This window comes from Oncorhynchus kisutch, linkage group LG5, assembly GCF_002021735.2.
Source record: "Oncorhynchus kisutch isolate 150728-3 linkage group LG5, Okis_V2, whole genome shotgun sequence".
Lineage (NCBI taxonomy): Eukaryota > Metazoa > Chordata > Actinopteri > Salmoniformes > Salmonidae > Oncorhynchus > Oncorhynchus kisutch.
Window position 1 is genome coordinate 59,293,347 of NC_034178.2, and position 121,478 is coordinate 59,414,824.

At 42.7% G+C, this 121,478-nt stretch overlaps 3 protein-coding genes across 7 annotated transcripts in view; all 3 read left to right on the forward strand.

Annotated features, from left to right (window-relative positions):
* LOC116374230 (serine/threonine-protein kinase WNK2-like) overlaps window positions 1–17,659 on the forward strand; it is a 67,406-nt gene extending 49,747 nt beyond the window's left edge. The window contains exons 22-27 of the mRNA XM_031825540.1: window positions 110–687; window positions 810–1,036; window positions 1,391–1,609; window positions 10,814–10,858; window positions 11,122–11,450; window positions 13,224–17,659. Of these exons, the coding sequence (XP_031681400.1) occupies window positions 110–687; window positions 810–1,036; window positions 1,391–1,609; window positions 10,814–10,858; window positions 11,122–11,450; window positions 13,224–13,565 (1,740 nt within the window). The 3' untranslated portion in view covers window positions 13,566–17,659. The remainder of the gene's footprint in view (window positions 1–109; window positions 688–809; window positions 1,037–1,390; window positions 1,610–10,813; window positions 10,859–11,121; window positions 11,451–13,223) is intronic.
* A 38,734-nt stretch (window positions 17,660–56,393) lies between these two features.
* LOC109891352 (inter-alpha-trypsin inhibitor heavy chain H3) lies at window positions 56,394–98,238 on the forward strand. Of its 2 annotated transcripts, XM_031825541.1 has the most exons (21): window positions 56,394–56,474; window positions 57,321–57,484; window positions 57,587–57,691; window positions 58,385–58,547; window positions 60,193–60,303; window positions 62,210–62,338; window positions 62,418–62,534; window positions 62,675–62,843; window positions 65,344–65,454; window positions 65,761–65,942; window positions 66,393–66,572; window positions 66,788–66,909; window positions 85,058–85,284; window positions 87,847–87,951; window positions 88,048–88,095; window positions 88,475–88,543; window positions 89,268–89,375; window positions 89,517–89,691; window positions 90,371–90,519; window positions 96,482–96,563; window positions 96,789–98,238. In XM_031825541.1, exons 1-21 carry the CDS (start codon window positions 56,397–56,399, stop codon window positions 96,901–96,903), a joined length of 2,709 nt encoding a protein of 902 aa, XP_031681401.1. In that variant the 5' UTR covers window positions 56,394–56,396; the 3' UTR covers window positions 96,904–98,238. The 2 variants fall into 2 exon arrangements, with proteins under 2 accessions (XP_031681401.1, XP_020339414.2); XM_020483825.2 differs by lacking the exon at window positions 87,847–87,951 and having other exon boundaries at window positions 96,789–97,082.
* A 634-nt stretch (window positions 98,239–98,872) lies between these two features.
* On the forward strand, window positions 98,873–117,794 carry LOC109891351 (interleukin-17 receptor C). Of its 4 annotated transcripts, none has more exons than XM_031825542.1 (16): window positions 98,873–99,052; window positions 99,638–100,033; window positions 106,590–106,749; window positions 106,929–107,038; window positions 107,269–107,380; window positions 107,505–107,546; window positions 111,508–111,540; window positions 112,932–113,056; window positions 113,159–113,215; window positions 113,715–113,781; window positions 113,928–114,160; window positions 114,375–114,428; window positions 114,636–114,681; window positions 114,930–115,031; window positions 115,929–115,967; window positions 116,195–117,794. In XM_031825542.1, exons 2-16 carry the CDS (start codon window positions 99,917–99,919, stop codon window positions 116,821–116,823), a joined length of 1,926 nt encoding a protein of 641 aa, XP_031681402.1. In that variant the 5' UTR covers window positions 98,873–99,052; window positions 99,638–99,916; the 3' UTR covers window positions 116,824–117,794. The 4 variants fall into 4 exon arrangements, with proteins under 4 accessions (XP_031681402.1, XP_031681403.1, XP_020339411.1 ...); XM_031825543.1 differs by having other exon boundaries at window positions 98,874–99,052; window positions 107,272–107,380; XM_020483822.2 differs by lacking the exon at window positions 111,508–111,540 and having other exon boundaries at window positions 98,874–99,052.
* Window positions 117,795–121,478: the final 3,684 nt, after the last annotated feature.

The window sequence follows — 121,478 nt, forward strand, 5'->3', positions numbered from 1 at the left end:
TGAGTTTGTGATATTGTGGATTGATATTATAATTCCCTGTTTGTTTCATTTCTGCAAAGTAGGTATAAACGTATCAGAGCTCTTTAAATAATAACTTTATTATCTATAGATGATCACAGGCCTTCCTGATGTGGTGACACAAGGAGAGCGGAAGCAGAGGAGTTGGAGCAGCGCTGCCTCCCCGGCGCACCCTGCTGGCCATCTCTCAGACTACCGCAGCAGTGCCCAGGCCGCCTCCACCATTATCGGACGTTTCTCAGTGGTCAGCACCGAGGACGACGTCACCCTGAGGAGCTATGACAGCCGCTACTCCGCCCCGCCAGACTTCTACCTTGATACACCCCCCGCCATGACACACGCCTCCACATCCACCTCCGTGTCTGTTGATGTTACAGTCCACGCTCACGCGCGCTTCCTGTCCTCGGACTCGGGGGCGGAGAGTAGTCCAGCCAAGCTGGGCCCGGCCACGCACTCACGCCACGGTCGCTCAGGGGAGCGTAGAGGAAGTGACCTCATGAAGAGAGCGGTGGCTTTCCTGCGCCGTTCAGGCCGTAGTAGTAGTGTGCAGAGCTCTGATTCGCTGAGCCGGCAGGGGGGCGTGCATGGCTCGGCCTATGTGAGCAGTGATAATGACTCTGAGTTAGAGGACTCGGATATGAAGAGAGAGCTGACCAGACTCAGGGAGAAGTAAGCCAGCTGTGTGTTTGTGTGTGTGGGTGTGTCTGAGTCTAGAAGAGCATAATCTGAGTAAGTCAACTTACCCTTTATCTAAAACCTTTCTCTCCCCTCCATCCATCTCCTCCACCCAGACATTTAAAGGAGCTCTCGGAGCTGCAGGCACACCACAGAGGGGAGATAGAGCTGCTGTACTGCAGGCTGGGTAAAGCCACCTCACCCCCCCTGGGTCTCTCTCACTCAGTTCCCCCCAAGCGGAGGAGCAAGCACAAGCACAAACTGAAGTCTGAAAAACTCCTCAGTCCTCTGGTACAACAGCTTAGGCATGTCACCACCAAAACCAGCGACTCTGGCAAAACCAGTGAGTACAAGGCACCAAAACCAGTAATTTATGAAAGATGATCAGAAAGATCCTTCTGGAAGGGACTGAAACAGGCTTGTCTGTATGATTTAAGGCAGACAGGTCCTCTTGTGTCAGGCAAGGTAACTGTCATACTTTGAATGGAGTAGCAGGGCTAAGTTGTAAAATGTCTCTATGTCTATGTCCAAATGGCAACATATTCCCTATTTTGTGCACTACTTTTGACCAGAGCCCCATATGAGCCCTGATCAAAAGTAATCCAGTTAATAGGGAATAGGGTGCCATTTGTGATGCACATAATGTCTCTCTGTGCAGTTTTCTGTGTGTAATATTTAAGTTGGTCTGTCTGTGCAGGTGAGACTACAGTCAGTCTGAACGGGTCTCCAGCCAAAGCTCCAGTACAGTCAGACAGAAGAGCCCGTTCAGGTACCAGTCACTTGGATACCTCCACCTCTGAACCTGTCCAGACCAAGCAGCCCTGCTCCCTCAAGGGTTCCCTCTCTTCAGACAACATCTACGCTGGAGCTGGACTACACGGAGAGAGGACAGGACCACAAGCTTCACCAGGCCAAGGTGACCTACAATCTACACACCCCAGCAATGCAAATGGAGAACATTATCACTAGGGTTACAAAATTCAGGTAACTTTCAAAATTACCAGGTTTTCCAAAACTCCTGGTCGGAGGAATCCAGATTTCCTGCTTATTCCGTCCTGAGTAAATATTCCAACCGGGATTTCGGGAAAACCTGGGAATTTTGGGACAAGGTGCAAATGATGGAACATGTGAAGTTTTATCACAGGTACAGAGGAGGATCAAAACGGAAGTAGGATGGTGCAACGTTTCAGATACATCGACCTTAATCAGGCATCTGCAGCCTTTAACCTTTATGGTTCTGACATGGGTTATTGTTCGAACTTATCTCTAATGTGTGTTCTGTCCAGAGCTGTGTGCTCTTCTTACCCTAGTGTCTTGTGTTTCCTCTCCTCCTCCTCTCCTCTTCCTCCTCTCCTCCTCTTCTCCTCCTCTCCACAGGCTGGCCGTCTTACCCTCCACCGCCAGAGAGAGTGACCTATAAATCCAGTAGCAAACCACGCGCTAGATTCCTCAGTGGGCCTGTGTCTCTGTCTATCTGTTTGTATCTCCTCCTCTCCTCTCCTTCTCCTCTCCTCCAAGCACTCCACCACTCACTCTGCTCCTCGTCTTCCTGCACTTCTCTCCTTCCTATCCTCCTCCTCTCCTCCCTCGCTCCACCCCTCACTCTGCTCCTCATCTTCCTGCACTTCTCTCCTTCCTCTCCTCCTCCTCTCCTCCCTCGCTCCACCACTCACTCTGCTCCTTTTCCTCTTGCACTGCTCTCCTTCCTCTCCTCCTCTTTTCTCCTCTTCTCATGTCCTTCTCCTCCTCTTTACTGTCTCACTCCTATCCCTCATCTCTTCATCTCCTCCTCTTCACTGTCTCACTCCTATCCCTCATCTCTTCATCTCCTTTTCTTTACTGTCTCACTCCTATCCCTCATCTCTTCATCTCCTTTTCTTTACTGTCTCACTCCTATCCCTCATCTCTTCATCTCCTTCTCTTTACTGTCTCACTCCTATCCCTCATCTCTTCATCTCCTCCTCTTTACTGTCTCACTCCTATCCCTCATCTCTTCATCTCCTCCTCTTTACTGTCTCACTCCTATCCCTCATATCTTCATCTCCTCCTCTTTACTGTCTCACTCCTATCCCTCATCTCTTCATCTCCTCCTCTTTACTGTCTCACTCCTATCCCTCATCTCTTCATCTCATTTTCTTTACTGTCTCACTCCTATCCCTCATCTCTTCATCTCCTTTTCTTTACTGTCTCACTCCTATCCCTCATCTCTTCATCTCCTTTTCTTTACTGTCTCACTCCTATCCCTCATCTCTTCATCTCATTTTCTTTACTGTCTCACTCCTATCCCTCATCTCTTCATCTCCTCCTCTTTACTGTCTCACTCCTATCCCTCATCTCTTCATCTCCTCCTCTTTACTGTCTCACTCCTATCCCTCATCTCTTCATCTCCTCCTCTTTACTGTCTCACTCCTATCCCTAATCTCTTCATCTCCTCCTCTTTACTGTCTCACTCCTATCCCTCATCTCTTCATCTCCTCCTCTTTACTGTCTCACTCCTATCCCTCATCTCTTCATCTCATTTTCTTTACTGTCTCACTCCTATCCCTCATCTCTTCATCTCCTTTTCTTTACTGTCTCACTCCTATCCCTCATCTCTTCATCTCCTTTTCTTTACTGTCTCACTCCTATCCCTCATCTCTTCATCTCATTTTCTTTACTGTCGCACTCCCATCCCTCATCTCTTCATCTCCTTCTCTTTACTGTCTCACTCCTATCCCTCATCTCTTCATCTCCTCCTCTTTACTGTCTCACTCCTATCCCTAATCTCTTCATCTCCTCCTCTTTACTGTCTCACTCCTATCCCTCATCTCTTCATCTCCTTCTCTTTACTGTCTCACTCCTATCCCTCATCTCTTCATCTCCTTCTCTTTACTCTCTCACTCCTATCCCTCATCTCTTCATCTCCTCCTCTTTACTGTCTCACTCCTATCCCTCATCTCTTCATCTCCTCCTCTTTACTGTCTCACTCCTATCCCTCATCTCTTCATCTCCTCCTCTTTACTGTCTCACTCCTATCCCTCATCTCTTCATCTCCTCCTCTTTACTGTCTCACTCCTATCCCTCATCTCTTCATCTCCTCCTCTTTACTGTCTCACTCCTATCCCTCATCTCTTCATCTCCTCCTCTTTACTGTCTCACTCCTATCCCTCATCTCTTCATTTCCTCCTCTTTACTGTCTCACTCCTATCCCTCATCTCTTCATCTACTCCTCTTTACTGTCTCACTCCTATCCCTAATCTCTTCATCTCCTCCTCTTTACTGTCTCACTCCTATCCCTCATCTCTTCATCTCCTCCTCTTTACTGTCTCACTCCTATCCCTCATCTCTTCATCTCCTCCTCTTTACTGTCTCACTCCTATCCCTCATCTCTTCATCTCATTTTCTTTACTGTCTCACTCCTATCCCTCATCTCTTCATCTCCTTTTCTTTACTGTCTCACTCCTATCCCTCATCTCTTCATCTCCTTTTCTTTACTGTCTCACTCCTATCCCTCATCTCTTCATCTCATTTTCTTTACTGTCGCACTCCTATCCCTCATCTCTTCATCTCCTTCTCTTTACTGTCTCACTCCTATCCCTCATCTCTTCATCTCCTCCTCTTTACTGTCTCACTCCTATCCCTAATCTCTTCATCTCCTCCTCTTTACTGTCTCACTCCTATCCCTCATCTCTTCATCTCCTTTTCTTTACTGTCTCACTCCTATCCCTCATCTCTTCATCTCATTTTCTTTACTGTCGCACTCCTATCCCTCATCTCTTCATCTCCTTCTCTTTACTGTCTCACTCCTATCCCTCATCTCTTCATCTCCTCCTCTTTACTGTCTCACTCCTATCCCTAATCTCTTCATCTCCTCTTCTTTACTGTCTCACTCCTATCCCTCATCTCTTCATCTCCTTCTCTTTACTGTCTCACTCCTATCCCTCATCTCTTCATCTCCTTCTCTTTACTCTCTCACTCCTATCCCTCATCTCTTCATCTCCTCCTCTTTACTGTCTCACTCCTATCCCTCATCTCTTCATCTCCTCCTCTTTACTGTCTCACTCCTATCCCTCATCTCTTCATCTCCTCCTCTTTACTGTCTCACTCCTATCCCTCATCTCTTCATCTCCTCCTCTTTACTGTCTCACTCCTATCCCTCATCTCTTCATCTCCTCCTCTTTACTGTCTCACTCCTATCCCTCATCTCTTCATCTCCTTCTCTTTACTGTCTCACTCCTATCCCTCATCTCTTCATCTCCTTCTCTTTACTCTCTCACTCCTATCCCTAATCTCTTCATCTCCTCCTCTTTACTGTCTCACTCCTATCCCTCATCTCTTCATCTCCTTCTCTTTACTGTCTCACTCCTATCCCTCATCTCTTCATCTCCTTCTCTTTACTCTCTCACTCCTATCCCTCATCTCTTCATCTCCTCCTCTTTACTGTCTCACTCCTATCCCTCATCTCTTCATCTCCTCCTCTTTACTGTCTCACTCCTATCCCTCATCTCTTCATCTCCTCCTCTTTACTGTCTCACTCCTATCCCTCATCTCTTCATCTCCTCCTCTTTACTGTCTCACTCCTATCCCTCATCTCTTCATCTCCTCCTCTTTACTGTCTCACTCCTATCCCTCATCTCTTCATCTCCTCCTCTTTACTGTCTCACTCCTATCCCTCATCTCTTCATTTCCTCCTCTTTACTGTCTCACTCCTATCCCTCATCTCTTCATCTACTCCTCTTTACTGTCTCACTCCTATCCCTAATCTCTTCATCTCCTCCTCTTTACTGTCTCACTCCTATCCCTCATCTCTTCATCTCCTCCTCTTTACTGTCTCACTCCTATCCCTCATCTCTTCATCTCCTCCTCTTTACTGTCTCACTCCTATCCCTCATCTCTTCATCTCATTTTCTTTACTGTCTCACTCCTATCCCTCATCTCTTCATCTCCTTTTCTTTACTGTCTCACTCCTATCCCTCATCTCTTCATCTCCTTTTCTTTACTGTCTCACTCCTATCCCTCATCTCTTCATCTCATTTTCTTTACTGTCGCACTCCTATCCCTCATCTCTTCATCTCCTTCTCTTTACTGTCTCACTCCTATCCCTCATCTCTTCATCTCCTCCTCTTTACTGTCTCACTCCTATCCCTCATCTCTTCATCTCCTCCTCTTTACTGTCTCACTCCTATCCCTAATCTCTTCATCTCCTCCTTTTTACTGTCTCACTCCTATCCCTCATCTCTTCATCTCCTTCTCTTTACTGTCTCACTCCTATCCCTCATCTCTTCATCTCCTCCTCTTTACTGTCTCACTCCTATCCCTCATCTCTTCATCTCCTCCTCTTTACTGTCTCACTCCTATCCCTCATCTCTTCATCTCCTCCTCTTTACTGTCTCACTCCTATCCCTCATCTCTTCATCTCCTCCTCTTTACTGTCTCACTCCTATCCCTCATCTTTTCATCTCCTCCTCTTTACTGTCTCACTCCTATCCCTCATCTCTTCATCTCCTCCTCTTTACTGTCTCACTCCTATCCCTCATCTCTTCATCTCCTTCTCTTTACTGTCTCACTCCTATCCCTCATCTCTTCATCTCCTTCTCTTTACTGTCTCACTCCTATCCCTCATCTCTTCATCTCCTCCTCTTTACTGTATCACTCCTATCCCTCATCTCTTCATCTCCTCCTCTTTACTGTCTCACTCCTATCCCTCATCTCTTCATCTCCTTCTCTTTACTGTCTCACTCCTATCCCTCATCTCTTCATCTCCTCCTCTTTACTGTCTCACTCCTATCCCTCATCTCTTCATCTCCTCCTCTTTACTGTCTCACTCCTATCCCTCATCTCTTCATCTCCTCCTCTTTACTGTCTCACTCCTATCCCTCATCTCTTCATCTCCTCCTCTTTACTGTCTCACTCCTATCCCTCATCTCTTCATCTCCTCCTCTTTACTGTCTCACTCCTATCCCTCATCTCTTCATCTCCTCCTCTTTACTGTCTCACTCATATCCCTCATCTCTTCATCTCCTCCTCTTTACTGTCTCACTCCTATCCCTCATCTCTTCATCTCCTCATCCTCTAGCTTTTCTCTTCTCCCCCATCCCACCTTCTCCTCTGTGTCTCTCTGAGCTAGTTCAAATCAAATCAAATCAATTTTATTTGTCACATACACATGGTTAGCAGATGTTAATGCGAGTGTAGTGAAATGCTTGTGCTTCTAGTTCCGACAATGCAGTAATAACCAATGAGTAATCTAACCTCACAAGTGTAAAGGGATAAAGAATATGTACATAAAGATATATGAATGAGTGATGGTACAGAACGGCATAGGCAAGATGCAGTAGATGGTATCGAGTACAGTATATACATATGAGATGAGTAATGTAGGGTATGTAAACAAAGTGGCATAGTTTAAAGTGGCTAGTGATACATGTATTACATAAAGATGCAGTAGATGATATAGAGTACAGTATATACATATACATATGAGATGAGTAATGTAGGGTATGTAAACATTATATTAAGTAGCATTGTTTAAAGTGGCTAGTGATATATTTTACATCAATTTCCATCAATTCCCATTATTAAAGTGGCTGGAGTTGAGTCAGTGTGTTGGCCACAGCCACTCAATGTTAGTGGTGGCTGTTTAACAGTCTGATGACCTTGAGATATAAGCTGTTTTTCAGTCTCTCGGTCCCTGCTTTGATGCACCTGTACTGACCTCGCCTTCTGGATGATAGAGGGGTGAACAGGCAGTGGCTCGGGTGGTTGTTGTCCTTGATGATCTTTATGGCCTTCCTGTGACATCGGGTGGTGTAGGTGTCCTGGAGGGCAGGTAGTTTGCCCCCGGTGATGCATTGTGCAGACCTCACAGCCCGACAGGATGCTCTCGATTGTGCATCTGTAGAAGTTTGTGAGGGCTTTTGGTGACAAGCCAAATTTCTTCAGCCTCCTGAGGTTGAAGAGGCGCTGCTGCGCCTTCTTCACGACGCTGTCTGTGTGGGTGGACCAATTCAGTTTCTGTAGGCCGAGGAACTTAAAACTTACCACCCTCTCCACTACTCTCCCATCGATGTGGATATGGGGGTGCTCACTCTGTTGTTTCCTGAAGTCCACAATCATCTCCTTTGTTTTGTTGACGTTGAGTGTGAGGTTATTTTCCTGACACCACACTCCGAGGGCCCTCACCTCCTCCCTGTAGGCCGTCTCGTCATTGTTGGTAATCAAGCCTACCACTGTAGTGTCGTCCGCAAACTTGATGATTGAGTTGGAGGCGTGCATGGCCACGCAGTCGTGGGTGAACAGGGAGTACAGGAGAGTGCTCAGAACGCACCCTTGTGGGGCCCCAGTGTTGAGGATCAGCGGGGTGGAGATGTTGTTACCTACCCTCACCTCTTGGGGTCGGCCCGTCAGGAAGTCCAGTACCCAGTTGCACAGGGCGGGGTCGAGACCCAGGGTCTCGAGCTTAATGATGAGCTTGGAGGGTACTATGGTGTTAAATGCTGAGCTGTAGTTGATGAACAGCATTCTCACATAGGTATTCCTCTTGTCCAGATGGGTTAGGGCAGTGTGCAGTGTGGTTGAGATTTCATCGTCTGTGGACCTATTGAAGCGGTAAGCGAATTGGAGTGTCAGGTAGAGTGGAGGTGATATGGTCCTTGACTAGTCTCTCAAAGCACTTCTTGATGACGGAAGGTAGTCGTTTAGCTCAGTTACCTTAGCTTTCTTGGGAACAGGGACAATGGTGGCCCTCTTGAAGCATGTGGGAACAGCAGACTGGAATAAGGATTGATTGAAAATGTCCGTAAACACACCAGCCAGCTGGTCTGCGCATGCTCTGAGGACGCTCCTGGGGATGCTGTCTGGGCCTGCAGCCTTGCGAGGGTTAACACGTTTAAATGTTTTACTCACGTCGGCTGCAGTGAAGGAGAGTCCGCAGGTTTTGGTTGCGGGCCGTGTCAGTGGCACTGTATTGTCCTCAAAGTGGGCAAAAAAGTTATTTAGTCTAGTTAAATGTCTCTCTCTGTCTGTTGTGCTTGGCTGATGAGTAGTGCATGTACAGTATAGTGATGCACTGCAGCAGCACTGTGTGCTCAGCTCACTCTTACCCTCCTCTCCTGCCTGTCTGCTCAGCACAGATCCTCTCAATGTATCCCAGTCTCTGCCCCTGCAGTCCTACGTAGTGGACCCCGTCTGCATGGCTACACACAGCCACTGTTACAGTGCCGTGCGAAAGTATTCGGCCCCCTTGAACTTTGCGACATTTTGCCACATTTCAGGCTTCAAACATAAAGATATAAAACTGTATTTTTTTGTGAAGAATCAACAACAAGTGGGACACAATCATGAAGTGGAACGACATTTATTGGATAATTCAAAATTTTTTAACAAATCAAAAACTGAAAAATTGGGCGTGCAAAATTATTCAGCCCCTTTACTTTCAGTGCAGCAAACTCTCTCCAGAAGTTCAGTGAGGATCTCTGAATGATCCAATGTTGACCTAAATGACTAATGATGATAAATACAATCCACATGTGTGTAATCAAGTCTCCGTATAAATGCACCTGCACTGTGATAGTCTCAGAGGTCCGTTAAAAGCGCAGAGAGCATCATGAAGAACAAGGAACACACCAGGCAGGTCCGAGATACTGTTGTGAAGAAGTTTAAAGCCGGATTTGGATACAAAAAGATTTCCCAAGCTTTAAACATCCCAAGGAGCACTGTGCAAGCGATAATATTGAAATGGAAGGAGTATCAGACCACTGCAAATCTACCAAGACCTGGCCGTCCCTCTAAACTTTCAGCTCATACAAGGAGAAGACTGATCAGAGATGCAGCCAAGAGGCCCATGATCACTCTGGATGAACTGCAGAGATCTACAGCTGAGGTGGGAGACTCTGTCCATAGGACAACAATCAGTCGTATATTGCACAAATCTGGCCTTTATGGAAGAGTGGCAAGAAGAAAGCCATTTCTTAAAGATATCCATAAAAAGTGTCGTTTAAAGTTTGCCACAAGCCACCTGGGAGACACACCAAACATGTGGAAGAAGGTGCTCTGGTCAGATGAAACCAAAATTGAACTTTTTGGCAACAATGCAAAACGTTATGTTTGGCGTAAAAGCAACACAGCTCATCACCCTGAACACACCATCCCCACTGTCAAACATGGTGGTGGCAGCATCATGGTTTGGGCCTGTTTTTCTTCAGCAGGGACAGGGAAGATGGTTCAAATTGATGGGAAGATGGATGGAGCCAAATACAGGACCATTCTGGAAGAAAACCTGATGGAGTCTGCAAAAGACCTGAGACTGGGACGGAAATGTGTCTTCCAACAAGACAATGATCCAAAACATAAAGCAAAATCTACAATGGAATGGTTCAAAAATAAACATATCCAGGTGTTAGAATGGCCAAGTCAAAGTCCAGACCTGAATCCAATCGAGAATCTGTGGAAAGAACTGAAAACTGCTGTTCACAAATGCTCTCCATCCAACCTCACTGAGCTCGAGCTGTTTTGCAAGGAGGAATGGGAAAAAATGTCAGTCTCTCGATGTGCAAAACTGATAGAGACATACCCCAAGCGACTTACAGCTGTAATCGCAGCAAAAGGTGGCGCTACAAAGTATTAACTTAAGGGGGCTGAATAATTTTGCACGCCCAATTTTTCAGTTTTTGATTTTTTTTTTAAAGTTTGAAATATCCAATAAATGTCGTTCCACTTCATGATTGTGTCCCACTCGTTGTTGATTCGTCACAAAAAATACAGTTTTATATCTTTATGTTTGAAGCCTGAAATGTGGCAAAAGGTCGCAAAGTTCAAGGGGGCCGAATACTTTCGCAAGGCACTGTATGTTGTGCCCCGTTGGTTAGGATCTCTCTCTCTCTTTCGCTCTCGTTTTCTCTCTCAGACCTCTTACAGTTCTGTAGCTCACTTCTGGAGTGACTGCATGATTGGCCTTGTCCATCAGTATTCAGATAGTTGACTGAAACATGCTTTCCCACAGTGTTATGTACTATATATGTGATAATGTTGTGTATGGCCATTGAGCAGCTCTGTGCAGCAGCGTGTCTGTATGTTTGTAGACTTACACTGCGTGTTTTTTGTCTTCATGCTGCATGGATTCCTAACTCTGTTTGTCCCCTAGGGTCAACTCTGAAACGACTCTGCCTTGGAAAAGAGCGTGGAAGGGGTAAGTGTAACTTGCAGCAAAGACATTAGCTATTTAGAAAACCCCAATCTATGTGTATTATGTATTTATTGTAGCTACTCCTATACCTTGTTTTCCTTCCCCAAAGTTGCTCTCATAAGCACATTTTATTAGATAGAATGCATTTTATAAACAGGATTGGCCATCTAGTGTTAATGGTAGCTACATTTAGTTAAAATAACATGCTTTAGCAACAGAGCTAGTTTGAACTTGAGGCGGGTGTGAACAGTATGTTCATCTCCCAGGGACTGGAGCAGGCCCAGGTGCATCCACCCAGCCACCCCAACAACAGACAGCCAGCTCTACTTCTCCCCACCAGACAGTAGCAGGGCTGGCCCAAGCCCAGGCCAACAACAGCAACAACAAGACAGGCACCTACACCGGCACCTACATGGGCTCCTACACAGAGTCCTTCACAGACTCCCTTCACAGGATAGTGGATGATTGGACCATGGAGGCCCTGGGTGTCGCCCGGCGCCCGCGGACCAGCTCCCTCAGCCTCAGAGGGCAACCACTTTGGAACGAGGACCCCGGGGGGCCCAGAACAAGAGACAGACTGTTCAGCGCTCCAGATGTGAGTAGTTGTTCGATACGGTATGTATGTGAGTTTATGTATTATCCATTATTTAGTGGTGGTGTAGCTAAATGTAATGTATGTTTTGTGTTTGTGGGGGTAGCGTGTGTATAGTTTAGGCCTGGGTTCAAATTGTGTTTGTTTTCTATCAAATTATGAAATGATTTAACCTCTCTGGGATATTTGGGACGGTAGCGGCCCACCTCTCCAACAGCCAGTGAAAGTGCAGGGCGCCAAATTCAAAACAACAAAAATGTCATCATTAAAATTCCTCAAGCATACAAGTATTTTACACCATTTTAAAGATAAAATTCTCGTTAATCCAGCCACAGTGTCTGATTTCAAAAATGCTTTACAGTGAAAGCACCACAAACGATTATGTTAGGTCACCACCAACTCACAGAAAAATACAGCCATTTTTCCAGCCAAAGAGAGGAGTCACAAAAATGACACTCATAGGACTTCATGTTACACAATGTATGTATGTTTTGTTCAATAAAGTGCATATAAAAAAATCTCATTTTACATTGGCTCGTTACGTTCAGTAGTTCTAAAACATTCAGTGATTGTGCAGAGAGCCACATCTATTTACAGAAATACTCATTATAAATGTTGATGAAAATACAAGTGTTATACATGGAATTAGAGATATACTTCTCCTTAATGCAACCGCTGTGTCAGAGTTCAAAAGAACTTTACGGAAAAAACGTACCATGCAATAATCTGAGTACAGCATTCAGACAACAAAGCAGCCAAAAAGATATCCGCCATATTGGGTGGTCGACATTAGTCAGAAATAGCATTATAAATATTCACTTACCTTTGATGATTTTCATAAAAATGCATCAAACTCCCAGGAATCACAGTTCCACAATACATTTTTGTTTTGTTCGATAATGTCCATCATTTATGTCCAAATAGCTTCTTTTGTTAGGGCATTTGGAAAAACAAATCCAAATGCGCGTTCAGGTCCAGCCGAACATTGGACAAAAAATTCAAAAAGTTCCATTACAGCCGGTAGAAACTTGTCAAACTAAGTATAGAATCAATCTTTAGGATGTTTTTTTCATAAATCTTCAATAATGTTCCAACTGGAGAATTCCTATGTCTGTAGAAAAGCAATGGAACGAGAGCTAACTCTCTCGTGACCGCGCCTCAGAGCCTGTGGCAATCTGCCAGACACCTGGCTCATTCCTCTCTCATTCGGTCCCACTTCACAGTAGAATCCTCAAACAACGTTTTAAATACTGTTGGCATCTAGTGGAAGCCTTAGGAAGTGCAACATAACCAATATCCCACTGTATCTACAATAGGGGCTGAGTTAAAAAACTACAAGCCTCAGATTTCCCACTTCCGGGTTGGATTTTTATCAGGTTTTCGCCTGCCATACGAGTTCTCTTATACTCACAGACATCATTCAAACAGTTTTAGAAACTTCAGAGTGTTTTCTATCCAATACTACTACTAATATGGATATATTAGCATCGGGACAGAGTAGCAGGCAGTTTACTCTGGGCACCTTATTCATCCAAGCTACTCAATACTGCCCCCTGTCACCAAGAAGTTAACTGCATTTGATCGAGCATGTTTGGCACAATAGAACTGATGGAATAGTCCTAAAAGTGCAGATCCTGCCAGCTGGCACGGCAGGCAGACTTAATCAAATGTTTAATGTATTTAAAAGAAAACAAATACTATTTGAAGTCAGGTCTGGTACAGTCAAGGTGAAAGTCTGTGGTGACTGAAAGCTCACCTCCATATCTTTCTCTTCAGGCACCTGCCAGGACAGCCCCTGGCTCTGAAGGCCCCCAGCTCCCCCTGTCATGGCCGATGATTGACAATCAGGCCCTGTGCTCAGTGATGAAGACCAGCTCCCCGAGACAGGCAGAGTTGCATCCTGGCTACATGCTGGCCCATTCAGGCCCAGACCTGTTTGGGGGGCTGCTGCTCTCGCCTCTCTCGCCCCTCTCGCCCCTCTGTGTAAGCCTTTGGCCTGAGCTGCTGTCCCCCTTGGGTTCAGGGGTGTTTGCTTTACCTACCGTGCCCCCAACCTGTGGCACCACCACCCCTGGTTCACCCTACGAACCACCCGACCCCAAACCCAGGAACCTCTAACCCCTGCAGCACCATGTCTTCCAACTATGTTTCCAAAATGAGTTATATGTAGTTAGAGTTCTAGTCTTCCCTTACCACAATGTAAACTATTTCTATTTAACCAGCATATATGTATATAATAAGTATTTGAATACACACTGAGTGTACAAAACAGTAAGAACACCTTCCTACTATTGAATTGCCCCCCACCTTTTGCCCTTAGAACAGCCTCAAATCGTTGGGGCATGGACTCTACAAAGTGTCAAAAGTGTTCCACAGGGATGCTGACCCATGTTGACAGGGATGCTGGCCCATGTTAACACAGTTGTGTCAAGTTGGCTGGATGTCCTTTGGGTGGTGGACCATTCTTGATAAACACGGAAAACTGTTGAGCGTGAAAAACCCAGTAGCGTTGCAGTACTTGACATAGACCGGTGCACCTGGCACATACTACCATATCCCATTCAAAGGCACTTCAATATTTTGTCTTGCCCATTCACCCTCTGAATGGCACACATACACAATTCATGTCTCAATTGTGTCAAGGCTTAACAATATTTTTTGACCTCTTCCTCTTCATATACACTGATTGAAGTGGATTTAACAAGTGACATCAATAAGGGATCATAACTTTCACCTGGATTCCCCTCAATCTATCTATGTCATGGAAAGAACATGGAACGTTCTTAATGTATTCAGCGTATGCTGTTATCAATGTGTGTGACATTATCAACCTCAATTGACATACCTCATATTTATGTACATAAGGGACATATGTCTATCTTATCACCTGTGTGAATGTGCTGTAGTGTATATAAATAAGGTGTTTGTGCATAATCCATTAATTTGTTTGTGTATAAAGCTTTTGTGTATTTACATGATCTATTTGTATATTATTAATTCATACTGTATGTCTTTGTACATAAATTGTTCACGTTTGTGTGTAAATCACCCATATGTGTGTACAGTATGTGTATGTATATACAGTAACCCCTGTGTGTTTTTGTGTGAGCGTGTGTACATTAGGTGCTGCAGGGCTCTGTTCTAACTCAGCAGAGAGCCATTCACCATCTTTCCATCACTGTGAAGCCTTGTCACCCTGGTTACCAGCCTGGCCACCCTGTTAACCAGCCGTGTCATCCTGGTTACCAGCCTTGTCACTCTGGTTGCCAGCTGTGTCACCCTGGTTACCAGCCTGGTCACCCTGGTTACCAGCCTTGTCACTCTGGTTACCAGCTGTGTCACCCTGGTTACCAGCCTTGTCACCCTGTTAACCAGCCGTGTCATCCTGGTTACCAGCCTGGTCACTCTGGTTACCAGCTGTGTCACCCTGGTTACCAGCCTGAGCCCCTGGTTAAAAGCCTTGTACCCCTGGTTACAAGCCTGGATTATCTGGTTACCATGACCCTCTGCTTTATTACTCTGCTATTTATGTTGTAATATATTTCAACTTCCTCAAACTTCATTGAAATGTGTACAACACAGGTGCTTGAAATAGTCTGAAGAAATGTGGAAGAACTTGAACTTAAAGTGCCTTGAACATTAGTTTCAATTAATTCTGGAGACGAGCATGAGGTCATTTGAGATAAGATAGGATAATGTGGTCATGTTATGTGTATGGTTTAGAGGTACTAGATATATTTTTGTGGTTCACTTATGAATGTTGTATTTAGGGAAAGAAACTGGTTGGTTTGATTTAGATTGCCAATTCAGAATGTTGGGAGCACGACCATGTTATTGGTTGATTTGTGAATATTTTAATAACAGATGGTAAAGTATCTCCTTTAGCACTGTAAGATTCACACAGGGCACTGAAGCTATGTTGGTCCCTTTGTCCAGAAGCTATGTTGGTCCCTTTGTCCAGAAGCTATGTTGGTCCCTTTGTCCAGAAGCTATGTTGGTCCCTTTGTCCAGAAGCTATGTTGGTCCCTTTGTCCAGAAGCTATGTTGGTCCCTTTGTCCAGAAGCTATGTTGGTCCCTTTGTCCAGAAGCTATGTTGGTCCCTTTGTCCAGAAGCTATGTTGGTCCCTTTGTCCAGAAGCTATGTTGGTCCCTTTGTCCTGAAGCTATGTTGGTCCCTTTGTCCAGAAGCTATGTTGGTCCCTTTGTCCTGAAGCTATGTTGGTCCCTTTGTCCTGAAGCTATGTTGGTCCCTTTGTCCTGAAGCTATGTTGGTCCCTTTGTCCAGAAGCTATGTTGGTCCCTTTGTCCAGAAGCTATGTTGGTCCCTTTGTCCTGAAGCTATGTTGGTCCCTTTGTCCAGAAGCTATGTTGGTCCCTTTGTCCAGAAGCTATGTTGGTCCCTTTGTCCAGAAGCTATGTTGGTCCCTTTGTCCTGAAGCTATGTTGGTCCCTTTGTCCTGAAGCTATGTTGGTCCCTTTGTCCAGAAGCTATGTTGGTCCCTTTGTCCAGAAGCTATGTTGGTCCCTTTGTCCAGAAGCTATGTTGGTCCCTTTGTCCAGAAGCTATGTTGGTCCCTTAGTCCAGAAGCTATGTTGGTCCCTTTGTCCAGAAGCTATGTTGGTCCCTTTGTCCAGAAGCTATGTTGGTCCCTTTGTCCAGAAGCTATGTTGGTCCCTTTGTCCAGAAGCTATGTTGGTCCCTTTGTCCTGAAGCTATGTTGGTCCCTTTGTCCAGAAGCTATGTTGGTCCCTTTGTCCTGAAGCTATGTTGGTCCCTTTGTCCAGAAGCTATGTTGGTCCCTTTGTCCAGAAGCTATGTTGGTCCCTTTGTCCTGAAGCTATGTTGGTCCCTTTGTCCAGAAGCTATGTTGGTCCCTTTGTCCAGAAGCTATGTTGGTCCCTTTGTCCAGAAGCTATGTTGGTCCCTTTGTCCTGAAGCTATGTTGGTCCCTTTGTCCTGAAGCTATGTTGGTCCCTTTGTCCAGAAGCTATGTTGGTCCCTTTGTCCAGAAGCTATGTTGGTCCCTTTGTCCAGAAGCTATGTTGGTCCCTTTGTCCAGAAGCTATGTTGGTCCCTTAGTCCAGAAGCTATGTTGGTCCCTTTGTCCAGAAGCTATGTTGGTCCCTTTGTCCAGAAGCTATGTTGGTCCCTTTGTCCAGAAGCTATGTTGGTCCCTTTGTCCAGAAGCTATGTTGGTCCCTTTGTCCAGAAGCTATGTTGGTCCCTTTGTCCAGAAGCTATGTTGGTCCCTTTGTCCTGAAGCTATGTTGGTCCCTTTGTCCAGAAGCTATGTTGGTCCCTTTGTCCAGAAGCTATGTTGGTCCCTTTGTCCAGAAGCTATGTTGGTCCCTTTGTCCAGAAGCTATGTTGGTCCCTTTGTCCTGAAGCTATGTTGGTCCCTTTGTCCAGAAGCTTGTACAAAGCAATAGCTACACCATTTTTTTGTCAACACTTACCACAACCTGCATGAACATACACACTGAAGCTTGCACAGCATAAAAGGTGGAGAGTCAGACCGTAGCATTCTCTGGGTGATAACTAGTGTTACTTGGCTGTCATTAACTGAGTAATAATTTAATTGTTAGTCCACGCCTGTTGTTTACAAAGCATGTGACAAATACAATTTGATTTGATTTGATTAACACCGTGCAATAAACAGTGGATGTTTCATACTGTACTGAAGCAGGCTATAGGTGATTTCTCCTACAGTATGCCTCACTGTAGGTTTGAGTCATTTACCTTAAAGAGCTCCGTATGGTTTTGGTGGGTTAATGCATTAGATGTACACAGTAACGTATGACATATATGGATGTTAGAGGCAGGTATGATATGTGATTTATTGCAGGACCTAAGCAAGTAGACTACTATAAAGACAATGCAATACCTATTGGGATACACATGTCATACTGTATCTTTTGGGTTTGTGTATGGTTATAAAAAATAATAATCTTAAATTATTAGTGAGTTATTAGTTTCTTCATTGTTGTAAAATCAGTGATAATCTGTATCATAAGGATCGTAAGGACACAATAACTCCTGTAGTGCTCTGAGTTGATGACAGAGAAGTCATCTTTTCAATGCACAGTTTTTCTACTGTTCTTCTGTAGTCCTGAGATTCATAACAAGACCAGCCTAGTGTGTAGAAGTCAATGCTTCTTTCAGTTTGGTTTTGTGTTGTATGACACAATAATTAAAATCCAATACAACATACATCATCTTGTACAATAATACAGTCATATCTATCAAAATAGTTCAGAAATCACATTACCTAAACAATCCAAGCAAAGGCTGTCAAGCCTGTGGTTGTGTATGAGATAAACAGTGTCTTTCGATACCTCATAGCTTTCTTTGACAACCAGTTGGCAATTCTTGGATATTACTGATTTGCTTGTTATGGTTTGAAACTCTTTCGGAACTGTACAGTCATTCAGTCAATTCAGTTTGAATATAACTTTTTAGTCGAATACTGCGGAACAGATCCATATTTAGATATCCACATACTTTTGTTAATGTAGTGTGTATATCTGCTCGTCGAACATCTCATTCCAAAATCATGGGCATTAATATGGAGTTGATCCACCCTTTGCTGCTATAACAGCCTCCACTCTACTGGGAAGAGATGTTGGAACATTGCTGCGGGGACATACTTCTATTCAGACATAAGAGCATTAGTGAGGTCGGGCACTGATGTTGGGCGATTAGGCCTGGCTCACAGTCAGCGATCCAGTTTATCCCAAAAGTGGTCGATGGGGTTGAGGTCAGGGCTCTGTGCAGGCCAGTCAAGTTCTTCCTCACCAATCTTGACAAACCATTTCTGTATGGACCTCGCTTTATGCATGGTGGCATTTGGGATGCTGAAATAGGAAAGGGCCTTCCTCAAACTGTTGCCACAAAGTTAGAAGCAAAGAATCGTCTAGAATGTAATTGTATGCTGTAGCATTAAGATTTCCCTTCACTGGAACTAAGGGGCCTAAGGGACCATGAAAAACAGCCTTCGACCATTATTCCTCTTCCACCAAACTTTACAGTTGGCACTATGCTTTGGGGCAGGTAGCATTCTCCTGGCATCCACCAAACCCAGATTTGTCCGTTGGACTGCCAGATGGTGAAGAGTAATTTATCACTCCAAAATCCAAAGGCGGCGAGCTTTACACATCTCCAGCCAACGCTTGGCATTGTGTATGGTGATCTTTGACTTGTGTGCGGCTGCTCGGTCATGGAAACCGATTAACAGTTATTGTGCTGACGTTGCTTCCAGGGGCAGTTTGGAACTCAATAGTGAGTATTGCAACAGAGGACAGATTATTTTTACATGCTACGCTTCCATTTGAAGGGTGTCCACATACGTTTGTAAATATATATATATGTATCAGACTCCTTGACTTTTTCCACATTTTGTGATGTTACAACCATGTTCTAAAATGGATCAAATAACCCCCCCCCCCTGTATCAATCTATACACAATACCCTGTAATGATAAAGCAAAAAGATGTTTTTCCATTTTTTTGCAAATGTATTAAGACTAAGTACTTTGTTGAAGCACCTTTGGCAGTGATCTTCTTGGGTATGCCACAAGCTTGGCACATCTGTAATTGAGGAATTTCTCCCATTCTTCTATGCAGATCCTCTCAAGCTCTGACTGGTTGGACGGTATTTTCAGGTCTCTCCAGAGATGTTCGATTGGGTTGAAGTCTGGGCTCTGGTTGGGCCAAACAACGACATTCAGAGACTTGTCCCGAAGTCACTATTGCGGTCACGGCTTTCTTCCTGGGAAGGAGAGGTGGACCAAAACGCAGCGTGGTTGAAGTTCATGGTTCTTTAATAAGAGACACTTAACATGAACAAACTACAAAACAATAAACGTGAAAACCGAAACAGTCCTAACTGGTGCATAAAACACAAAGACAGGAAACAATCACCCACAAAATACCCAAAGAATATGGCTGCCTAAATATGGGTCCCAATCAGAGACAACGATAAACACCTGCCTCTGATTGAAAACCAATCCAGGCAACCATAGACACCTTACCTAGACACCTAAAAGAACATAACCCCATAAATCTACAAAAAACCCTAGACAAGACAAAACACATAAATCACCCATGTCACACCCTGGCCTAACCAAAATAATAAAGAAAACAAATATAACTAAGGCCAGGGCGTGACAATTGCGTTGTCTTGGCTGTGTGCTTAGGTTTGTTGTCCTGTTGGAAGGTGAACCTTCACCCCAGTCTGTGGTACTGAGCACCCTAAAGCTGACAATCGGTTTCTTGGTCACCTCCCTCCTCTTCTCCCCGATTGCTCAGTTTGGCCGGGCGTCCAGCTCTAGGAAGAGTCTTGGTGGTTCCAAACTTCTTCCATATAAGAGTGATGGAGGCCACTGTGTGCTTGGGGACCTTCAATGCTGTAGACATTTGTTGGTCCCCTTCCCCAGATCTGTGCCTCGACACAATCCTGTCTTGGAGCTCCACAGACAATTCCTTTGACCTCATGGCTTGGTATTTGCTCTGACATGCACTGTCAACTGTGGGACCTTATATAGACAGCTGTGTGCCTTTCCAAACCATGTCCAATCAATTGAATTTACCACAGGTGGACCAATCAAGTTGTAGAAATATCTCAAGGATGATCAATGGAAACAGGATGCACCTGAACTCAGTGTTGAGTCTCGTAGCAAAGGGTCTGAATACTTATAAAAATGTATAAGAACCTGTTTTCGCTTTGTCATTATGGAGTACTGTGTGCAGATTGATGAGGGGAAAAAACATGTCAATTCATTTTAGAATAAGGTAGTAACATACCAAAATGTGGAAAAAGTCAAGGGGTCTGAAAATCTTCCGAATGCACTATATATACAGTACCGTTCAAAAGTTTGTACACACCTACTCATTATAGGGTTTTTCTTTATTTTTACTATTTTCTACATTGTAGAATAATAGTGATGACTTCAAAACGATAAAATAACACATATGGATTCTTGTAGTATTCCACCCTCAGGAGTGTGTGCTCAGTCCCCTCCTGTACTTCCTGTTCACTCATGACTGCACAGCCAGGCACGACTCCAACACCATCATTAAATTTGCCGATGACACAACAGTGGTAGGCCTGATCACAGACAACGATGAGACAGCCTATAGGGAGGAGGTCAGAGACCTGGCCGTGTGGTGCCAGGACAACAACCTCTCCCTCAACGTGATCAAGACAAAGGAGATGATTGTGGACTACAGGAAAAAGAGGACCGAGCACGCCCCCATTCTCATCGACGAGGTTGTAGTGGAGCATGTTGAGAGCTTCAAGTTCCTTGGTGTCCACATCACCAACAAACTAACATGGTCCAAGCACACCAAGACAGTCGTGAAGAGGGCACGACGTCAGGAGACTGAAAAGATTTGACATGGGTCCTCAGATCCTCAAAAGGTGACACAGCTGCACCATTGAGAGTGGAGAGCATTACTACCTGGTATGGCAACTGCTTGGCCTCCGACCACAAGGCACTACAGAGGGTAGTGCGTACGACCCGGTACATCACTGGGACCAAGCTTCCTGCCATCCAGGAACTCTACACCAGGCAGTGTCAGAGGAAGGCCCTAAAAATTGTCAAAGACTCCAGCCACCCTAGTCATAGACTGTTCTCTCTGCTAAGTCTAGGTCCAAGAGGCTTCTAAACAGCTTCTACCCCCAATCCATAAAACTCTTGAACATCTAATCAAATGGATACCCAGACTATTTGCATTGACCCCCCCCCCCCTTTTACCCCAGTGCTGCTCTCTGTTGTTAATATCTATGCATGGTCACTTTAATAACTCTACCTACATGTACATATTACCTCAACTAACCGGTGCCCCCACACATTGACTCTGTACCGGTACACCCTGTGTATAGTCTTGCTATTGCTATTTTACTGCTGCTCTTTAATTACTTGTTACTTTTATTTCTTGTTCTTACTCATATTATTTTTATTTTTAAGCTGCATTGTTGGTTAGGGGCTCGTAAGTAAGCATTTCACTATAAGGTCTACACTATTGTCTTCACTATTATTCTACAATGTAAAAAATAGTAACAATAAAGAAAACCCTTGAATGAGTAGGTGTGTTCAAACTTTTGACTGGTCCTGTGTATATATGGCTCTGGTGCATAATGTTTTGCTCAGACTCGAATCTTTCATCCCATGTAGAAAGAGACTTGTGTTCGCTGTAAACATCATTTGGCATATGCAGCTATTGATAGGACTCATAATGCACTCCTCACAGCAAGGCTTTCTCTTTGAACTCTGATCCTTGATGGTTGCACTAGAAGCTCTGCTCTGTGTACGATTGCTCTGCTCTGTGTATGATTGCTTTTACCTGCTCTAGCTTATACTCTCCCTGCACTTTCCTGATCACTGGTCAGTAGCACTCGTCTCGCTCACAAAGATTGTACATTTTTGAAGACTGAAATAAATAATACACCAATTTTTTTTTTTTTCTTCAATTTTTTTGTAACCAATCTCTACAGTGTTTATTGACTTCTACCAGCAACACATGCTGAGTTGTTCTGTTGTGTGCAGGTTTCACAGTGGTGTTTCTCAACCTCTGGCTGTAGACTGGCTCACCCCGCTCTTAATGTGCAGTCACGTTAACACTATTGGTCCATTCTCACTTCTCTAAAAGTTTGGCCTCTTGTTGCCAGCATACTTCAGTGGATTCGATTTCTCAGTGATGTCCCAGCTAACAATTCTGGGGAGAGAGAACATTTTTTGTAATGTTGCCCATATGTGATGTGATCACCAGAAAGAATGCAAGAAAATGGAGTCTGGTTTAGCGGTGTAATGTTTAGTGGATTAGATTTCCACTCCCATTGTTTTTAAACATACAGTAAGCATGTCATAGTCAGGAATTGGTGGATGATTGATTGACTGTTGTGTACTTTTTATGTGCTGGCCAATAGCATTTAGTGTTCTTCTTTAAAAGGCTGTGTGCATTTTGTGGGGCTTCATTTCTGCCGAGGCCATGATGGGGGGAGTCGCAGCGCGAGTCGTCCTCCTTGGACTGCTGCTGGCCTGTGTTCCCACGGCACTGACCAGTAAGGTAGGATCATGTACAGGTCACAGGGGGGAGCGCACTCCGTCAGGGATGATATTTTGTTTTGTTGATCAGCCTAAATGCGATTGTGACTGTATGTTTTTGTGTGGTTACATAAGTTCAGGTGTGTCTATTGAGCACAGTTTTGGGTGCGCAGAGAGCACAAAATAGAAATATTCAAGATCACCTCAAATGTTATGGGTTAGATTGACCTAGACTGTGTTAGACTGAGACAAGTGTCATAAAATTGACGTGGAAATGAACACCAGGGACACCTGAAGTCAATATTAAATGAGTCATTCTTTATTATCGACAATCTGGAGAGGTTCCAACAAACTTAATGCACCATAGTACACTGAGGCAGTACAGTTAGTTATCTTATATACTGCTTACCAGTGGTGGAAAAAGTACCCAATTGTCATCCTTGAGTGAAAGTAAAGATTTAACTTAACTTAACACTTACCATCACACGGGTGTGTTCGTTCACCAGGATCCCTGAAGCGTATGATCACACCCGTGTGATTAGGATGCTTATTTAGAACGCTTGTTTAGAATGGCCAGTTTCGAATGACGCAACAATCAGCATTTGAGCTGGCCACACTTTTTTCGGAAACTATTTACACAAACACAGTCCTTATAAAGTGATGTCCGGAATGTGAGCAGTTTATTTTTGGATGCAATGTTCAGATATTTACTGAAGTACCGAAAGCATTACGCAATCATCCAAACTGGAAAATGTAGGCTACATTTGTCCTAGCCCTCAGTGGATAACTGAGGAAAGATTGACACAACACAAGCGGTCATATTTTCTAACTCTCGGCTGACATAAACTACAATATGAATTAGCTAATAGCAATTACATTTTTATAATTCATCACATCATGGGTGAGCTCACCATTGATGGAAATAATTGAGTAAAACACTTTCTAGAAATCGAAAGTAATCCGACGATGATAAATTTCAGTGCTCAGCCATGCTTTTTTCCTCACAGAAACCAAAGATAAGACGAGATGAATTTGGTCTGTTTGTAGTTTCCATGTTGAATGGGTGTGTCGTCTATCATCGTTCACATCCTGCCATTCACTTCCTGAAGTTCTCTAAAAATTTGTGAACCCTTACTTACCTCATTTTGTTATAGCATCTTTGGTCCGACAGACGATTACGTGAAACCCAGAATGCATTATATGTCAACAAATATGGCTCCACACATAGCTGGAATAAGGTTAGCTCATCATAATCAGTACAACCTTCAAAAAAGTATTTTACACACATACTATGTGCCCATTTGTCACGTTCTGACCTTTATTTCCTGTGTTTTGTATTTAGTTAGTATGGTCAGGGCGTGAGTTGGGTGGGCAGTCTATGTTTGATTTTCTATGATTTGGGGTTTTCTATGTTTCGGCCTAGTATGGTTCTCAATCAGAGGCAGGTGTCATTAGTTGACTCTGATTGAGAATCATACTTAGGTAGCCTGGGTGTCACTGTGTGTTTGTGGGTGATTGTTCCTGTCTTTGTGTTTTGCACCAGATAGGGCTGTTTAGGGATTCACACGTTTCTTGTTTTGTTGTATCAGTTGTTCATGTGTAAGTTTACATATTAAAAAAACCATGGACACTTACCACGCACATATTGGTCCTCTGATCCTTTTCGCCTCTCTTCCTCGGAAGAGGAGGAGGAAATCCCTGACACCATTACAATCTATGCAAGAATCGGAATGCATGATTTATCACCGATACTTGAAGAAAACAGTAAATATATAAATAATTACCACACAAAACATTTTCTGATAGTGATTTATTGATACAAATGGCGCGTGCAGGCAGTCATTCACATAACCTCTCACTCCCACTGAGCCATTCAGTGTTGTGGTTTATGTATGTAGCTAGTGAGCTAAGCTGTAGCATTAGCAATGTCTTTCAAAAGGAGAACTCACAAATGCGTAAATTCTGGAGATTTAAAATAGTTCTGACAATGAGTCTGAAAGTCAGGAATCAGATTCTGAGTGACAGTGAGGAGCTGACCCCCAGTCATTGAGAACCCTGAATCTGAAGACCCCTTTGTCCACTGACAAAGTCCCAGTTCCCTTTGAAGATGCTGGTGGTGATGGAGGCAGACTGACAGTGGATGAAGAACAGGAGTTCTGTGGTAGCTTGAAGGTTGCCAGCCATTTCACCCCTCCTGGCCCTGCTGTTTGCTTTGATGAGTCCCAGTCTGGAGTGCAACACCCCTTGCCATTTCCATCTGAGACAGGGAGATATAGCAGAGACCAATCGCTATGCTTTGGAGCTACAGGAGAAGAGAGAGAGCCAGGAGTGGGGGAGACAACCACAATTATTGAAATGTATATCTTCCTGGTGCCAGTCCTTCTCATGGGGATAGTAAAGAACTCCCTAATAGAATACTGGAGCACAGATCCTATGTTTGCAAGTCCCTTCTTTGCCAACCTCTTTTCCCAAGACTGCTTCCTCGTTCTGCTAGGATGACTGCATTTCATCAACAATGCTACTGCCATCCTACATGACCCGTTAAACTGACATGACAAACGAGACATCCATGTCCTCTCCACTGTCCATACATCAACCATCTCGGCCACAGGGAATGTGGACCACCGGACGGGAGAGAGAAAAAGCAAGCCAGACTGCGTGCTTGACTGTAGCCTCAAAATGGGGGCAGTGGATAAGGCGGACATGATGAACAACTTTGTGGAATGTACTCAGAAAACAACCCAGTGGTATAAGAAAATGTATATTTTTAAATTCCAGGGTAGCTTCAAAATACAACAAGCCAATACTTCTCTGACGCAATTAGCATTGTTTTCCAGAGCTAATAGAATAATGGAGCTAGCTACCTAAGCATTGAATATAACACCATAAAGGTTATGAAATGAGTAACGTAGCCTCGCGTGTCCGCGGTTATAAGGAATATACACAAAAATATTATGCTACAGTAGAAACGGCATAACACAACATGCAGAAACTATTACAACGTAATAAGGCATTTACTTTGATAGAAATGCACACATTTCCAAAGTTATTATTGGTAACGAAAACAACTATGTTGTGGTTATTCTTATTCTTATTTCTCTTATTATTATTCTCATTATAATAAGAAGTATTGCTATTATCATTATTAGACTTAGTAGGCTAGTAGCCTTGTATAATCTATCCACCATCGAGCTGTGAGAGCACATCCTGTTATAGCAGTCACTCAGACCTACTTCAATGCATCTCATTAATTAATGTCATCCAACACCATACGAGCCATTCATGCCTTTAAAAACAATAAAGCATTTAATTTTGATATTGAAATAACAAAGACAAATAATTCAAGGTGATACACATAGAATTTCTCCTCTATGTGGAAGCTAGGTGAATTGCAACAGCATTAGGCTGCATTGAAACAAATCTCCCACCTCCCCCGTGTACCATTACCTCGTAACATGGCAGAGACTCGCGCTTGAGCCTTTTACTCTCGGTTTTGGTCCACCAGCTTCAAACAGCTGTAAAAACTGCATATGAATTTCTACAATTTATAGTTGGTTTGAGGTTTTCAAGTAATTCAAATTTGTTGCTATTGATATTTTTAAATATTATCCCATGTAACATTGTGTAAATTACTGATGGTCCGTAACTAACCCCATAGGGATATCCAAATTCAAATCAAACGTACCACTGGCATTAAAATCAGGAATTGATTATTACTTGGGTGATGCCAGGTGCGGGCAAGTGGGTAGGAAAAGGAAAACTGTGGTATACCCTTAATTCTGTGACATAATTTATTTTCCTAATCATCTCACAAATCTCAGTTTTAGACAAGATTGACTTTATAAGCACAATTATCCTATTTTGTAGTCAATTTTGACACGAGAATCAATGTTTCTGACTCGAAGCCACATAGTCCGTTTTCAACCAGATACATTGTTTTTCTTCAATTCTTTAAATCACGTGTCAAACTCATTCCACAAAGGGCTGAGTCTGCGGGTTTTCGCTCCACCCTCGTACTTGATAGATGAATTAAGGTCAGTAATTCGTGTCGAAATCCTCTCACCTGGTTGGCCAGTCCTCTTCCCGGCACAGTCAGAAGAGGATTTGGCCACCCCTCATAGCCTGGTTCCTCTCTAGGTTTCTTCCTAGGTTTTGGCCTTTCTAGGGAGTTTTTCCTAGCCAACGTGCTTCAACACCTGCATTGCTTGCTGTTTGGGGTTTTAGGCTGGGTTTCTGTACAGCACTTTGAGACATCAGCTGATGTACGAAGGGCTATATAAATAAATGTGATTTGATTTGATTTGATTGGTCTATGTCTTAATTGAAAGGAAAAAACAAAACCCCGCAGACACTTGACCCTCCGTGGAATGAGTTTGACTCCCCTGCTTTAAGTAATTGCTCAAAAGGCCCATGTTTTGAATGCATTTTTCATTCCTAAATAACTGCATCAAGCCTATGCCTGATTAGGAAGACATTAGGATCAGTCATGGGTTAACATTAAATCGTTTACAAGGTTCAGCAAGGCACATCCGCAGGTCAGTCATAGGGTGTATTTTGTTAGGATGTATCGGCCATGCAGATGCCATTGGAATATGGGCTTCTCCTGAGATTGAGATACACTGTCTGTCACGGTCTCGTGGATCATCATTCTCCCTAATGCACTCCAGCCTTTTCTTATCGCAATTTTAAAAATGTCAATCATCAGAAAAATAAGTTTCATCATGGCCACAAATTTCTCTGGCCCAGCCAATGATGGAATACACTAGTGGCTACAGCTGCTGCTGAGAGAGAGCAGTAGGTAAAGGTGCACAGACACACAGGCTTTTTTTCAAGCCCAGCCCGGTATAAGTCTTTTTTTTTATATTTTAGAAAAAGGCTCCATTATCTTCACAAGATTAACTATTGAAAGGTAATGAAAACAGGGGTGACAATAATTTTGACCCCCTACCTTTTGGAGAAAAAAAGTATTGTTAAACAAAATCTCTTCCTCTGAGCAATTGTTTCAAATATAGTATAGAATCATATAACAAAAACACAAACATGTAGCATAAAACATAGCTCAGTATTTCCATTATTTATTTTATATAGTCATTTTTGTCAATAATTACGTACTCCAATGTATGTTTTAGCACCTCTATTTCATTAATACTGTTGTCAAATCAAATCAAATCAAATTTTATTTGTCACATACACATGGTTAGCAGATGTTAATGCGAGTGTAGCGAAATGCTTGTGCTTCTAGTTCCGACAATGCAGTAATAACCAACAAGTAATCTAACTAACAATTCCAAAACTACTGTCTTATACACAGTGTAAGGGGATAAAGAATATGTACATAAGGATATATGAATGAGTGATGGTACAGAGCAGCATAGGCAAGATACAGTAGATGGTATCGAGTACAGTATATACATATGAGATGAGTATGTAAACAAAGTGGCATAGTTAAAGTGGCTAGTGATACGTGTATTACATAAGGATGCAGACGATGATATAGAGTACAGTATATACGTATGCATATGAGATGAATAATGTAGGGTAAGTAACATTATATAAGGTAGCATTGTTTAAAGTGGCTAGTGATATATTTACATCATTTCCCATCAATTCCCATTATTAAAGTGGCTGGAGTTGAGTCAGTGTCAGTGTGTTGGCAGCAGACACTCAATGTTAGTGGTGGCTGTTTAACAGTCTGATGGCCTTGAGATAGAAGCTGTTTTTCAGTCTCTCGGTCCCAGCTTTGATGCACCTGTACTGACCTCGCCTTCTGGATGATAGCGGGTTGAACAGGCAGTGGCTCGGGTGGTTGATGTCCTTGAGGATCTTTATGGCCTTCCTGTATGGCCTTGTGTGTGTGTTTCAGTGTGAAGTCGAGCGGGAAGGTGAAGGAGAAGGTGAAGAAAGAGGCCCTGAATCTTTGTCTGAAGTACGGCTTTGTGACTCCTCTCACCTCTATGGTGGTCACCAAGCCCCAGGGAGAAACCTCACAGGTGACCCACAAGCCCAAGGAGGGAGAGAAGCCCTCAGGATCCACCACCATGGAGTCTACGGTGAGAAAAACTTCCCTCATCATCATCACACACAATTCTGTGATGATTTTTACAACTGCTCCTGCCTCTCACCCATGTTAAAAAGGAATGGAAAGAGGGAGGAGTAGGAATCAATGACAGATGTATCATGTGACCATCTTTCCTCGACATCATAGCTGCACTTGTTGAACATCACTTGTTGAACATCACTTAGGCGTGGTCGGTGTGTGATAACTTTTGTAATGGCTTAAATATTGATGATGATTATGCCATACCATGGTTGATGGATAATTCTTCCACATATTTAAAAAGAAATTGTTTGATATTTTGTCTGTTTGTACTGTCTGACTGTGTGTAGTACCTTGCCTGTTTAAATGCCCTCACTGAATAACTGATTGTCTGTACAGTGTGTGTGTGTCTGTGTGTCTGAATCACAGACTTTCTGATAGAAGTAATTTTGTGCTAAAGTATTGTTTTTAGATTTCAGCTTGATCTTTTTGTACAGTGCAAGGTGTTTTAATTATAGCCTGGTTAAACCAAGTGATGTGAGACATTAGTGAGTGCAGTGTTCAGTCTGGTTTAGGCCTCAGGTATTTAATGTTAGGAACACAAATATTGTATGGAGACGTAAATACTATACACTCAGTGTATTAAGTTGCTGTCACTGGAATTTCATCATTCCTATTACTTGTACATGAATTAAATCACTCAGTCTATTTCATAAGAATGTGTAAGATTCCTATTTGCATAAAATAGACAGAGACAAGTCTCAAAATTAGATAATATAGATAAATTAGATAATAGTATTTATTCTCGGAGCGCGCTGCCATGTAACCACGAACAACAGTTTATATACAATCAGATTAATCAGATATAATAAAACAGAGTATAAGTTTCATTAGTTATAGTTCTATTTAAAATGTAGATATTGTTTAGTCATTATTCATAAAATTCCTAACAGTTGCCTATCCACATTTATTATCCTACTTGGTACTTTAATTATTATTTTTTTGATTGAATTGATCAATATGAGCCTTATGTCACTTCCTGCAGTGTGTCTCTGATCCTACTGGACAAGGCGATGGACATCATCATAGGATTAACACTGATCATCATCATGCTCTACAAGGGGAATGGAATCAAGTTCATGTGGCCTGTCCTGAGGCAGCGCCCGACAGGAGACAACATTATGGGGATCATGGGTGAGAGAAACATTATCAGTCACACTCCACTTCATATCCCTATGTTGTAGTCATGGTATCTTCTTATTTGACTGGAGCACGTTAAACATAGTTTGCTGCTATTGTATCGGGTTTAAGTCCAGGTATCTCATAGTGACAGTATTTGTACTGTGTGTTACAGCCCATCCACCTGTTGCTTATGAGGAGGTCCAGGGAACAACAATGAAACTGAAGATGAAGGACAAAGAAGTAGATGTCTCCAGGTAAGTACAACGGTCTGTCAGAAAGAAACGTCATTTATAGTGATTAGACTGTTCATAGGTTGTGTATGTTATTAATGTGTATATCTATGAAAGATGTGTATTTAGTCTATTTGAGCTTCTATTTAGGAGATTATGATTGATCCATGTGAAATTAGGGCAATTTGTAATATTCTGTACGTGAATCAGTGAAACATGTCTTGGAAGATGTATATTACTATACATCATCCAATACATCTTTCTGTGGTTGTTGTGCTGCAACAACAAAGGAAAATTATGTTGGGAGGTTATGGGAACTAACAACAAAGGTTGTTGAATTTACAAAGCAGGTTAGGTGATTTCGATATGGTTTAGAATAACGGTTTGGCTAACTCCAACAATCAACCTTTGGAATGCTAGACCAGTGGTTCCCAAACTGTTGGTTTGAGACCCACTTGTGGGTATTGGCAGGGGTCCAGGTGGTGTGTTGAAATTTGTTGCATTGCAGAAACTTTTGGTGGTAATATTATTTTAAAATACATTTACGAGATGGAAAAACGCTTTCAGTGTAAACTTAAACGACTAAAACCAAATAGAAACTATACAGAAAAGATAATGAACCGATATATTTTTAAATAATAGCCTATTATCTTTGGGAATTTACAATCACCAAAATAAAAGCTAGAAAATTAGGCTCCCATGGATTTTGATATAATGTTTGAGCAAAAGAAAACAATTACGTCAAAATGCGTAAAATTGCAGGACATCAGCTTAAAAATGGCAAAATTGTGTCTCATCTCCATAGCAGAATGTATATGATTGCAAGAAAATGACTTTAAAAGGGCAACAGTGTCTTTCAACATGTGAAAATGTATAGAATAGTTTTCTCTGCTGCCAAGATGACAGTCTCATATCTTCTTGCCCAAGATTTGAGGCGGACAGAATAAAGCAGCACAGATGACCCACCAGGCTTATTGCCATGCCACCTGCCAGTCCCACCACCTAAGCCCCTTTTTGATACAGAGAAACCCTGAATTGTTACCAATAATTTCAGAACTATACAGTACATTTCTTTAAATTGGTCACAAGAAGCCATACTCAAATCTACATTCAGTTAAATGTTTTGAGGAAGAGGGTAATTTTCATCTAATTTTAACTTATTGTTTGGTCTGTGTTTGTTTTTCACTGCTCAGGCATTAATATTTAGTATTTTATTAGGATCCCCAATTAACTGTTGCCAAGGCAGTGGCTATTTTTCCTGGGATCCAAAAAGGAAACAATCAAAAAACAACAAATGAAATACATAATATACATAACACTACATTTACATCACACTTTAGTCATTTGCCAGACCCTCCCATCACATAATACAATACCTTAGGGTGGGTCGAGACTCAAAAGACATATCTGTTAGTTGGTCATGAAGCATAACAGTTTGGGAACCCCAGTGCTACTGTAGATGGTCGCAGATTAAGCTCATTTTGTATTTTGTTGTTTTTACGGTGTAATTTAAATAAAAGTAAAATGTACGCCTGCCACGCTGCATCTTGGTCCAATCCATCTCTAAATGATTTTGACAGAAGATCCCACCACCAAAGGACCAAGCAGCCTGTCCAGGAGGAGCAGGGATCCTGGGCTCGGGAGAAAAGGGAGTGGAGGACATCATAGACATGGGAGGAGCTTATGGCATGGGACAAGACCCTGCCATGGAAGCAGGCGGAGGCAGCGAAGGAGGATCAACGACGGCGGTCCTGAGCCCCCTGCGAGGGTTCCCAGTCCGGATCCACGGTCCGGACTCCAGGGTTCGCAACCACAACGCAAGCACGAGAGGCAGCCCCAGAAATTATTTTGGGGGGGCACACGAGGTGGTTGGCGGAGCCAGGATTCAGACCAGAGCCAACTCCCCGCACTCGCTTTAAGGAGCGTGTGACCGTTCAGGCACCATGTTATGCGGTGATACACACTGTGTCTCCAGTGCGCATTCGCAGCCTGGTGCGCTCGGTGCCAGCTCCCCGCATTTGGCGTGCGAAAATAAGCATCCAGCCAGGACGGGTTGTGCCAGCTCTACGCTCCAGACCTCCAGTGCGCCTCCACGGCCCAGTATATCCTGCTCCGGCCATACATACTGTGTCTCCAGTGCTCCTTCACAGCCCAGTGCGTCCTGTGCCAGCGCCCCGCACTTGCCGGGTTAAAGTGAGCATCCAGCCAGGACGGGTTGTGCCAGCTCTACGCTCCAGACATCCAGTGATGATCCATGGCCCGAAGCCTCCAGTGGTGATCCATAGCCCGAAGCCTCCAGTGATGATCCATGGCACGAAGCCTCCAGTGATGATCCATGGCACGTAGCCTCCAATGATGATCCATGTCCCGAAGCCTCCAGTGATGATCCATGGCCCGAAGCCTCCAGTGATGATCCATGGCCCGGAGCCTGCAGTGATGAACCATGGCACGAAGCCTCCAGTGATGATCCATGGACCTTAGCCTCCAGTGAAGATCCATGGCCCTTAGCCTCCAGTGAAGATCCATGGCCCTAAGCCTCCAGTGACGATCGGCGGTCCGGAGCCTCCCGCGACGGTCGGCTGTCCGGAGCCTCCAGTGAGGGTTCCCAGTCCGGAGCCCCAGGCAACGATCTACGGTCCGGAGTCCCCGGGGACGATCCACGGTCCGGAGCAGCCGGCGATGATCCACAGTCCGGAGCAGCCGGCGACAATCCACGGTCTGGTTCCATGGAAGTGCGGAGTGGGGTCTACGTCCCGAACCGGGACTGCCACCTTTGGGGGGTACTGTCTTGCCCTGACCTTTTTAGAGAGCCTTTTTATTTCTCTATTTGGTTAGATCAGGGTGTGATTTGGGTGGGCATTCTAGTTTTTCTATTTCTTTGTTGGCCTGGTATGGTTCCCAATCAGAGGCAGCTGTATATCGTTGTCTCTGATTGGAGATCATACTTAGGCAGCCCTTTTCCACCTTTAGTTGTGGGATCTTGTTTGTGTGTAGTTGCTTTCTGCACTGCTTAGCTTTACATTCGTTTTTGTATTTAGCTTTTTTTTCAGTGTCATTTAAATAAAAGTAAAATGTACACCTACCACGCTACACCTTGGTCCAATCCATCTCTAAACTATCGTCACAGTCAGAGGTACTACATATATTTGTGTGATTCACTTATGAATGTTGTATTTAGGGAAAGAAACTGGTTGGTTAGTTTTAGGTTGCCAATTCAGAATGTTGGGAGCACGACCATGTTATTGGTTGATTTGTGAATATTTTAATAACAGATGGTAAAGTATCTCCTTTAGCACTGTAAGATTCACACAGGGCACTGAAGCTATGTTGGTCCCTTTGTCCTGAAGCTATGTTGGTCCCTTTGTCCAGAAGCTATGTTGGTCCCTTTGTCCTGAAGCTATGTTGGTCCCTTTGTCCAGAAGCTATGTTGGTCCCTTTGTCCAGAAGCTATGTTGGTCCCTTTGTCCTGAAGCTATGTTGGTCCCTTTGTCCAGAAGCTATGTTGGTCCCTTTGTCCAGAAGCTATGTTGGTCCCTTTGTCCAGAAGCTATGTTGGTCCCTTTGTCCAGAAGCTATGTTGGTCCCTTTGTCCAGAAGCTATGTTGGTCCCTTTGTCCAGAAGCTATGTTGGTCCCTTTGTCCAGAAGCTATGTTGGTCCCTTTGTCCAGAAGCTATGTTGGTCCCTTTGTCCTGAAGCTATGTTGGTCCCTTTGTCCAGAAGCTATGTTGGTCCCTTTGTCCTGAAGCTATGTTGGTCCCTTTGTCCAGAAGCTATGTTGGTCCCTTTGTCCTGAAGCTATGTTGGTCCCTTTGTCCAGAAGCTATGTTGGTCCCTTTGTCCAGAAGCTATGTTGGTCCCTTTGTCCAGAAGCTATGTTGGTCCCTTTGTCCAGAAGCTATGTTGGTCCCTTTGTCCAGAAGCTATGTTGGTCCCTTTGTCCAGAAGCTTGTACAAAGCAATAGCTACACAAAATTTCTCAACACTTACCAGAACCTGCATGAACATACACTCTGAAGCTTGCGCAGGGTAAAAGGTGAAGAGTCAGACCTTAGAATTCTCTGGGTGATAACTATTGTTACTTGTCATTAACATTATGCAATAAACAGTGGATGTTTCAGAATTTAGCTGGGAGTGGTCTGAGTGGGAAAACAGAAAACTAGAGGTTTGGAACTCTCTTTCTTATTAGTGTATTAACTACTTTACCATCTGGTCACCAGGCAGGCCAAAATTCCATCAGACCTAAACAGGCTGAAATTCCAGGCAGTGTTTCAAACAGCTCTTATACTAAAAGGCATTATCATTTTCACAATTTCACAGTATTATAAAACCTCTTATTGTGGACACTACATGCTACAGTAGCCAGTATTTCATGTCATTCTTACAACAGCATTATAGTGATACACTATATATACAAACATACGTGGACACCCCTTCAAATTAGTATATTTCAGCCACAGTCGTTGCTGACAGGTGCATAAAATCGAGCACACAGCCATGCACTCTCCATTGACAAACATTGGCAGTAGAATGGCCTTACTGAAGGCCATTTCACATGGCACCGTCATAGGATGCCACCTTTCCAACAGGTCAGGCACTGCTAGAGCTGCCCCGGTCAACTGTAAGTGCTGTTATTGTGTAGTGTAAACGTCTAGGAGCAACAACGTCTCAGACGCGAAGTAGTAGGCCACACAAGCTCACAGAATGGGAACACCGAGTGTAAAAAATCATATGTCCTCGGTTGCAACACTCCTCTGGAAGTGTTGCTTCTGCCTCTGGAAGCACATCAGCACAAGAACTGTTTGTCGGGAGCTTCATGAAATGGATTTCCTTTGCTGAGCAGCCGCACACAGGCCTAAGATCACCATGTGTAATGCCAAGCGTTGGCTGGAGTGGTGTAAAGCTCGCTGCCATTGGACTCTGGAGCAGTGGAAACGCGTTCTCTGGATAGATGAATCATGCTTCACCGTCTGGTATTCCAACGGAGGAATTTGGGTTTGGCGGATGCAAGGCAAATGCTACCTGCCCAAATGCATAGTGCCAATTGTAAAGTTTGGTGGAGGAATGTTTTTCATGGTTCGGGCTATGTCCCTTAGTTCTAGTGAAGGGAAATCTGAAATCTGAAGTCTACAGGGTACAATTACATTCTTGACAATTCTGTGCTCCCAACATTGAGGCAACAGTTTGGGGAAGGTGTCACGATCGTTGGAAGCATACTCGAACCAACGTGCAGCGTGATCTGGGTTCCACATCTGTTTAATTTAAAGTAAGTGAACCACACAATAAAGAATCAACTAAACGTAACGACAATGGAGTGCTAACATGCAACTACACATAAATAATATCTCACAAACACAGGTGGGAAAAACAGCTACTTAAATATGATCCCCAATTAGAGACAACGATTACCAACTGTCTATAATTGGGAATCATACAAATCACCAACATAGAAAACAAACTAGAACACCACATAGAAATAAATTAACTAGATCACCTCCAGTCACGCCCTGACCTAAAACACCATAGAGAAACAATGGCTCTCTATGGTCAGGGCGTGACAGTACCCCCCCCCCCCCCCCCGCCCCAAAGGTGTGGACACCGGCCGCAAAACCTGAAACCAAATGGGGAGGGTAGGGGGGGTGATTAGTGTCGGTGGTGGCTCCAGTGCGGGGCGAAGAACCCGCTCTTCCCGCGGATACGCCATGGACCCAGGCTGAACACTGTGCCTGGACTGGACTTTGGTGCCGAGAAAGGCTCCTGCCATGGATCCGGACTGGACGCCGTGTCTGGACTTGGCATTGGCGCAGAGAGCTTCTGGACCGTTGACTGTCGCTGGAGGTTCCGGGCCGCGGACCGTCTCAGGAGGTTCCGGACCGTGGCCCATCTCAGGAGGTTCCGGACTGTGGACCGTCATTGTCGCCGGAAGCTCTGGACAGTGAAGGCGCACTGGGACCCTGATGCGTGGGGCCAGCACAGGTGGTACCGGATTGGTGACACGCACTTCAGGATGAGTGCGAGGAGCAGGCACAGGACGTACCGGACTGGAGACACGCACTTCAGGGCGAGTGCGAGGAGCAGGCACAGGACGTACCGGACTGGGAAGGCGCACTGGAAGCCTAGTGCGTGGAGCTGGCACAGGCCGTACTGGGCTGTGGAGATGTACTGGAGACCTGGTGCGTATAGCCGGCATCAATGGTACCGGTTCGATGACACACTTCGCACGGCAAGTGTGGGGAACTGGCACAGGACACACTGGGTTGTGGAGGCCCACTGGAGACCTGGCGCGTAAATCCGGCTCAAATTGTACCGGAACGATGACACACTCCGCATGGTGAGTATGGGGAGCTAGCACAGGACGTACTGGGCTGTGGAAGCGTACATCTGGGCGAGTGCGAGGAGCAGGCACAGGACGTACCAGACTGAGGAGGTGCAATGGAGGCCTGATGCGTGGGACCGGCACAGATTGCACCGACTGGTAACACGCTCCTCCAAACGCCTGCGTTTCCGAAAACTCCTCGCAAACTCCATTCTCCGGTATCCCTCCTCGCACTGTTCCATTGACTCCCATGCGGGCTGTGGCACTCTCCCTGGGTCGACCGACCACCTCTCTACCTCCTCCCATGTTGTCTCTGGTTCACACCTTGGCTCCGCCGACCACCCCGTGTGCACCCCCCAAAAATATTATCAGGCTGTCTTTTGGGCTTTCCTTGTGGAAACCCCGGCGTCGTTGCTGTCCTCCATCATAACCTTCCGTCTGCCGCTCCTGCCCAGGAAGGATCTCCTGTCCTTCCATTATTTTCTCCCATGTCCAACTTATTTTCCCCATCGTGGCCCGCTGCTTGGTCCTTGACTGGTGGGATATTCTGTCACGATCCTTGGAAGCATACTCGGACCAACGTGCAGCGTGATCTGAGTTCCACATCTTTTTTATTTAAAGTAAGTGAACCGCACAACAAAACAATAAAGAATAAACGAAACGTGACGACAATGGAGTGCTAACATGCAACTACACGCAAATATTATGGAAAATCCAAATAAAGTGTGACCGCACGTCCTCTTATAGCTCCTCCCACCAGCTTCCTCAGATCATAAGTCACACAGCAACTCCTTCCTGTAGTGCTGTGGGTTGATGAGAGAGAAGGGGCTTTATCTTCTAACTGCCCAGTTTGGCTGCTGTTCTTCAGGTGTTCTGAGATTCCTAACAAGAACAGCCTACTGCTTAAAAATCTATACTTCTTTCAATTAGTTTTTGTTTTGTGTGACGCAATAATTTCAATTTCACTATATTACAATAATATCTATCAAAATAGTTCAGGAATCACTTGAACCAAACAATCCAAGTGAAAGCTCTAAAGCCTGTGATTGTGAGTCTGTCACTACTACACTGAACAAAAATATAACGCAACATGCAACAATTTCAAAGATTTTACTGAGTTACAGTTCATATAAGGAAATCAGACAATTTAAACGAATTTAGTAGGAGCTAATCTACAGATTTCAAGTGACTGGGAATACAGATATGCGTCTGTTGGTCACAAATACCTTTTAAAAAAGGTAGTGGCATGGATCAGAATCCAGTCAGTATCTGGCGTGACTACCATTTGCCCCATGCAGCGTGACACATTTCCTTCGCATAGAGTTGATTAGGCTGTTGATTGTGGCCTGTGGAATGTTGGCGGGAACTGGAACACGCTGTCGTACATGTCGATCCATAGCATCCCAAACATGCGTAATATGTGACATGTCTATATCTGGTGAGTATGCAGGCCATGGAAGAACTGGGACATTTTCAGTTTCAAAGAATCATGTCTAAAGCCTTGCTACATGGGGCCGTGTGGCAGGTAGTGGCAAGCGGCAGGTACCCTAGTGGTTAGAGAATTGGGCCAGTAATCAAATGGTTGCTGGATTGAATCCCCAAGCTGACAAGGTAAAAATCTGTCGTTCTGCCTCTGAGCAAGGCAAGGCACTGTTCCACACAAAATGTGGAAAGATTTTTGTTTTCTTGCTTAGGGAAAATGTCTGGATCTTTTATTTCAGCTCATGAAACATCAGACCAACACTTTACATATTGCGTTTATATTTCTGTTCAGTATACACAGCCAGTTGACAATTCTTGGAAATGACTGATTTGCTTGTTATGGTTTGTATCCCAATCGTTACTGTACAGTAGTTCAATCAATTCAGTTTGAGACTTGGGTTCTTTGTGAACAGCATTTGGCCTGTGCAGCTATTGACAGGACTCATCATGCGCTACACACAGCAAGGGTTTCTCTTTGTGACAGTTGCAGTAGTGGTGTTTCTCAACCTCTGGTCCGTAGACTTGCTGACCCCTCTCTAACCCCATAAATGAGAAGGGTTACGGGAAACCCCTCCCCCTCATATGAAGTCAGGATAATCTATTGACTGACTGTTGTGTACTCTATGCTTGCTGGTCAATAGCATCCTGTGTTCTTTAAAAGTCTGTTTGTGTTTTGTGGGGCTTCATTTCTGACAAGACGATGATGGAGGGAGTCGCAGTGTGAGTCGGCCTCATTGGCCTGCTGCTGGACTGTGTTACCACTGAACCACCAATAAGGCAGGGTCACGCACAGGTCACAGCGGGAGGGCACTGGTCAGGGATTATATTTTGTTTTGCTTTGTTGATCAGCCTGCATTCGATTGGGACTGTGTTTTTGTGTGTGGTTACATCAGATCAGATGTGTCTTTTGGCATAGATGTTGCTCTACGGTTTTGTGATGAAACTTGGTTGAATTTATTCTGCAAATGTGTGACTGTTGTCTTCTTGTTTCTCAACCTTATACTGTATATCACGGTGGCAAATTAACTAATTGGTTATAGAGCAAACAACTTAAAGAGCAAACAACGTAATTGTCACAACACATAGGTGCTAATATTTTTTTCTTCAGGCTTGGCTTCTCCAGTAATTTTACCCACGCACCGATACTGCAAATAAGGAAGCATTAGATAGGCTAACCTGGTAAACAATCAAACAAAGATCTGCTAACCTATTAATATCACAAACAGAACTGGAGTTATAACCAGTTTTAGGAGGACATGTCATTTTTGTAATGGTTTTCCCCCACTGCCCATCCTTCTCCTGACAGTATGGCCTGCTCCGCTCCTTCTTCTGTCAGTTGAAGGTGTAGTGCCCAGCTGATAATCATCCCGATAATTGTCTCGAAACTGAACAGAAACTATACAGAAACGAATTTCACACATATAACAACATATTACATTTATTAAGTAAAGTGTGATGTGGAGAATGGGTGAGTTGATGAGCGCGGGGAAGAGAACAATGCACAACTATGTAATCACCAATAGAAGAGTGGACCATTCCATCATATTGATCCATTCTAATTATAATCTTAAAATGGTATGTACCCTATATCAGTCTACTGAATCAAAGGAGTCTTATCAGTCTACTCTGGCCTACTTGGGGTAGGCTATACAGTGAGATTGTGCGTAATTGTACATGCTGAACTGCTTTCAATATCTGGGAAAATATCCACACTGGCCAGCAGGTGAGTAAGTGTCGGAGAATGTGATGATGGGGTTTGTGGAACCTTACGTTGGCAAGGGAAGAAATGTCACTGTCATTGGCAAACAATTTGCATGCAAAGAAAACAAGTGTGGCTGGCCCCATGTCGTTAGAAAAAGAAGCTGTTACCATGTTCCAACACATGCTTTCTGTTTCATAGTTGTAAAAAATGTATTTAATGACTTATTTTACATATAGTCTACAGTAACATACACTAATGAAAATGCTATTGAGTTATTTTAAATAAAATTCTAATCTTATTCTAATGTTATCCAAGGTCTTCGTAAACAGACCCAAATGATTATTTTTGCGATAGCATATATGAAATATATTAATTACACTGTTAGAAAGTTGCAGTCAGACTGCTCATTAGCTTGAAGGGGGGTCCATCTAGTGTTCTGTTAGACAGGTAACTCTTTATCCACAATATAGCAGGGGGTGTTAAGCCATAACACATACGTTTTTCCAGCAGCAGACTATGATCAAAAATGTCAAAGGCCGCACTGAAGTGTTTTTATCATTCATTTCTCTCAGCCAATCATCAGTCATTAGTGTAATAGTGTTGTGCTTGTTGATTGCCCGTGCCTTTAAGCATCTGTTTTAATTTTGTTTACTGTAAAATAGCATTCTATCTGGTCAAACACAATTTTTCCCCAAAGTTTACTAAGGGTTGGTAATAGGCTGATTGGTTGGCTATTTGAGCCAGTAAAAGGTGCTTTACTATTCTTGTGTTGCAGAATGACTTTTGCTTCCCTCCAGCCCTGAGGGGACACACTTTCTTGTAGGTACACTTCAACTATGACAGACAAAATGAGGGGAAAAAATCCAGAAAATCACATTGCAGGATTTTTTATGAATTTATTTGCAAATTATGGTGGAAAACAAGTATTTGGTCACCTACAAACAAGCAAGATTTCTGGCTCTCAAAGACCTGTAACTTCTTCTTTAAGAGGCTCCTCTGTCCTCCACTCGTTACCTGTATTAATGGCACCTGTTTGAACTTGTTATCAGTATAAAAGACACCTGTCCATAAGCGCAAACAGTCACACTCCAAACTCCACTATGGCCAAGTCCAAAGAGCTGTCAAAGGACACCAGAAACAAAATTGTAGACCTGCATCAGGCTGGGAAGACTGAATCTGCAATAGGTAAGCAGCTTGGTTTGAAGAAATCAACTGTGGGAGCAATTATTAGGAAATGGAAGACATACAAGACCACTGATAATCTCCCTCGATCTGGGGCTCCACGCAAGATCTCACCCCGTGGGGTCAAAATGATCACAAGAACGGTGAGCAAAAAACCCAGAACCACACGGGGGGACCTAGTGAATGACCTGCAGAGAGCTGGGACCAAAGTTACAAAGCTTACCGTCAGTAACACACTACGCCGCCAGGGACAATCCTGCAGTGCCAGACGTGGCCCCTGCTTAAGCCAGTACATCTCCAGGCCGGTCTGAAGTTTGCCAGAGAGCATTTGGATGATCCAGAAGAAGATTGGGAGAATGTCATATGGTCAGATGAAACCAAAATAGAACTTTTTGGTAAAAACTCAACTCGTCGTGTTTGGAGGACAAAGAATGCTGAGTTGCATCCAAAGAACACCATACCTACTGTGAAGCATGGGGGTGGAAATATCATGCTTTGGGGCTGTTTTTCTGCAAAGGGACCAAATTTTCGATGGGATTGAGGTCAGGGCTTTGTGATGGCCACTCCAATACCTTGACTTTGTTGTCCTTAAGCCATTTTGCCACAACTTTGGAAGTGTGCTTGGGGTCATTGTCCATTTTCCTGACTGATGTCTTGAGATGTTGCTTCAATATATCCACATAATTTTTCTCCCTCATGAACCATCTATTTGGTAAAGTGCAGCAGTCCCTCCTGCAGCAAAGCACCCCCACAACATGATGCTGCCATCCCCGTGCTTCACGGATGGGATGGTGTTCTTTGGCTTGCATGCATCCCAACATAACAATGGTCATTATGGCCAAACAGTTCTATTTTTAATTCATCAGACCTGAGGACATTTCTCCAACAAGTACAATCTTTGTCCCCATGTGCAGTTGCAAACCGTAGTCTGGCTTTTGTATGGCAGTTTTGGAGTAGTGGCTTCTTCCTTGCTGAGTAGCCTTTCAGGTTATGTCGATATAGGACTTGTTTTACTGTGGATATAGATACCTTTGTACCTGTTTCCTCCAGCATCTTCACAAGGTCCTTTGCTGTTGTTCTGGGATTGATTTGCACTTTTCGCACCAAAGTACGTTCATCTCTAGGAGACAGAATGTGTCTCCTCCTGAGCGGTATGATGGCTGTGTGGTCCCATGGTGTTTATACTTGCATACTGTTGTTTGTACAGATGAACGTGGTACCTACAGACATTGCTCCCACGGATGAACCAGACTTGTGGAAGTCTACAATTTTTTTTCTGAGGTCTTGACTGATTTCTTTTTTTCCATGATGTCAAGCAAAGAGGCACTGAGTTTGAAGGTAGGTCTTGAAATACATTCTTGAAATACATCCACAGGTACACCTCCAATTGACTCAGATGATGTCAATTAGCCTATCAGAAGCTTCTAAAGCCATGCCATCAATTTTCCAAGATGTTTAAAGGCACAGTCAACTTAGTGTATATAAACTTCTGACCCACTGGAATTGTGATACAGTGAATTTTAAGGGAAATAATCTGTCTGTAAACAATTGTTGTAAAAATTGCTTCTGTCATGCACAAAGTAGATGTCCTAACTGACTTGCCAAAACTATAGTTTGTTAACATGAAATTTGTGGAGTGGTTGAAAAATGAGTTTTAATGACTCCAACCTAAGGGTATGTAAACTTCTGACTTCAACTGTAAATGGAAACAGAATGCGCCTGAGCTAAATTTCAAGTCTCATAGCAAAGGGTATGAATACTTATGTAAAGAAGCTATTTCAGTTTTTTAAGTTTAATACATTTGTAAAAATGTTTTAAAAAAACGGTTTTCACTCTGTAAATATGGGGTATTGTGTGTAGATTGGTGAGGGAAAAATGTATTTATTCCATTTTAAAGTAAGGCTGTAACGTAACAGCATGGAAAAAGTCAAGGGGTCTGAATACTTTCCGAATGCGCTGTATAGACATCGGTGAACATCTAGACATGACAGCATATACAAAAAAGAGAAAGAGAAATACGTCATACAGTTAAAAAATGTTGTATCGGTTTCCCAAAAGTAAGGCTAAGTTCATCATTAGAGCCTTCGTAGCAGCATCGTTAAATTTCAAAACCATTGTCAGTAATTTTGCACTTTAAAACGTTTGTAAGCCAACGCCTGCCTCAGACCACTTATATAACAGCTAAGTATGTAGATAGATGCCAATCTCTCGAGTGACACAGTGATTTAAGGCACCGCATCTCAGTGCTAGAGGCGTCACTACAGACCCTGGTTCGATCCTGGGCTGTATCACAACCGGGAGTTCCATAGGGGGGCGCATAATAGGCCCAGCGTTGTCCAGATTAGGGGAGGGTTTGACTGGCATTGTAAAATTAGAATTTGTTCTTAACTGACTTGCCTAGTTAAATAAAGGGAAAAAAAATCTAACTTCAAATACAGTTTTATTTAATACTATTCTTTAACCATTTGCTCTCTTGAAACTACCCTTTGGAATGACTTCTCAACAATTGTTCTCACAATAGCACATTGGTTATGGTCAGTGACAAATATCAAGCCTAAGCCGGGCTTGGCTAAAACTGTGGATGGGAGACCAAAGGGATAGCTGTAGATAGATCAGCTCTACAGTATGAGGTGTGGCCCAGTCTTCTGGTGGATATTATGTTGAAGATCTGACTTTGTGCCAAAAGGTACACATTCAACATATTTTATACAAGGTTTGTCTATGTTGAAATTTGGTTACCATGATGACATAATCAGGTGGTTGAAATTTTACCCTCAAAACAACAGTTCACGTTGAATACTTTTTTTCAAATCCAATGTATTTTCTATGTAGATTCCACGTCACAATACTTTGCCAAATTATTTTGAAACAGCATTGATTTACCAGTAAGATGTTCTCTCTGCCTCTGTTGTATTGCTTATCTAATCCAAGTTTACACTCCAAATTTGCACCCTATTGCCTAAAGTAGTGCATTACCTTACCAAAAGCAATATATAGAAAATAGGGTGCCATTTGAGACGGGCCCCACATCTCCAGCACCAATGCACACTGAACACATTGTAACCGATCTCTGCAGTGTTTATTGACATCTACCAGCAACACATGCTGAGTTGTTCTGTTGTGTGCAGGTTTCACAGTGGAGTTTCTCAACCTTTAGTCTGTGGACTGGCTGACCCCTCTCTAACCCCATAAATGAGAAGGGTTACGGGAAACTCCTCCCCTCATCTAAAGTCAGGTTAAAACTATTGATCTTTTCTCAGTTTTCTAAAAGTTTCAACTCTTGTTACCATCTTACTTATTTAATATTAATACCCTATGGGACATAAGGCTACAATGAGCTCCTTCCACTGCTCTTTGTCCTAGGCCATGTGTTGTGCCTCACCCAAAAAAGGTTCATCTTGGCCAGCTCATTCGTCACAGTACTGCACCAGGTAGTTTTAGACCTACCAGGGTTTCTTTCCCAGGTGGAGTTTACCTTAGGGATATCTTTGGCATGCGATACTGCACCTCATCTTTCCTGTAGAGTTTGTGTTTGGTGATTTTATGTAGCCAGAAAATGCAGCGAATTATTCTAAGGCATCCATGATGGAATGTCTGAACCTTTGACAACATTCCAGCATTCAGACCCATACAACAGGATGGACATTGTCACATTGCTGTTGAGAAGGTGGACCTTTGTCCAGGCTGTACTATTTGGACTTGCAGATGGTACAGAGTTGGGAGAAGGCACTCTGAGCTTTTCCCAATCTTGCTTTGATTCTTTTTGAGCCCTGCTGTACTTGCTGATGAGGCTGCCCAGGTATGTGAAATCATCCACAAACTCAAATGGATCTAAATTCACTCAACTGAAACTGTCACTGTCAAAGCTGACTCTCTCCCCTCTTTTATCATCCTCCTAAACCTATCTGCTGCTTTCGACATCAGATCCTCCTCTCCTTAGGGATGGGCGTCTCCTTAGAGCTGGGTGTCGCAGAGATGCGTGTCACCCAGGTGGTGACAAAGACAACTCCATCAAGGTTGACAACTCCACTGTGTCGCCCTCCCAGAGTGCAAAGAACCTTGGCGTGACCCTGGACAACACCCTGTTGTTCTCTGCAAACAAAGGCAGTAACTCGCTCCTGTAGGTTCATGCTCGACAACATCCGGAGAGTACGACCCTAACTCACACAGGTAGTGGCGCTGGTCCTAATCCAGTCCAGGCACTTGTCCTATCCTGTCTGGACTACTGCAATTCGCTGTTGGCTGGGTTCCCTGCTTGTGCCATGAAATCCCTGCAACTTATCCAGAAAGCTGTATCCCGCCTGGTTTTCAACCTATCCAAGTTCTCCATTGTCACCTCACTCCTCCGCACACTCCACTGGCTTCCAGTCAAACTTCGCATCCACTACAAGACCATGGTGCTTGCCTACGGAGCAGCGAGAGGAACTGCCCCTCACTACCTTCAGGCTATGCTCAAAATCAAATCAAATCAAATCAAATGTATTTATATAGCCCTTCGTACATCAGCTGATATCTCAAAGTGCTGTACAGAAACCCAGCCTAAAACCCCAAACAGCAAGCAATGCAGGTGTAGAAGCACGGTGGCTAGGAAAACTCCCTAGAAAGGCCAAAACCTAGGAAGAAACCTAGAGAGGAACCAGGCTATGTGGGGTGGCCAGTCCTCTTCTGGCTGTGCCGGGTGGAGATTATAACAGAACATGGCCAAGATGTTCAAATGTTCATAAATGCCCAGCATGGTCGAATAATAATAAGGCAGAACAGTTGAAACTGGAGCAGCAGCATGGCCAGGTGGACTGGGGACAGCAAGGAGTCATCATGTCAGGTAGTCCTGGGGCATGGTCCTAGGGCTCAGGTCCTCCGAGACAGAGAAAGAAAGAGAGAAGGAGAGAATTAGAGAACGCACACATAGATTCACACAGGACACCGAATAGGACAGGAGAAGTACTCCAGATCTAACAAACCGACCCCAGCCCCCCGACACATAAACTACTGCAGCATAAATACTGGAGGCTGAGACAGGGGTCAGGAGACACTGTGGCCCCATCTGAGGACACTCCCGGACAGGGCCAAACAGGAAGGATATAACCCCACCCACTTTGCCAAAGCACAGCCCCCACACCACTAGAGGGATATCTTCAACCACCAACTTACCATCCTGAGACAAGCCTGAGTATAGCCCACAAAGATCTCTGCCATGGCACAACCCAAGGGGGGGCGCCAACCCAGACAGGATGACCACATCAGTGAATCAACTCACTCAGGTGACGCACCCCTTCCAGGGACGGCATGAGAGAGCCCCAGTAAGCCAGTGACTCAGCCCCTGTAATAGGGTTAGAGGCAGAGAATCCCAGTGGAAAGAGGGGAACCGGCCAGGCAGAGACTGCAAGGGCGGTTCGTTGCTCCAAAGCCTTTCCGTTCACCTTCCCACTCCTGGGCCAGACTACACTCAATCATATGACCCACTGAAGAGATGAGTCTTCAGAAAAGACTTAAAGGTTGAGACCTAAAGGTTTGCGTCTCTGACATGGGTAGGCAGACCGTTCCATAAAAATGGAGCTCTATAGGAGAAAGCCCTGCCTCCAGCTGTTTGCTTAGAAATTCTAGGGACAATTAGGAGGCCTGCGTCTTGTGACCGTAGCGTACGTGTAGGTATGTACGGCAGGACCAAATCAGAGAGATAGGTAGGAGCAAGCCCATGTAATGCTTTGTAGGTTAGCAGTAAAACCTTGAAATCAGCCCTTGCTTTGACAGGAAGCCAGTGTAGAGAGGCTAGCACTGGAGTAATATGATCAAATATTTTGGTTCTAGTCAGGATTCTAGCAGCCGTATTTAGCACTAACTGAAGTTTATTTAGTGCTTTATCCGGGTAGCCGGAAAGTAGAGCATTGCAGTAGTCTAACCTAGAAGTGACAAAAGCATGGATGAATTTTTCTGCATCATTTTTGGACAGAAGGTTTCTGATTTTTGCAATGTTACGTAGATGGAAAAAAGCTGTCCTTGAAATGGTCTTGATATGTTCTTCAAAAGAGAGATCAGGGTCCAGAGTAACGCCGAGGTCCTTCACAGTTTTATTTGAGACGACTGTACAACCATTAAGATTAATTGTCAGATTCAACAGAAGATCTCTTTGTTTCTTGGGACCTAGAACAAGCATCTCTGTTTTGTCCGAGTTTAAAAGTAGAAGGTTTGCAGCCATCCACTTCCTTATGTCTGAAACACATGCTTCTAGCAAGGGCAATTATGGGGCTTCACCATGTTTCATTGAAATGTACAGCTTGGTGTCATCCACATAGCAGTGAAAGTTAACGTTATGTTTTCGAATAACATCCCCCAAGAGGTAAAATATATAGTGAAAACAATAGTGGTCCTAAAACGGAATCTTGAGGAACACCGAAATTTACAGTTGATTTGTCAGAGGACAAACCATTCACAGAGACAAACTGATATCTTTCCGACAGATAAGATCTAAACCAGGCCAGAACTTGTCCGTGTAGACCAATTTGGGTTTCCAATCTCTCCAAAAGAATGTGGTGATCGATGGTATCAAAAGCAGCACTAAGGTCTAGGAGCACGAGGACAGATGCAGAGCCTCGGTCCGATGCCATTAAAATGTAATTTACCACCTTCACAAGTGCCGTCTCAGTGCTATGACTGAAGCATTTTGTATACATTGTTTGTCTTCAGGAAGGCAGTGAGTTGCTGTGCAACAGCCTTTTCTAAAATTTTGAGAGGAATGGAAGATTCGTTATAGGCCGATGGTTTTTTATATTTTCTGGGTCAAGGTTTGGCTTTTTCAAGAGAGGCTTTATTACTGCCACTTTTAGTGAGTTTGGTACACATCCGGTGGATAGAGAGCCATTTATTATGTTCAACATAGGAGGGCCAAGCACAGGAAGCAGCTATTTCAGTAGTTTAGTTGGAATAGGGTCCAGTATGCAGCTTGAAGGTTTAGAGGCCATGATTATTTTCATCATTGTGTCAAGAGATATATTACTAAAACACTTGAGCGTCTCTCTTGATCCTAGGTCCTGGCAGAGTTGTGCAGACTCAGGACAACTGAGCTTTGAAGGAATACGCAGATTTAAAGAGGAGTCCGTAATTTGCTTTCTAATAATCACAATCTTTTCCTCAAAGAAGTTCATGAATTTATCACTGCTAAAGTGAAAGTCATCCTCTCTTGTGGAATGCTGCTTTTTAGTTAGCTTTGCGACAGTTTCGAAAAGGAATTTCGGATTGTTCTTATTTTCCTCAATTAAGTTCGAAAAATAGGATGATCGAGCAGCAGTAAGGGCTCTTCGGTACTGCACGGTACTGTCTTTCCAAGCTAGTCAGAAAACTTCCAGTTTGGTGTGGCGCCATTTCCGTTCCAATTTTCTGGAAGCTTGCTTCAGAGCTCGGGTATTTTCTGTGTTCCAGGGAGCTAGTTTCTTATGAGAAATCTTTTTAGTTTTTAGGGGTGCAACTGCATCTAGGGTATTGCGCAAGGTTAAATTGCTCAAACCCAACAAACTCTTGGCCCTCCCACCCCCATGGGAGTGCAGCTCCCGCTCAGTCTTCTCTGGCCTGGCACCCCAATGGTGGAACCAACTTCCCCTGAAGCTAGGACATACAGTAAGAGTCCCTGCCTATCTTCTGAAAGCATCTGAAACCTTTCCTCTTCAAAGAGAATATCTCAAGTAATCCCCCTCCCCACCTCAACCCCCATTAAAAAAATGAATAGTAACAAAATTTTCCTTAAACACAATTGCACTTGAAACCCCTCTGCCCCCCTCCCCACAACACACACACTTTGAAGTGCGGACTTTGCTGATAGCTACTTTATTGAGGAAAAGTGTACTTACTATGCCTGTGACATGTGGTTTTCCTACCTAGCTATCTTAAGGTGAATGTACTAACTGTCACTCTGGATAAGAGCGTCTTCGAAATTAAACATTTTTAAATGTGAATGTGAACAACTGGTGCTGGGGTGGTGGTGTTGATCTACATCACCTGAGTTAAGACCAGTCTGCCTAGCAAAGTTTTTCTCCCTGTAGGTTGGAGTGGTTGGTGGAGAGAACAGCGAGGTCATCTGCAAAGTCCAAGTCTTCCAGCTGGGTGAACAGGGCCCACTGGATGCCTCTGGGTTTATGGGATGTGGTTTGGGTTATGATTCAGTGGTAAGGAGGAAGAGTATAGGAGAGATGATGCACCTTTTGTCTCAATGCAGAGATGGTATTACCTATGAAGACCCCGCATTCAAAGTGTTCATATAATTGTCCTATGATTGAACTCTTAGAAAGAAATATGCTATCTAGAACCTAAGAGGGTTCTTGATAAGGGAATTATATGCTTAAAGTTAATTATTAAAATATTCCACCCTGAAACCATATAATTGTATGAAATTTATAAGAATCATAAATCTTTAATCTGATGAAGTGTATAGTTTTTGTCAGAATTAGAACAAGGACCTTTCGCTCCTTTTTAGTATGTAAGTAGGGTGCAAGTGTGAAACAGGTAAAAGGAGCTATCGACAGACAAGTTGTACTACTGTGTTCTTACAGGACATTCTGTCTCCACCCAGGGAGGGGAGAAACTGTTAGGCTTGCAGAAGATTATGAAACATGTTGCAGATTAAAGAAACAATGTATCTGTGTAGTGGAAAAACACTGACTGTCTGAGCAAGGCGTAGCTTAAGATTTGAACTTGTTTGGGTGTGTTATAAAGACTGTGTTTGCATTTTTGACTTTAGAACGTTCTCGTGAATAAACAGTACTAACCTTTTGCATAAACTGAGTCTTTGCCTAATTATTATTAAACCAGGGTCTTACGAACCTCAGGGATTAGTCAAAGTTTAATGATTGTTAGTTATTATCATTGTGATTGAAAATTCTCTTGACAGTTCTTCAGCTTTTTCCATAGGATAACCCATTTAAGAACCCTTTTTGGTTCCAGGTAGAACCCTGTTGGTTCCCGTTGGAAATCTTTTTGGTTCCATGTAGAACATTTTATATAGAGGGTTCCCCTATAGGGAAAGCCGAATAACTCTTTTGAAACCTTTTTTTCTAAGAGTGTAATGATCTTCGATGGAAGCCCATAGGAGCTCACCTTTTTGCATAGGGTGTTTCTATGTACACAATTAAAAGCCTTTCTTGAAGTCAACAAAATTGATAAAAAGGGGTGTGTTCCACTTTAACCATTGTTCTATAATGTTTCACAGTGCAAATACCTGGTCCATATACATCCTCTTCCTTTCTAGAATCCTTCCGGCTATTGCCTGAGTGCATTGAGGAAACGCATGCTTGCTATGAATAGTATGTTAATTCCTCGGCAGTTATCACAGTTCTTGAGAGCGCCTTTTTGGGGAAATTTTCACTGAGGCCTTTCAACTAGTCATCAGCAATGGTGTCATTCTACCAGATGTTTTTAATGAGGTCGGTCAGAACTTTAGGTGTTGTGATGTCTCCCTTCACTTCTTTAACCTTCATTTTGTAGGCTACCTGGGCCTGTTCCTGAAGACTTGTTGATTTGGTGATCAGTAATCCTACTTTCAGTTGTTTCCTCAGTTTCCTCGGTTTCTATGGAACGCCATTTGGGTCTTTGTGTGTAAAAAAAAGAAGGTGTGCATCAAAAAAACTTTTTAATAACAAAATTATATTCTAGAATGTTGTGTGAATTTGCATCCGCAAAAGTGCCACCACTACAGTCAGTCAGTAGCACTGCCAAAGCTGTAAAAACAATTATAGTATAGAAACAAGCACACACAGCGGCCACGATGTGTTTACAATACCACGAATTTACGAAAGCACGCAAATGTCCATTGAGAAAGCACAACGACTATACCATTTAGCTAAGAATGACGAGAATAATCAAGACCATAAACGTTGGGTAGTTAGATGTATAACTACTAACGTTAGGTAGCTAGCTAACATTCCGGTACATACTGCTGTAATGATATGCTATGTAGTTCGCAAGGACAGTGTAGCTAACAAATGGTCAGCCATCATAACATGGAAAGTAACTTATTTGAAAAGTTATTATTTTATTACATTGAGTAGCAATCTACCCCTTGGTCATTAGGGCAAATCTGGTCTGTGATAGGAGGGTTTTTCACACCTAGCTTGGCTATTAGACTATTCTTTAGTAAAGGTTGAATAGTCTATTGTTCAGCTATTAGCCCTCCTCCCCATCTTACAACAAATTGCTGTCCCATCTCATTCCTTTCCCTCTTCCACGCGTCATCATTCTGCTCCTGAGTGGCTCGCTTGTGGGCGTGCTGGCAGGATATGGCAGCATCTCCGGCTGTGCGTCAAGAATTCTGAATACAGTAGCACGTTTGTATGAAGGTGTGCTTATTCAAAGGCAAATTGTTATATGCTAATATGCTATGAAGCTCCATTCGTGTCTTTTTGTCGAGCAAAACCTTTTTTATTTTCAATCAAAAATAATTGTTCTGAAAGCAACTTTTTTCTGACACAAAGGAAGTCAAAGCAGACACCTACAAAGATGGCATCTCAGGTGAGCAGCAGTGGGCTTTATTGACATATCCTAAAAATGACATCTGCTGCTTTATTTTTAATGGTCATATATCTCAGTTATTGTTTTAATATCCACAAAAAATAAGCTGTTTTCTTCACTTTCAGAGAGCGAGCTGACCAAAAGTTTGAAAATGTAGATATTGCCAGATGTTCACTGTCTGAGGAACAGGCCATGGAAGCTTTATTGCTGGCAAAAGTGTCCATAACCAGAGATAAACTGTTCTGTGTTTTTTTTCTCCATTTCTGCCCGTCTTGTTGTACATGGAACCTGTCTCACATGCATTCATTAAAAAAAAAACTTAAGATGTCAGATGCTAATTTTCAGATTTACACCACATAAACACAGCCATTTTCACTGGCCTATCTGTTGCTGCCAAGTCATGATTTCGCTGGGGGTTAGCCTGGCAATAACCAAGTGGTGAGACACATAGCCCTCTATATTTAAATGTTTCAGGTCCACTCTGATCGGTGTCTGCGTCACATACATTATCTTCTATTGACATTATCTTCTATTGTTTGCCTCATGGTTGTTGTTCAGCATAAAGTACGCTGTAGCCACTTAGTGTGGACACCACACACACAAAATAAGTCTCTCTTCTTCACTTCATCCCTCTCCCCCTTCTCCATAAATCCTCTAGGTTATATAAGCTGTTTTGGTGAACCCCTCCTGCATCTGAACTGGCTGACACAGAGGGCACAGCATGATCATAGGTGAGATGTCACTTGGTCAGGTAAACAGGAATTGTTATTAAAGAGATGCTTTACATTGAAATACAGGCAGAGATGTAGTAGTCCCAGAGTTAATGATCCAAGGTCAGTTTTGCATCTCACCTCCTGATTTAAGATGACTGACCGTGTTAGAATACAAAAACAAGGCCTAGTCATGCTCTCTCGTCTGCAGGTATTTGACATGAGAGAGGAAGGCAGTCCCATCATCGCCACCTCACCTGCTCTTAAGATAACCTTCAGGCCAACTGGGGGCCCAAAGGCTGGTTAGGAAACACCACAATTGTGATGAACTGAGAGAATATTAGGGTAGCACTGTAATTCCTGAATCATATGCTGCCTGCCCGTTCTTACCTTTTTCTCTTTCTGTCTTCTACACCTCTCTCCCCACCTCGTCTTTCTTCCTCATTTTATAATGCACACCACATGTGCATTGAAGTACAGATTGAACTTGTATTTATAATATTACAATTATCATAATTATAATGCATTTATGTATTTATAACACCTGGATAATGAACTTCTTTCAATAAAGCGTTTCACATTCTCCACTGGTTGAAATTAAGTATCTCATTGTAATACTATCCTGTGTCCTCAGATTAATGCAGATGAAGGGAGTTAGATATGCATAGTTTTTTTCTGTATATATGAATTACAAATCAATCATGTTTCTAGTCTATTGCATATTTACAATGTGTAATCATTGATGTCGCAGGAGCAGGAGTGGTAAACACTGAAGTGTATAATTGTAATACATACATGCAGACACAGCATCATTTAAATAATGGAGTTTGATATGACTGAAAAATAATGTCTCAGAGATTCATACCTGAACCGCACCTTTATTTGCAAAGGAAGAGTACATGATCAGTGAATATATTCAACGTACAGGCTACAATGTGGGAATCTCATGAGTGGGAATAACTACAGTACATGTGAATATAGGACTTGCATCCTTGGCACAATAAAGTTATTATATTCTACTCTATCTATAGGCTTCATTAATGCTATTCAGGCTTGAAGTTGATACAACAACTATAATAGCTGAGGTTCATAGATAGGTTCTGAACTAATATTCATACCAGACGTTTTAGGGTCCATACACAGATTGGCTAAATACTGTAGCTAGCTACACATCCATAGGCATACAGATATTTTATCCTCCACTACACAATAAGCAAGTAAATAGTTAGCTATGTTACTTCAGCTGCAAAGCAAGGCAAGCTTACACAATTGTACATTCAATTGGAAGTAAATGCTTTAGCTAGCTAGATTATTTACATCCACTGTTTCACAAGACGACAGCCTGGTTTGCTGGTTTTCTCAGGAGTCCCTAAAACATTAAATAACACGAATTACAAATAAATTTGCCTAACACTAGCTATCTGGCTAATGTTAGCTAGTCAGTTAAAACTTGTTGAGGATAGGGGGCAGTATTTTCACTTTGGATGAATTGCGTGCCCATAGTGAACTGCATCAAACTCTGTCCTAGATTGCTAATATATGCATATTACTATTACTATTGGATATAAAACACTCTGAAGTTTCTAAAACTGCTTGAATTATGTCTGTGAGTATAACAGAACTCATAGGGCAGGCAATCTTCCAAACAAGAAGTGGAATTCTGAAAGTTGGGACAACTTTAACGTCATCGCCCCCTCCTTTCCCAACAAGATATGGATCTGGAAGCACTTCCTACGCCTTCCACCAGATGTCCTCATTCAGTAGAAAGTGGAATGGAGCATTTGCTGTGCACTTTGACCGAATGGGAGGGGAAATAGTCAGTGTCCTGACAGAATGCCATTTTCCTGTGGCGCATTTCTCTGTGGGTGCTACCGCTGTTCCATTTGGCTCCAGATGAAAACGTATGATCCGGTTGGAACGTTATTGGATATATATGATAATAACATCCTGAAGATTGATTCTCTACTTAGTTTGACCAGTTTATTTGACCTGGAATATATCTTTTGGAAGTTTTCGTGCGAGTTACCTTGGACCAGCAGTCCAAGGTATAGCAAATGGTATAGCAAATGCAGCTACTTGGACACTAGTATTGGACATTATGGAACAAAACAACGATTTATTGTGGAACTAGGACTCCTTGCACTACATTCTGATGAAAGATCATCAAAGGTAAGGGAATATTTATGTTGTAATTTCGTATTTCTGTTGACTCCAACATGTCTGAGTGCCGTCTCAGATTATTGCAATGTTAGGCTTTTTCCGTAACGTTTAAAAAAATTCTGGCACAGCGGTCGCATTAAGAACCAGTGTATCTTTAATTATATGTAGAACATGTATCTTTAGTCAAAGTTTATGATGAGTATTTCTGTTATCTGGCGTAGCTTTCTATAATTCCTCCGGATATTTTGGAGGAATGTCTGAACATGGCGTCAATGCAAACCGAGATTTGTGGATATAAAAATGCATATTATCGAACAAAACATAAATGTACTGTGTAACATGTCTTATGACTGTCATCTGATGAAGATTTTCAAAAGGTTAGTGATTCATTTTATGTCTAATCCTGCTTTTGTGATTTTATCTTTGGCTGGAAAAAATGGCTGCCTTTTTCCTTTGATTTGGTGGTGGTCTAACATAAATATATGTTGTGTTTTCGCTGTAAAACATTTTAAAAATCTGACATGATGGGTAGATGAACAAGATGTGTATCTTTCATTTGAGGTATTGGACTTGTTAATGTGTGAAAGTTAAATATTTCTAAAGAATATTTTTTTATTCCCTTCGCCACCTTTTCAGCTGAACGGGGGGGGGGGAGTTCCCTCAGGGGAACTCCTTGCCATAACAGGTTTTAACTTGGGAAGTAGTGCTTTTTGTAAATTAACTTTATGACAAAACATATGCACAAACGTTTGTCTTTACATTAACTAACATATTCCTCTCAATTGTACATTTTTAGCTTGACTCGTTATGACGTTATAAAAACTTACATCTGGTTCCACCGTAATGTTTTGTCAGCCATCTTTGTTGAAGAACGCCACAAGGCAAGGGTGGCTTGCGTCAAAATTCATCATTGGAACCAATTGATATGATTGGTCGTATTAAAACCTTGGGACCCAAATGCATAATGAGTGCTCTAACTCCCCCTTGTGGTGGTCTGGAGCAATGAAGCCGTGACGCTGTATACCTCGAAGTCCAGCGGTTCATTCATCCTCCTCCTCTCCCCTGTAACTATTCCCCAGGTTGTTGATGTAAATGAGAACGTGTTCTCAGTCAACTTACCTGGTAAAAAAACGGTACAAAAAAAGGTCGGAACTTTTAAAGGAGTAACCACTGTTGTTGATTACCCCTTCCCTCCCACTTCTTAGAAAGATACAGTGCATTTGGAAAGTATTCAGACCCCTCAACCTTTTCCACAGTTGTTACATTACAACCATATTCTAAAATGTATTACATCCTTTTTTTCCTTCATCAATCTACACACAATAACCCATAATGACAAAGCAAAAACAGGTTTTTAGAAATGGTTGTCCTTCTGGAAGGTTCTACCATCTCCACAGAGGAACTCTGGAGCTCTGTCAGCATGACCATTGGGTTCTTGGTCACCTGCCTGACCAAGACCCTTCTCCCCCGATTGCTCAGTTTGGCCGGGGGGTGCCAGCTCTAGGAAGAGTCTTGGTGGTTTCAAACTTCTTCCATTTAAGAATAATGGAGGCCACTGTATTCTTGGGGACCTTCAATGCTGCAGAAATGTTTTGGTATCCATCCCCAGGTCTGTTCTTCAACACAATGCTATCTCAGAGCGCTACGGACAATTCCTTTGACCTCATGGCTTGGTTTTGCTCTGACATAAACTGTCAACTGTGGGACCTTATATAGACAGGTGTGTGCCTTTTCAAATCATGTCCAATCAATTCATTTTACCACAGGTGGACTCCAATCAAGTTGTAGAAACATTTCAAGCATGATCAATGGAAACAGGATGCACCTGGGCTCAATTTCGAGTCTCATAGCAAAGGGTCTGAATACTTATGTACCTAAGTTATTTTTGTTATTTTATTTGATAAATTAGCAAAAATAAAAACATATTTTCATTTGTCATTAGGGAGTGTTGTGTGTAGATTGATGAGAAAAACAATGAATTGAGTACATTTTAGAATAAGGCTGTAACGTAACAAAATGTGGAAAAGGGGAAGGGGTCTGAATACTTTCCGAATGGCCTGTACTTTGGGATTTTGGCAATGAGGCCCTTTATCTACTTCCCCAGAGTCAGATGAACTTGTGGATACCATTTTTATTTCTCTATGTCCAGTGTGAAGAAAGTTAGAGTTAGTTTCGCAAGCCATTGCTATTTAGCATTAGCGCAATGAAGATACCCATGGACTTACAGTCATTGTACTAACGCTACTTAGCATTGGCTCACAAAACTACCTCTAACTTCCCTTAATCACTTTGCCATACCCTAGGTTAGCTGAAAGGACGCCCCTGCTCTCTGGTTGCTGGCCAATAGCATACTGTGCTCCTCTTTAAAAGGCTGTGTGTGTTTTGTGGGGTTTCATTTCTGCTGAGGTCATGATGGAGGGAGTCACAGTACGAGTCGGCCTTCTTGGACTGGTGCTGGCCTGCGTTACCACAGCAATGGCCAATAAGGTACAGTAGGGTCACGCACAGGACACAGGGTCACAAGGGGGAGGGCACTCTGTCAGGGATTATATTGTGTTATGTTGTGTTGATTAGCATGCATGTGATTGACTGTGTGTTTTTGTGGGGTTACATCAGTTCAGATGTGTCTTTTGACTACAGTTTTGGATGTGCAGAGAGCACAAGGTTGGAGAGCTCAAGATCCCCTCAAGTTTTAGGGGTTAGATTGAGCTATACTGTGATAGACTACGGTTGTCCTGGTTGCTGTTTCCCTAAACCGTCCTATCAGCCCAAAACAGATAGAGTGCACCATGTCTCCTAGGTATACAAACAGCAACATGTTTTCATATCACGTCTGGGGTGAAAGACCGACTGGTCAACACCTTTTTCTCCTTCGAGAGTGCATGAGTCTAGAATGTAGTCAAACATGTAGGTGTAACCAGTCCGAGCCCAATCAGGTTTCAGATATACTAATCTTGAGTTCTACTGGTTATTATTTATTCGTAAATGGTGCGATTGCTTATGTGTGTGTGGGTGCTCGCGCGTGTGTGTGTGTGACTTGAGTCATGCCACAGCATGCCACAGTATTATGGAGGGTTATCATTGCTAATTTTAAAATGCAACTCTTAAACGCTAAATTGCATTAATCATTTTTGCATCCCAATCAATAAATGTAATTTGGAATGGGTATTGATAAATGCAATGCTTAAATGCTAAATTGGAATTTCAATTTAGTATTTAAGCATTTAATTTGAGAAATTGCACTGCTAACATTGTGTGAAAAAAAGTCTACATCTGTATTCAAATGTTGTCTGTCAGTAAACAGTGCTGATGGTGTTTCCTGATCCTTTATAGAACAGGGACTGGGACATCTACAGCTTTCACATCAACTCCACAGTGACCAGTCGCTATGCGACCACTATTATCACCAGTCGTGTGGCCAATCGGATGGACCAGTCACAGGAAATAGAATTCCATGTCAAAATTCCCAAGATGGCCTTCATCAGTAAATTCAAAATGTGGGTCTACATGAATGTATCCCTATTGAGCCTGAGCAGATAACTCTACTGTCTTACATATAGCTTACACAAATGTTTGCACATAAACTCTCTCTTCCTCAGGACCATTGAGGGGCAGACGTATGATGGGGTTGTGAAACAGAAGGAGGAGGCTCAGCAGCAATACACTCAGGCAGTGTCTCGTGGCCAAAGCGCTGGCATAGTCAGGTGTGTGTGTGGGTGTCTGCAGGTCCGGCCCTAGCCAATAAGGGACATAAGTGGCCACTTGTTTGTGAAACTCAGTCATGGTATCAACTTACTGTTGAGCGTTAGAGTAGTAGACAACACAAGGTTCAATTTCAAAGTTTGGTAGTGCATCAACAGTTTTCCTATTATGTAAGTCACTGACAGTCACTCAATTACCAATAGGGGTCAGTGGTATAGTGGAGGGTAAATACAAGTAAACACAGTTTACCCACCTTTTGAGAAGAAATGCATTGCAAGTATAGGGAGTGCTACTTTTTCGCTGTGACCGGCAATCCGAGTTTTCCCATCTATCTTTTTACCACTATATCTTGGTATACTACAAAGCAGGATCAATGCGTTAGCCAGCTAATTTGCCTAAATAAAATAAAATATTCTCTCCCCATTGTAAAAATGTGTAGAATTGCAGGAAATTCATTTTAAAACAGCAACATCTTCTCTTAGCCACACGACAAAATGTTTGCAGACAATTTGCTTTAAAACTGAAAAATGTTCTCTAAGATCAATGGCAAAAATGCATAGAATTTAACGAAATTAACTTTAAAACGACACATTTTTCTCTCTACTACCGAGGGGGACCCCTCTGTTCGTCTCTGTCTAGTGTCTACAGTATGTGCGTGTTGGTGTGTGCTAGACTGTCTCTATATGTCTCCTCAGTTCTGTGGGGAGGACCCTTGAGGAGTTTAAGACGTCTGTGACTGTGGCCGCGCTCAGTAAGGTGACCTTTGAACTGACGTATGAGGAGCTGCTGAAACGCCGACTGGGCAAGTACGAGCTGCTGATCCACGCTCGACCCATGCAGCCTGTCGCTGACTTCAAGGTGAGAGCATTAGCATTATCAAGGCATGTACTCATGTGCATACAGTGCATTCGGGAAGTATTTAGACCATTTCTCTTGTTCCACATTTTGATACATTACGGCCATATTCTAAAATGTATTAAATAATTTTTTCACTCATCAATCTACACACAATACCCCATAATGACAAAGTTTTTAAAAAATGTTTTTTTTTAGACATTTTTGCAGAAATACCTTATTTACATAAGTATTCAGACCCTTTGCTATGAGACTCAAAATTGAGCTCAGGTACATTCTATTTACATTGATCATACTTGAGATGTTTTTACAACTTGATTGGAGTCCACCTGTGGTAAATTCAATTGATTGGACATGATTTGGAAAGGCACACACCTGTCTATATAAGTTCCCACAGTTGACAGTACAAGTCAGAGCAAAACCAAGCCATGAGGTCAAAGGAATTGTCCGTAGAGCTCAGAGACAGGATTGTGTCAAGGCACAGATCTGGGGAAGGGTACCAAAAAATTTATTGAGCATTGAAGGTCCCCAAGAACACAATGGCCTCAATCATTCTTAAATGGAAGAGGTTTGGAACCATTAAGACTCTTCCTAGAGCTGGCCTCCCCGCCAAACTGAGCAATTGGGAAGAAGGGCCTTGGTCAGGGAGGTGACCAAGAACCCGATGGTCACGCTGATGGAATTCCTCTGTGGAGATGGGAGAACATTCCAGAAGGAGAAGTATCTCTGCAGCACTCCACCAATCAGGCCATTGTTGTAGAGTTGCCAGTCGGAAGCCACTCCACAGTAAAAGGCACATGACAGCCCACTTGGAGTTTGCCAAAAGGCACCTAAAGGAGAAACAAGATTTTCTGGTCTGAAACCAAGATTACACTATTTGGCTGAATGCCAAGCATCACATCTGGAGGAAACCTGACACTATCCTTATGGTGAAGCATAGTGGTGGCAGCATCATGCTGTGGGGATGTTTTTCAGCATCAGGGACTGGGAGACTAGTCAGGATCAATGGAAAGATGAATGGTGCAAAGTACAGAGATCCTTGATGAAAACCTGCTCCAGAGCGCTCAGGACCTCAGACTGGAGCGTAGGTTCACATTCCAACAGGACAACGACCCTAAGCACACAGCCAAGACAATGCAGGAGTGATTTCGGAACAAGTCTCTGAATGTCCTTGCCAGTGGCCCAGCCAGAGCCCGGACTAGAACCCGATCTAACATCTCTGGAGAGACCTGAAAATAGCTGTTCAGCAATGCTCCCCATCCAACCTGACAGAGCTTGAAAGGATCTACAGAGAAGAATGGGAGAAACTCCCCAAATACAGGTGTGCCAAGCCCCATACCCAACAAGATTCGAGGCTGTAATACCTGCCAAAGGTGCTTCAACAAAGGACTGAGTAAAGGGCCTGAATACTTATGTAAATGTGATATTTCCATTTTTTGATATTTGTCATCTGGTAATGTGTTTTTATTGATATTTTTTTATATATATATCAGCAATTTTAAGGCTGCAATGTAACAAAATGTGGAAAAAGTCAAGGTGCCTGAATACTTTCCGAATGCACCGCACAGTAATACTCATCCTAGTGAAATCAGGTGGATAGTGCTCATAAGGGTTGATGTGATGTTTTCCTTCTCTTCCTTATGGCCAGATTGACGTGTACATCAATGAGCGACCAGGCATTAACTTCCTGGAGATTAAAGGAGGGCTGAGCACCAAAGAGCTGGCTAATGCCATCACCAAAACACACGCTTCTAGTGAGGTAGTCCACAACAGAGTAATGTAGAGCTAACCAAAAGAACATGTGAAATCAAATCAAGTTTTATCGGTCACATACAGGTGTTTAGCAGATGTTATTGTGGGTGTAGCAAAATGCTTGTGTTTCTCGCTCCGACAGAGCAGTAATATTTAACAAGTAACATCTAACAATTTCCCAACATATACCCAATACACACAAATCTAAGTAAAGGAATGGAATTAAGAATATATAAATATATGGACGAGCAATGTCAGAGAGGGATAGACTTAGATACAGTGAAATAGCATAGAATACAGTATATACAGTACATATGAGATGAGTAATGCAAGATATGTGAACATTATTGTAGTGCATTATAAAAGAGACTAGTGTTACATTTTTTAAAGTGGCCAGTGATTTCAAGTCTGTGTAAATAGGCAGCAGCCTCTCTGTGCTAGTGATGGAAATTTAACAGCTTTGAGATAGAAGTTGTTTTTCAGTCCCTCGGTCCCAGCATTGATGCACCTATACTGACCTCGCCTTCTGGATGATAGTGGGGTGAACAGGTAGTGGCTCGGATGGTTGATGTCTTTGATGATCTTTTTGGCCTTCCTGTGACATCGGGTGGTGTAGGTGTCCTGGAGGGCAGGTAGTTTGCCCCCGGTGATGTGTTGTGCAGAACACACCACCCTCTGGAGAGCCTTGCAGTTGCAGGCGGTGCATTTGCCGTACCAGGCGATGATACAACCCGACAGGATGCTCTCAATTGTGCATCTGTAGAAGTTTGTGAGTGTTTTAAGTGACAAGCCACATTTCTTCAGCCTCCTTCTTCACCACACTGTCTGTGTGGGTGGACCATTTCAGTTTGTCAGTGATGTTTAAGCCGAGGAACTTTAAACTTTCCACCTTCTCCACTGCGGTCCTGTCAATGTGGATAGGGGGTGCTACCTCTGCTGTTTCCTGAAGTCCACGATCATCTCCTTTGTTTTGTTGACGTTGAGTGAGAGGTTATTTTCCTGGCACCACACACCCAGAGCCCTCACCTCCTACCTGTAGGCCGTCTCGTTGTTGTTGGTAATCAAGCCCACTACTGTTGTGTCGTCTGCAAACCTGATGATTGAGTTGGAGGCGTGCTTGACCACGCATTCATGGGTGAGGGGGCTGAGCACACACCCTTGTGGGGCCCCAGTGTTGAGGATCAGCGAAGTGGAGGTGTTGTTTCCTACACGTCAGGAAGTCTAGGACCCAATTGCACAGGGCGGGATTCAGACCCAGGGCCTCAAGCTTAATGATGAGCTTGGAGGGTACTATGGTGTTGAATACTGAGCTATAGTCAGTGAAAAGCATTCTTACATAGGTATTCCTCTTATCTATATGGGATAGGGCAGTGTGCAGTGTGTTGCCGATCATGTATCGTCTGTGGATCTATTGTGGCGGTAAGCAAATTGAAGTGGTGGCAGGTAAGGTAGAGGTGATGTGATCCTTCACTAGTCTCTCAAAGCACTTCATGATGACAGAAGTGAGTGCTACGGGGCAATAGTTCATTTACCTTTGCATTCTTGGGTAAAGGAAAAATGGTGGCCACCTTGAAGCATGTGGGGACATCAGAATGGGACAGGGAGAGATTGAATACAGTATGTCTGTAAACACACCAGCCAGCTGGTCTGCGCATGCTCTGGTCTGAGCATGTCCAGTCAATACATAACATATATCACATGAAGATGAACCAAGGGGATTGACACCTTCAAATGTATTCAATTCAAAACATTGTACAATTTGGTGGCATAATTTCAAACCCTATTCTTCGCACCCATGTCATTGTCACATATCTGTGCATGTTAATTCTGAAAATGAATGATCTCATGCTGAGGCAAGCTAAATTAGGCTGTATTTTTAAAAGCAGAAGCCTAAACTACCACCATCTCCGCAGGCCTGGGTACATTTCTACCCAAGCAAGGAGCAGCAGAGTCAGTGTGACAGCTGTGGAGAACAGGGCCTGAACGGAGACCTGGTCATTGTCTATGATGTCCATAGGAACACATCCATGGGAGAGCTCAAGGTACACTTATCTCACTCTAATCGTGTCATTCATTTCTTTATTTCTGTCATTTAATCACTATCTCTGATTCTCTATTCAGGAGTCAAAAGGGTATTTTGTCCATCACTTTGCTCCCAGTGACCTACCACGCATACCAAAGAATGTAGTGTTCATCATCGATCGGAGTGGCTCCATGCATGGCAGGAAAATGAAGCAGGTTTGTTTGTGTGTTTGAATGTGTTGCCTGCTGTAATGACGCTAAAGGCTTAACGGTTGAGCATTGTACACATTTTTCTATTTAATGCAGGTAACAATTCATTTGGTTGATTGGTTCATTTTGATTGGATGCACTGTCAGACCCGTCAGGCCTTGTTGAAGATCCTGGTAGACCTGGTGGAGGACGACCACTTTGGTCTGATCACCTTCGACTACACTGTGTCTGCCTGGAAGAAGGAGCTGCTGCCGGCCAACCAGGAAAACCTGGAGGCTGCCAAGAGCTTTGCACGACAAATTCGAGACAGAGGAGGTACAATTTATTATTTACTTACTTAATCCTCTTCCCTATTTTCAAAAGTTTCCAAAGCCAAAAGTACAATTACAGTGGATCATAATTTTGTAAGACTTAGTCTGCGTTTACACAGGCAGCCCAATTCATATTTCCTAATGTGTAAACAGCGATAACCACATGGTATCCCATCATTTAACTTTTGATTTATACCATCTCCATATGTAGATTTGGTTTAGATCAGATTTGGTTCAACTGAAGTGTTTTCTGTTTTGCACATGACCTGCCATTACCATGACAACCACCCAAAGATTTTTAAAGGTAGTGTGGCAAGTAATGGACAGTCAGAAAAAAACATTGGATATAGAAAGATAATCAGATTTGGGTTCTTGGGGTGGCTGTGTAAACAAATCAAAAGTGCACAAAAATCTATAGATTCTATTCGATTAGATAGATTGAAATTGTGCCTTTATTTAACATCATAGCATAGTTGAAAGATATGTGTTGCGTAGAAACACGAAGTGGGTGGCCAGCAGAGATAGATGGGATGGGCTGAGGGAAGCTGAGGGTTGGTATGTGGAATTGGAGGCAAGTGGGAGTGGAGTTGCTGTGTGAGAGAGAGAATGATGGGATGGGCTGAGGGAAGCTGAGGGTTGGTATGTGGAATTGGAGACAAGTGGGAGAGGAGCTGCTGTGTGAGAGAGAGAATGATGGGATGGGCTGAGGGAAGCTGAGGGTTGGTATGTGGAATTGGAGACAAGTGGGAGAGGAGCTGCTGTGTGTGAGAGAGAATGATGGGATGGGCTGAGGGAAGCTGAGGGTTGGTATGTGGAATTGGAGACAAGTGGGAGAGGAGCTGCTGTGTGAGAGAGAGAATGATGGGATGGGCTGAGGGAAGCTGAGGGTTGGTATGTGGAATTGGAGACAAGTGGGAGAGGAGCTGCTGTGTGAGAGAGAGAATGATGGGATGGGCTGAGGGAAGCTGAGGGTTGGTATGTGGAATTGGAGACAAGTGGGAGAGGAGCTGCTGTGTGTGAGAGAGAATGATGGGATGGGCTGAGGGAAGCTGAGGGTTGGTATGTGGAATTGGAGACAAGTGGGAGAGGAGCTGCTGTGTGAGAGAGAGAATGATGGGATGGGCTGAGGGAAGCTGAGGGTTGGTATGTGGAATTGGAGACAAGTGGGAGAGGAGCTGCTGTGTGAGAGAGAGAATGATGGGATGGGCTGAGGGAAGCTGAGGGTTGGTATGTGGAATTGGAGACAAGTGGGAGAGGAGCTGCTGTGTGTGAGAGAGAATGATGGTCAAAAGATAAAGGGGAAAAAAAGTCCAAATAAAACATAATAAAAGCATATTAGAATGACACTAAGTGGCAGTGTTTTTACAACTAATGCCAGATTCCCTGAGGCTGAGGCTGTGCAGGTGTTTGTACACATGCATATACACACACTCTCATTCAAATAAACACACACATACAGTACATGCAATAGTGCCAGACATGCACACAAACATATAAAGTAGGCGTTGCTGTTATGATTTCAGTTGTCCTTTGTTTTAAATGTATTTATTTATTTTTTGAATTGTTTGTTGTTTTCCATTGTCTTGGTGCATTGGGGGGTGGGGAATGGAATTAATTGTTGTTTTCTTCTTCTGAGGGGACTTGAATGGTTGAGGGACAGCTGTTGGGGAACTTGGAGGGTTCATGTTTCACAAGATTGTGATCATTTTTTATTTTAATTTCATTTATTATTTTACCAGGTAAGTTGACTGAGAACACGTTCTCATTTGCAGCAACAACCTGGGGAATAGTTACAGGGAGAGGAGGGGGATGAATGAGCCAATTGTAAACTGGGGATTATTAGGTGACCCTGATGGTTTGAGGGCCAGAATGGGAATTTAGCCAGGGTTAACACCCCTACTCTTACAATAAGTGCTATGGGATCTTTAATGACCTCAGAGAGTCAGGACACCAGTTTAACGTCCCATCCAAAAGATGGCACCCTACACAAGGTAGTGTCCCCAATCACTGCCATGGGGCATTGGGATATTTTTTTTAGACCAGAGGAAAGAGTGCCTCCTACTGGCCCTCCAACACCACTTCCAGCAGCATCTTGTCTCCCATCCAGGAACTGACCAGTACCAACCCTGCTTAGCTTCAGAAGCAAGCCAGCAGTGGTATGCAGGGTGGTATGCTGCTGGCAGTCATGAAAAAGGAAAATATGACATATCACTATCATGCACACACACCCTCACACATAAGGATGGCTCTGTTGCAGAAAGACTGATACATGTTTGATAGTGTCTTGATGCTGTATTGTTTGTCCTTCATGTTCTAATACTTTAATGTCACCCCTTCCTTGTGTTTTTTGTAATAAATAATAAAAAATAATAAAAAATAAATACAAACAAACAAATAAAATAAGTGCACAAAAGGGTAAAATAATGGGAGCTATGAACAATAGCCTAGTTAGTGACAATAGGAGCTAATACATAGATGTGTGGTCCTCTCTCTTCTCTTCTTAGCCACCGACATCAATGCTGCTGTGCTGGAGGGCACAGCCATGCTAAACCGAAACCCACGAGAGGGCTCAGCCTCCCTCCTTATACTACTCACTGATGGAGACCCAACCACAGGTACACACACCACACCACACCACACACACACCACACCACACCACACACACCACACCACACACACACCACACCACACCACACCACACCACAGCACACCACACCACACCACACACACCACACCACACCACACACACACCACAGCACACCACACCACACCACACCACACCACACCACACCACACACACCACACCACACCACACACACACACACCACACCACACCACACACACCACACACCACAGCACACCACACCACACCACACACACCACACCACAAACACAATAAAAGCCAATCTCACTTTCCTCAGGTGAGACCAACCTGGAAAAGATCCACAAGAATGTAAAGGAAGCCATTGGTAAGAAATTCCCACTCTACTGTCTCGGTTTTGGAATGGATGTCAACTTTGAGTTCCTGGAAAAGATGGCACTGGAGAACAGCGGTGTGGGACGCAGAATATATGAGGATTCTGATGCTGCTCTGCAGCTGCAGGTAAGGGAACACCCACTGTGAAGCAGTGCATTCACACAACATTCTTTGCACTACAATGGATTTGAATGATTTAAATCATAAAACACCAATGATCAAAAATGGTCCCAAGTAAGCTTAATTAGCTGGAATATAAAAGGCCTGAACTAACCTTTAAAGCGCAATAAGATCATATCTCATCTAAGGAGGCTTTACTGTTGAGTCCTGATTTCCTAAATGTAGATTATGCGAGAGGAAACCAGGAGGAGCAAGGGGCGTGACTAATGGCCTCTGTACATTTTAGTCATTTAGCAGACACTTATCCAGAGTGACTTACAGAACCAATTAGGGTTAAGTGCCTTGCTCAAGGGCACATCGACACATTTTTCATATAGTCGGTTCTGAACCATCAACTTTTCAGTTATTGGCCCAACACTCTTAACCTCTAGGTTACCTGTAATGTATGATTAACAGGGCTTTTATGAAGAGGTGGCCACACCCCTATTGACGGACGTGCAGATGGTGTATGTGGGTGGAGCTAACCTGACCCAGACCAACTTCAGCCAGTACTACAACGGCTCTGAGATCGTGGTGTCTGGCCAGATCACCGACAACAACATAGAGACATTCACTGCAGAGGTCATAGCCATATCGGTGAGGTCACCTCTACTCTGCTACCCTCACAAGTTCATAGGTCAAATCACTCCATACTGTTCTGTATTTTCTTTTGATTTTGAAGGCAATAAAAAATATATATATAAAAATTATTACTCCATATGATTACTTTGGAGAGAGTTCAGCAAAATATCAAAATATACAATCAAGTCAATGTTTAGTATTGTAATGTGAGGATGCCTTGATTATTTCAGAAAAGCAATAGGGTGATGTACTCTGAGACAATATCAACGGACGAGCCCATTGAAGCCAGGCCTGATAGCCACATCCAGAGGCTGTGGGCCTACCTCACTGTGAAGCAGCTACTGGACAAAGAGTGAGTCTGCTTTGCATGGCATTTTGTCTGTTATTGGGTGTATTTGCACCCGTGTCTATGCAGGTCTCTATCCTAGTTGTTCTTATATTATTTTAAAAGATACTGATCTAATTAGTATTTATTCATCTTCCTCTGAAAAATGCAGTCCAAATAATGTCACTACCAAAACACGCACATTAAAAGACTGTAGAATGAATGTGCCTTAACATTCACCCCTACAATTAAAATCAGGAAATGGGATTGCAACCCTCTCCATCATGGCCACATAGTGAGTAGTCTGTCTGCCAACATTTTAAGAACATTTATGAACAAGTTAGTAAATCTTCATGTATTTCTAAGAAGTGCCAATACCGAACATATAATATTTTAAATGTATAAAGTTTGGTTTTGGGATTCAAATATGTTTTTGGGGGATGTACATCTGTCCAAAGGATATGCCAGCCTTGGGGATTCATTAAAGTCCAAAGTAAGTCTATTGACACTGTTTTTCTTTTCATTGATTGAAAAAAACATCTGATGTGATGATCTACATTAAAAACATAGATATCTACATATCGACTGTACTACTCGCGCTGCTAAGACTCTCGACCATTGCTATTCAAACTTCCGGAATGCTTACAAGGCCCTCCCCCGCACTCGTTTCAGCAAATCTGACCACGACTCCATCTTGCTCCTCCCGTCCTATAGACAGAAACTCAAACAGGAAGTACCCATGCTTCGAACTATTCAATGCTGGTCTGACCAATCGGAATCCACGCTTCAGGATTGTATTGATCACGTGGACTGGGATATGTTCCGGGTAGCTTGCGAAAATAATCTACACACATACACGGATACGGTGACTGAGTTTATAAGGAAGTGTATAGGAGACTTAGTACCTACTGTGACTATTAAAACCTACCCTAACCTGAAACCGTGGATAGATGGTAGCATTCGCGCAAAACTGAAAGTACGAACCACCACATTTAACTATGGCAAGGTGACTGGTAATGTGGCAGAATATAAACAGTGTAGTTATTCACTCTGCAAGAAAATCGATCAGGCTAAATGTCAGTATAGCGATAAAGTGGAGTCGCAATTCAACGGCTCAGACACGAGACGTATGTCGTGGAAATTTCCTCTATTTACCAAATCATGGGAGCAAACCACACACAAGTCAGAGTTAGTTATAAAAGTCCATCTTTAATTATATAAGCTCTATAGCATTTTGACTTCCAACATTTCAGTATCTCTAATGAAAAGTTGAGAGTGTTTCCACACAATGGGATCCTTTATAGCAAAGATCACACATAGTCAGACAGCATAGACATAATTCATCGTTCAGCTTTGTCTCCTTTCCCAAACCCCAGAACCATAAACCAATCCTCCAAATCAACAGGCATATATCAAATTGTCATTTAGATACAACCCACTCTAAATACAAACTCCTGGACAAACTCACGGAGAGGAGAATGAGGCTTTAGGTTAAGATAGAAACAACATTAGAGGGAGCATAGAAATTATTCCAGACACTGCCAGCCTCCTTTCTCCACTAAGAAAAAGGTAGGGAGTGAAAGATATGTTTACACATGATGACACTTTGACCTCTCCCCTCTCAGCGGCCCATGCAACTTAGTCTTGACATAGAACAGATAACTGCAACCTCGCCACAGTATTATACAAAAATACCATTCTGATGAGAATTAACTTACACACATTAGATGAATATAAAACATCTTACAAATGTTACCAACAAATTCTGAATCTTCCACGACACGTACAATATGTAGCAGGGACTACAGACAATCACGGACTACAAAAGGAAAACCAGTCACGTGGCCGAGACCGACGTATTGCTTCCGGACAGGCTAAGCACATTCTTCACATGCTTTAAGGATAACACCGCGCCACCAACCGAGCCCGCTACCAAGGACTGTGGGCTCTCCTTTTCCGTGGCCGACATGAGTAAAACATTTAAAACATGTTACCCCTCACAAGTCTGCCGGCCCAGACAGTATCCCTAGCCGCGTACTCAGAGCATGCGCAGACCAGCTGGCTGGTGTGTTTATGGGCATATTCAATCTCTACCTATCCCAGTCTGCTATCCCCACATGCTTCAGGATGGCCACCATTGTTCCTGTACTCAAGAAATCAAAGGTAACTGAACTAAATGACTGTCGCCCCGTAGCACTCACTTCTGTCATCATGAAGTGCTTTGAGAGACTATTCAAGGATCATATCACCTCTACCTTACTTGCCACCCTAGACCCACTTCAATTTGCTTACCGTCCCCAATAGATCCACAAATGATGAAATCGCCATCACTCTGCACACTGCCCTTATCCCATCTGGACAAGAGAAATACCTATGTAGGAATGCTGTTCATTGACTACAGCTCAGCATTCAACACCATAGTACCCTCCAAGCTCATCATTAAGCTTGAGGACATGGGTCTGAACCCTGCCCTGTGCAACTGGGTCCTGGACTTCCTGACAGGCCGCCCCCAGGTGGTGAAGGTAGGACACATCACCTCCGCTCCTCTGATCGTCAACACTGGGGCCCCACAAGGGTGCATGCTCAGCCCCCTCCTGTACTCCTTGTTCACCTATGACTGCGTTAGCCAAGCAAGCCTCCAACTCATTCATCAAGTTTGCATATGACACAACAGTAGTAGGCTTGATTACCAACGATGACGACAGGAGGCGAGGGCTCTGGGAGTGTGGTGCCTGGAAAACAACCTCTCACTCAACGTAAAAAAAACAAAGGAGAGGATTGTGGACTTCAGGAAACAGCAGAGGGTGCACCACCCTATCTACATCGACGAGACCGCAGTGGAGAAGGTGGAAAGCTTAAGTTCCTTGGCATACACATCACTGACAAACTGAAAAGGACCACCCACACAGACAGTGTGGTTAAGAAGGTGCAACAGAGCCTCATCAACCTCAGGAGGCTGAAGAAATGTGGCTTGTCACCTAAAACACTCACAAGCTTCTATCGCCGCCTGGTATGGCAACTGCACCGCCTGCAACCGCAAGGTTCTCATTACCGGCGGAAAACTACCTGCTCTCCAGGACACCTACAGCACCCGACGTCATAGGAAGGCCAAAAAGATCATCAAGGACATCAACCACCCGAGCCACTGCCTGTTCACCCCGCTGTCATCCAGATGGTGAGGTCAGTACAGGTGCATCAAAGCTGGGACCGAGAGAAAGAATCTGTTTTTCAATCTCAATCAGACTGTTAAACAGCCATCACTAGCACATTAAAGGCTGCTCCCTATAGGCATAGACTAGAAATCACTGGCCACTTTAATAAATGGCGCACTAGTCACTTTAATAATGTGTACATATCTGGCATTACTCATATCATATGTATATACTGTATTCTATACTATTCTACTGTATCTCATTCACTTAATGTTTACATATCTTGCATTACTCCTCTATTATGTACATACTCTATTCTATACTATTCCACTGTATCTTAGTCCTTTCCACTCTGACATCGCTTGTCCATATGTATATAGTCATAATGAATTCCTGCTTAGATTTGTGTGTATTGGGTATATGTTGTGTAATTTGTTAGATATTAATTGTCACATTTACTGCACTGTTGGAGCTAGAAGCTCGAACATTTCGCTACACCCGCAATAACATCTGCTGATCAAGTGTATGTGACCAATAAAATTTGATTCGATTGAATCATTTCTGTTTTGGATTATTTGTAGTTAATTGAAGGACAGGGACATCCATTAAGTGCCAACATGCTGAAAAGTACACAAAAAAGACAGAGAGGATAAAAACTGCCCCTGTGATATATCAAAAATATTTGAAAAAAGAAAGGGGAAAAAATGCTAAAAGAAAGGAAGAAGGAAATTAACATTTAAAATATTTACCTGAGAGGGAGAGGATGTATACAAGGGCAAGATGGAGGTCAAGTCAAAGACAACACAGGGCAGGAGTGAAAAGGCAAAAAGTCAGACAAAAATACTGACATTAATGTATTTAATTGATTGTGATAATTATATACAGTATGTCAATCACATATGCCAAGGTTCATGGAAGTTGTTCTGGCTCGTGGTGGCCCAATGCTCTATTAAGACGCTTTAGCCGGTGTTTCCTTTATTTTGGCAGTTACCTGTATATGAAAGGTCACAACCGAAACAAACAAAGATATCAAAAGTGAATTTAAACATATAGCAACATAATTAATTACACGCATAAATAATTACATGCATAAATAATCCCATCAATCAGTACTGAATTAGAGGGTGATGCCTCTGGAATTTGTACACTGAGTAGGTGAAATTATGGCGATTGTACTCCTTTTAGAGCGACGTGAGAGAGACAGTTCCTCAATTTAGGGTTCTTTAATGTTGATTGGAGATTTTAACAAGCTTTTCAATTTTGTGCCATGTAACTCAGCTGTGATTATCCAATTAACTGTCCAGTTATCCATGCACAATGTTGAAAATGTAGCTAACAATGTTAGATAACTAACATTTAAACAATATACTTAATTCTGTAATAATGACCAAAATATTCATAAACTATTGACAAATTAGTTTGTTAAACAGTGGAAAAACATATACCTTTACCTACAGTTCTGGTAATCACGCACAGTGATGAATAAATTAGTCAGAAAGGAAAAACAAAGATTTGTGTTCACAGCAGTAGGTACAGTGCCTTGCGAAAGTATTCGGCCCCCTTGAACTTTGCGACCTTTTGCCACATTTCAGGCTTCAAACATAAAGATATAAAACTGTATTTTTTTGTGAAGAATCAACAACAAGTGGGACACAATTATGAAGTGGAACGACATTTATTGGATATTTCAAACTTTTTTAACAAATCAAAAACGGAAAAATTGGGCGTGCAAAATTATTCAGCCCCTTTACTTTCAGTGCAGCAAACTCTCTCCAGAAGTTCAGTGAGGTTTTTTTTCAGCAAGAGGGGAGTTGCCACATTTAGCTAATAAACCCTTTTTCATAATGTTATTGAGCGAACTAAGAAGGAATCTCAACTTAACTTCTAACAACCTAAGAATCAAAATGTGGTTTTCCATCAAAATAATAATTATTGCGAGCTATTGTGACTAAAGGAATTTGAATATGTAGCAATAGAAAATATCATTTTCCCTTATTAAACTTAAAAAAATGTATGTTAGGCTATTTTCTGGCAGTCGTGATGTTATTATGTGCCAGATGTTAAGACTACAAACTGTTATAAATGGCTTATTTGCGAGATTGACATTTCAATTGGCATCTGGGTTTATGATTTGTAATTCAACTTTGTCATGGTTGGGTTAGCTAGATGCAGGTAACCTATAGCTCCTGATGGGCCTACATCTAATTTCAGAGAGCCTACAGTAGCCTAGGCAAGATATTAGATGAACGATTTAGCAGCTTGCTTAGTTCAAATTGACAGACTAATTTATTCAACATGAACAGCGAGGCAATTTCGAGGTAAGAAGTGCTTCCGTTGCCCAACAGCCTGCTGGAATAGGCTACTGAGGATGGGGTTGTAGTTTCAATCACTGAATCAAATATTAAAATATGGATATGAACTGAATAGGCATGTGCTTGTCAACAACAGCCAGTATTGTTTTTTACCTGTAGCCTAATCTGACTGACTGTTGCCTTCAATCTAATGCATTCTAACATCAGCTGATCGGCAATTGCGACATAATTGTGACTATGATCACAATTGATAACTTCCAATTTTATTAACTAAACATGTCCATAAATAATTGAATAATAACACAAGGCAACAACAATAATAAACTGAAGTTATAGGCTATTTGTTAAATCTGTTTGTCAGCTCCAGATAGGCTACACAAGTGGCACAAATTGATTTGCAATGACTCCAGTGATATCATAATTTCAACATATTTATTGTTTTAAATGGTAGCCTACATAGGCATAGCAAATAACAGGCTAATTAATGGCCAACAGATGCAAATGTATCATTCTCCACATAAAAAAAACCTCTGTTTATTAAGTTTTACACACACACACACACACACACACACACACACACACACACACAGACACACACACACACACACACACACACACACACACACACACACACACACACACAGACACACACACACACACACACACACACACACACACACACACACACACACACACACACACACACACAGACACACACACACACACACACACACACACACACACACACACAGACACACACAGACACACACACACACACACACACACACACACACACACACACACACACACACACACACACACACACACACACACACACACACACACACACACACACACACAGACACACACACACACACACACACACAGACACACACACACACACACACACACACACACACACACACACACACACACACACACACACACACACACACACACACACACACACACACAGACAAGACAACACAAAGCAATATAAATAATATACTCAACCAGAGTAAAAAATGTCTTTAAAGATCCCAGACTTTAGACAAGTTAAACACACCAGGCCGAAGGCTACAGAGGTTAAAGGGCAATCTATAGTACAGGGACAGAGCGAACACCTCACCATTGTTCCTGTAAACAGTCAAGGGATAAGGGTGGAGAAATGCAACCACTCACAGACAGTCATGGCCACAGACCGACCATCCACTGGACCAAAAATAAAGTTTACAAAGTTTTAAAATAAAAAACAAATAGAATGATTATTCATGTAGGCGTGAACAAAATGTAAAAATAACTGGGAAAAACAAGCTCACATTTTAGTCTCTGCCCGAGCAAGATGAACAAGGCATCTGCGGATCACAATCAATAAGCACATGGACCTTAATGCCCCCCCAGCAAAAACACAGAGAGAAGCTCCTCCAACCCTTAAGTCACAGGGGGGTCAAATACAGACTTATTTTATTTTTAATTGAAATGCCATCAGAGGATGGACTGTTTAAAGTAAGACCGGAATGGAGCCCAAGCCTCATTAAACAGTTTGGGGTTCCCACGTGAATTGAATTGACTTTTTTCTAGTTTCAGAGAGCAGAACACATCTCTCACCCAATATTTATAAGATGGGGGAGCTGCCATCTTCCAGTTCTGTAGTATTAGCCGTCTAGCTAAAAGAGTTGTATAAGCAACAGTGTCCGACTGGATTCTTGATAGGGGGGTACCCATGGGCAGTACTCCAAAAAGTGCTGTAAGGGGAGACGGATCTATAACAGTGTCATATATATCAGAGAAACATTTAAATATTAATTCCCAGAAACCTGACAGTTTATGACAGCCCCAAAACATATGCAACAGTATGGCTGGTTCCACTTTACATCTGACACAGGTAGGATCAAAATCAGAGAATATTCTTCCAAGTTTGGCCCCCGACCAGTGGATACGGTGAACCACCTTGAATTGAATGAGGCTGAGTCTAGTGCTAAAAGAGGACGAGTGCACCCTGTGCAGCACAGATTCCCAGGCGTCTTCCCCAAGTTCCTCCCCCAAATCCTTTTCCCATCGAGTCTTTAAAGGCACCAAAGAAGGGTTCTGTAAGTCATGAATGATTGCATATACATGGGCAACACATTCATATTCTCCACAATTTAAGGTTAGTTTCATTGTGGACTTTTACCCATAACCAGTGCTTAATTTTAGCCGGATCCTGTCACCGCTCCGCTTTGGACTGTTTTGTTCTGAAACCTATTTTTCCGGATCCGATACCTCTCATGGCCTGAAAAATAATTTTGACTTTTTACAATGTAAAACTTATAATGAAAATGTTACAAACAAAGAGACAAAGATCAATCGAGTTACCACCTGGACTGGACACAGATAGACAAACTTATCTTTTTGAGAAGATTAGGGTGTTTTAGAGGCTATGGACAGAAACAGGCTCTCCGAATATAGATTCCCTTGTTCATGCATGGTTCGGACGGACCAGTCATCAGCATTGCTGCTACTATTTTTTTTATCCTGCTGCTCAGCCACTTTACCCCTGATTGTATGCATATAACCACCTCATCATTCACTATCATTATTGATATTGTTCGTGTACATACTGTATATTATTTAATTTATATTGACACTATTTCTGATACTGCTACTACGCAAGTAACCATTTGGCTGTACCATTTACACCTTCTGTTGAGACCCATCCACTTAGCAAGACTTAGCAAAATATTGATATATAAAATGAATATTGATATGTGTGGTCGTAACATGACTTTGTAACATACCACAACAATGTTATGTGTAACGAATCTCTTCGTCTGAGGAGGAGTAGGAAGGATCCGACCAATATGCAGCGTGGTTAGTGTCCCTGTTAATTTATTAGAACTGAACACACAAAATAAAATAACAAAGTGAATGAAAGAAACGAAACAGTCCTGTCAGGTGAAACAACACACTAAACAGAAAATAACTACCCACAAATCCTAGTGGGAAAACAGGCTGCCTAAGTATGGTTCTCAATCAGAGGCAACGATCGACAGCTGCCTCTGATTGGGAACCATACCAGGCCAAACACAGAAATACCAAACCTAGAACAAAAACATAGAATGCCCACACCAACTCACGCCCTGACCAAACTAAAACAGAGACATAAAACTTTTACTCAAGTAGTATTTTACTGGGTAACTTTTACTCAAGTAGTATTTTACTGGGTAACTTTTACTCAAGTAGTATTTTTCTGGGTAACTTTTACTTCACTCATTTTCTATTAAGCTATCTTTAACATTTACCCAAGTATGACCATTTAATACTTTTTCCACCAACAGATGTGGCTGGGTGTTATAGTATTTCTTTCACACGACCCATCAATTTAGACAAGTGTGTCTGGGGAGGCATCATAAAACATTTATATCTGGACACATAAATAATTACCCACTACACCATGAGTCCTAGAATCTTTTTATGTTTTATATATAGCCTAGATGTAGATGTAGCCCAATAAGCAGGCAGTCTACAGGAGGGAACACTGAAAATCTGTCAGTAAACAAACAGCATGCTGACAACAGGCCTTTAGCAGTACTTAAAATGCAATAGCGGGAAAACACAGGTTGGAAAGCAAATGGCTTCTGCTGAAAAGAGAAGACTCTTAGCAGTAGGCAACCAAAATATTTTAATAACTTCCAAATATTGTTTAACAAAGAGCTTTTTGCCATCACAAAGGAGTGTGAAACTGGAAATCATTTTTAGGACTAATTTCCTCCTCATATTGTAGCCTACAATATGGGAAAGGGAGGATACCTAATCAGTTGTAAAACTGAAGGCATTCAATTGAAATATGTTTTCCGCATTTAACCCAACCCCTCTGCCATAATTGACATCCACGGCTCCCGGGGAACAGTGGGTTAACTGCTTTGCTCAGGGGCAGAACAACAGATTTTTACCTTGTCAGCTCAAGGATTCAATCCAGGAACCTTTTGGTTACTGGCCCAATGCTCCAACCAATAGGCTACCCGCTGCCCCTCAATGTCTCCAAACACCTAGACCTAGGCTATTGATGGATTCATGAAATGGCTGTTTTTATTGAACTCAGTTTGTCAGTGTCAAAGTAGCCTGTCATTGCGTTTATTTGTGTGGTATTAAAAAAGATTATGCCAAAGTCTCCAGTCGTGTAAAATTATGTTGAATTGCATGAAATGCATTTATAAAAGGCCACATTTTTCTCAGACACTAGGCTACTAAAAATGTTCCCCATGTGTGCTACTTCTGTAAGTGCCTCTACTCTACTGTTCTATGCCCCTACATAAGGCTGTATTGAGACAATTACTTATCAATGACCCAAGACCAGATCAGGTAATCCCTACCATTGTGTTGCTGAATTGTCATAATGCTGCAGCAAATGTACATTATCCCAGGGGCGTTGGCAGACACAATGTAAGTGACTTAAGGGGCCTTTTGGACCTAGAGTTGGTGCTCTGGTATCGCTTGCCGTGCAGTAGCAGAGAGAACAGTCTATGTCTTGGGTGACTGGAGTCCTTGACCATTTTTGGGGCCATCCTCTGACACCACCTAGTATATAGGTCCTGGACTTCAGAACGCTTGGCCTCAGTTATGTACTGGGCCATATACACTACCCTCTGTTGCGCCTTATGGTTAGATGCCAAGCAGTTGCCATACCAGGTAGTGACGTAACCGGTCAGGATGCTGTCGATGGTGCAGCTGTAGAACGTTTTGAAGATCTGGGGACCCATGCCAAATCTTTTCAGTCTCCTGAGGGGAAAAGGTGTTGTAGTGCCCTCTTCACAACTGTCTTGGTGTGTTTGGGCTATGATGTGGACACCAAGGAACTTGAATCTCTCAACCCGCTCCACTTCAGCACCCGTCAATGTTCCTGTAGTCCACGATCAGCTCCTTTGTCTTGCTCACATTGAGGGAGATGTTGATGTTCTGGTACCACACTGCCAGTTCTCTGACCTCCTCCCTATAGGCCGTCTCATCGTTGTCCGTGATCAGGCCTACCACTGTTGTGTCGTCAGCAAACTTAATGATGGTGTTGGAGTCGTGCTTAGCCAAGCAGTTGTTGGGGAACAGGGAGTACAGGAGGGGACTAAGCACACACCCCTGAGGGGCCCTTGTGTTGAGGATCAGCGTTGCAGATGTTATTGCCAATCCTTACTACCTGGGGGCGGCCCATCAGGAAGTCCAGGATCCAGTTGCAGAGGGAGGTGTTTAGTCCCAGGGTCCTTGGCTTAGTGGTGTGCTTTGTGGGTACTATGGTGTTGAATTCTGAGCTGTAGTCAATGAACAGCATTCTTACGTAGGTGTTCCTTTTGTAGAGGTGGGAAAGGGCAGTGTGGAGTGCGACTGAGATTGCCTAATCTGTGGATCTGTTAGGGCGGTATGGGAATTGGAGTGGGTGTCAGGTTTCTGGCATGATGGTGTTGATGTGAGCCATGACCAGCCTTTCAAAACATGGCTACCAACGTGAGTGCTATGGTGCGATAATTATTTAGGCAATTTGGCTTCTCTTTCTGGGGCACAGGGACTATGGTGGTCTGTTTGAAATATGTAGGTATTACAGACACGGTCAGGGAGAGGTTGAAAATGTCAATGAAGACACTTGCCGTTTGGTCCGCGGATGCTTTGAGTACACGTCCTAGTAATCCATCTGGCCCCGCGGCTTTGTGAATGTTGACCTGTATAAAGGTCTTGCTCACATCGGCTAAGGAGAGAGTGATCACACAGTCATCTGGAACAACTGGTGCTCTCATGCATGCTTTAATGTTGCTTGCCTCAAAGCGAGCATAAAAGGCATTTAGCTTGTCTGGTAGGCTCTCTAAGCTTTACATGAATGTGGTTCTGAATATTAACAAGTTGAGGAGACTAAATTACTTGTTATGTTAGATTGTAAACTGTCATGGTCAAACCATATAGATTCAATGGTTGTAAAGATGGGGAGAGGTCAGGCCATAATAAAGAAATGTTCTGCTTTTTTGACACCACACTCCACAAAGCAAGTCCTGCATGCTCTAGTTAAGTAATATCTTGATCCCGCCATGTGGTCAAGTGCTGCTAAAAAAGTTAAGCTGCAGCTGGCCCAGAACAGAGCAGCACATCTTGCTCTTCATTGTAATCAGAGGGATGACATAAATACTATGCATGCCAGTCTCTCTTCGCTAAGAGTTAAGGAGAGACTGACTGCATCACTTCTTCTTTTTATAAGATAGATTGTGTTGGAAATTCCAAATTGTTTGCATTGTCAACATACGCACAGCTCTGACACACACACACTTTTCCCACCAGGCATGCCACCGGAGGTCTTTTCATAGTTCCCAATTCCAGATCAAATTCAAGAATGTGTATAGTAATATATAGAGCCATTATTACATGGAACTCCTTTCCATCTCCTATTACTCAAATGAACAAAAGACCTGTTTTCAAAAACAGTTAAAGCAACACCTCATGACACACAGCCTCTCCCCTATTTGATTTAGATACTTTGTGTATATGTATTGATATGTAGGCTGTGTGCCATTATTTAAATGTATGTAGTTCTGTTCTTGTCTATAAATGTTCTGTATTATGTCATGTTTCATGTTCTGTGTGTAGTAGCTCGGCTTTCGCAACAGCTAATGGGGATCCTAATAAAATTCCAAAACATACATGGCAAACTCAATCTGCCTTTCTCTCACTGGACACCTCCGATCTCCAGCCCTATGATCACTCCCACAACTAACACGCACAACTTTCTCCACCGATACCACACATTCCTTTGTCTCATGCACTCCTGCACACTTCTCACATCTAGGCATCTCCCTCCTACACACTGCTGCAATATGCCTATAAACTTGACACCTAAAACGCCGTAATAGTTTCTGAACAAAAGCTCTCACTGGATAACGAACGCTTTCTACCTTGACCTTATCTAGTATCCACTCTGCATCAAAACTCAGCATGACAGATAATGTCTTCTACGTTTCCCCACGCTCTCCACCGGATCTACTTCTCACCAAACAGTGGGCGTCACAGACACTGGGAATCCTCCATTTCAACTGATCCCCCTCAACACCTAATGCCACAACCTGTTATCAGTCTATTCAACGGCAGCCTGCTCTGGAGAGCAAAAGCATGTCACAATTCTTGTCCCAAATTTGTAATCCTGAGTGCCCTCTCCCTCTTGGCGGAGGAAATACAATAAATCATTTACGAGTCCACTACGAGTTAATTTCACCAACTCAGCAATCCCCAACCTCTCCACCACCCAGGAGCATACAGATCATATTAAATGACTAGAAAGGCTATGTCATAAACCCTCAAAGTTCCACAATGTGGTGAAAATGGAAGCCATGTTGGTTAGGAAGAAATCCAAACCAGTCTAATTGAAATTAATGGCAGTAGAGGTGTCACACCCTGACCTTACAGCTTTTATGTCTCTATTTTGGTTTCGTCAGGGTGTGATTTGGGTGGGCATTCTATGTCCCTCTTTCTATGATTTCTCAATCAGAGGCAGCTGTCTATCGTTGTCTCTGATTGAAAACCATACTTAGGTAGCCTTTTTCCCACCTGTATTTGTGGGTAGTTGTCCGTGGATAGTTGCCTGTGAGCACTACGTTGGCTTCACGTTTTCGTTTTGATGTTTATTGTTTTGTTGGCAACATCTTATAATAAAGGAGTATGTACGCTTACCATGCTGCGCTTTGGTCCGTTGTTTCCACCTTAGACGATCATGACGAGGCATAATCCTACTTATGCAGGAAAATATAAGTAAGGGATGTGATATCAGATATTGTGTAATATAGTTGTTGTTAACCTAAAATATTGTAATGTAATTATAAATAGTTTATATAGGTTTTATACAAATGTTCTGTATTAATAGCCTCTACAGTATTCACACTCCATAACTTTTTCCACATTTAGTTGCGTTACAGCCTAAATTTAATTGATAAAATGTAGATTTTTTTCAATGGCCTACACACAATACCCCATAATGTCAAAGTGGAATTATGTTTTTCTTTAGGTTTACAAATGAATATAAATGAAAAGCTGGAATGTCTTGTGTCAATAAGTATTCAACCCCTTGGTTATGGCAAGCCTAAATAAGTTCAGAAGTAAAAATGTGCTTCACAAATCACATAATAATTTGCATGGACTGTGCAATAATAGTATTTAACATGATTTTTGAATGTCAACCTCATCTCTGCACCACACACATACAATTATTTTTAAGGTCCCTCAGTCAAGCAGTCAATTTCACAGATTCAACCACAGGAGGTTTTGTTGCTTTGGGGAGGGTTGTGTGTTTTTTCCCCAGGTTTACATGAGCTTTTCTGCTAGTATTTTCCCTTTAAACAATGGCTTGACGTACTTGTTACCCTAATAAAGTTTAGAAATGTTTGTGAAGGTGTGGTATTGTGTGGCTGTTATTAAGCTTTAGCTAATGCAGACCTATGATATGAAGGAAGTGCGCCCCAGCGATTCAACTGACTCTGACAATTGAACTTGAGGTAAGGAAGACTGTTTCAGACCTACCAGAGTTACTTCTATAATATAACAATATAATGCTTATCTTTATACAAAATATTCTGATCGAACATTAACAAATGACCCTCCTTCTGTATGTCTATAACTGTTTGGCAGACGTAGTAGCCGTCTGACATAAAGAAATGCACGTCGGTGTAATAACATGCCACACATACAGCTCTGGAAAAAAATGAAGAAACCACTGTAAAATTATCAGTTTCTCTGGTTTTACTATTTATAGGTATGTGTTTGGGTAAAATTTACATTTTGTTTCATTCTTCAAACTACTGACAACATTTCTCCCAAATTCCAAATAAAAATATTGTAATTTAGAGCATTTACTTGCAGAAAGTTACAACTGGTCAAAATTACAAAAAATATGTCAGACCTTGAATAATGCAAAGAAAATAAGTTCATATTAATTTTTAAAAAACACAATACTAATGTTTTAACTTAGGAAGAGTTCAGAAATCAATATTTGGTGAAATAACACAGATTTTCAATCACAGCTTTCATGCGTCTTGGCATGCTCTCCACCAGTCTTTCATATTGATGTTGGGTGACTTGATGCCACTCCTGGCGCAAAAAAAATGAAGCAGCTCGGCTTTGTTTGATGGTTTGTGACCATCTGTCTTCCTCTTGATCACATTCCAGAAGTTTTCAATGGGGTTCAGGTCTGGAGATTGGCCTGGCCATGACAGGGTCTTGATCTGGTGGTCCTCCATCCACACCTTGATTGACCTGGCTATGTTGCATGGAGCATTGTCCTGCTGGAAAACCAAACCTCAGATTTGGGGAACATTGACAGAGCAGAAGGAAGCAAGTTTTCTACCAGGACAACCTTGTACGTGGCTTGATTCATGTGTCCTTCACAAAGACACATCTACCTGATTCCAGCCTTGCTGAAGCACCCGCAGATCATCACTGATCTTCCACCAAATTTCACAGTGGGTGCAAGACACCCAGGTCTTTCACCCAGTGAAATTTGGTGATTAAGTTATTGTTTTAGGAAAGTAGTCTAAAAAACAATAAAATAATAACCTATCAAGTTTCCCATGTGCTTCACATTGAAACACCAGGAATAGTGTTTTTGTAATTTGGTATAGGCTGTTTTTAAGGACAGGTAAATGTGGCTCATTTCACCAATAACCCTTGTTTGTTGATGGCGCTGGCTGCACCAGATCAGATCTGAATGTTTGTTGATGGCGCTGGCTGCGCCAGGTCAGATCTGAATGTTTGTTGATGGCGCTGGCTGCGCCAGGTCAGATCTGAATGTTTGTTGATGGCGCTGGCTGCGCCAGATCAGATCTGAATGTTTGTTGATGGCGCTGGCTGCGCCAGGTCAGTTCTGAATGTTTGTTGATGGCGCTGGCTGCACCAGGTCAGATCTGAATGTCCAGCACCAACATTTCCTAAATGAAACTAAAATGGCATATTGTTTTTATGAAGATTTTATAATATTCGCATGAAAATGCACCAAGGTGGCATAGCAGTTCAGACGTCTTTTGTCCTCGTCTTGTCGTGTCCTGTATATATATATATTTACAACTTTTTTCACATACATTTTATTTTTATTTTCCATCAACTCATCTTCCAAACACTCTCCTGCAACCCGCCTCACCCATTTATATTTATAAAAAAGTATTATTTACCTCAAATCTGTAATCCTCCAAGAAGCTAGCCAGAAACTCCAAGAAGCTAGCCTGAACCTAGCCAGAAGCTAGCCAGAAGCTAATCCAGAAGCTAATCAGAAGCTAGTTCAGAAGCTAGTTAGCTCCTTTACTGGCAAATCGTTAGTATTCAGCTAACCACGGTTTGTGGTCATCAGCTATCCTTTAGCTCGAAAATCTATCGCCAGTTCTGTACGGCGCAGCGCGGCTCGGAACGGAACATACCGGACCAATTTTTCTCTCCATGTCCCTGGATTTCGACTGCTCTCTGGACATTCATACCCGGATCACACAGCTAGCTAGCTGCTATCCGTGTGACTATCGGCCTTCGTCGATTCCGGAGCAAACATCAATTATTCCGGAGCTAGCCAGCTCCGTCAATCACTCCTGAGTTCCATCAATCACTCCTGGGCTGCAGTCACCTATCCGGACCCGTTGTACTGCCTACGTGCAGCCCCACCGGGCCTTCACAACTGGACTGCCGACGTTATCTACCCAAAGAAGATCCGGCTGGCTCCTCCATCGCAACGTTACCTGAACGCCCATCTGCGGCCTGCTAACCGTTAGCTGTCTCACCGGCTGCTATCTGAATAGACAATCGGACAATTGTCTTAGAATACGTGGACAACTACAAATACTTAGGTGTCTGGTTAGACTGTAAACTCTCCTTCCAGACCCATATCAAACATCTCCAATCCAAATTGGCTTCCTATTTCGCAACAAAGCATCCTTCACTCATGCTGCCAAACATACCCTTGTAAAACTGACCATCCTACCAATCCTCGACTTTGGCGATGTCATTTACAAAATAGCCTCCAATACCCTACTCAACAAATTGGATGCAGTCTATCACAGTGCAATCCGTTTTGTCACCAAAGCCCCATATACTACCCACCATTGCGACCTGTACGCTCTCGTTGGCTGGCCCTCGCTTCATACTCATCGCCAAACCCACTGGCTCCATGTCATCTACAAGACCCTGCTAGGTAAAGTCCCCCCTTATCTCAGCTCGCTGGTCACCATAGCATCTCCCACCTGTAGCAGACGCTCCAGCAGGTATATCTCTCTAGTCACCCCCAAAACCAATTCTTTCTTTGGCCGCCTCTCCTTCCAGTTCTCTGCTGCCAATGACTGGAACGAACTACAAAAATCTCTGAAACTGGAAACACTTATCTCCCTCACAAGCTTTAAGCACCAACTGTCAGAGCAGCTCACAGATTACTGCACCTGTACATAGCCCACCTATAATTTAGCCCAAACAACTACCTCTTTCCCAACTGTATTTAATTTTATTTATTTATTTATTTTGCTCCTTTGCACCCCATTATTTTTATTTCTACTTTGCACATTCTTCCATTGCAAAACTACCATTCCAGTGTTTTACTTGCTATATTGTATTTACTTTGCCACCATGGCCTTTTTTGCCTTTACCTCCCTTCTCACCTCATTTGCTCACATTGTATATAGACTTGTTTATACTGTATTATTGACTGTATGTTTGTTTTACTCCATGTGTAACTCTGTGTCGTTGTATCTGTCGAACTGCTTTGCTTTATCTTGGCCAGGTCGCAATTGTAAATGAGAACTTGTTCTCAACTTGCCTACCTGGTTAATTAAAGGTAAATAAATAAATAAAATAAAAAAATCTGTGGACAATTGGATGGAAACCTAGCTAGTGAGCTAGTCCAGCATCACTTTGATTATGCCTGTGCATCATGGCACAAAATATATGGAAGTGGAGGTGTTCTAGACAATTATGCCTGTACCATACATTGGCTGATATGGCGATCAGGATTGCAGGTAAATAAAAAGTGTTAGGAAATGTGATCGTTTTTTATTCCATAACTGTCACAACTTCCGTCGAAATTGTTGCCTCTCCTTGTTCGGGCGGCATTCGGCGGTCGTTGTCACCGGCTTTCTAGCTGCTACCGATCTACGTTTCTTTTTCCATTTGTTTTGTCTTGATTGTACACACCACTTAAAAGGAGAATTTAACCCAAATCTCAATTTCTTTTATATAAAAAGCATGCTATAGAAGGGTCTAGACACTTTGTTTTCCCATTTTCCCCCTAACCAGCGATACACTTTCTTATCCTTGCAGTATGGAGGCTCTGAAAAAACACGAACAAATGCTAAAAACAACAACAAATACTGTATGTCCTATTCGAAATGGAAAAGCTATCAGTTTCGTGATGCAGGTCTTTACATGTTGTACACATATAATTGTGTCATTCAAACTTTATCCGCCGAAATTACAGAAGTTAAATTCTTGAGTGGATTATCCCATTAAAGGTTTTGCAAACAAGGTAAACCTTTTTTTTTACTATTTGGAAAATGTTTTATGCAAATAAAATTATTATTCTACTTAAATCATACCTGTGTGTGTGTGTGTGTGTGTGTGTGTGTGTGTGTGTGTGGGTGTGTGTGTGTGTGTGTGTGTGTGTGTGTGTGTGTGTGTGTGTGTGTGTGTGTGTGTGTGTGTGTGTGTGTGTGTGTGTGTGTGTGTGTGTGTGTGTGTGTGTGTGTGTTTCAGGGTGCAGTCAAGCGGGAAGGCGAAGGAGAAGGTGAAGAAAGAGGCCCTGGATCTTTGTCTGAAGTACGGCTTTGTGACTCCTCTCACCTCCATGGTGGTCACCAAGCCCCAGGGAGAAACCTCACAGGTGGCCCACAAGCCCAAGGAGGGAGAGAAGCCCTCAGGATCCAGGCAAGGCTTCTCTGGGTCGGGTTTCCAGTTCATGGGTGGAGAAGCCGGATACCCCGGTGAGCAAAACTACCATCATCAATGCAAGCACACCAGCATGCATGCACACACCATAGGTATACACATATGCTTATGTGTGCACTCATACACACACATACTGTCTACAACAGTGAATGACAATTACTGTATGGTGTGAGTCAATGGAGTAAATAAAAGAGCAAATACTGTCAATCTATAAACATACAATTATAACCTGTATATTGACTTTAAATATACTACATGAACAAAATCTCATTCCAAAATCATGGGAATTCATATGGAGTTGGTCCCCCTTTTGCTGCAATAACAGCCTCCACTCATCTGGGATGGCTTTCCACTAGATGTTGGAACATTGCTGCAGGGACTTGCTTCCATTCAGCAACGAAAGAGCATTAGTGAGGTCGGGAAGTGATGTTGGGCGATTAGGCCTGTGTTCCAATTCATCCCAAAGGTGTTCGATGGGTTTGAGATCAGGGCTCTATGCAGGCCAATCAAGTTCTTCCACACCGATCTCGACAAACCTTTTCTGCATGGACCTCCCATTGTGCACGGGGGCATAATCGTGCTGAAACAGGAAAGGGCCTTCCTCACACTGTTGCCACAAAGTTGGAAGCACAGAATTGTCTAGGAAGTCATTGTATGCCATAGCATTAATATTTCCCTTCACTGGAACTAAGGGGCCTAGCCTGAACCATGGAAAACAGCCCCAGACCATTATTCCTCCTCCACCAAACTTTACCGTTGGTACTACGCATTGGGGCAGGTAGTGTTCTCCTGCCATCAGCCAAACCCAGATACATCTGGTCGAACTGCCAGATGGAGAAGCGTGATTCATCACACCAGAGAACAAGTTTCCACGACTCCATATTCCAATGGCGGCGAGCTGGTTCAACCGACGCTTGGCATTGAGCATTGTGATCTTAAGCTTGTGTGTGACTGCTCGGCCTGGAAACCCATTTCATGAATCTTCCGACTAACAGTTTTTGTGCTGACGTTGCTTCCAGGGGCAGTTTGTAACTTGGTAGTGAGTGTTGCAACCGGGCACAGACCATTTTTACACACTACGCGCTTCACCACTCTGCGGCCCCGTTCTGTAAGCTTGTACCACTTTGTGGCTGAGACATTGTTACTCGTAGACGTTTCCACTTCACAATAACAGCACTTACAGTTGACCGGGGCAACTCTAGCAGGGCAGAAATTTGACGAAGTGACTTGTTGGAAAGGTGACATCCTATGACGGTGCCACGTCGAACATTACTGAGCTCATCAGTAAGGCCATTCTACTGACTGAAATAGCCGAATCCACTCATTTGAAGGGCTGTCCACATACCCTATATATATCCAAAAGTATGTTTTCTGTTTACCAGGGCCCCCTGCACAGCCAGTGTCAGATTAAGGTGGTTAAACAAATAACCTACCCCTAATTTTAATCTTCAATCTTCGCTGGGATATTCACTTCAGGATTTCCGGAAAAAAAGGGGACTTTGAGAAAGTTGCTTGAATTTCTCAACCCTTACTGCTATTAATCCATACAAATGCATACTGTACATACATGGCAAAACAATCAAAATGAAGTATGTTTTGAAACGTCTGAAATACATCTGAGAGATATAGTAAAGTCCTGGGGGAAAAAATCTGCATGGACCTCCCATTGTGCACGGGGGCATAATCGTGCTGGAAAAAACCCTATCAGCTCCAATTCATTTTACCGTAGAGTTATTTTGTTGGGAGTTAGGACTTCGGCATCCTTGGGTCCTGTACAGTTTGTGAGCGTCATTGTACACAACAGACGACGTGCGTGCGTGTTCGTGAGAGAATACGGTCTTAATAGTTTGTAGCTCAAACCGTTGTAGCTTAAACACTGCTCTAGGTTAGCTCCCATCCACCGCACAGGCAAATGGATGCATTGTAATGAGACGTGTCGCATGCAAGATCCTGGAAGTCTATAATTCAAACTCACAGATCTTGACAGTAATTTAACAGCATTGACATTCATCGATGGATTCATGGAATCCATAGTGGTGAAACTGCCAAGTCCGTTTGCGATATTACAACAACAAAGACGGTACTTCAAACAACAAACACTCGACAAGGACATCATTGTATGTAGTAACAAAACTATAACAAATAGCCTGGGCAGCCAGTGGCGCTGATTTGCCTATTACGGGACTCAGCGTTAAAGGCCCAGTGCAGTCAAAAACATGAATATCTTATGTTTTATTTCCAGAGTGGACAAAACATTTAGAACGCCTTCCTAATATTGAGTTGAATGTCTGTACACTCAGTGTATACAAACACTGAAACCACTATAAATAGCATCAGGATCAGTGTGATCAGGTTTAGATTAGTATAGGTAGATGCAATGATTAAAATGTAATCAAATCAAATCTACATTTTGTTAAAGTGTGATTTTTAAACAAAATAATTGTCACAATAGTGTACACTTACTAGCATAACAAAAAGGAGAGTCAAAATGTGTAGACATTCAACATTCCAATGAAAAAAATGTCAACAACAGTACAGAGATGCTATATTAGTGCAATGGCCCAACGCTATTAAGCCAATGCACTTTCGTGGATCAGGAGGAGGAGGTGGTGGAGTAGGAGGAGCAGGTGGTGGAGTAGGAAGAGCAGGGGGAGGAGCAGGAGGAGCAGGGGGAGGAGCAGGAGGAGCGGGCCGAGGAATGGGCAAGTGACTACTTACTGTATCTTTCCCCTACATCATAGCTCCACTTGTTGAACATCAGTTTAGGTGTGCTCAACGTGTGATGTCTTTTGTCATAGGCTTGCTGCTTGATGCTGCGGAGGATTCATATTCTGCCTATATAATGGGTAATTGTTCCACGTTATAAAATAATTGTAGAATATTTTTTGTCTGTTTGTGCTGTCTGTTTGTAGAGCCATGCCTGTTTAAATGCCCTCACTGACCAACTGATTGACTGTACGGTATGTGTGGTGCGTGTGTGTGTGTGCGTGCGTGCATTTGTGTATGTGTGCGCACGAGTGCGTGTATGGCTGGCCGGCCATCTGGCAATGGGTGTGTGTGTGTGTGTGTGTGTGTGTGTGTGTGTGTGTGTGTGTGTGTGTGTGTGTGTGTGTGTGTGTGTGTGTGTGTGTGTGTGTGTGTGTAGGATCCTTTGTGTAATGTTCTGACTGTGTGTAGGATTGTCTTTGTAAATGTTCTCTCATCTTACATTTTCAACTGAAATAGAGGAACATCAACCAACTCACTCAAGTAAAGCTGCAACTAGAGCTAGAGCTAGAGCTACACCTACAACTGGTACTGCAATAATTGTTTCTTTTTTGTTTGATTAAGATGATGCTGTTTTTTCAAACTAATTATCCTCATCTCTCTATCCTCTGCATCCCATCTCTCTGTCTCTGTCTCTGTCTCTGTCTCTGTCTCTGTCTCTGTCTCTGTCTCTGTCTCTGTCTCTGTCTCTGTCTCTGTCTCTGTCTCTGTCTTTGTCTCTGTCTCTGTCTCTGTCTCTGTCTCTGTCTCTGTCTCTGTCTCTGTCTCTGTCTCTGTCTCTGTCTCTGTCTCTGTCTCTGTCTCTGTCTCTGTCTTTGTCTCTGTCTCTGTCTCTGTCTCTGTCTCTGTCTCTGTCTTTGTCTCTGTCTCTGTCTCTGTCTCTGTCTCTGTCTCTGTCTCTGTCTCTGTCTCTGTCTCCGTCTCTGTCTCTGTCTCTGTCTCTGTCTCTGTCTTTGTCTCTGTCTCTGTCTCTGTCTCTGTCTCTGTCTCTGTCTCTCTCTCTGAATTACATTTTCAATTTAATGGTCTCTATTGGCATGGGAAATATATGTTTACATTGCAAAGCAAGCGAAATAGATAATAAACTAAGTGAAATATATATATATATATATATATATATATATATATATATATATTGTATAGTAAACATTACACTCGCAGAAGTTCCAAAGCAAAGGAATAAAGACTTCAAATGTCCTCTCTCTCTCTCACACTCTCACTCACTCACTCACTCACTCACTCACTCACTCAGTGAGTTCTCCCCTGAGGTTCCTGTTGCCAGCTGAGGATCAGGCCCTGCCACTGTGCTATGACATCCCTGTGGCTCTCTCGCTCAGACTCCTAAAGGACCCCAACAATGGTGACCTGACCTTAGATATCAAATGTTCTTCAATGCCTTACTTCATTCATTTGTAAATTCATTAATTCCTTGACCTGTCCACATTATCCCCTCACTCCTCAAACATCTTTGAATGAATGAATGGTGTCCATCTTTTCCCAGAGTTGTCTATGAACGGTCAGCTTGGACAATCAGCCAGCACAGGCTACCAGAAGATTGTGATCCGCTACAACAACAATCAACATATTGAGTTAGACACCACTGTCATCACCTTCAACAATGGACAGGATGCAACATATTTCTCCTGGAGACTGAAAATCAATCACACAACAGACAGGTTCTGAATCACAGACGAACTACAGACCTTCTGATATAAGTCATTTTGTGCTACAGTATTGTTTGTTTCTGTGATTAGATTTCTGCTTTAGCTTATTGTGCAGTGCAAGGTGTTTTAATTATATTATAATGAGTGAGTATATCCCCCCCCCCCCCCCCCCACACACACACACTTCCAGAACAGCCACAATTCATCGGGGAATGGACTCTACTAGGTGTCAAAAGCGTTCCACAAGAATGCTGGCCCATGTTGACCCCAATGCTACACACAGGAAACTGTTGAGCATGAAAAACCCATCAGCGTTGCAGTTCTTCACACACTCAAACTTGTGCACATACTCCCATACCCCGTACAAAGGCACTTAATTCTTTGGTCTTGCCCATTCACCATCTGAATGGCACACATACACAATCCATGTCTTAATTTTCTCAAGGTTTAAAAATCCTTCTTTAACCTGTTTCCTCCCCTTCATCTACACTGATTAACAAGTAACATCAATAAGGGATCATGGCTTTCACTTGAGTTCACCTGGTCAATCTATGTAATGAAAAGAGCAGGTGTTCTTAATGTTTTGTGCACTCAGTGTATATTACTTAAGTTGCCTTTCTACATTTAAACATTTGGTCAAAATAGATATTTACTTTTTTTGTCAATTGAATTGATATGTCACTTTCTGCAGTGTGTCTCTGATCCTACGGGACAAGGAGGTGGACATCAACATAGGGTTAACACGGATCATCATCATGCTCTATGAGAGGAATGGAATTAAGTTCCTGTGGCCTGTCCTGAGGCAGCACCCGACAGGAGACAATATTATGGGGATCATGGGTGAGTGAAACATTATCAGTTAGGACTACATTCCACTTCATATTCCTTTGTTTCTATGTGAGTGATTACATTTTGTTGAGACGCTTTAAAAACAACAACTAGTACTCTAACTAGGAAATGTGCCCTAAAGAATTCCCACTATGGATGCTCACTAAATTGATGAAAATACAGTAGTTAATGACACAGTATGCTGTTTAGCACTCACTTTTATCCAAAGCGACTTAAACATGCATGCATACATTTTACATATGGGTGGTCCCAGGAATCAAACGCTCGATTCTGGCATTGCAAGCACAATCTCTACCAACTGAGCTATAGAGGAACACTCCTGATTTATTGTAGCTGGGGATAAATTTTAACAAGGCTAATCTGAAAACAAGGCTCCCTAAATTTTATCAGCATATCGAATGTGCTACATGGGCTGGCAAAGTCCTGGACCATTGTTACTCTAACTTCCGCAACGCATACAAAGCCCTCTGTCGTGTCTTTGGCATCATTAAAGTGAAGACTGTAATTTTATCAAATTAATTCTCTGTTATTATAATTACGTGATTAAACAAATCATGTAAATGTAATTAACTAGGAAGCCGGGGCACCAAGGAAAATCTTCAGATTACAAAGTTATAATTTTCCTAATATAACTTTTCAGATATTTTAATATCTGGTCAATTAGTCTTCTAATTAATGAATTGTTCTTTACGTCACGTTAGTCTCATTCCAAACATTGTAAATTGTTGGTTATCTGCACGAACCCAGCCTTCACTATGAATCATCCAGACATCAATTGTCTTAATAAATTATTTACTAACTAAATAAATAATCACAGAAATGCATAAACAACAAACAAAGTAGATATGGTTACAAGGAAATGATAGGGGATGTGCCCTAGTGGGCTAAACCGGTATGGCGGCTTGGTAGACAAAGGGACTGAGAAGGGTGCAAAAGACAAAAGTCACTACACAGTTGATAATTATAATAATTTAAATGCTAATCCTTTGCACATGAACGCTCACTCATTCGGAAGTGATTGCCGAAGTCGAGGATTGGTAGGATGGTCAGTTTTACAAGGGTATGTTTGGCAGCATGAGTGAAGGATGCTTGGGTCTGGAAGGAGAGTTTACAGTCTAACCAGACAACTAGGTATTTGTAGCTGTCCACGTATTCTAAGTCAGAGCCGTCCAGAGTAGTGATGTTGGACAGGTGGGCAGGTGCAGGGCAGTGATCGGTTGAAGAACATGCATTTCGTTTTTCTTGTATTTAATAACCTGTTAAGGCTAAGCGAGACGTTAACGTCTCATCTAGCCACTAGCCCAGGGAAATGCGTAGCGCCAAATCATATAGTACTCATTAAAACTCAAACTTTCATTAAATCACACATGCAGGGTACTCAATTAAAGCTACACTCGTTGTGAATCGAGCCAACATGTCAGATTTTTTAAATGCTTTTCGGCAAAAGCATGAGAAGCTATTATCTGATAGCATGCACCCCCCCGAAATACCTGAAGGGGACGTAAACAAAAGAATTAGCGTAGCTGGCGCTACACAAAACGCAGAAATAAAATATAAAACATTCATTACCTTTGACGAGCTTCTTTGTTGGCACTCCAATATGTCCCATAAACATCACAATTTGGTATTTTTTTCGATTAAATCCGTCCATGTATACCTAAAAATTTCCATTTATGAAGCCCGTCTGTTCCAGGAAAAAACAGCTTTCCAAAACGCAACGTCATTTTTTTTAAATTAAAAAAGTTGCCTATAAACTTTGCCAAAACACTTCAAACTACTTTTGTAATCCAACTTTAGGTATTTGTAAACGTTAATAATCGATCAAATTGATCACGGGGCGATCTGTATTCAATAGCAGCAAGTCTTGAAATCATGGCCGATATTCTCTCTTTCATAACTTCCCCCGGTGTACCCGATGACAGGAAGTGCCTATTTCTCATTTCACCAAGGATTAACTTCAACCCAATTGCCAAGACTGGCGACATCGTGTGGAAGCTGTAGGAACTGTAAACTGGGCGCTATCTATTTTCCCTTGCCATAGAAAATACAGAGACTGGCGGAGGGATATATATATTTTTTTGTGAACAGTTTTTTCTTGGGGTTTTGCCTGCTACACACGTTCTGTTATAGTCACATGATTTAACCCGTTTTAGAAACTTCAGAGTGTTTTCTATCCACACATACTAATCATATGCATATACTATATTCCTGGCATGAGTAGCAGGACGTTGAAATTTTGCGAGATTTTTAACAAAAAGTTGAAAAAATTCACCCGATCTTTATTAAGAGCAATTGGAGGCCATGGAAGGAGAGTTGTATGGCATTGAAGCTTGCCTGGAGGGTTGTTAACACAGTGTCCAAAGAAGGGCCAGAAGTATACAGAATGGTGTCGTCTGCGTAGAGGTGGATCAGAGACTCACCAGCAGCATGTTTTGGGTAGCATCGAGCAACAACATTGATGTATACGCTGATTCAATGAGTGAGTTTATTAGCAAGTGCATCGGTGATGTTGTACCCACGGCGACGATGAAAACCTTCCCCAACCAGAAACCGTGGATTGATGGCAGCATTGGCACAAAACTGAAAGCACAAACAACTGCTTTTAACTTCTTAGGGCTGCAATCCCGTTAACGGGATGATATGACAACAGCCAGTGAAAGTGCAGGGCGCCAAATTCAAAACAACAGAAATCTCATAATTAAAATTCGTCAAACATACATATACCGTTTTAAAGGTAATCTTGTTGTTAATCCCACCACAGTGTCCAATTTCAAATAGGCGTTACAGCGAAAGCACCACAAACGATTATGTTAGGTGACCACCAACTTACAGAAAAAACATTTTTCCTGCCAAAGAGAGCAGTCACAAAAAGCACAAATAGAGATAAAATTAATCACCAACCTTTGATCATCTTCATCAGATGACACTCATAGGACTTCATGTTATACAATACATGTATGTTTTGTTTGATAAAGTTCATATTTATATAAAAAAATCTGAGTTTACATTGGCGCGTTACATTCACAAGTTCCAAAAACATCCAGTGATTTTGCAAATCCACATCAATTCAACAGAAATACTCATCATAAATGTAGATGAAAATACAAGATATACACATGGAATTATAGATATACCTCTCCTTAACTTCTTGCGTCGAGCAAACCCGTATCCGGGAGCGTAATCATAGCCTCAAGCTCATTACCATAACGCAACGTTAACTATTCATGAAAATCGCAAATGAAATGAAATAAATATATTGGCTCACAAGCTTAGCCTTTTGTTAACAACACTGTCATCTCAGATTTTCAAAATATGCTTTTCAACCATAGCTACACAAGCATTTGTGTGAGAGTATTGATAGCTAGCATAGCATTAAGCCTAGCATTCAGCAGGCAACATTTTCACAAAAACAAGAAAAGCATTCAAATAAAATCATTTGAGGAGACTCTCAGTTAGATAGCAAATGTTCAGTTTTTCCAAAAATATTATTTGTGTAGGAGAAATCGCTCCGTTTTGTTCATCACGTTTGGCTAAGAAAACCCCCCGAAAATTCAGTCACTACAACGGCGAACTTTTTTCCAAATGAACTCCATAATATCGACAGAAACATGGCAACGTTGTTTAGAATCAATCCTCAAGGTGTTTTTCACATATCTATTCGATGATAAATCATTTGTGGCAGTTTCTCCTCTGAACCAAATGGAAAAATGCATGCAGCTGGAGATTACGCAATAATTTCGACGGAGGACACCAAGCGGGCACCTGGTAAATGTAGTCTCTTATGGTCAATCTTCCAATGATATGCCTACAAATACGTCACAATGCTGCAGACACCTTGGGGAAACGACAGAAAGTATAGGCTCATTCCTGGCGCATTCACAGCCATATAAGGAGACATTGGAACACAACGCCTTCAGAATCTGGGACATTTCCTGTTTGAAATTTCATCTTGGTTTCGCTTGTAGCATCAGTCCTGTGGCACTCACAGATAATATCTTTGCAGTTTTGGAAATGTCAGAGTGTTTTCTTTCCAAAACTGTCAATTATATGCATAGTCGAGCATCTTTTCGTGACAAAATATCTTGTTTAAAACGGGAACGTTTTTTTATCCATAAATTAAAAGAGCGCCCCCTATATCGAAGAAGTTAGATTTTTTTTTTTTACTTGCGGAAAAAGCAAACCCTGCAATAATCAGAGACGGCACTCAGAAAATAAATAAAATTATCCGCCATGTTGGAGTCAACAGAAATCACAAATCACATAATAAATATTCCCTTACCTTTGATGATCTTCATCAGAATGCACTCCCAGGAATCCTAGTTCCACAATAAATGCTTGATTTGTTCGATAATGTCCATTATTTATGTCCAAGTAGCTACTTTTGTTTGCATTTTTAGTACACAAATCCAAACGCAAGTGCAGGTCCATCCGGACGTCGGACGAAAACTTCAAAAAGTTATATTACAGATCGAAGAAACTTGTCAAACTAAGTATAGAATTAATCTTTAGGGTGTTGTATTCATAAATCTTCAATGAAGTTCCAACCGGAGAATTCCTTTGTGTGTAGAGAAGCCATGGAACGCTGGTCGCTATCATGTGAATTGTGCATGACCAGGACCTGGCTCTCTGCCAGACATCTGACTCATTCAGCTCTCATTCAGCTCCACAACACAGTAGAAGCCTCATTCAAGTTTCTAAAGATGTTTGACATCTATTGGAAGCCCTAGGAAGTGCACGTTCATCCATATCCCACTGTGAATTCAATAGGGGCTGGGTTGAAAATCGACCAACCTCAGATTTCTCACTTCCTGTTTGGATTTCTTCTCAGGTTTTTGCTTGCCATGTGAGTTCTGTTATACTCACAGACACCATTCAAACAGTTTTAGAAACGTCAGAGTGTTTTCTATCCAATAATAATAATGATATGAATATATTAGCAACTGGGACTGAGGAGCAGGCCGTTTACTCTGGGCACCTGTCATCCAAACTACTCAATACTGCAGCCATAAGAAGTTTTAATCAGGGCAAGGCGACCGGAAACATGACCGAATACAAACAGTGTTGCTATTCCCTCCGCAAGGCAATCAAACAAGCTAAGCGTCAGTATAGAGGCAAAGTAGAGTCGCAGTCAATCATGGACTACAAAAAAAAACAGCCCCGTTGCGGACCACGATGTCTTGCCCCCATGCAAACTAAACAACTTCTTGGATTGCTTTGAGGACAATACAGTGCCACCGACACGGCCCACTACCAAAACTTGGGGGCTCTCCTTCACTGCAGCTAACATGAGTAAAACATTTAACATGTTAACCCTCGCAAATAATCGCTTGGTGTGCTTTCGCCTTAAAGCCTTATTGAAATCTGACACCGTGGTTGGATTAACAAGAAGTTAATCTTTAAACTGATGTTTTACACTTGTATGCTTTATGAATTTTTATAGTGAGTGTTTCTGTTTTTGAATTTGGTGCTCTACAATTTCACTGGAAGTTGGCCAGGTGGGACGCTAGTGTCCCACGTACCCTAGTGAGGTTAATAATAAATCATTTGATGTAATAAATGTATCACTAGTCACTTTAAACAATGCCACTTTATATAATGTTTACACACACTACATTACTCATCTCATATGTATATACTGTACTCTATACCATCTACTGCATCTTGCCTATGCCGCTCTGCCATCGCTCATCCATATATGTATATGTACATATTCTTATTCGTTCCTTTACACTTGTGTGTATAAGGTAGTTGTTGTGAAATTGTTAGATTACTTGTTAGATATTACTGCATGGTCGGAACTAGAAGCACAAGCATTTCGCTACACTCGCATTAACATCTGCTAACCATGTGTATGTGACCAATAACATTTGATTTGATTTGATTAGAGCTACAGAGGACCACCTCATACTGTCCATTTGATTCATGGTGACAGTATTTTTACTGTGTGTTACAGCCCGTCCACCTGTTGCCTATGAGGAGGTCCAGGGAACAACAATGAAACTGAAGATTCAGGACAAAGAAGTAGAAGTCTCCAGGTAAGATCAACTGTCTATCAGAAACTAACTGCATGTATAGTGATCTTGACTGTTCAGAGGATGTGTGTCTTCAGCAATGATGTGTCTTTAGTGTATTTATTGAGTTTATATTTTGATGATTATGTTTAATTGTATAGTTCTGTGAGAATAGTTAGGGAAACTGGAGTGTACTGTATATGCTAAGAACCTTGTGTGTGTGTGTTTTTTTGTGTGTTTTTTTTGTAGGGACTCTGCTGTGGATCTCAGCGTTCGCTCTGCCCCCACCGTGGCATGCTGGTTGCTGCCTCTTCAGTCTGCCCTACAGGGGGAGCTAGCTGACTTTACCGTCACACAACTCTAACTGACCATGTAATTGCTCCAATCACCAACTAATCAACACTATACATAGTGAAGAAGAAGGGAAACAATAAAGCCGGAGGTTTCTTTATAGAGTCCAATGAGTTCACATAATAACACAGCTAAATTCTCCTGTTACATATTCATTGTTGAATAAATGGATCCTTTTTTGAACAATGACAACTTTTGTGTTGCATTCCACACTCTTCAATAAATAATGTTTTTGTGACTAAACTCAAGCGAAGGATCAATATAGAACAAAACATACTTGGCACCATGAACACACATACACACTCTCTCTCACACACACACACTCACATACTGTATGCGAGCACACACACACACACACACACACACACACACACACACACACACACACACACACACACACACACACACACACACACACACACACACACACACACACACACACACACACACACACACACACACACACACACACGCCTATTGTGTGCCTGTATTTGCATTAATTTTTCACTCTCTGACTTCCGTTTACACTGAGGTCAGTAGCTGTTTGCACTGGGTGGGTCTGGGAGGTTGTGGGTCACCATGTTCATAGCATGGACATTAAACATTCTCTATTTACAGCTAACCATAGTTTTATCAGCTGTGTATCGTATGATCTTAGACGTCATGTGTGTATCATCCCCAGCAGGGAAAAGCTATTAAGCAATCCAGGAATGCATTTCTGTAATAGTTCTCTTGAAGTAAGGTGACTAATACATTTTACAGGACACCCTGCTGAAGGAAACAAACTGAACAGGGAAACTGTGCCTTGAACCACTACGTACAGTATGGGGTGGGAGGGTAGCCTAGTGGCTAGAGCGTTGGACTAGTAAGCAGGAGGTTGCAAGTTCAACCCCCTGACAAGGTACAAATCTGTCATTCTGTCCCTGAACAGGCAGTTAACCCACTGTTCCTAGGCCGTTATTGAAAAAAAAGAATTTGTTCTTAACTGACTAGTAAAATAAAAAAAATCACTGATATTTTCACTAAATCTACAATCTAATTGTAGTGTCACTCCCTGACCTTAGAGAGACGTTTTATTTCTCTATTTGGTTAGGTCAGGGTGTGATGTGGGGTGGGCATTCTATGTTCTGTTTTGTATTTCTTTGTTTTGGCCGGGTATGGTTCTCAATCAGGGACAGCTGTCTATCGTTGTCTCTGATTGGGAACCATACTTAGGCAGCCCTTTTCCCACCTGGCCTTGTGGGTAGTTGTCTTTGTTTGTTGGCACTATAACCTTTAGCTTCACAGTTGTTTTGGATTGTTTATTGTTTTTGTCGGGGTCAAATAAAAAAAGGAATATGTACTCTCACAACGCTGCACCTTTGTGCTCTTCATTTAACGGCCGTGACATGTAGACTCTTCTGTGGGTCTTGACATGACTAAGCGTACAGTATATTAACAGACAGACACATGCTTGACGGACTTTACATTGGATTTATACCTCACTGATAACACACACACACAGCCAAGGATATAGACTTTGATCCGTCTGGGTACATTAGTTAAAGTTTTACCACAATAAACAAGCAGGGTTCCTGCTGGATATTACTGCTGCGTTGCCTTGTCTATTACTATGGGTTGTAATGGGCTGTAACGTGTATGTTAAGAATTTTAACTAGGCAAATCAGTTAAGAACAAATTCTTATTTACAATGACGGCCTACTTCGGCCAAACCCGGACGACGCTGGGCCAATTGTGTGCCACCCTATGGGACTTCCAATCACGGCTTGTTGTGATACAGCCTGGAATCAAACACGGGTCTGTAGTGACGCCTCTAGCACTGAGATGCAATGCCTTCGACCGCTGCACCAAACTCGGGAGTATGTGTGTTGTGTGTGTGTGTGAGAGAGAGTGTGGCTGTCGGGGGGGGCTGGAGAAGGACACGGGGGCTGGACAAGGACACAGAGGGGAGGGATCATGCCATGGTTGAGCGACAATCACCACATGACTCAACCTACCAAATACCAATTACCTGGCATTGACAGAGCACACTAACAACAAAACTGTTGGATTTCACGGGATACATAATCACTGTATTCCCTTACTGCGTAGAGTTGTAGCTTTTTCAATCAAGGAATGTAATATACTCTGGCAGATGGATGTGAAGATAAAATATCTATGCTGTAAGTATTACACATGTATGCTCATGTAACCGCTGATTAGAATAACATACTACATATGATAGACACTGAGTGTACCAAACATTAAGAAAACCTGCTCTTTTCATGACATAGACTGACCAGGTGAATCCAGGTGAAAGCTATGATCCCTTATCGATGTCACTTGTTAAATCCACTACAATCAATGTAGATGAGGGGAGACGACATGTTAAAGAAACATTTTAAGCCTTGAGATAATTGAGATATGGATTATGTATGTGTGCCATTCAGATGGTGAATGGGCAAGACAAAATATTGAGGTGCCTTTGAATGGGGTATGGTAGTAGGTGCCAGGTGCACCGGTTTGTGTAAAGAACTCTAACACTGCTGGGTTTTTCACACTCATAAGTTTCCTGTGTGTATCAAGGATGGTCCACCACCCAAAGGACATCCAGCCAACTTGACACAACTGTGGGCTATTCTCTCATTCTATCATGGCTAGGCTGTCATTAATGTTTACTGTACCAGTTGAAATTGAGCAAGGCATGTCACAAAGATCTATCTAATCTTAGTTTACAGGCAGCACTTTGTTCTCTCTGTTTCCCTCAGGTAATCCCCTCAATTCTTCAACACAGGCTGGTGTCTGACATCAGGAAGTTGGCATCAGTCTAGACTTCTAACAAAGCTCAATGCCAGAAAATTGGACTTGCTCAACTTGATTTTAGAACTTGCTCAACTTGTTTTCCATGTGTCGCCAGAAACACAGAGGCGTGCTGATGGGGTTGTGTGTGGACATATCTGACAACAGTTGATAATCACAGATGAAGAAAACAAGTGCTTGAGGAACAAAGTGGTACAAACCTCAATGTGTCAAATTTGAGGAAAATTATGAAAGCAATGTTTTTGTGGTGGTCGCTTGCAATCCTTCTCTTGATCCAGATTTTCGCTTCAGCTTTGGAGTTGGAGATGCTTGACTATAAGAGTGAACACTTCACCTGTTCAAAGGTAATAAACTAATGATCATGATAATGAGACGTCAACAATCAAGGTGTGTGTGAGAGAAAGAGAGGGAGGGAGGGAGAGAGTTAAGGAGTCTGACACAGAAATGAGGGACAGGAATGACAGAGATGGGAACGGAACAGAGAAAGTGTGCCTCAGAAGAAAGAAATGTTGAATTCTTACCAAATAATAAACACTTTTGAAATTTAACAAATGTACAGAAAGATCCAGAGGTATATCAAGCCTTTTTTGATATACTACATTATTTTATTTTTTTAACCTTTATTTAACTTGGCAATTCAGTTAAGTACAAATTCATATTTACAATGATGGCCTGGGAACAGTGGGTTAACTGCCTTGTTCAGGGGCAGAATGACAGATTTCTACCTTGTCAGCTCGGGGATTCGATCCAGCAACCTTTCGGTTACTGATCTAATTCTCTAACCTCAATCCCTAACCCTTTTGTTTAGTTGTTAGATTGTTCCATTGTTAGCTTGTTTTAACTACTCCTATAGAAATGGTAGTCTGTCAGGTACTCAGCAGGAAGGTCTGATTTCACTATTATTAAAGCAAGACCCAGATGGCAAATATAAAGATCCAGTCTATCTAAAAAAAACTGGAGGCACCTTACATTTCAATGTAGTGATGCAAAACTACTAGCAAAATGCATAGTTTTACCAGGTATTGTTCATCCTGATCAGACAGGTTTTTTACATGGATGATACATTGGAGATAATATACGACAACTACTAGAAATAATAGAACATCATGAAACATCTAAGAAGCCAGACCTGGTATTTATAGCGGATTTTGAAAAGGCCTTTGATAAAGAAAGACTGGATTTTATTTATAAATGCCTGAATTTTTTAAATTTCTGTGATTCTCTTATAAAATGTGTAAAAGTATTGTATAGCAACCCTAGGTGTAAAATAGTAAATAGTGGCTACTTCTCAGAGAGTTTACATTTGTCGAGAGGAGTTAAACAAGGGTGTCTGCAGTCACAATATCTATTTGTTATGGCTATTAAAGCTATTAAGCTATTAAAATCAGATCCAATCACAACATTAGAGGATTAGATATCCAAGGCTTAAAAACAAAGTTGTCCATGTATGCAGATGACTCAAGTTTTATATTAAGTCCACAAGCTAGATCCCTGCAATGTCTCATTGAAGATCTAGATAACTTTTCCGGACTCTCTGGACTAAAACCTAATTATGATAAGTGTACAATATTACGTATTGGATCTTAAAAAAATACAACTTTTACATTGCCCTGCAGTTTACCTATAAAATGGGCTGACGGTGAAGTAGACATACTTGGTATTCATATCACAAAATATATAAATGAGCTCTCTAAAATGAATTTCAATAGAAAACATGGTTTGGTAAATATGTCTATTTATGGAAAAATTGCCCTGATTAGGTCCTTAGTCATATTTCAGTTTATTCACCTACTTATGGCACTGGCTACTCCTGATGATACATTTTTCAAATCATATGAGCAAAAAATATTTTTCTTTATCTGGAACGCTAAACAAGACAAAATAAAGCGTGCCTATCTATATAATGAATATGAATTGGGTGGGTTGAGATTGTTAAATAGAAAAGCACTAAAACTCTCTTTAAAAGCTTCACTTATTCAAAAGTTTTACTTGAACCCTAAATGGTTCTCCAGCAGATTACTAAGAAAAGCTCATCCATTGTTTAAAAATTGCCTTTTTGCCTTTGTGCAGATTGCCATGTCTCATTTTCGATTAATTGAATATGATACTTTTTACAAATATTACAACAAATATTATCACTGAACTCAAATATGCTGGTTGATAAAATACCTGTATTTATGAGAAAATGTTTGAAAAGGGTATTTTGTTCTTAAATTATATTGTAAATTGTAATGGTAGAGTTATGTCTTTCATGGAGTTCAGAATTGTATGGGAAGGTCTGCTCAATCCAAGAGTACAACCAATTGATTACAGTATTACCCTCAAAATGGAGGAGGCAGGTGGCAGCGGGAGGAGGTAGGGAACTGGTCTGTCTGCCCAATATAAAGGATCAAAACTGTCGGAGGAATAAAAATAGCATAAATAGGAAAGTATACCAGTTTCATTTGAGGACCAGGATGTTGACAACTGTGCCATACAGATACAGGGTGTATGAGTTGATATATAAAACGATGGAAGATTCAAGACTTCATGCTTTAGGAAAGGCATGCATAGGAACAGAGAGGTTTCAAAATAATAGGCACTTCCTGATTGGATTTTCCTCAGGTTTTTGTTTGTAATATCAGTTCTGTTATACTCACAGACAATATTTTTACAGTTTTGGAAACTTTAGAGTGTTTTCAATCCTAATATGACAAGTATATGCATACTCCAGTTTCTGGGGCTGAGAAATAGGCTGTTTCAAATTGGTACGTTTTTAGCCAAAAATGAAAATACTGCCCCCTGCACGCAAAAGGTTAATTAAAAAAGTGCTTTCTGGACCATTTTTCGAAATTCTTTAGATTTTTTGGGGTCAATTATACATGTATAAGAACTATATGAACATACTTTAGTCATATGTTATTGTCATATTTTTTTGTTGTTGTCCAGAAGGCATATGTTTTGTCCATTTGCAATATGATTTCATAGGAAGTCAAAAGTCGGTGAACCATTGCCAAATGCAATAAGAAATGTCCAAATGCAATATGAAAGAATTGAAAGTGCCAAATCAGGATGTTATATCCATTTGCCATGTACCATCATAGGAAGTCAGTTTCCAAACCCAAAAGTCAGTGAACCATGTCCAAATGGCATTTATACTGCCCAAATGATATATAACACTATGTTAAGCCATGAATCAACCTAGATGGTCTATTTGTCATGTATGATGAGGGAGAAGTGGGACTCTGTTGATTTGTATATCTTTTTTAAAAACATCCAAAATGACCAGGGGCACCCCCTATTGGATGGGCACGGGTGGGGGGGGGGGGTGCTCCCTACCCAACCGTAGACCCCTTGCACCCTCCTAAAGGCATTAAAAAAAAAAAAACATTCCAATCACCAGGCTGTCCATTGGCAATATGTTTCAATGGGCATTTACAAACACAAATTTGACATGCTCAAAACTACTGCAGGAATGCAAAATTGACTGGCCCAATGAACTCGAGATGGCCAGATGGCCAGGCAGTGATTCTGGATCCTCTCCATCGCTCGTTGGTGTTGATTTCAGAATGTCCATTTGGTGATGGTCTATCTGTCACGCCTTGGTCTTAGTATTTTGTGATTTCTTTAATTATTTGTTCAGGCCAGGGTGTGACATGGGCTTAGTGTGTTGTCGTATTGTTTTTTTTGTAGGCATTGGGATTGTGGCTGATTAGGAGTGTGTCAAGCATAGGTTTGGCTGCCTGAGGCGGTTCTCAATCAGAGTCAGGTGATTCTTGTTGTCTCTGATTGGGAACCATATTTAGGTAGCCGGGGTTTCACTGTAGATTTTGTGGGTGATTGTTCCTGTCTCTGTGTAGTTTCACCAGATAGGCTGTAATAGGTTTTCACGTTCCGTTTGTTGTTTTGTTTATATATATATATATATATATATATATATATATATATATATATATATATATATATATATATATATATAGTTATTTCAAGTATCGCTTTTCTTCATTAAAAGACATGAGTAACCACCACGCTGCATTTCGGTCCGACTCTCCTTCAACAGACGAACGCCGTTACAGAATCACCCACCACACACGGACCGAGCGGCGTGGTAACAGGCAGCGACAGCAGGAAAAGCGAAAGGAGGAATGGACATGGGAAGACGTATTGGATGGCAAAGGTTGTTACACTTGGGAGGAGATATTGGACGGAAAAGGACCCTGGGACAACCTGGTGAATATCGACGACCCAAAGAAGAACTGGAGGCGACTAAAACGGAGGGGCGCTGGTATGAAGAGGCAGCACGGCGACGCGGATGGAAGCCTGAGAGTCGGCCCCAAAAATCTATTGGGGGGGCTTACAGGGAGTATGGCTATGCCAGGTAGGAGACCTGCGCAAACTCCCTGTGCTTACCGGGGGGCTAAAGAGACCGGGCAGGCACCGTTTCTATGCTAGTGAGCGCACGGTGTCTCCAGTGCGGGTGTATAGCCCGGTACGGTACATACCAGCTCTTCGTATTAGCCGGGATTAGAGTGGGCATCGAGCCAAGTAAGGTTGGGCAGGCTCGGTGCTCAAGAGCTCCAGTGCGCCTGCACGGTCCGGTCTATCCAGTGCCACCTCCACACACCAGTCCTCCGGTAGCAGCTCCCCGCACCAGGCTTCCTGTGCATGTCCTCGGTTCAGTACCACCAGTTCCAGCACCACGCACCAGGCCTTCAGTGCGCCTCACCTGTTCAGCGCTTTCCTCCTCTCCTGCGCTGCTGGAGTCTCCCGCCTGTTTAGCGCAGCCAGAGCCTTTCTCCTCTCCTGCGCTGCCGGAGCCTCCCGCCTGTTTAGCGCAGCCAGAGCCTTTCTCCTCTCCTGCGCTGCCGGAGCCTCCCGCCTGTTCAGCGCAGCCAGAGCCTTTCTCCTCTCCTGCGCTGCCGGAGCCTCCCGCCTGTTCAGCGCAGCCAGAGCCTGTCTCCTCTCCTGCGCTGCCGGAGCCTCCTGCCTGTTCAGCGCAGCCAGAGCTGTCAGCCCGCATGGAGCAGCCAGAGCTGTCAGCCTGCATGGAGCAGCCAGAGCTGTCAGCCTGCATGGAGCAGCCAGAGCTGTCAGCCTGCATGGAGCAGCCAGAGCTGTCAGCCTGCATGGAGCAGCCAGAGCTGCAGTCATTTTCTGAGGTCCCTCTTTGTGGCACCTGACCACACGACTGAACAGTAGTCCAGGTGCGACAAAACAAGGGCCTGTGGGACCTGCCTTGTTGTTAATGTTATTAAGAAGGCAGAGAAGTGTTTTACTATGGACAGACTTTTCCCCATTTTAGCTACTGTTGTATCAACATTTTTTGACCATGACAGTTAAGGTTATTTGTCCAAGGTTACTCCAAGCAGTTTAGTCACCTCAACTTTTTCAATTTCCACATTATCATTTGCAAAATTTAGTTGAGGTTTAGGGTTTAGTGATTGACTTGTACCAAATACAATGCTTTTAGTTTTTGAAATATGTAGGACTAACTTATACCTTGCCACCTATTCTGAAAGTAACTGCAGCTCCTTGTTAAGTGTTGCAATGTATTCACTCACTGTAGCAGCTGACGTGTATAGTGTTGATTCATCCACATACATAGACAGCCAGTGCCATGGCATTAGAAAAGATTGAAAAAAGTAAGGGGCCTAGATAGCTGCCTTGAGGAATTCCTGATTCTACCTGTATTATGTTGGAGCATGGTGAAGTTATTAATTACACTTAAATTATCAATAGTTAGTTTCTAACTTAGTTTCTGGAGAGGAAGGAAACCGCTCAGGCATTTCACCATGAGGCCAATGGTGACTTTAAAATAGTTACAGAGTTTAATGGCTGTGATAGGAGAAAACTAAGGATGGATCAACAACATTGTAGTTACCCCACAATACTCATTTAATTGACAGAATGAAAGGAAGGAAGCCTGTACTGAAAAATTACAGCACATTTCTGGGATGATTTTCTCTTAACAGCTAATCAGAGTTTTGACAGTTGATACACATGTTTGATATCGTTATGAAGCTTAATATCTTCTCTTTTCAACAGTATATATAGCTTAAATGTATGTTGTGGTCCATGCGACTGATAATGATGGAGCAAGTTACATATGTTTCACACATTTGTAAAAAAAAAAACTGTTTTTCTCATGTTCGTTCAACAATGACCTGCTAATTGCAAAGGAAAATGCTTTAAGGCCTACCTTCACTTGTAAATTAAATCCATTAATCTATCCTTCTGGATGATATCAATTTTGTCAGGTTAATGTGTATGCTAGCTAGTTAACTTCATTAATGTTAGTTGACACTCAGGGGATGACAGTGCCAAACTATGTAAACACAACCATAACCACTGCATATCCTCAAAGGGGAAGAGGTGACTATCTCTGATATACGAAAACATTTTTAAGGCAATATGCATGTACAAACTATGAAATTTGCTCAATGAAATGAATGTAGCTAGCACCATCGGTAATATACAGTGCTTGCTCTTTCCATCAACAGTGAAAAGAGTCAGGAATGTGATTTGAATGCGTTTCAATGAATGGGAAGGTAGGCACTGCATCCGGCAATCAGTGATGCAAACCCTGGCACCTCTCCTGAGTGTTTCTTATGCAGTTTTAGCAAATGTTGGTATTTTCAACATACAAACCACCAGAATCATTGAGAGAAAACATTAGATATTTGTTTGTTGTATTTTTTACTATATTTTTAATTTGGATTTTCATAACAGCTATTTTGATTCGATTATCACAGGGTAGGCACTGGCTAACTTGCCTACCCTGACTGCACGTCACTGGGTTGAACACAGTAGGGTACCTATCGGTAGGTGTGTAGTTACTGTGTATGTATGGATGAATAGAGTATAATACTTGCATACAACAACAGTAGTTGTGTAGTGACTGTTTACCTTGTCTCTCATCAGGGTATCTCTAACTGCACAGTGAAGGCAGGTGCTGTGGTTCTGATCCCAGAGTGTCCTGTCGATTTGGAGGTGCAGCCGGTGCTGTGCTGCAGACAGGGCACGGCATGCAGACCCTGCCTACACATTCACCTTGACATCCAGCCCAGAAACCACCAGACAGGTGTGTGAACACTCAAAGCCCCATTTTTTATGCTGCTTTTAAAATTGAAAAAGACAACAGTTTGGTAGGATGCACCCGTATTAGCTTGTAACGCATGGTTTATTTAAAATACTCTCATTTTGTGTCAGTAAGTCATGCTATCCTCACTCCTGCAGCCTACTGGGTTCTCTGTGTTTCAGCATCATATGTGAATGTATGTTACAACGTACCAGAACTAGGAATGGACATCTGCAAGATTCTGGAGTTCACAGTGATCCCTGCTGCTCTGGATGGGCAAGCTACATCCAAGGTACAGTCCGTGTGTGTGTGTGTGTGTGTGTGTGTGTGTGTGTGTGTGTGTGTGTGTGTGTGTGTGTGTGTGTGTGTGTGTGTGTGTGTGTGTGTGTGTGTGTGTGTGTGTGTGTGTGTGTGTGTGTGTGTGTGTGTGTGTGTGCGTGTGTGTGCGTCTGTGTGTGTCCATGCGTGGGTGCATGTGTGTGTGTGTGTTTGTGATTAATTTCTATGTTCATCTATACCCAGCAGGCATGGCTGTCACTGCTGCTTAAAGATAATGCAGTGTCCTTCAACAGTCAGGTGACTGTGTATGTTTGTTCCCACCACTCGAAAGTGGTGCTTCCCTCAGTGGATGAAGGTATTGCATTTCCCATAGTAATCTAACAATTTATGTCATTGCTTTAACTGTCAATACATATTTGTTTGTAATTGATCCTCTGAAATTTTGAGATCTGATAATTATTTTTCCTATCTGCCCTTAGTGTGCTCATCTGCTGCACAGGGGGTTGTAGAAGAGTGTGACAGTGAGTTACATGCTCTATGTTCTACATTTGTTTGTTTCTATGGTTCCTATGTTGTTAATACCATATAAATAGAATTACTAGAATGGGTATCTCTATTCAGGAGTGTAACCATAGGAGTAAAGCAAGAAGTAAAAACAGAAAGCACTGTACAGCATTCAATCGTGTTCCATTTCTATTCAACTCATTCTAATTCTTTGGTTATTACATCTCCTGTGTCCTGTGTGCAGGACTTTAATTTTGGTCTTACTTTAATATTGCTCTCACTTTAATTAATGGACCGTCCTCTATAGATGATTAACCCATAAGAGTCTAAGCCCTGCCTAAGCCGGGGAGGGGGGTTCTAAGAAGCTAAATTGTTTTAAGAAGGTCATACCAAGGATCATTTAGCTATTTGATTTAGATTTGTAAGAACCCTTGAGGTATAATTTGTTTTATATATTACAAAATAATTTGATGAAAAATGATTTTTGACCTTCCTGCTACTAGCCCTTACAAATGGATTAATGAACAGATTCACTACATGGAACAACAGATAGCAGCCCCCCCCGCCCCCCCCCCCCCCCCACAATATTCAAAAGGAAGTTTTTTCTGAAGTGTGTGTTCTATATCTGAGAGATATAAGAAAGATCAGGATATATATATATACACACACACAAGTGTAAAGGAATGAATAAGAATATGTACATACAAGTATATGGATGAGCGATGGCTGAACGGCATAGGCAAGATGTAGTAGATGGATTAGAGTACAGTATATATATGAGATGAGTAATGTAGGGTACATAAACATTATATATAGTGGCATTGTTTAAAGTGGCTAGTGATACATTTATTACATCCGATTTTTAATTATTGAAGGGGCTAGAGATTTGAGTCAGTATGTTGGCAGCAGCTGTACTGACCTCGCCTTCTGGATGATAACGGTGTGAACAGGCAGTGGCTCGGGTGGTTGTTGTCCTTGATGATCTTTTTGGCCTTCCTGTGACATCGGGTGGTGTAGGTTTCATGGAGGGCAGGTAGTTTGCCCCCGGTGATGCGTTGTGCAGACCTCACTACTCTCTGGAGAGCCTTACGGTTGCAGGCAAAGCAGTTGCCATACCAGTCGGTGATACAGGCCGACAGAATGCTCTCGATTGTGCATCTGTAAATGTTTGTGAGTGTTTTTGGTGACAAGCCAAATTTTTTCAGCCTTCTGAGGTTGAAGAGGCGCTGCTGCACCTTCTTCACCACACTGTCTGTGTGGGTGTACCATTTCAGTTTGTCTGTGATGTATACGCAGAGGAACTTAAAACTTTCCAACTTCTCCACTACTCTGCCATCGATGTGGATAGGGGTCTGCTCCCTCTGCTGTTTCCTAAAGTCCACGATCATCTCCTTTGTTATGTTGACATTGAGTGTGAGGTTATTTTCCTGACACCACACTTCGAGGGCCCTCACTTCCTCCCTGTTGGCCGTCTCGTCGTTGTTGGTAATCAAGCCTACCACTGTAGTGTCGTCTGCAAACTTGATGATTGAGTTGGAGGCCACGCAGTCATGGGTGAACAGGGAGTACAGGAGAGGACTGAGAACGCACCCTTGTGGGGCCTCAGTGTTGAGGATCATCAGGGTGGAGATGTTCTTTTCTACCCTCACCACCTGGGGGAGGCCCGTCAGGAAGTCCAGGACCCAGTTGCACAAGGCGGGGTCGAGACCCAGGGTCTCGTGGTTAATGACGAGTTTGGAGGGTACTATAATGTTATATGCTGAGCTGAAGTTGATGAACAGCATTCTTACATAGGTATACCTCTTGTCCAGATGGGTTAGGGCAGTGTGCAGTGTGATTGCAATTGTGTCGTCTGTGGACCCATTGGGGCGGTAAGCAAATTGGAGTGGGTTTAAGGTGACAGGTAGGGTGGAGGTGATATGGTCCTTGACTAGTCCCTCAAAGCACTTCATGATGACGGAAGTGAGTGCTACGTTGCAATAGTCGTTTAGCTCAGTTACATAAGCTTTCTTGGGAACAGGAACAATGGTGGCCCTCTTGAAGCATGTGGGAACAGCAGACTGGGGTAAGGATTGATTGAATATGTCCGTAAACACACCAGCCAGCTGGTCTGCACATGCTCTGAGGACGCGGCTAGGGATGCCGTCTGGGCCGGCAGTCTTGCGAGGGTTAACATGTTTAAATGTTTTTCTCACGTTGGCTGCAGTGAAGGAGAGCCAGCAGGTTTTGGTAGCGGGCCGTGTCGGTGGCACTGTATTGACCTCAAAGCGAGCAAAGAAGTTGTTTAGTTTGTCTGGGAACAAGACATCGTGGTCCGCGACGGAGCTAGTTTTATTTTTGTAGTCCGTGATTGGCTGTAGACCCTGCCACATACCTCTCGTGTCTGAGCCGTTGAACTGCGACTCTACTTTGTCTCTATACTGACGTTTAGCTTGTTTGATCGCCTTGTGCAGGGAGTAGCTACACTGTTTGTTTTTGGTCATGTTTCCGGTCGCCTTGCCCTGATTAAAAGCAATGGTTCGCGCTTACAGTTTGCTCGAATGCTGCCATCAATCCACAGTTTCTGGTTGGGGAAGGTTTTAATAGTCGCTGTGGGTACAACATCACCGATGCACTTGCTAATAAATTTGCTCACCGAATCAGCATATTCATCAATTTTGTTGTCCGACACTATGCGGAACATATCCATGTCCACGTGATCGAAGCAATCTTGAAGCGTGGAATCCGATTGGTCGGACCAGCGTCATACAGACCTGAGCACGGGCGTTTCCTGTTTTTGTTTCTGTCTATAGGCTGGGAGCAAAAAAAATGGAGTCGTGGTCAGATTTTCCGAAAGGTGGGCGGGGGAGGGCTTTGTATGCGTCGCGGAAGTTAGAGTAACAATGATCCAGGGTTTTGCCAGCACGGGTCACGCATTCTATATGCTGACAAAAATTAGGGAGCCTTGTTTTCAGATTACCCTTGTTAACATCCCTAGCTACAATAAATGCAGCCTCAGAATATGTGGTTTCCAGTTTACATAGAGTCCAATGAAGTTCTTTCAGGGCTGTCGATTTGTCTGCTTGGGGGGGATATATACGACTGTGATTATAATCGAAGATAATAATCTTGGTAGATAATGCGGTCGGTATTTGATTGTAAGGAATTCTAGGTCAGGTGAACAAAAGGACTTGTTCCTGTATGTTGTTATGGTCACACCACGTCTCGTTAATCATAAGGCATACACCCCATCCTTCTTCTTACCAGAGAGATGTTTGTTTCTGTCGGCGTGATGCGTGAAGAAACCAGGTGGCTATAACAACTCTCATAACGTACTCCGAGTGAGCCATGTTTCGGTGACACAAAGAAAGTTACTATCTCTGATGTCTCTCTGAAAGGCAACCCTTGCTCGGATTTCATCTACCTTGTTGTCAAGAGACTGGACATTGGCGAGTAGTATACTCGGGAGCGGTGCGCAATGTGCCCGTCTACAGAGCCTGACCGCTCCCTCAGCCCCTTCTGCGGCGCCGTTTTTTTGGGTCGTCGGCTGGGATCCGAACCACTGTCCTGGGTGGTGGACCAAACAGAAGATCCGCTTGGAAAAGTTGTATTTCTGGTCGTAATGTTGGTAAGTTGACATTGCTCTTATATCCAATAGTTCCTCACGGCTGTATGTAATAAAATGTAAGATTTCCTGTGGTAACAATGTAAGAAATAATACATTCAAAAAACAAAATACTGCATAGTTTCCGAGAAACGCGAAGCAAGCACCGTAAGTCTAGGAATGCCTTGATATTCTCCAGATTTCATGATAACATGCACACATTCAAGGCACCCAGTGCCAGAGGCAGCAAAGAAACCCCAAAACACCTCTGAACCTCCTCAATGTTTGACTTTATGGAAGGTGTTATTTTTTGTTATGGCCTAATTTTGTTTACTGTAAACATAGAGATGGTTTGCTTTACCAAAAAGCTCTAATTTGGTCTCATCTGTCCACAGGACACTCTCCCAGAAGGATGTTGACATGTTCAGGTGTGTTTGGGAAATTGCAGTCAGGCTTTCTTATGTCTCTCTCTCGGCAGTGGGGTCCTCCTGGGTCTCCTACCATATTCATAACCCCTTTCATTGAGTTGGCAATGGATGGTGTGAGTTGAAACTGATGTACCTTGTGTCTGAAGGTCAGCTTGTGTTTGAAGGTCTGTGTGGTACTTTCCTAACCATTTGAACAATCCTTCCCTGCAATCGTCAACATTTTCTCTTGCAGCCATGTCCAGGCAGGTTGGCTACAGTGGGATGGGTCTTAAAACCTATCAATAACATTACGTACGGTGGAAACAGGAACATCAAGGTCTCTGGAGATCGACTTGTAGCCTTGAGATTGTCCATGCTTGGCTGCAATCTTGTGTCTGACCTCCTCAGATAATGATCTAGTTTTCTTGTTCATTGCGGTACACACAACGATACAAAACATTAGTCCTTTTCTCTTTATTCAAACTGGTTGAATTAGTGATTTTTATATTGTGGTGCATTATTAAAAAAGTGCAAGGGTGCCAATATTTTTGGTACTGGGGGACCTTCAAACGAGTCTTGTGACCAAACCGACATGTTCATGAGAGTCTCACCTTTGCATAGTGGAGTCAAAATAGTGTGTAGCCCACACTGTTCGGACGCTACAGACAGAAGTTGGCAGATCGGCTGTACTGACTTCAGACCCCTTCAGTCCCCTTCAGACAATTTTCGAGGTTGTAGAGCAAAACAAATCATTGCGTTTACTTGATAGCTACCTACACAAATAGCTAGCTAGAACAAAGTGTTAATAAGAAATTCATTTAAAAAGATTAAAAGAACACCATCGTGTTCGTGGGAGTCTCATCTTTCCATAGAGGGGTCATAATAGTTCAGATGCTACAGATGATTTTGTGAGAAGACCGATTTTCGGGATGTCTCATGGTCTGACAAACACCTCCTTAGCTCTTTTACCTTTCACCGCAGATGCATAAGTGCGACATAGGAGGATGCGGTGAATTGTGATGCATCAAATGCAAAAAACAGATGTCTAGCTTCAACTGACAGATTTTTATGGGGATTTTTGTATTATGTTAATTTGATTATCGATTGCCTCCCTGTTGAAATGCAACCTCTTGTCTAGGGCTATGCCAAGGATTAAAGTCAGAGTTAGGATTAGGGTTAAGACTAGAGTTAGGGTTAGAGTTAAGACTAGTTTAGGGCTAGTGCATAATTAAAGTAGTTGAACAGTTTGCTGATAGTCAGTTGAGCATAAATAAATCATCTGTAGGGGACTATCCAAACCAATAAATAGTTTGTCCATGGCCAATTGTTCTGTTTTTCCATAATGATTCTGGTTTATTTGAAGTGAGAAAGTTACATTTTTCTGCTCTGTAATTGGCCAGTGTGTCTGTCAGTCCCTAGTTTCAGCACCCTGATTGATCAGGAAAGTCATGAGGTGAGGCTGCAAGTCAACAAGGCAGATGACAGCCCCTACCCACTGGAAATGTGCCTACAACATGAAGATAACGGAGTGTGCAGGGTCCGTGATGTACTTGGCATTCATTTAAACTCAGTTAATATGCAACAATTTTCTCAGACTTTCACCCTTCCCAGTGATAGCATGTTGCGTGTTGTCTTACAGACCTGTAAGGAGAGTACAGTTCCACTGCACTCTGTCACCCCCTGCATGTGCTTCCAGGTACTGATTTTATTTCCTCTTATTTTTTATTTAACTAGGCAAGTCAGTTAAGAACAGCCTACCCCAGCCAAACACAGACGACAATTGGCCAATTGTGCACCACGTTATGGCACTCCCAATCACAGCCGGATGTGACACAGCCTGGATTTGAACTAGGGACTGTAGTGACAGCTCTTGCACTGAGATGTAGTGCCGTAGACCACTGCGCCACTCAGAAGCTCAAGCTGGATTAGGCCTACAGTACTTTTGTCAGTAGTGCTGTTACTTGACACATCCAACTCAGTGTGAGACAAAGTTATCCCTGTTGTGTTGCTCTCTGTTTTGTGTGTGTGTGTTTTAGTAATCAGTGTGTGTGTGTTTCAGGTGTATGTTAATCGTGTCTGTGTTTCAGGTGTGTATTAATCAGGTTGTGTTAATAGGGGTGTGTGTTTCAGGTGTGCTAATTGGTTGTGTGTGTGTTTCAGGTGTGTGTTAATCGGTGTGTGTGTGTGTGTTTCAGGTGTGGTGGAATAAAGGAGACGAGAGGTCTCATCGATCCATTAGCTGTCCCTTTAGAAACCACACCGGTAAGAGAAGAACCATGCAGCATCCTTCTTGTTACACCTTTGTTACACTATGGCAGTAATGAATGTGGGCCATGAAGTTGATTCCCATTGCATCTATAACTCCCCTATAAAGTATGGTATATTATACCTTTATCTCTCTCCACCAGAGCTGCTGCAGAGGAATGTATGGGAGAATGTGTCAGTATCTGTGGTGCAGGGCCAAATGAACAGTGGTGGTGCCATGCTATCCTGGAACCTGACTGCCCCCTGTAGGGTGGAGGCAGAAGTGTGGCCCTGCCAGAAAGGGGCAGGCTTGGACATGGACAGGTGCACAGAGCTGGTTGCCTTTAGGCAGCGTCTGTCAGATGACATTTGGAGGGAAAACAGCAGGGGACACTGGGTACATATATCCAACCATTTGATTGATGCTTTTGATCATTTGTTTGGCTTTTTATTGGTGCGTCTTTAGTGACCTTTTCGTTGTTGGGATATAACGTTACTGTCATGTAGCAATTGTTTGTTTTGTTTTTTACTTGTGGCTTTTTTGTGGTCTGGTGAGATATGAATAAGACATATTTTGATTGAATGATAGATACATTTGTTATATGTTTTAGCTGATGCCCGGTGTGTTTGAGGATGTCGTACTTGGCCTTGATCTCTGTGTGATGGTAAGATACTTCTACAGGTCGACTCTCGTTGTTCCCCAGTACTGAACTGGGATCCTGTCGTATCATGATGAAAGCTCATCTTATGTTAAGAGTGTGTGTGTGTGTGTGTGTGTGTGTGTGTGTGTGTGTGTGTGTGTGTGTGTGTGTGTGTGTGTGTGTGTGTGTGTGTGTGTGGGCGGGTGGGTGGGGGGGTCTCCATCCCTCCAGGTTAAAGGGAAGAACAGTAAGCTTGGCCCCTTCTGTCCCATTGACTGTGAGTATTTTAGGAGAGGGCTGAGGTATCATTATCAAAGTTGATATGGATCCTACTGAAACTAATACAAGTTAAATTTCCTGGCCACAGATTTTTGGTGTTTAAAAAGATGGCTGTTTTGTTCAAATCTGTATCATCAATAAAGTATTTATTTGTATGCTCAATAAAATACATGTTCACAGGAGGGAAGCTGGTAAGAAATTCTAGGAGGATTGGAAAATAATCATGTCTTTACTTCTCCCTCTCAGCCAGTTGGTGGCACTGGCGCTGGAGTCTGTTGGTCCTGCTCTCCCTGATGCTGGCTGTCCTAGCAGCAATTTGTCTATATTTCCTGCATGGTAAACTGAAACGTGAGTCACTCTGGTCCTTCTCCCCAACTACACACATGCAAAGCCACTGTGTGTAGAGACAAAAAGAGTCCAAAAGTGTTAAACTTGTGTTAGGTTTGTGTTGTGTTACACTGTGGTGAAGTGAGTGCTAGGCTCTTCTCACCACAGATGTGCTCTTTGCCTCCCACCAAATCAGTCTTAATAGAGAGAGAGGAGTAGTTTTAAAGGAGATCAACATGTAGAGAAAGAGTGCCCCCTGAGTGGCACAGCGGTCTAAGGCACTGCATCACTGTGCTTAGAGGTGTCACTACAGACCAGGGTTTGATCCCGGGCTGCATCACAACCAGCCGTGATTGGGAGTCCCATAGGATGGTGCACAATTGGCCCAGCATTGTTAGGGGAGGGTTTGACCACAGGGGTTTTACTTTGCTCATCACGCTCTAGCGACTCCTTGTAGTTCCTGCAGGCTGACCTTGATCGTCAGTTGAACTGTGTTTCTTCTGACACATTGGTGCAGGCTGACCTCAGTCGTCAGTTGAATGGTGTTTCCTCTGACACCTTAGTGCGGCTGGCTTCCGGGTTAAGTGGGTTATGTTTCAGAGGACGCATTACTCGACCTTCACCTCACGAGCCCGTTGGGGAGTTGCAGCGATGAGACAAGATTGAAAAAAGTACAAAACATTTAAAGAAAGAGAATGAAGATCTTTCCTATACTACGTGTATTCCTCAGTGTCCCAGATTCCCTCTCCTCTCAATAGCTGACTTGTGGGTGTTTACTACAGTAAGGAATTTTGGGGTTGGACAATGGTCCAGGGCTTTTGTAAAGGTCAAACCACTCTTACTTGAAATGACACAGGAGACTCTGTGTTACAGAACCATGTCAGTGTGTTTCACATCACATTTCTGTCTCTCCAACAGGGTGGGCATGGGAATGGTACCAGAAGGAGTGTGGTCGACGTAAGCAGGTTTCTCATACTCCAAATATACAATCTGAAAATAAAGAAGATACATATTCATCTAGCAATAATCATTGACAAAACAATGGAAAATGAATGTTTCTAACTCCCCATGCCCTTTGCCTCCCTCCCTACTTCCTTTCTTCTTTCCGTCCCTCCCTTCCTCCCTCCTTATATCCCTCCTTCCTTTCCTTCCCTCTCTCCCTGCCTCCCTCCCTCCCTCTGTAGGAGCCAACAGGGGACACATAGTGCTGCTGAGCCCGCCGGACGTGGATGGCTCTGTGTCAGAGCTGGTGTGTGAGCTCGGTTCCTCTCTGTGTGCCCAGGGCTTCAGTGTCTCTGTGGACCTGTGGAGTCGGGCTGAGCTGTGCTCTCTGGGGCCCCTGCCATGGCTTCACTCCCAGCTGCAGCACCTGGACAGTCAAGGGATCCGGGCAATACTGGTACTGACACAGGCAGCCTGGGAGAGGGCAGAGGACTGGGTCCGACAGTGGGACCAGCAGGGCCAACAGGGAAAGGATATCGTCCAGGGAGTGGAGAAGGAGGAGGGGGGTGAGGAGGGGGAGGGGGAGGATAATGGGCTTCTTCAGGGCTTGTCCTCCCCGTATGCAGACGTGTTCAGTGCCGCTCTGAGCTGCATCAAGGCAGAACACAAACTGGGCTGTGCTGGAGAGCGCTTCCTCCTGGTGCACTTTGAGGCCCATTCTGCCAAGCCCCCCAGCAGTGAGAGGGGTCTCCCAGAGCTGTTTCAAGGGCTGCCCATGTTCCATCTGCCCTCCCAGAGCCAGGGGCTTCTCGCTGAGCTGGCCATGGGGCCCATAGGGCCCGAGGCTGGTATAGGTGGACATAGGGTCTGAAGGAAGCTACACAGAGACTGTCTGGGGGACTTATGCTTTTGTGGAGAGACTCAGGGGGGGTACCTGATTAAGGAACTGCCTCATAAGTGTGTTGTCACTGGATCGCAGGCCATGCCGTTACAGCAGAACAGTCACCCTGAGAACAAATCTACCCCAACCACTAAGACAATACTGGCCCCCCTCATCACGCCAATAACCCCAGACTTTACATTCACACTGAATACACTGGACATGCAATGTGTTGCAGAAGCCTTGGATTGTATTTGGTGATGTTATGAGGGCTTTTATTGAGCCAATACACAGTGTGTAACCTACAGTAGGCCTACACCTTCAGGAAGGACTTCTATGTGTGAATTATTATGTAGGCTACATTAAATGTTTAACAATTGTTCTTTATCTTACTCTTAATTCATGATTTGTAGATATAAATGTCTGAAAGGCCTATTGGAATATTTGCTGGATCAAAACTCAAGATAGGACAAACCTGAATGATATGCAGTAATCTAGAGGTTAGAGAGGCAGACCAGCAGCTGGAAGGTTCACGGTTTTAAGCCCCGGGCCAGGCAACACAAAAATGGAACTGAACTGGCAGCTGGAAGGTGGCTGCTCTCTGATCCCATGTAACATCACCTGTCATTGTTCCCTTAAGCAAGGCACTCTACACCCAACATTTGCTCCCCATCCAGGGGTGCTGCCCTGCTGCTGACCCTCTGCCTCTCCTAGTGTGTGTGTGTCTGTGGGTGTTGAGAAAGGCAGAAGACAAATTCCTGTTCTAACCAATGGACAATAAAGATATATTTTATTATATTCTCCTTATCTGTTTATGCATTAGTGTAGAAATTAAATGTGGTAAGCATATGTAAATGAGCCAAATGATTATTGACCAAAACATCATCTCTATCATGGACTGAATAATGCATTATTTTTTTCAATGTTCAAGATGAAAAATAAATATATTTCGATACAAACAAGAATTTCTCATGACAATTTATATTGTCACTAGGAGGAAAATAGTACTTTGCAATTTCAAAAACGTTTTAAAAAGACAACAAATATCTGGGAAATAGCCGCGAGAGGGGTTGCGCGACAGCCAGGAATGCAGCCCCGGTCTCACACTTGTGCAGTTATAAATAACATTGATTATCTGTGTGGTGGTGCTCTAGCTGGCCAACGTGTACAGTAGTCCCGGACCCTTTTGCTCCTCAAGAGACTGTGATTGGTCAAGGGCTATTTGAGAGAAAACGAGATTAACCAGAACGACTGCAGCTGATCTCAACCGTGCAAAAAGGCGTCCCAAAGAAAGCTGCGAAGCTCAGTCAATTCTTTGAAGAGTGTCTTCGGACAAAACTGTTAGTTTCCCGATAATTTGCTCTTCACGCTCAGGGTGTAACTAGTAGGGTGTAACTAGCCCCTGTTCTTGCTCTTGCTGAACAAAAAAAATCCTCGGTATCATCACAACAACTTTTGGCGCTATTTCAACAAAACGATTTTGTGGTAAGAGAGAAAAAATGTAGATCATTTTTGAATAAATTAGTAATATGTTGGATGAGTGTGTTCCCCACAACTACTAGGGGGTAACTGTTCCCTGGGGGCTAGTTAACGTTACCCCTTTATGGTTATGTATGTTTTTCTCCCTGTCATTTAGACAATGACTAGCCCAGTTAGTGCTAGTTTATGCTAACTTGCTCTAGCAACTTCACTAGCAGTAAATGATAGCCAGCTATCTAGTTAGCATAAGCTGCTAGGAGTGCAAGCTAGCAACCTTAATACAAGATCATCTGAGGTAAAATAACAATACATTAAAAGATAAAGTAACTTATTTTCAGTTGTTAATGTTTCCACTAGTGACTGATAGCTTTACAGTTCATGTAACATTATCGCCTTTTAGCTATTTTACTCAGCTTTTTATGTCATATAGCAAGATAGCTATCTACATTTTGAAGAGTGAGCATTTCAATTGGCAACTAAGATCATGAGGCATTGATAAGCTATATTCTTCAAGGATCAAATGGCAGGTCGATGTATAATTCATTTAAAGGTCCCAAAAAATGGATGTAGCATCTCAGATTGCCCCTTTTAATTAGTTCATTGATTAAAGTTAGTGTTCAACCTAATCCTGAACTGTGTGCTTTCCTGTCTGTGTACCCTGGTCCCCACTATAGAACTTGGTGATTCCACCTCTCCCATACTGTCTCAGTGGTGTGAGGTTCTGTGTTATGCACTATAGCCCGTTACCATATCATATGTGATTGAATATTATCTGCTGTTGGCTTGTGTGGGTGTATGTGTTTTGCAACATAGCTGACTTGAGACATTGTCAACAGTTTCAGGGCCATGGACCTTTCTCGTGATGGAAAAATACAGAATAACATAAAAACAGGAACTGTACAGTCTTTTGTTAGATAACAGGAGCCAGGTGTGTGATAACTGTATCGAGAGTATGAGCGCATAGATATTCTACACAACTACAACGACTGACCGCTGAAGCGCCTAGGGGGCTGGGACCAGCTGGTGCGCCAACAATCAACGATAGGCTGAATGAGTTTAAACCACGCCCAGTCTCTACTCTGAGAGGCTGGCTCGGAAGCAGAAACTACTTCTGTCAGAGTATTAAAGAAGATACCGTTAGTGTGTTGGCTAGTTCTCTGTACTGCCCTGCGTGGTGTTACAGCAAACCCGTATAATCGAAAATTGCATTTACCACTTAATGCTTAGCTAATCAAATGTACATAGTATACAATCAGTGACTCAGTGTCAAATTTATCCTGATACCAGATTCGATTGACGCAACCTTTAACAGTGGCTGGTAGGTAGGGAGGAGTGAGGGATGAAGACTGGCTTGCCTCTCCTGGCTGCAGGGCTGTACTCAGTGCTGTCCCAGGTGGTTCTGGTCCGAGGCTGTCCAGACTCCTGTAAGGAATGCTCAGGGCCTCAGAATGACCTGTGTCTGGAGTGCAGAACAGGCTGGACCCTCCATGTCAACACATATGTAGTGTGAGGTTCTGTATTATGCACTATAGCCCGTTACCATATCATATGTGATTGAATATTATCTGCTGTTGGCTTGTGTGGGTGTATGTGTTATGCAACATAGCTGACTTGAGACATTGTTAACTGTTTCAGGGCCATGGGCCTTTCTCGTGATGGAAAAATACAGAATAACATAAAAACAGGAATGGTGCAATGAGTTGCAGGGAACACATACTGAGAGTAGTGTAGGGAACAAACAGTCTTTTGTTAGATAACAGGAGCCAGGTGTGTGATAACTGTATCAAAAGTATGGGCGCACAGATATTCTACACAACAACGCCTGACCGCTGAAGCGCCTGGGGGCTGGGACCAGTTCGTGCGCCAACAATCAACGATAGGCTGGGTGAGTTTAAACCACGCCCAGTCTCTACTCTGTGACAGGCCGACTCGGAAGCAGGAACTACTTCTGTCAGAGTATATTATATTAACTTTGTCAGGAACAAGTCAGTTCTCTGTTCTACCCTGCGTGGTGTTACAGCGAACCCATATATACGAAAATTGCATTTACCACTTATTGCTTAGCTAATAAAAAGTACATAGTATACAATCGGTGACTCAGTATCATACTTATCCTGATACCAGATTCGATTGACGCAACCATTAACAGTAGGTGAGTGGGACAGTGGGATAGTTTGCATGTGAGTGTGTCTTTCTCTAAATCCTGTGTGGCTCAGTTGGTAAAGCATGGCGCTTGTAACTTTTTGTAACTTTTTAATTTTATTTACATTTTTTAAGTTAACCTTTAATTAACCAGGCAAGTCAGTTATGAACAAATTCTTATTTACAATGACGGCCTACACCGTCCAAACCTGGATGACGCTGGGCCAATTGTGCGCCGCCCTATGGGACTCCCAATCACGGTCGGTTGTGGGTTTGATTCCTTGATTCCTACATTTTCCTCCGAAAATGTATACACTCACTACTGTACGTCGCTCTGGATAAGAGCGTGTGCTAATTTACTAAAATGTCAATGACAATTTTGGCGTATGTGTTTATAATGCATTAGTTTATAAAAATACTGTACTGCAATTTATATAATACCTGCTCTGTTCCTATAATAGCTGCTCTGTTCTGTTCCTACAATACCTGCTCTGTTCTGTTCCTATAATACCTGTTCTGTTCCTATAATTCCTGCTCTGTTCTGTTCCTATAATACCTGCTCTGTTCTGTTCCTATAATACCTGTTATGTTCCTATTAGAGGTCAACCGATTATGATTTTTCAAAGCTGATACCGATACGATTATTGGAGGACCAAAAAAAGCCGATAACGGGCCAATTTTTATTTTTATTTATTTGTAATAATGACAATTACAACAATACTGAATGAACACTTATTTTAACTTAATATAATACATCAAAAACAATCCATTTAGCCTCAAATAAATAATGAAACATGTTCAATTTGGTTTAAATAATGCAAAAACAAATCAAATCAAAATCAAATCAAATGTATTTATATAGCCCTTCGTACATCAGCTGATATCTCAAAGTGCTGTACAGAAACCCAGCCTAAAACCCCAAACAGCAAGCAATGCAGGTGTAGAAGCACGGTGGCTAGGAAAAACTCCCTAGAAAGGCCAAAACCTAGGAAGAAACATAGAGAGGAACCAGGCTATGTGGGGTG

What these genes read in the sequence shown, in the direction of transcription:
- LOC109891352 (XM_031825541.1), top strand. Translation starts at nt 56,397, where the DNA reads ATGATGGAGGGAGTCACAGTACGAGTCGGCCTTCTTGGACTGGTGCTG. An exon ending in CCACAGCAATGGCCAATAAG is followed by an intron (nt 56,475 to 57,320) that starts GTACAGTAGGGT and finishes GATCCTTTATAG; the next exon opens with AACAGGGACTGGGACATCTA. An exon ending in CAATATTATGGGGATCATGG is followed by an intron (nt 90,520 to 96,481) that starts GTGAGTGAAACA and finishes TGTGTGTTACAG; the next exon opens with CCCGTCCACCTGTTGCCTAT.
- LOC109891351 (XM_031825542.1), top strand. Translation starts at nt 99,917, where the DNA reads ATGAAAGCAATGTTTTTGTGGTGGTCGCTTGCAATCCTTCTCTTGATC. An exon ending in GCTTCCCTCAGTGGATGAAG is followed by an intron (nt 107,381 to 107,504) that starts GTATTGCATTTC and finishes ATCTGCCCTTAG; the next exon opens with TGTGCTCATCTGCTGCACAG. An exon ending in CCCCTTCTGTCCCATTGACT is followed by an intron (nt 114,682 to 114,929) that starts GTGAGTATTTTA and finishes TCTCCCTCTCAG; the next exon opens with CCAGTTGGTGGCACTGGCGC.